A 144,179-nucleotide genomic window follows, 5' to 3' on the forward strand; every position below is an offset into this window, starting at 1 on the left:
TTATCCATAAAGACACAAATCGGTGACTTTGCTAAGCAAGTTAATGATTTATCACCAGCTGCCACCTTCAGAGATTTCAACACTTAAACATGTTAACGTAGTTTTAAAAAAAAAAATTATATGTCCATTAGGCCTACTGTCTTAAAGCGCAATAGTTTAGTACCGCATAGGCGTTTGTAGCACCCCTTAAATCACTGTTGTCAAACTGGTGGTCCGGGGGTCAGATCCGGCCCGCCACATAATTTTATCTGGCCTGCGAAAGCAAATAAAAATTGCTCATTGTGTTCTGGTGTAATAACATGGATATATATGTAAGCATTTTTTTGTTTCCAATCCCCCTTTGAAAAGAAATGTAATAGTTGATAAACACGTTTTTATAGGCTTCTGATTTCGAAACTGGTTATTCGTTAACGTGTTTTGTATAGTGTATATAATTATATGATGTAATCTTTCATTTGTATGGGTTCACAGTCGTAACAGCCCTCCGAGGAAAGTCATAACTACGATGTGGCCCGTGACAACAATGAGTTTGACACCCCTGCCTTAAATGAATCCCAGCGCCGCTAAAATTTAAGGGATCAAGAAAAACAACATTTCTAAACTGTATGTTTTTTTTTAACAACCTACAAATCTGTAAATCTACAGTACTTAGTTGTAACGTAATATTTTAGCAACAATACAGCAACCCCGTCCCCCCATTGCCTCAAAAATGGTTTGCTCCTGCGTTTATATCCTATTTTTGGGGTTCCTGAAACACCCCGAGAATGAATACCAGCACCCCTAAACCTTTGATCCGAGAATCGCCCCCTAGCAGGTATCCCTGTGACACAAACTAGTAACCTAATGCCTTCAATTGTCCCCACACACAAAAACAAACAAACAAACAAACCAACAAAAAAAAAAGTTCAACACTGACTGTCTATTCATCACCAGAGCTACGTCTGTCTGCATAATATTAGCATTCATTCTCCTTTATAGACATTATTCAGCATAGTGGGCTTGGTATTTAAACAGGTTTGATGCGGGCGCATAGAATTTCCATGGCTCAAAATGCTCACAATGCTGTAATGCAATTACTCTTTGCGTCCCAGAGAAACTAATCACATTTGGGGAACAAAGTCAGCTCTTGGGTTTTTATGGAAGAAGAAGGGGGCAAAAGAAAGAGACAGAGTTAGAGGGGGAAGGGGTCTTAAACAGTGTGCAGAATAAAACAATTAATGTATAGAGGGGCGCATCATCTAAGTAAAAAGCAGATGGAGGCTTAATACGTTTAGGCACGCTGCATAACCAGAGGAGCCGAATAAACACAACGCATTTGATGCTTTGGAACAGCAATAATTGGGTTAAACATATTCATCCTCTGCAGCAGGTGCAGGGATGTTATACCAAGTGCGTTTTTGGAACTTAACTTCAATTTAGGAGGATATTTATTGGGACAGGCTAAAACGCTTAACGTAAAAAAACATAACATTGCTGAGTGTCCGAAAGCTGCGATTGGTCATCACAAAAATTCATGTACATGGACATCATGTCAACATGCAGAAAATCTGGAATATTGGGGTTATCGTTCTGATATTTTCAGAGGTTGAAGTGGGCCCGAGTAGAGCTGTCCACATACATTTAGGTGACGATTGATGCAAGTTTTCGGATATGAAGCGACATTAAGCTTTTTTACATTTACTTAAAGCGTTTTAGACTGTCCCCAATGAGATCAGATATATTCAGAAATGCAAATAAACAGCACAAACAAACAACAGCAGGATACTCTGTTGTGCAAGTGTTGTCAAAGGCCTCCGCATTCCCTACCTTGTAATCTTAAAGTGATAACGTCTGTCGCTAACACTATGGTGATTTTTGTGCTGGAACGCCTCTTTCCCTCCCCCCAAATAGAGACCCTGCACCCCAGTCCAGATTTCAAGAGGAATGCTTGTGTGTGCGTAATGCTGGTGCTTTGCTTGTAAAGGCACGCGAGCATCTGTCGCCTCGTCTGCCCATTCATTGTCATGTATTCAATTAGCGGCAATTTTGTGGATTCCTTTTCCAAAGGGGCGGAGTAGCCACTGAGACATTGTGAGTTGGCTTTCACTTGCGTTAATGGGAGAAGTTGGCAGCACCCCCTTCCCCAACCCACGCCGAACACACACTCATACACATACACACACCCACATACTGCAGTGATTGTTATTCATCAGAGCATGGTGCCTCTCCCCCTCATCTTCACTTTCATTGGGGGTCCATTGAGCTTTATTACTTTATGACTCGTTGGTCACCATTGTGAGTGAATGTGTTTTCAGACGTGAAAAAGTGCACAACCTTGTTTTTGTTCACAGTGCACACTCTGAGCGCAACATATTGCAAGCGATGTCAACAGTTGGTTGACAAATTTATAGCCCAGGCAGAACTAAGAGGCAAAGAAAGAATGTGTTTGGTCACCTTTGAAGTGGGTCGCATTACTGTATGTGTTCTGCTTGTCCCTCAGCACCACACCCAGTGAAAAGAACAGCCTGTTATTGCTTTTTTTACAGACTTTACTGGCTATGCTCGTTTGAGAGCTGTATAAAATATTCATACCTTTCCTCTGCAACACCAGAGCAAATGTGCTTTAACTTCTGGTATGGAAATATCATACACCATTTAAATTACCCTGGACTGTTTTGTATCGTATTCTATCCTGTTTTATTTTATTCTATTCTTTTTGTTTGGCTGATAAAGAATAGAGGTTGTGGAATTCATGTAAAAGAGTGGAAAATATTATTCGCTCTTTTTCCTTATAGTATATCTGACTGACTATAGTTACAAAGGAAAAGTTTTAGCCTTGAGGCTTGTTCACCTTTTAGCCAAACCTAAATAAAACACATCTATACTCCTACTGTGTAAAATAACCGGTCTGTTCCGCTATACAGACTTTTTTTTTGGTCTGGACTAAAGATTTTTTGCTTTGCTGTTACTTTGTTAATGTCTTAAAACTACAAACCCTATTCAGACACAGCCTAATATCAGTAGAAATCAGTGTCAAGTGGAATCCTGCATAACACATATCTAATTCATACACAGTTAATTTTCGTGACTGAACGGAGAAACCCGTGATTTGTCAGTTCAAAGTAGGAAGTACCACCACATCACAAGCTATTGTGCTTTACATGTGTCTGCCTTCTCCTGCGCAACAACGGCGGTGAGCATGTGTCTGTGTGTGATTGTCATGTTGTTAGTTTGTTGTGAACGGAGTCTTCCTAGACATGATTTCCTGATGACTGACAGCTAATTTGTGATCCAGAGATTTGTGTTTTAGAAAATGATGTCGCAAAGTGATGTGCTTTGTCCAAACAGATTTAAGTCCATCGAGTGTGATTTCTTTGGCGTAGTTTGTGTCAAGCTGGTAATGAAGACTGCCCGAGTTTTTAAAAGCAGCCATCAACCGAGAGATATTTGTTTTGGACCTCAAATGACAGTGTGTCATTACATGTGAATGGCATAAGCTCTTTTGCACGAGTGCGATTTGAGACCACATGCAAATCACTTTTGACTGATGCATTCACAAAGCGGCACATTTTTCACAGCGTAGTTTTGATGATAAGCTTGTGACGCAGTTATCTATGTGTTTCCACAGTTCCAAAGGGGGTGGGGGGGATCAAACACTTTTGTGGTTTACTTCTTAATGTTTGAAGTTTGAAATGTTAACAGTGCATTCCAGAAGTCTAACAAATAGCAGGATAAATCGCACACAATGCAGTTTAACTGAAACTGAAGATTGTTGATGCACTCACCACATGTACACACACACACACACACACATACGCGCACACACAAACACACGACTACTCACACATGCACACACACAAGCCTAACAAGCTCCAGAGACTTGCTGGCAAGCACCAGACTCTTATGGGTGTGGGTTCATGGAGAAAGAAACAGGGCAAAAGAGAAGTACTGTTTTGTCTTAGTGACAGAAAGCCCTCGTTGTTTCCCCTGAGCTTAATTCAACAACCTGGATTGATTAGAGGCAAGAACATGAGCTGCAATAACGCAGACTTATACTTAGGCTCGTCTGTTTCAAGCCCACACACCTACTATGTGTGCTTAAGTGTGTATGACAGTGTTTGTGCACATTTGTGTGCATGAAGTAACACATAAGACACTCACAAGAATGTTACAGGACATGTCCCAGGGTGACGCACATCTGGGGAATGCACCAGATTTACAATTCTTGGGGCTCTGAGAGATGGGAGCTGTGGAATGGAGGACCGGATTTGGGTGCTTGCTAAGCAGGAGCAGAAGGGGCTGAAGGAGCATGGAAGAGCAGAAGAAGAATGGCGAAGAGACCAGAGCATTTAAAGATGAAGGAAAAGGTAGAACTATGATGGGGTGGATCAATTCTGAATGTAATGAAGAGCGGTGAAATGGAAATGAGGAGAAACAAGGGGCCAATGACTTTAAAGGATTGTCAAATAGGGAGATTAAAATGAAAATGTACGGCACAATGTTTATAAAAGTGTAGAATTATGTAAGGAGGTAAACAAAGGGTATATTAAAAGTGAGGAAAAGAGAGATATTGGTATGTGTGTGACAGAGAAGTGAAGGAGTGGGGTAGAGAATATAGAAGAATTGTTTTGGTTTTACTCTGCTGCCTGCAGCCAGGTCGGCATTTCAAATGGGTATCCGTTCTCAATTGCTTTACCTGGATAAATAAATGTCAAATTAAAAAAAAAAAAAAAGGGAACATGCACTCTCATGCTCACTCAGATGCTCATGATAAAAACCCTTTTGACTCCAATTCACACACTCAACTTCTCACCATTGTTTATTAAAAACACCTTCAGACTGATTTATAGCAACCTTGAGAGTACTCAAATGCTCGCAGTATCCATTAGCTGAAAAAAAATACAAAAATAAAAAAGTCCAACCGCAGGATATGAGCCTCGGTTGATTTAGTCTAGCGGAAAATGTCATTGGGAAAGTTGGCAGATGAAGTAGATATAGACAATCATTTGTTTACTCAAGCTTTCCCAAATGTGGTGTAGCAACAACATTAACAAATTGACCATGTCGGTTTTGAGTGGTTGTACTCTGAGGAGGATTCCTCTGCCGAGGAATGCTTAGCATGGTGCTTCAACTTTAAGCAGCGGATTTGGGACAGAATCCAAAGAGTGAACAGCAAATGTTCTGTCGGCTCAGCATGCAGTAAGATACAGAAGTAGAGGAAGCAGGAAAGTGGAGCTCTTGCAATTCATGACTGACAACACAGACAAGTACTGGATAGAGAACACATGGGAAAGGGAAGAAATATAAATAAGTAAAAGATGGATGTGGCAATATTGATGATTGCAGTTTTGGACATCTTCCTGAAAACTGAATATAACAGCTGGCTTTTGATTGGGTGCTTTGGTTTTATCAGTAAATGCATTGCATTATGTTTTCATTGCTGACAGTAATGCCAAATGCAGTGTCACACACGCAGAGGTGACAAGACAGAAATCATCCCGTTATAGCTGCCTCACAATTCTCAGCAAGTGCATCGATGACATCATATTGTTTTGCTGCAAAAACCAAGATCAAACGTAAACAAATATGAATATTTTTATGCTAAGCAATGTGGGTGTTGATTATACCTGAATTCCATCCATCCATTTTCTACCGCTTATCCGAGGTTGGGTCGCGGGGGCAGTAGCTTTAGCAGGGACGCGCAGACTTCCCTCTCCCCAGCCTCTTCATCCAGCTATTCCGGGGGGATCCCGAGGCGTTCCGAGGCCAGCTGAAAGACGTAGTCTCCCCAGCGTGTCCTGGGTCTTCCCCGGTGTCTCCTTCCGGTGGGACGTGCCCGGAACACCTCACCAGTGTGGCGTCCGGGAGGCATCCGAATCTGATGCCATCTGGCTCCTGTCGATGTGGAGGAGCAGGGGCTCTACTCTGAGATCCTCCCGGATGACTGAGCTTCTCACCCTATCGCTAAGGGAGAGCCCGGACACCCTGCGGAGGAAAATGATTTCGGCCACCTGTATCCGGGATCTTGTTCTTTCGGTCACGACCCACAGCTCGTGACCATAGGTGAGGGTAAGAACGTAGATTGACCGGTAAATCGAGAGCTTCGTCTTTCGGCTTAGCTCTTTCTTTACCACAACGGACCAATACAAAGTCCGGATCACTGCAGATGCTGCATCGATCCGCCTGTCGATTTCCCGTTCCATTCTTCCCTCACTCGTGAACAAGACCCCAAGATACTTGAGCTCCTCCACTTGGGGCAGGATCTCATCACCGACCTGGAGAGGACAGACCTTACCAGGGAGGCTGAGGAGTGTGATCCCCCAGTAGTTGGGACACACCCTACAGTCCCCCTTCTTAAAAAGGGGGACCACCACCCCAGTCTGCCAATCCAGAGGCACTGACCCGATGTGCACGCGATGTTACAGAGGCGTGACAACCAGGACAGCCCCACAACATCCAGAGCCTTTAGGAACTCCGGGAGAATCTCATCCACCCCCGGGCCCTTGCCATGGAGGAGCTTTTTAACCACCTCGGACCTCAACACCAGAGATAGGAGAGCCCGCCTCAGAGAACCCAGACTCTGCTTCCTTATGGGAAGGTGTCTCGGTGGAATTTTGGAGGTCTACAAAGTATTCTCCCCACCGACTCACAAAGACTCAAGTCGAGGTCAGCAGCGCCCCATCCCCACTATACACAGTGTTGACGGTGCACTGCTTCCGCCTCCTGAGACGCCAGATGGTGGACCAGAATTTCCTCGAAGTCGTCCGGAAGTCTTTCTCCATGGCCTCACCGAACTCCGACTTTTTCGGACTCCCCCGAAACATGAGCAAAGTTCTGTCCGAGTTTCTGTAGCCAGGGATCGGCTAGCCAAGGTCCCTGCCTTCGGCCACCGCCCAGCTCGCACTACACCCGACCCCTATGGCCCTTCCCACAGGTGGTGAGCTCATGGAAAGGGGGACCCAGGTTACCCAGACAGCTTAGCTCCTAGTATCATTGGGGCACACAAACCCCTCCACCACGATAAGGTGACAGCTCAAGGAGGGGTATGCCTGAATTAAAATAAAAAAATATGGGCAAATATGCAATTAGAGTTTGCAAAATAAAATGTTTCTTTCATTTTGTCAAAGCAGAGTAAAAATGTAAGTTCTTTCAGCACATGAGCAATAATAAATGTAATGTGCATTGCTGTTGCAAATCATCATACAAGACCTGACAAGGCAGGATCAAACTCTCTCTTTTATTGCAGCATCTTCTCAGCTAACAAGCAATAAATCACCCCAAAGATTTTGCTGTACCCCAAAAAATGGGAAATGTAAGAACGGGGTCATTGTTTTCATTCTTGCAAACTCCAATAGTTACACAAACAAAATTTAAAAAAACGTCTTCCAGTGGCCTCATCTGTGACCGCAGAGAAGAGGAGCTATTTAAATTTAACCATGTAAAACAAACACATTGACGTTATACCAAACTCAATGTGCAGTGTGATTACGGAAAAATACACAAACAAACACATTTGGTTGATTATAATGCCCTCTGCAGCTTCTACCTCCCTTTTTAATGGTGTTAAACAGGGATCCATCATAATTAGCCAAATTAATTCCAACAGGCACCACCTCATCATCATCATCATCAACAACAACACCAGCATTTACTGCTTGATTGCTTTAATATACAGCAACAGCTACCCCACGTTCCACATCTCTCACCATCACATTCAGTAAGCACATGACGAAGCCGCTGAGGGAAGTTGGCTTCCATTTGGATTCAAAACAAGACATGACACAATGCTCCACTCCGCTAATAAAAACAAATCAGTATTACTTCTCACCTGTGTGCAAAAGCAGCTTATGTGGTCAATGATTTCGTCTGAAGAGATGTGGCATTGTGGAACGGTGGACAAGTGGTTAGCAGATCTGCCTCACAGTTCTGAGGACCGGGGTACAAATCCCGACCCCGCCTGTGTCGAGTTTGCATGTTGTCCCTGTGCCTGTGTGGGTTTTCTCCGGGTACTCCGGTTTCCTCCCTCATCCCAAAAACATGCATGGTAGGTTAACTGAAGACTCTAAATTGCCCATAGGCGTGAATGTGAGTGTCACTGGTTGTTTGTTTCCATGTGCCCTGTGATTGGCTGGTGACCAGTTCAGGGTGTACCCCGCTTCTCGCCTGAAGGTTCCAGCACGCCCACGACCCTCATGAGGATAAGCGCTACAGAAAATGGATGGATGGACGGAAATGTGGCATAATTACTTATAACATTTAAAAAACTGAAAAAAAAAAAAAAACATGCATCAGGCGCCATCACTTATGTGTGGTGGCCTATAGATTAACTGAACCTTTTGGAATGGAGTTGTATGGCACATTCATTTTGGCTGGGGACAGTATTGAAACAGACTGGGTGACCCATTGAAATTTGCAATAAGAGAAGACTGTATTATGTATTATGTATATGAGATTAGGGTTATGTGAATAATGATGACACATCAATGGTGAATCTGTGATCTTCTCTGATCAGTGCCTCGACACTAACACTATTCTCAGGATTAATCACTAAAGATGGGCTGTCTCCTTTGCTTGTGACACAAAGCAGGCTCTTTGATCCTGGACACCCACTTTGTGACTGTGTTTTAGCCTATTGCAGCTTCCCCATGCACATTTAGCAAATTTTGAAAAGGTTTCCTGTTGGTTCCCCTTCCAAAGCAAGAAATTCAATCACAGCTCTTTGCTTCTGAGGGGCATCTGATTTCCAAAATGGGTGACAGGAAGAGGACAGGCTTCAACAAAACTTTTTCAAAGTAAACCTTCAAACAAGTATTTAAACTACAAACCGTGAAAATTTTAGAAGAAAAATCCAATTATTAGTAGGTTCAATTAAATATCTCGTATATGCATAATATATATTATACCCAATTCTGTGCTCTGACAGTGCAGTCTTTAACAGAATAGACCAAACTCCTGTGGTATTCAGGAAGGAAACTGTGCCTATGATACATCCATCCATCCATTTTCTGAGCCGCTTCTCCTCACTAGGGTCGCGGGCGTGCTGGAGCCTATCCCAGCTATCATCGGGCAGGAGGCGGGGTACACCCTGAACTGGTTGCCATCCAATTGCAGGACACATACAAACAAACAACCATTCGGACACACATTCACACCTACGGGCAATTTAGAGTCTCGAATTCATGCATGTTTTTGGGATGTGGGGGGAAACCGGGGAGAACTTGCAAACGCCACACAGGCAGGGCCGGGGATTGAACCCAGGTCCTCAGAACTGTGAGGCTGACGCTCTAACCAGTCGTTCACCGTGCCGCCGCCTATGATACAGTTTGTCTTATTTATATATGAGAGCTCTGCTGTCTTCCATACAGTTTTGCTGATTACTGTCTCGTCCTCTCCTTGTTTCCCTAGCACCCTCCCTCCCCCTACAAATGTTACGTTTTTGTCTCATTTTATCATTTTGGTCCTCCTTTTTTTCTTCCTTCTCACTCTTGATCTCCACCTCCCTTGCTGCCAATTCTCTTATGTGTTCCACATGCTGGAGAGGTGAGCGTGGGTTTCACAAGTCTACCGTGTGTGTGTCGCACTTTCCAATTAGCCTGTGTACCTGCTTCTGGCTGTGCAGAAGATAAGATGGAGCTGATACCGCCAAGCAACTGTTATCTCTGTTTCCTGCTGTCACACACGAACCGACATACACCTTCATAAGATGCAGGCCTGTGAGCACACGCTTAGTACCGGGGTACTAACTTCCAGCACAGATGCATTGGAGCGATATCCGCAGTAGCTAAGAAGGGGTGGACAAGTGTTTATAACGAATGCATAAGGGACTGTCACACATTGTCGACTTGGCGTGCCTTAAGTTAGCATGGCTTCGAGTGCTTGCCAGCCTCTGTTTTGCAATTTTGCATGCTTCCACAAACAACTCACTTTTGTGTGAGTGGCGCGAGAATGGACTGAAAACGTTTGAGTGTATTTGTGCGTGTATGTTTGACTCTTTGCTGGTGGCAGGGTGGTGGGCAATGTGTTGACCCTGTGACCTACCCAGACTGTTGAATAATAAAAGGCTATTCAGACAATGACAGGGTGACAGCGTGAAAGGAGCAACCATGGGGAAGGGTGTGAAGGGAAAGAGAATGGGGGGGGGGGTTGTATTAGAGGGGAAAGAGAGAGTGTCTGTGTGTCTGGGGGGTGTCTTTGTGGGAGGTAAAAAACTCATTATTTCTCTTGAGCCTTTCTCTCATTACTCCAACATTCTTTGGCTTTCTGCGATTTCTGTTTTCCATCCCTCCAAACCCGTGAGTTGATCTTGAGTTGAGTTGATCCGTTTCTTCTCTACTCGAGCTTCATTTTTTTTTCACGGCCCCCTATTTATCTATCATCCGACCCTCCCGTTTCTCTTCTTTTCCCCTTGTTTCATCCGTTCCCTACTTTCTTCTATATAATCGACTCAGCCCTAAGAGCCTCATTCCCTGTCACTTTCGCTTCTTTTGACTCATCTCGCTCGTGTGTGTCCCTCCTATCTCCCACCTTCCTCCCCTCTCATCTCCTCCCTTTCTGTCTCATTAGTGATGCTGTCGACTTAGGATGTGATTAGCCTGTTTCAGCCCTAATTGCAACACAGAAAGGGAGCCAAATCAGACCTGTGATTCTTGGCTACACATGTGCATATGTGCTCCGACATACGTACTATACACTGCATGTGTGCACCCCTCTTTGTAAGTGTGTTCAAAGAAAAGACTATGGCAAATTGCTAAACAGTCAGCAGCTGTGTCGCAATATAAAGTGCTTTCAACCATCTGCAGCTTGTGATAGATGTCATTTCACAAAATGAAAATGGGTTTCTATGATGAAAATTATTGTTTGAACTAAGCAGGAGGAGTGGAGCAAAGCAAAAGCATGAGAGAAAAGTGGAATATTAATCGAGTCTATTTTTGTAATTGTATTTTTTGCTATGTGTGCTTCATCTTTCTTAATTGTTCAAATAGTAATTTGTGTTTGGCCTTCAGGTTATTCAAAATTTCACAGAAAATGTGAGAAGATATCTGTGGGAAATATTCTTCAGGGTAAAAAAGGACAGTCGTGGGCGTTGAAAGGAATTTAGTTGATCTGCCATTCCTCTTGAATAATATCATCTTTTTATTTTCCTTTTTCCCAACTGAATATATCACTGGTGCCGGGAATACTCATTTCCTCAGAATTATTCCATTCACTGTTTCTAATCATCTCCACAACATCTCCACCAAATACTAATGTGAGCTGCTATCAAAACACATTCTACATAGTCTAGTGGCACTCTCGTATCAGGGTGCCTGACTTTTGGCAGTAACAATAATACCTATCCTGACCTATACTGCAGGATATACACGTAATATGTGCTTGTTCAGACATACTGTTTAGTCTCTCTTGTGGTTAGGCGCGTGATAAATACTGAAAAGCTTTTTAAACATTGCCGTCATCAAAGTCGCCATTGCAATGATCAGCGTCTCGATAATTAATCCACTCGCGTTATTCCTTTGCATGATGAGATACCGGAATCTGCTGTTAAGCTTCTGTGTGGACCTGGAGCCTTAAATTTCAGGGGAAAAGCGAGAATAACATTTGCAGTGATATGGTAACTTTATTACAAAAATGATTTTTAAAGGCTTCAAATCATAAACATGAGATGAGAAGGATTTGTAGAGTGAAGAGTTTTTATATGCTTTGCATAGCTAATGGCCTCCATGCGTGCAGCACTTCTGCATTCGGTGAAAGGTGGTGTATAAACTTCTGATTGGCATGTAAACCCATAGTGACAACATTGGAGACGTGTTAAAACTCAAAACTGAGTTAATGCTAAATATAGCGGCATACTGCAGTGTATGTGCTATTTACTCGTCTTTGAAAACTAAGAACTTTCCAAGCTATAGTCACCTCTAAAAGTACCAGCACCAAATTATTGAATATATGTATGATACAGTCCCAGGTTATCAAGCATCTCACGACAGAGGTTATTTTTCAGTCAGATGGCATCCCAGTAGCTTGTGGCATATTGACAGCTGAAACTATTATGCCACCTGACCTTTCCACCAGAAATGCTTGATATGTTGCCATGCATATGGTCCACAGTACATACAGATGCTTTGAGTAGAAGGCAGCCTACAGCGCCTTGCAAAAAATAAATCACCCCCCCCCTAGCCTTTTTACCTATTTTGTTCTGTTAAAACCTCTCAGTTTAAGGATTTCTTTATCTGAACTTTATTTGATGGATCTGCACAAAATAATTACTTCTGATATGAAAAGAGAATATATATATATATATATATATATATATATATATATATATATATATATATATATATGTATATGTGTATACATATACATTAAATTTGGCATGTGCAACTATTTACCCAGTCGTAGTCAGTACTTTGTAGAACCACCTTTTGCTGCAGTCATGGCTGCCATGTTGTTTTTGATAAGTCTCTGTTAGATTGCCAGTGGGATTTTTGCCCATCCCTCAAGGGAAAACTGTTCCAGCTCCTTCAAGTTTGACAGTCACTTCCCCAAGAATATCACTGTATTTTGCATCAACCATCTTTCCCTCGACTCAGACCAGTTTCCCAGTGACTGCTGTCAAAAAAATCCCCACAGAATGATGCTGGCACCATCGTGTTTCACTGCGGAGGTGGAGTTCTTGGCGTGACGAAATGTGACGGGTGTGCACGAGACATATACATTACGTACATCACACATGCGTGAAATGTTAAACATACGTTTTGTGAGTCTCCCATATTGCTTTTTGCAAACTCAAAACCCTTGCCTTCTTATTTTTAACTGAAAGTTACAGCTTTCTTGTGGCAACTCTTCCATAAAGCACGGCTCTAAGGAGTGGACGGCCTATTTTGGTCCTATTGACAGATACTCCAGCCTCTTCTGTGGAACTCTGCACCTCCTCCAGTGTTACCTTTGAACTCTGTGCTGGCTCTATGATTAATAACCTCCTTGCCTGGTCTGTGACGCAGCCCTCTCTTGGCAGGTTTGTTTTGGTACCATAATATTTTTCAATAGATTATGATGGATTTGATAGTGCTCCTGGGGATAATTAATGATTTAGATTCTTTTTTTTTAAAATCCAACCTTGATTTGTACTTCTCAACAAATATGTTCCTGACTTGTTTGGAGAGTTCCTTGGTCTCCATGGCTGTGTTCTGTTTGTGGTGCCTCTTGCTTTGGTGTTGCAGCCTCTGGGGCCTTTCAGAAAATAATGATCATGCAACATTTAGGCTATGTTCACATTGTAGGACATGATGCCCAATTCTGATTTTCTGTTGAGCCAATCTTTTTATGTTGTCGTTCACATTACAAATGCAGGCTTGAAAACATGAGGCTTTGCGTTGACAGATGCATTTGTGGCAATTTCAATGATTGTGCAACGGCAGCCATCATTTTGTCATATTTACCAGTTTTAAAGCATTTTCTTTTAGCCACTGACTGTTTTCTACTGCTTCGTCTGCCATTGCCATTTAGTGGTATATCTGTTTGTCGAACAATTGTGACGTTTGTCGCCTTTTGCTGACGTTATAGATCGGATGCACACCCCGTGAGCGTCCATACTATACTCGTGTCGGACACATATCCATCTTATATCTACATACGAAAAAGGCTCAAGTCGGATATGAAAAAAAATCATATTTGTACTGTTCACATTGACATGAAAAAATCAGATAGACGTCACATTGGGGACAAAAATCGGAATTGACCTCCAGTGTGAACATAGCCTTAGATTGCACACGTGGACTTCATTTCACTAATTATTTGACTTTTGAAGGTAATTGGTTGCATCAGAGCTTTTTGGGGACGTCATAACAAACGGGGTGAACACATGCACATGCCAATTTTCAGTTCTTAATTAAAAAAAAATATTTTATATGTATATTTCTCATTTCACTTCAAAACTGACTATTTTTTCAGATCCATCAAATGAAATTCATATTTAAATTTTTTTTTTAATTCGAGGTTGTAATGTAACATTAAAAATGACCACAGAACAATTGTTGTAAGTATTTGTGAAATTTCAATAAGTTAAAAATGAGTCAATATTGACCTCCAACGAGGCAGTTGCATTCTGTAGTTTATTTTGGGGGTGGTGGTGGTGGTGGTGGGGGGGTGGGGCATGGGGGGGGGGGGGTTGGTAAATACTGTACATATAACTCAATGTCTAGATAATTTTGACACATTTCCATTGGGTCTGTATCTTTGTTGGGCTGGACGCTTCCAGCAATCTTACACTATGTCAGCAATTTGGCCTCCTCACACCACCAGGTTGAAAAGCCAAGAGTCAGTGAGAGACAAACAGCTCGCGTTCTGGCATCTGATCATATCGGGCCTGACTGAAATAGGGCATGAGGCTCACCCCGCTGTGTACTCATATACATCAGGGGACACATTGACATTCTTTCTTGAAGGTAGAGTGCAGGCTGGTTTGCTTGGCTGACCCAAACACTTATTCACTCTTAAGAACAGAGAAAAGTTTCATTCATCAACCAGTGGTGCCAGTTGTAGGTTATTTAGCTTTTGCTTCCCTAAAAGCATGTCAATATAAAGCTGTCACATATACAAAAACATGCAGACGAAGTTCACTTTCACACAGAGAGTCAATTTATTTTCATCAAATTACACTACTGTTTTACAGTAATACATTTATCTTCATTCTGGGGCCAAACTAGTCAACTATTTTCCCAAAAAGTAAACTGTGACGGGTACACGCATTAGTGCCTTTAAGAGTGCCACCCCAGTGACAAACGTTTGTAACTCGAGAGGTAGTGATACACATTATTTCTGCAAATGTTAGGGCACATTGGAAAGGTGGTTTTGTTTTTCCCTTTTGAGCTTACCTGGAATTCTTTGAAATGAGAGAAACAAGCATAAATATTTAAATGGATCCTAACAATGGGATGCAGTGTCATCAAATACACTTTGGTATGTTTGTCTGAAGTTGGAAATTATGGTTGCCAAATACTCAACAATAACTAAACCTTAGTTTATGTGAATTAAGGTCAGCTGTTTTATTATTATTATTATTTATTTTTTTAATAAACACACACTTCATTTTTTATAATATACCTTTCTCATTTCTAGTGTAAGATATTATCTTGTGTCTGTTCGAGAACCTGTGATAAATGTTTTATTCCTGGTTAAGTGTAAGTTGAATGAACATATTGAACTTGCAACTTTAAACTTTTTATGGAAGGTCTGACTTAGGTGTGACTTAGGTGTGATTTAACCCCCTAATCATTTTTTTACACCATTATCTACAAACAACGACTTAAGATGATGATGGTGATGATGATGATGACAATGATGATGATGATGATGTACAATGTCACTTTGAAAATTGTACCGATGATGATGACAGTTTGTCAAAACAACACATCTGCTGTGGAGAATGACTGATGGAGATAAAGCTGCTTTGCTCAAGTGTGCCCCCATTGTGTTCCAATCATAGGCTCTTCTCATTACTCTTCAGCCAATGAGTTTGGTGGTGGGAGGTGGAAAGACCCCTCCTTCTCCTGTCCTGTGTTTTCAATGCCTCCCCAAAACAGCAATCAATTTCATCAACTGGACTCTGCCCAATGACTGGATATTCAGGCTCTTTGATGCCGCGTACCCACTCCCACATATACAACTTTTCGGACATCTCTTTAGCTATCCTTTGTCACTCCTTCATTACCCATGCCATATGGCAAGTGGGAAGAATCCAGTGTGAGGTTGTGTGTGTGTATTGGTAAGCTGTGGGGTCACAGGGGGGTTATAGGAGGCTGACCCATTGACAAAGACTCCCCACTCCATCAGTGATGTCCATGAATACATGGGGACAAGTCAGTTCAATGGGACAGGGGAATCTATGGAGAAGTCGTCTCCAGAGGGATGAACGAGGGTTAGAAGAGGGGGCAGGGGTGTCTGGATGGTAAGGCATTAGTGATATGAATGTTGGTGGGATTTAAGGCTTCCTTATACTCGCGCGGACGGCGACCACGCTGACGTCACTGTGGTTATCCCACACGCAGTCTGCCTTTATACTCGAGCGCAACCCACAGATGCTGTTTTGAAAGTGTGCTGCAGTTCTCCTCCAAGTCGGGGGAGTCGCTATCGTCGGTATTGGCTAGGACGCCACAGGGTGGAGTTTCCGCTGCATTTTGTGGCCATTTCCGGTAGCCATTTTTACTTTACTTTCCGTACCAAGGAACAAAGCAACAGCAATGGTGACCGTGGAACAGAGTCTGCTAGAACAAATAGACCTAGATGACCAGAAGATACGTTTAATTATGCAACAAAATCGATCGAGAAGGTGGCGGCGTAGGTGCTATGTGGAACCAGGAGGAACGATGAGTACGTCATCACAGAATGTGACTAAAACGGACCAATCATGAGAGATGATCTCCGCGGCATTCTACGCGCAGCAACAATTTTTGCCATGTGTGCATCAAGCGACGCATAGAAAATGCCAATTCGTCGGTCACATGATGCATTGCGGGTGTTGTCGGCCGCGCGAGCGTGGAATTGTAAAGAGGCCTTTAAAAGAAACTGAGAGTGAAAGAAAATAGGGGCTCAGTAGAGAGAAATAAGATTAGTGGTAAAGCTGTGATTAAGATGAGAGCAGGTGAGAAAGCATTGAAGAAATAAGCAAAAATCTGTGTTTACAATGGATTAAATCCAAGTGAGAAGATCATTTGTATGTTTGGGGCTTTGAGCTACTTGCTGTGTGTTGTGTGTTTGGGCAGCATGAGAGATGATCCGAGTCAGACGCGGCCCTACAATAGGTTAGCAGGTTCCTCTGTGTGACGACAGGCCTCTCAGGGTCCACGCGTGTAGATATGAGTGTGTATGTCCCAGCAGGACTCCTCTCTATAGGAACACCAAGCCATGGGAGTTGAGAGATTCCCATTAACCACATCTGACAGCCCAAGTAGGGTGCACACAGTGAGGGGACAAGTCAGGGAGTGTTTTGGACACAAGCCAGCATTCATATTTCCTTTGAAGCTCACCACGAGGGTGCAAATTATGGTATTTGGGACATGTTTTACCCACAGTTAAAATCACAATCACATTCAGTTAAAGACTACAAAAAAGAGAAAAAAAACATGCACACCCACACAAGAACTCAAGGTTAAATTACTGCTTGATCGCAGAAAAAACACAAACTTTATATTCTTATTTTCCAATGCCATACACAACACTCAAGTTAACTGACGCACGCACACACGGACGCACACATGCAGACACACAATTTGAATTTGAAACCATTAATTTATTTCAGAATAATGTTTTGTGTCACTATTCTTTGGTTCAAACAATTTTAAATAAAATGCAATGTAAAAAAAATGGTGCTGGATCACAAAACAAGCCAAATACAGGCTGAATACATCTGCAGAGTCAATGTACATACACTTCTATACTGCCCTACAGTCATTGTTGGGCAAGCAACTTTTAATTTGCTGCTCGCTTACACAATGCGTTTTGGATAGCAAAAATCTAAACATTTTATAATGCCATCTTTGCTGTTCTTTGTGAACTGTACATTTACTATGAACAAGGGAAACACATTACTCCATCCATCCATTTTCTGAGCCGCTTCTCCTCACTAGGGTCGCGGGCGTGCTGGAGCCTATCCCAGCTGTCATCGGGCAGGAGGCGGGTACACCCTGAACTGGTTGCCAGCCAATCGCAGGGCACATACAAACAAACAACCATTCGCACTCACATTCACACCTATGGGCAATTTAGAGTCTCCAATTAATGCATGTTTTTGGGATGTGGGAGGAAACCGGAGTGCCCGGAGAAAACCCACGCAGGTACGGGGAGAACATGCAAACTCCACACAGGCGGGACCAGGGATTGAACCCTGGTCCTCAGAACTGTGAGGCTGACGCTCTAACCAGTCGTCCACCGTGCCACACATTACTCGTATAACTTAAAATTGATTGTATACACGGGTGGAGGACTCGACCCAAAAGTAGGCGGAGGCGGACAAAGTTGATGAGAATGGAGTTGTGGGCATATTCCACCCACGGCAGAAAGGTGCTCCAGGAGGCGGGGTTGCGTGTAGCCACGCAGCATAGAGCAGACTCCAGATTTTGATTTGCCCGCTCTGTCTGGCCGTTAGATTGCGAATGGTAACCAGAAGACAGACTAGCTGCTGCGCCCACCGCCTTACAGAACTCCTTCCATACCTGGAAAGAGAACTGAGGACCTCGGTTCGAGACAATGTCAACAGGGATGCCGTGGAGCTTAAATACATGCAGGACTAGGAGGTTAGGGGTCTCAAAGGCAGAGGGCAACTTGGGAAGGGGTATGTAATGGACACACTTGGAAAAAAACAATCAATGATTGTAAGAATGATAGTGTTACCTTCAGAGGGGGGAGGCTGGTAACGAAGTCCAAGGCAATGTGGGCCCAAGGGCAGCTAAAGGGGTACAACAGACCAGCTGGGGGCAGATGTGAAGAGTCGAAAAGAAGCAAGTACCGGGGAGGAATTATGCCAGAGCGCGGTCGCCCATTCGAATTTGGCGGAGCGTCACAAGGAGTGGACTGAGGCTGGAGTCAATGCATCAAGAGCTGCCACACACAGATGAATAGTAGACATGGGCTATAAATGTCAAGCCATTCCTGAACCGGAGACAACGTCAGAAACGTCTTACATGGGCTAGGCAGAGAAAGAACTGGACTATTGCTCAGTGGTCCTATTTTCAGATGAAAGTAAATTCTGCATTTCATTTGGAAAGCAAGGTCCCAGAGTCTGTAGGAAGAGTGGAGAGGCACATAATCCATGTTGCCTGAAGTCCAGTGTGAAGTTTCTACAGTCAGCGATGATGCCGTGTCATTTGCTGGTGTTGGTCAACAGTGTCTTCTGAAGTCCACAGTCAAGGCAGCCATCTCCCAGGAAATTTGAGCGCACTTCATGCTTCCCTCCTCTGACAAGCTGTATGGAGATGCTGATTTTATTTCCAGCAGGACTTGGGACCTGCCCACAATGCCAACGGTACCAAAAGCTGTTTCAATGACCATAGTGTTACATTGCTTGTTTGGCCAGCAAACTCCCCTGACCTGAACCCCATAGAAAACCTATGGGCTGTTATTAAGAGGAAGATGAGAGACACCAGACAATGCCGATGACATGAAGGCAGCTATCAAAGCAATTATTACACCAACGCAGTGCCACAGGCTGCTCGCCTCCATGCCACAGTGCATTGATGTAGTAATTCATGCAAAAGGAGACCTAACCAAATATTGAGTGCAAAGAACTCAACATACTTTTCAGAAGTGTTTTATGTAATATTCTATTTTTCTGAGACACTGAATTTTATTTTTTCATTATTTGTGAGCCATAATCATCAAAATTAGAAGAAATAAAATATTTAAATATTTCACTCTATGTGTAATGAAAATGTTAAAAAAAATAACAGTTTCACTGTCCGAAATAACTGCCAAAAAATATTCGCAGTTTTTTTACGATATTCAATTTTTTTTAGATGTACTCGTATGCTTTGGGAAAAGACCGGGACGACAACCAGTTGGCAGATATACATGGCATTTTAGCAGCTCTGTATGAATTTGGGTCATTTTGATAACGCAATGCTGAAATTTTCGAAACACAAATAAATTAATACTACCGTTTTTACTAGCTTGTTCTCATGTGAGTGTGCCCTCAAAGCTTCTGACTTTGATTCAAGCAGGCAGCAAAACGACCGTGAGACAGCAAGAAGCACAAAGCTGAGAAAATAGGGCAAGCTAATGCAATGAAAACATTGGGGATTGCTGCCAATTTTCACACCGACTAACGCAATGCGGCCGTCGCCATGGTTGCTCGAGAATGGTCACACTATTACACAGTGTTGCATAAGGCTGATAAGGCTACAAGGAGGCAAATTCACCACACCAAGAGGACTGTCTGCTCAATATGTGTGTCGTGTGTTGGCAGAAGCTCGGGGACTGTGTAAAAGTGCTCCAAGATGTTCTGTGAGATGAGAAATAGGACAATGGGAGAAAGGTGTCATTGTGCTTTGTCATCTGTAGCCTATGTGTGCATGTGTGTGTTAAGAAATGTACATAGTGTCTTTCTGATGATTTTATTAAGAACAGAGGGTTTAAAAACATAACAGAAAAAAGAGGATATAGGGCCCGAACAAAGACCCTTTTTACATTCTCAACCTTTGGTACCTCCTTCTCTGCCAAGCTTCCTCTTTCCATCCGATCTGAGCCCCCCCTATTTTCTCACTATACTAATGCAATAACTGAGACTCTTTTTATTTAGAAGCTGAGAGTATGTTTTTGTGCTCACTCCATTTTGTTTATTCAGCACCACATTACCTTAGCATAGCTCTGCTTCAGTATCATCTATTTTCTCTCTTCCCCTGCTTCTTTCACACCTGTGCACACACACACACTCCCTCACATCTGTTTCTGTGGCCCTGTTCCATGAGTGGGAATGCCAGTACCCTCCTCCCCATTATTAGCACAACACAGCTCTATCACTGCCCAGTTCCATGGCTTCTGGTGCCTTTTGTCCTGCAGACTTGCCTAAGGCGTCACTTATTTTACAGTGGACTAACATTGCTCAAAAGAAAGCCGGACAGCTGCTTACAGTATTGTTTGCCCTGTGTGCTTAGATTAGGTGTTTGCTCATGTATACAGGTGTAGTTGTTATGGTCATTTGTATACAAATTGGTTGCAACGCAGTTTATCGATTGCGCAGAGGATGTTCCACTCTGTTAATGGTAAAATATTGGGAGCAGTGAAAAGACACAGATCAGTTGGATCTTGTGGTATATGGAAACTTATTATACATAATAAATCAAAAATGGAGTATGAAACATTTGATGTGTGTAAACAGATATTTGATAAGTACGAAAAAAAATGTGCTGGTTAATTTTGATGATAAGATAAGATGATGTGAGACGCATCTTCAAGCAACAAAAGATTAACAAAGCGGCAGGCCCAGACCATGTGTCCCCATCCTGCCTCAAAGTCTGCGTGGACCAGCTCGCTCCAGTCTTCACTCAGATCTTCAATAGATCTCTGGAACTATGCGAAGTTCCATCCTGTTTCAAACGCTCCACCATCATTCCAGTCCCTGAAACCTGCAAAGTCGGGTCTGAATGACTACAGGCCTGTCGCTTTGACATCTGTGGTCATGAAGTCCTTTGAACGTCTCGTGCTGGACCACCTCAAGAGTGTCACAGGTCCCCTACTGGACCCCTTGCAGTTTGCCTACCAAGCGAACAGGTCTGCGGATGATGCAGTCAACATGGGACTGCACTTCATCCTAGAACACCTCGACAGTGCAGGGACCTACGCGAGGATCCTGTTCGTGGACTTCAGCTCAGCGTTCAACACCATCATCCCTGAACTCCTTTCATCCAAGCTTCTCCAGCTCAGCGTCTCACCTGCCATCTGCCAGTGGCTTTACAGCTTTCTGACGGGCAGGACACAGCAGGTCAGGCTGGTCAGGGAGGCCACCTCATCCACATGCAGCATCAGCACTGGGGCGCCCCAAGGTTGTGTCCTCTCTCCGCTGCTCTTCTCTCTCTACACGAACGACTGCACCTCAGCGAACCCGACTGTCAAACTCCTGAAGTTTGCAGATGACACCACTGTCATCGGCCTCATCAAGGATGGTGACGAGTCTGCATATCGACAGGAAGCGGAGCGGCTGGAGCTGTGGTGCGGCCGACACAACCTGGAGCTGAACACGCTCAAGACTGTAGAGATGATCGTGGACTTCAGGAGGCATCCTTCGCCACAGCTGCCCCTCACGTTGTCCAGCTGCCTTGTGTCAACCGTCGAGGCCTTCAAGTTCCTGGGAATTACAATCTCTCAGGACCTGAAGTGAGCGACCAACATCAACTCCGTCCTCAAATCAATCAAAACTGCTGAAAGGATTGTCGGTACCCCCCTACCCACCCTTGAGGACTTGCACGCTGCCAGAACTAAGACAAGGGCGTGCAAAATCCTCTCGGACCCTCCGCACCCCGGTCACCAGCTCTTCCAGCTCCTTCCCTCAGGTTGGCGCTGCCGATCAATGCAAACTAGAACTAGTAGACATTCCAACAGCTTCTTCCCTCTTGCGATCAACTTCTTAAACACCTAACCTATAATTCCATTACAACAAGCTGGCAATTATTTGACTTGAGTTCGTTGTCACATTTCTGTGGGGCCAATTATGTATTACTCGTGCACTCACTGGAGTTGTCTCGCCATGCTGCATTTGCATATACTGGCTACTCATGCCAGAGTAGCATATGCTCCATTTGCACACTGATTGAGGAGTATCTGTAACATTTGCACAACCAACATTGTCCCAGATTATTGCACTACTCGTCACTTTAAACCGCATACACTCCTTGAAGTCTCAGCGCCCTTTGCACAATGGTCATTGCACCGGACTATTGCAATATTAGTCATTCGAACTGCTCTAAGTGCTAGAGGACTCTGCATATTTTTGCACAATTGTTTTTTGTCAATGTCTTTATGTCTCCAAAGTGTTCTGTAAATTGACTGTCTGTTGTAATCGAGCGGCTCCAACTACCGGAGACAAATTCCTTGTGTGTTTTGGACATACTTGGCAAATAAAGATGATTCTGATTCTGATGTACAATTCTGTATATTGACAAAAGTATCAGGGTACCTGTCCATAACTACCAGTACTTTTCTGGGACTAGTTAAAACATCTTGGAATATGTGTAATATATAATAAAGAAGAGCATTGTGGCTTACGTTCTACATTCTAGCTCAGTTGCCATTGATGGGGTTGAGGTCAGGGTTCTCACATTCTTCCACCAAACTCAGCCAGCTATACCTTTTGTACATTTGTTTGTTTATTGGTCCTTCCCCAAACTGTTAAAAAGTTGTTGGAAGGATATAATTGCCCAAAATGTCTCTGTAAAATTAATTATTTAAGAAGTAAAATCCACGACCTCAGATTCAAATAATTAATAAATAATTCATTGATTACTTGACACTTCTTTGTGTGGGTTTTCTCTGGGTACCCAGGTTTCTGCCAGCATCCAGATGCATGTTGGTTAATTCAAGACTTTGAATTGACCAAATGTGTGAACTAAAGTATGAATTGTTGTTTGCCTCTTTGCGGCCTGTGATGCCTTTGCAACCATAGTGGCTTCTCGCCCACGGTCAGTGGTAGAAAATGGATGAATGGTTGCTTGATCAAGAGGTGTGTCTTGGTTTTTTTCCCAAATAGTTTATATAACAAGATGGGAGGAAAAGTAAAACGTCACTCACCTGGGAGGCATCTGCTTTGAACAGTGGTTCCTAATTTTTTTTACATGAAGTACCACATAAAAAAGTACTAAATTCTACGAGTACCACCATCATGACAACATTCAAATATAGCAGCATAATAGGCCTAAAGGCTTCTTTATACTCGCGCGGACGGCGACCACGCTGACGTCACTGTGGCTGTCCCTCGCGTAGTTTGCCTTAATACTCGAGCGCAACCCACGCGCGCAGTTTGGAAAATGTACTGCAGTTCACCTCCAAGTCGGGGGTGTCGCTGTGGACTGGCATTGGATAGGACACCACAGAATGGAGTTTCCTCCGGATTTTTTGGCCATTTCCGGTAGCCGTTTTTACTTTCCTTTCAGTAACAAGGAACAAAGCAACAACAATGGCGACCGTGGAACAGTGTCTGCTAGAACAAATGGACCTAGATGACCAGCTGATACATTTAATTATGCTGCAAAATCGATCGAGAAGGCGGCGGCGTAGATGGTATGTAGAACCAAGAGGGCACGCTTGTACGTCATCAAAGCATGTGACTATAATGGACCAATCACGAGAGATGATCTCTGCGGCGTTTGACACGTCAAGCTACACAGAGGGGCCGCGCAGGACAATTCGTCGGTCACTGTGATGCAATGCGGGCGTTGTCGGCCGCGCGACCGCGGGAGTATAAAGAGGCCTTAAGTGTTCATTAAAAATGAGACAGATGTTTTACTCCTAAAAAGTAGATGTAATATTATTGTAAGCCACTGTCACATTTTGCAACATTAACACTCCACTTTAATATCAAACTCTCTATCCATTTTTAATTTTTTTTTTTGTACCACTTATCCTCACTAGGGTCACAGGTGAGCTGGACCCTATTCAGTAAAATAAATAATGATTCAATTAAAATGTACTGCATCCCACAGTAATTCAAATGTGTAACTAAATAAATGGTTTAAAACAAACAGCTCTTAAATCATGTTAAAAGTCAAATACAACCTAACTGTACTTCGGCAGTCATTATTACACGTACCACTAGAGAGAACTCGCGTACCACTAGTGGTACTAGCGCCGACCTTTGAGACTCAGTGTGCTCGACTAAAAGGTCAATTTGTTCATCCGATTTTCTGTAATGATGATAGAAATGACTAGAATTAAATGAAAAGTTGAAAATGGCTACCCGGCTGCCAACATTACCTTTCATCATGATGGAGGCGAATGGAGAGACATGGTATTGCCACAGCTGGAGTGTGCTTTGATCCACACAGATCACATCAAATTATATATCAAGGCACCATGGTACACATGATAATTATGTAGCTCTATATTTTTCTTAGTGTATGTTATTAATTTTTAATATGAGTCACTAATTATTTGTGTAACATTGAAACCCCCAAACACGACATAATGAAAACTGACAAACGTGACTTTCAATTGGACAGTTCAGTTAAACTCGGCTCGGTACAGTCGGGAATGTCAAACCCTAATCTGGTTTGTGTTTTCATTGTGGTTAAAGTCGAAAATGCTGAATCAGCGACATAAAGAAGTCAGTAAACAAAGGGCTACAGATGAGAATTGTGTGTTCTTTCTTCTTGGCATGCAGCCTGTTTGCCTGTTAAGTAGAAAATGGGTTTTACTGAGAGAATGTCACGCTTATCTTCTTCCAATTGCATTTCTGTTGTCCGAAGGAAGTTGGGGATTTAAAAAAAAAAATATTTAATTTTTTCCGACCAACCAGTGGTCTTTGAATGTGATGCTTAGTTCCACCAGTTAGGCACGGACCACCCGACCTAGTGGCCATTAGAAATTTTTAAAATGTAAATGCAAAAGGAATGTCATCTCACACAGGAGAAAACACATATCCAGGGGATCAAGTGGCAATGTGACAATTATGATGCATGGCACCCAATGACTTTTTATTCCTGCCCGTTCTGCTGTTTCTCGGTTGTATTGTTATTTCTCTCAATGGGTCATTTCAGCAAGTTAATTTTGGAGTCCAGATCCTTGAAGCGCTTTGAGACACTCAGGATGGATACACATTGCAGAAATTTTTTGTCAGTTAATTAGTGAAAGAGAGGATTTGTTTCCTTAGTCAGTACATCAATGTTTATTTCTTAGATCCTACAAGGTCTTTGTTTTGTTTAAGTGCCAAATGGGCACATGAACTGGGAGGGAGGGAGAAGAAACAAGAACTGCAGATCTTGCCATGATTGTTTATTTTCCTGGGACCATGACAATCACCATTTAATTCATGTTTTGTTCTGAATATTTTGTTTTGTACTCAGAGTGGTGAGTACATCTGCCTCACAGTCGAGACTTTCTGCATTTGACTCTCATGTTGGGTCCGACTGTGTGGAATTTTCATCTTCTCCCTGTGCTCGCATGGGTTTTCTCCATGTTTCTTCACATTCCAAAAACATAAATGCTAGGTTAATTGATTACTCTAAATTCAGTTTAGTCCAGTCAGTCCCCCGCCTCCGCTGTGATAGTCTCCAGCTTGCCCGCAACAATAATAAGGTCAAGCGGAATAGAAAATGGATGGATGGGAAATGAGCATTCTGATAACAACAGAAACTGCCTCTGTCATATTTGTCTAAATTAAGGAATGCAGGGGTACATAAACTGCTAACATTTTACATCAAACTTAAAATTGTTTTCTCTGAACTGGGCACAGCAAGCAATTTCTGTAGAGATACAATTTAACAGAATTGCTTTTTGGCACATTTTCCAACCTACATGTAACAAAATTATTGGCAATATCCCAACATCTATCTGACTTCTGAATTCATGGCCAGTCTAAAATAAGAAGTGAATGAATGTTTTCCATTTTCTTTTAAATATGGCACACTTCTGCAAATATCCATGGTTTTATTGTTTATTTATCTATCACTTCCTCATCGGGAACAGTCTGATCGCAATGACTTTTTAAAATGATATGTTGAAAATTCACCTTCAAGAGTACAGTATATTCACTTAATTCTCATATATACAGTACAGCAAATTAGGCAATTTCATCTCTTGAGGCTCACCATATCTCCTATTAATGTGCAGCTTAACATTCTCTGGTTGTGCTTTAACATAAGTTGACTTATTCTTTTATTTTAATTTCCTCCCTTGCTCTGCGTTGTTCATTAAAATTCCACTCCAATCTCCAGCACCCACCCCCACTCACATCCACATTTTCTGGAAGCTGGAACAACTCACTAGGTTTTAACTAAATTCCTTGTCTGTCTTGCTAATTGCTCTCTAAATTCATGATGGAGACAATTATTTTCATCCAGTACAAGAATTAAAGAGCCTTTCAGCGTTGTTCTGGTTGTCAATGAAACACTCATACATGCACATACACATTACAGACCCACACAAAACTATCACAAGCACTCATGATGGGGAAACATGTATGCAGACATCTCTACCCTCTCTCTCTACACATTTTAGAATCTCCTCTGCTACTTTTCAACCATTATTTTTGGGCCATAAGCAATAATGAAAGAAAGGACATATCTCCTGCTAATTTTAAAAAACATCTAATTTTTACACTTTTGGGAAAAAGGTGCGAAAAATAATGTTTTTGGTCTCTTGACACTTGTAACTTGAAAAAAAAAAAATGTACATGCCTGTACATTTTTTGCCAGTGGGCCAATTAATTATCCAAATTGGACAAAACGAATGTAGTGTTCACTAACAGAAATTGACTTGCACTGGACCTCTAAGCATTGACTTTGCAATAGACAACCCCCTGATACGGGATGTTCGTATGTATGACCGGTGTCTGTATGACCGGTGTCAGAGTTTGGTCCACATTGTCGGCAGTAAGTTGGAGCCGTTTCCGGTGAGGGTTGGACTCCGCCAAGGCTGCGCTTTGTCACCGATTCTGTTCATAACCTTTATGGATAGAATTTCTAGGCGTAGCCGAGGCGTAGACGGGGTCCGGTTTGGTGGCCTCAGTATTGCATCTCTGCTTTTTGCAGATGATGTGGTTCTGTTGGCTTCATCAAGCCGTGATCTCCAACACTCACTAGAGTTTGCAGCTGAGTGTGAAGCGGTTGGGATGAAAATTAGCACCTCGAAATTTGAGACCATGGTCCTCAGTCGGAAAAGGGTGGAGTGCCCTCTCCAGGTCGGGGATGAGATCCTGCCCCAAGTGGAGGACTTCAAATATCTTGGGGTCTTGTTCACGAGTTAGGGAAGAATGGAACTGGAGATTGACAGGCAGATCAGTGCAGTGATGTGGACTTTGTATCGGTCTGTTGTAGTGAAGAAAGAGGCTAAGCGAAGCTCTCTATTTACCGGTCGATCTACGTTCCTACCCGCACCTATGAGCTGTGGGTCGTGACCGAAAGAAAAAGGTCCCGGATACAAGCTGGCCGAAATTAGCTTCCTCTGCAGGGTGTCTGGGCTCTACCTTAGAGATAGTGTGAGAAGCTTGGACATCCTGGAGGGGCTCAGAATAGAGCTGCTGCTCCTCCACATTGAGAGGAGCCAGATGAAGTGGCTCGGGCATCTGTTTAGGATGCCTCCTGGACAGTTCCCTGGTGAGTTGTTCTGGACACGTCCCACCGGGAGGAAACCCCGGGGAGGCCCCAGGACACGCTGGAGAGATTACATCTCTCGGTTTACCTGGGAATGCCTCGGGATCCCCTCGGAAGAGCTGGAGGAAGTGGCTGGGGAGAGGGAAGTCTGGGCGTCCCTGCTAAAGCTACTGCCCTCGCGACCCGACCTCGGATAAGCGGAAGAAAATGGATGGATGGATGGGATGTTATTTCAAGATCACTATTTCACCAAATCACCCCATTGAATCAATGTATTACCCTGAAAACATCTCTTGTCTTCTGAGCTCACGCATACTCCTGTTGAGTGCATCTGAATGTGTTTACTGTGAAAAACAAGCGCTTACGTGTGAATCCTAGACAGCAGCATGATGGATGGAGCAAGGTGTCTCTCCAGATGGTGATCATAATGAAGCTTTAGCCCCAGTGTGTGTGAGGGGAGGGCTGACAGAACTTTTACAAAGTTGTACTCCAGTAGGATGGGTTATGCTGGAGGAAGGAACACGCACGCACACATTGACTCTCGCACATGAAATGAAATATATTTCCAAAGGTGCTATTGACATGAAAATTTCACCAGATGTTGGGAACAGCCCAAGTAGTCCATACAGACAAAGAAATTAGATCAAATAAGATCAGAAATTAAGTTGCTTGTAATAATGTGAAATGACACATGGAAAATGTATTGAACATGCCAACTGGTATTTATTTAATACTTTGTATAAAAGCCTTTGTTTGCAATGACAGCTTCAAGACGCCTCCTGTATGGAGAAACTAGTCTCATGTATTGCTCTGGTGTGATTTTGCCCCATTCCTCCACATAAGCAGTCTTCAAATCTTGAAGTTTCCGTGGTCTTATTTTATGGACATTGGTTAGTTTCAGTTCTTTCCATAGATTTTCAATTGTATTCAAGTCAGGTAATTGGCTGGGCCATTCTAGCAGCTTTATTTTTATTTTCTTTGAAACCAATTGAGAGTTTCCTTGGCAGTATGTTTTGGATCATTATCCGTGCTGAAATGTCCACCTTTCATTTTCATCATCCTCGTAGATGGCAGCAGATTTTTGTCAAGACTGTTTCGGTACATTTGTTCATTCATCCTTCCTTTACTAATGTGAAGTTTACAAGTACCATTTGCTGAAAATCTGCCCCACACCATCACATTCCCACCTCCGAACTTCACTGTTGGTATGGTGTTTTTAGGGTGATGTGCAGTGCCATTTCTCCAAATGTGGTGTGCATTATGGCATCCAAACAGTTCAAATTTGCTCTCATCCGACCAGACTATATTCTCCCAGTATTTAACTGGCTTGTCCAAATGTTGTTCAGCAAACTTTAAACGAGCTTTGACTATGCTTTTTTTCCCCAGCAATTGGGTCTTGTGTGGTGAGCGTGCATACAGGCCATGACAGCGGAGTGCATTAGTTTTCCTTGTGACAACAATACCTGCTAATTCCAGGTCTTTTTGAAGCTCTCCACAGTCGGTCCTTGGCTATTGGACAACTCTTCTGATTGTTCTTTGCAGTCCTCTGTCAGAAATCTTGCAAGGATCACCTGATCGAGGCAAATTTATGGTGGTATGATTGGCTTTCCAATTACGTATTATGGACCCAACCATGATCACTGGAACATTCAGAAGCTGAGATATGCGCCCGTAACCAATGCCATCGTTATGTTTTGCAACAATTAGTTTGCAATGGTCTTGAGATGGCTCTTTGCTCTTACCCATCATGCGATGTGTCTTGACTCACACCTTGGCAATGAGACCTTTTTGTTGGCGATCAATTAGGACTGAACCAGCTGATATTCATTTTCACTCACAAGGGGCTGGATTGGCGTTTGATTATTGATCAATTTTAGGTGTTGTCTTGGCTTTCTATGCCTTTTTGCACCTCTCTTTCTACATATGTTCAATACTTTTTCACTGTGTCATTTTACGTCTTTACACACAACTTAATTTCTGAGTTTATTTGTTCTATTTTCTTCATATGTATGGATTACTTGAGTTGTTCCCAACATCTGGTGAAATGTTCAAGTCACTAGCACCTTTGGAAATATATTTAATGAGAAAAATGGTGACGTGTTAAATACTTATTTCAGCCGCTGTAAACCGAGATTCCACTGTTTATTATGGATGATTGGATAGAATGGCTTGTCAGTGGGTTTGTACACTCAAAGGCACTTCATTTTGTACTGCTACCAACATCCACACCTACGGTCACTGAGCAGGAATTGATCTGACACTGGCTGGCATGAAGTTCAGCCGTGCGAACCACAACACGAGCAGTGAACATCATACGGTACATTTCACACCAATTAAGATGTACTAAAAAGAGTCGACAGAATTTCAACACCTTTGCTTTGTTAACACTCTCAATAGTGCGAGATTTGGCCAAGGGAACAAGATTTTTGATTATGAAAATCTGGTTGTCAAGATTGCATGCATTTTACTAATTATTTTACAGCATTTTTGCATGCCAAAGCCTCAACAAAAAGCTTCACATTTTGATCGGTGTGAGCACACATTTAGAAATTGTGTTCTTCAACTCCATAACTTTGCAGCTATACTGTGCAGTACTAACAACATTTTAAAGACCAAGCTCAAAACAAACTGTTCAACTCCTATTTTCTTTTTTCACAAGTTTCTAATCTTTATCTTCCTATTCTTGACACTTATCACCATACTTCTGCAAAGTGAATACACGCGCTTATTACTGGAAACTCAGTATTGTCAAGTCTCACTTGGGTGCCTCAATTAGTACTTGTCCTTTTTTGATCTTTAAAAATCAAAGCAATTTAATCAGCTCCCTGGTATTTAATGACAAATGTGCTGTTCAGCATGTGGGCTATGTGGCGCCCAGCAAGAAATAACCACATTTGTGACTTAAGTCGATGCTTTATACTTGCTTCATTATTTAATGCACCCACACACTCCCAAAACAAATTGTCCTTTGTGTTTCAGCTCTTTACATCCTGGAGGTAATTCATCAATTATAAGGGTTATTAAATAGATATATACTTAAAGTAATTTGCTTGGCTTTTATTTCCTTAAATTATGGAATACATTTAATTGAAATTCACTGTGCACTTCACTCCTCCATCTTCGGTGTTATCTGACAATTCATGCTGCTGGACCACAAATGACAGCTATACAATATAGAACTAGATAAATTGAAAGGCCTTGAAGTGTATCCATTGCTCAAGCCAACATAGTTGTAGGAGAACAAAAACAGATTAGGTCGTACACATATAGTTCACCATACAATATAAAGTTTATGTCACAGCTGCTCAAATTAGCAGCATTGCTCATTTAAAACCAACAACATTGTTTTCTACTTATGTAATCATTACTGTTTTGCAAAACGAATACAGTTTATCACTATTATTTTTTGATTAATCGATAGTGTTATGGTAAAGCATTATACAGTATGTATTGGATCCTATTAATTTGTGAAGTGTACAGTCTTTATTGCATTGGCCAATGAGTGCATTTCTACCAACATGAGTACTGTATATTGAACAGACTGCTGTTTACTAACCATCAGTTCATAAAGCCAGTGGTAAAAAGTTTCATTATCATACAAAATACAGTTGATTGAATGAGTCAGTATGGATCACTTAAAATAATGCTGTTGTGCTTTTCTGACAAAAGCTATATTATTATTTATTCAATTCAGTCAAATAGAAGAAAAACAATAATAATACACCTGAAAATGCAAGCTTATAGTTGTTACTGAATACAAAATGAACTCCAAACAGTATGTGGGCACTCATCGTCACACCGCCATGCCTAACACAAAATACCTCAGTGTGCTCATATATTCAAAATTCTAACATATTCCTAAATACCACCGTGCCAAGCTACGCTGCTGCCAGCCTTGTAATTTTCACATGAATATTGCATCTGCGCTTCCTTAACATTTCACTCTGTCTTATTATGTCAAACACAGGGCTGGGTCTGTCTCCCCGTGGTAACAGAGGATGGCTTCCAGTGCCTGCAGCCTGGTTCTCGGGTCTGCCTGTGTGAGATTGAAGCTTTTTTTTTCTTCTTGGTGGGTGAGCACACAAGGAATGAACGGGCAAAGGGGAAGCGGGAGAATATGATGGAGGAGGAGGGGTGCAAGGATGGCTGCTTCAAAGAGAGACCTCCAGCGATGTGCCTGAGGTTCCCATCTGTCAGCAAGTGGGGTACGACATATACTACGCTTACGAATAAGTGCACACACAGGCTCCTCATGCATAAAATCAGACACACACACTTTTTTCTTGGCTAAGAGGCAGTGATGATAATGACAGAGAAGGGTGACACACAGGATGACAGACAGGCAGATCTCCACAAGCTTTGCCTGATAGAAAAGAGGGAGAGCTTCATGCATTTCAAGGTTTCGGTGTCTTTAAAACCACCCTGGGCGCTGTCCTAAATCCAGAGGCAGAATGTGGATGATCACAAGAACGCGGAAATGGCCACAGCAATGTGTCGCTCAGGGTGCATGGTATAAATCAATTAAGAATGAATGAGAGTGAAACGGGGGAAAAGCTACCCGTGGTTTAGAGCTATATTACACCATAGTGTTGAAATATTCCACAGAGCCTAATCACAAAACTGACGAAAATATACTTCTTTAGATATGAATTGAAGTCATGCAATAACAAAGCAACACAAAAAATTTTGAGAGTATGGTCATTGTGTGGCATGGTGAAGTGCACAAAAGCAAAGGAAGGCAACAGGCCCCCGATTGCAGTAACACTGTTCAGGGTAATAGCAGCAGAAAGGTTTAATATATTCATGCAAGCAGAGAGTGATCTGTTTCAGCTAAACAGACCCTGGCACAGCGCTTCGGCTGCATCAGTGCTCAGTTCAACAGGCTAACTGAGAGCCAGCTGACTGGAGCGGAGGAGAGAAAACCCCGCAAGATCATCTGTCTCATAGAGATCTTCGATATCCTGTAAAGTGAATTCAGAGATATTTTTCTTAATACATTATACATTGAAAATAATTTCTGATAAAATGCAAAGACTAAGAACAATTTAGTACTGATTTGCGGAGATATAGGGCTCTATATTCGTAGACTGCGCAATGTGTGTGGGAGTGCACATGGTGTCCAGCTTCATATTCATGCCAGCGCAAGGATTGCTGTACTGTGATAGACCTATCTGCGCCAAGCTAGGCGATGTCAGCGCATCAAGGTTGTGCTCTTGGAGATACTAGACAGAGTGAGATCTTGGTGCACAGAAATTCCGTCTAAACTTAGGCCAGCTCATACCACTTCTAAGTTGTGATGTAGGAGTCTAACGCAATAATGGTTCGCTAACGCTTCGATTAGACAGGATTGAAGCCTGCTGTGGTGACGTTCACTCCAGCGCAGATTTTCCATTTTTAATGTGCTGGGGATACACTGGTCTACTAAAGTACCAAAACAGGGTCTAATCTGCCTCCTTGCAGAGTGGGCAGACAGATACACGTGCTCTGCGGACATTTGGGGTTGATCAGATGTATTTCATTCATAAATAGGTGAACAGCGGACATCAAACTCTTTGAAAACAAGCCTGCATGGGTGGGAATAGATTCATGAGGTTTGTGGACATACACGATATTGCCAAAAGTATTCGCTCACCTGCCTTGACTCACATCAGAATTTAAATGATATCCCATTCCTAATTCATCGGATTCAATATGATGTCCATCCCCCCATTGCAGCTATAACTGCTTCAACTCTTGTGGGAAGAATGTCCACAAAATTTGTGTGACACTCCAAATGGAGTGTGTCTTAAATACACTATATTCCCAAAAATATTTGCTGACTTGACTCACATATGATCTGAAGTGACATTCACTTCTTAATTTTAGTATGACATCAGTCCACCTTTTACAGCTATAACAGCTTTAACTCTCCTGAAAAGGCTTTCCACAAGGTTCAGGAGTGTGTGAAGGGAATTTTGACCATTCTTCCAGAAGCGCATTTGTGCGGTCACACACTGATGTCGGACAAGAAGGCCTAGCTCTCAGTATCCGCTCTAATTCATAGGACAATTCGGACAAGTCATTGCTCCCAACTTTGTGGGAAGAGTTTGGGGATGGCCCCTTCCTGTTCTAACATGACTGTGCGCCAATGCACAAAGCAAGGTCAATAAAGACATGGATGAGAGAGTCTGGTGTGGGTGAACTTTACTGGCCTGCACAGATTCCTGACCTCAACTCAATAGAACACCTTTGGGATGAATTAGAGCGGAGACTGAGAGCCAGGCCTTCTCGTCCAACATCACTGGGTAACCTCACAAATGCACTTCAGGAAGAATGGTCAAAATTCCCTTCACACACTCCTGAACCTTGTGGAAAGCCTTTTCAGGAGAGTTAAAGCTGTTATAGCTGTAAAAGGTGGACTGATGTCATACTAAAATTAAGAAGTGAATGTCACTTCAGATCATATGTGAGTCAAGTCAGCAAATATTTTTGGGAATATAGTGTATTTAAGGCACCCGCAGTTACCACCAGCTCATACTGTATTTAATCAGATTGTCTTTTCCCAGACTGGTCAAGTGACAATGCTCCAGTCACGCCCAGTCATGCATGGATTGCTCTCCATGTTTGCGAGACCATCATTGCGCCCCATTTAAAGGGAATGACCAAATCAAGCCGCTTTGATTGCTGGCAAATAAAGTCCACCAGCGCAGACAGCCCCTTTTGTTAAATATGCCAGTTGGATGTGTCTGCAAGATTATGAAAACCGGGTGTAATCCGCCCCGTTGTAGAGTGACACCACGCGCCGCACTGGATTTGTCCGAGTCAGGATACCAAAGCCCATGGCCTTAAACTGTTTCAACATTTCAGTTTTCCAGATTTTTTGGGTCATGGCTAAAACAGTGCCTGATGACGCACATAATTGGCATCTGTCATGGGTCACCCGTCTCTCTCTCTAAGTATATAAGAACTGAGCACCTTTGTTCTCATCAGCGGTTATCCGGTGCAATTGTGGGATTACTTAGTTATAATTATTTGAAGCCTAATTTTACACACTTAGTGATTTTTTTTAATCATTAAAATTTGGGAGGGCTGTTAGCAATACACATCCCTATGGTGTATAGAATAGACATTATTTTACCCTTACAGGGACTTTAACGATCTGACAGCGATCAGGGAGCAAACAGCTTGCTTTACTGTTGCTTCTTAAGGGCTGAAAAATTAGACACATCACATGCTTAAATTGTGAAATATTTCCTTTACAACAGCTTTTCAGCAACTTAATGGTTGTTACAGTTGGTAATTAGAGAGCTTTTGAGGTGCTGGGAGCAGTATTTTGCAAGGTTTATTTATTATTCGCAGAGGAAAATCAGGATGCTTTTAACTCATCAATGAACACAAACAGCACTCCAGCATTACTACACACACATATGCATGCAGTGCACATAAAAACTTTCATCTTCCTTTTGGCTAGCATATTACTAAAAACATCTCCCAACAAATTAATGTTATACAACTTTTTAGGTGAACAGGGAATGTTGTGTGAACATAAAACATTTCATATTTCAAACAATAATGTGCTCCAAAGATGTAGAAAGTTGGCTGGAATCATTGGATAATAATAATTATTGTTATTAATTTTACAATGCTAAAAAAAATTACCCCCCAAAAAAAGGTGTCACCCAGACATCTCAGCTCTTTCATTGTTTCTTATATGGCTCCGGTTAGTCTGCCTGAGGACTGATAAGATGAGACAGTCGCATCTTTTATCCTGTCACTGTCGTTTCTGGCCACACGTTTGTGTGTCCTTTTTTTTTGTGTATCCTGTGTTTCAGCCATAAAATTCTAAGTTCATGATTATTTGCTAAAAACAATCAAGTTTATCAGTTTGAACATTAAATATGTTGTCTTTGTAGTGTATTCAATTAAATAGAGGTTGAACATGATTTGCAAATCTTTGTATTCTGTTTTTATTTATGTTTAACAGAATGTACCAACTTCATTGGAATTGTGGTTGTAATAGTAGGGCTGTGAATTTAAAAATAAGAGCAAGTAAATAAAAAGAAAGTATTACATGCTCAAATAAAGTGCTTAACGTTAGAATCATTATTTGAAAAAACTCAAAAATACAGATAATACTAATGTTTTGATCATATGTGTAGAAGCAAAATCATGCATTGTAAAAATTAATTATATATCGGTAGAACTTTTAGGTCAACTTTCGGGGTGCGTATTATACATGGGTGCGCATTATACACGAGAAATTCTTCATAGTTCTTTTTTTAAAATACTGTATGTTGCTGAATGGCTATTACCCACAAAATACTGGCATTTCATTTCACCATTGTTGCCACCCATTCAGTGCACCTTAACACCCAGCTGCAGCTTTCACCCAACAATCTCAAAAGCATGAGGAAAAACTTGTTCCTTGAATGGTCTTTTTTAAAATGAAGAATTAAAACAAAAACATGACTTTTGTCCTTAATGTGCAAACAAAAACATGCTATACAGTATAAAAGGAACAACACAGTTAACTTTCCATTCCTACCAGCTCTGGCTGACTATATTAACAAAATATGTTATCTGATCTAGTCTTATATTACAAAACTAAATAAATTCCATAACATGACAGTGTGATCGTGCAGTGTTATAAAGAAAGCATTCTGATGCAAATAATAATAATTTGCATATCCACTCCCATTTACGCAGTGTCCCTGCACTCACCATATAAACAGGAAAGGCGGCTGCACTGAATCGGCTTCCAAATATGGCGTTTGTCCCCGAACATATGAAGGCCCGTATATGGTGCCTTCAGATGAGTTTTGTCTTGGAAGTCCGTAACAAAACTTGGCACTCTTGAATAAAAAATTATTTTCGTTCGAAAACTGTTCATTGACGCCAGAATAAGTGCATTCTCAAAAACGTTCTTTAGGCAGAAATGAAGAAAGTTCAATTCACGTTCGGCCAAAATATGGTAAAACACTGAATATGTGATCACAATTAGTTAATGCTGCACATTTAAAAACGTGCCTATTATTCAATAAATGTAAATAATTATGCACACACCTGCACACAATAGAATAGGGTCAAAGATAGTGGTGGGAATTTTGTCTCTTTTTCGAGAGCTGGTTCTTTAGGCTCAGCTATCTAAAAAGAGGAGTCTCTTTCCGGTCCCAACTGGCTTCTCAAATTTTTGGCCGCTTCAATTTACCGCCAAAATATGTGTTGCCAAGCCAAAACACATCCTGACCAATCACATGCAGATTCAACACAAACAAGACCAGAAAAAAACAAGGTATCGACTCCTGAACAGGAGCCGGCTCCTGTCGTTCAATTCAAAGTGTCTGTTAAGACACACGACAAACAACTACAGTACAGTTGTAGCCATTGTATTATTGTGTTATCTTTTTCCAGTATATTATAAAGCAGCATGTCATCTAAATATTTAAACTTCCAAACTGGAACCTCCTAGAATGTTTATCTGTTTATAACTCTGGATGAACAAATGATGGCTGATGTACAACCAGTGCTTACAGGAACAATTATCATCAAAGGCTCATCACAAAACACCATTATTTTATCCTTAAAACTAAGGATTGGCTTTAAAGGGAAAAAGAGCAAAGATAGTCTCCAACAGCAGAGCAAACAAACTATTTTGGAGCTGTGTAATATCAAAAAGAGTTTGAAGCTAATCAAAACCGATACGTAGGATAGAGGTCGTTGTGTGAAGTGAATCATTGTTCTGTTAAAATGGCACACACTTCTGACACACAGCGTTCCGAGTTAGCATCTTCAGCTGAGGTGAGAGACTTGAAGTGTGAATAAATGCGTGCGTTAGTGTGTCTGTGCTACATTTGTAGGCCTTATGTCAGGGTCCGACATTAACAGGGCCACCACACTGCTGTGTCGGGCCACTACCTATAGACACTGGGCCGCTCGGGCCAATACAAATTTCTAAGTCACTGAAGATTTTTGCCCACCAAAAATGGCCCAAAACTACGTAGCCCCCCTGGTGCCAAGGTATGAGAAAAATAAAATTCATTGATAATCTGTTCCCTCAGTTGAGTAAACTGCATTTTCAGTGTGAGTCTGAAATTAGTTTATCACCGAAACATCTCATTCAAGACAGGATGTTGTGATGACGCAAGGACAAACCACGACCAGCACCACCAGACTGGATAAATGGGCACGCATTCAGTTAACCTCAATAGGATAGCCGAAGCTAATGCCGCTAGCCTCATACAGCAGCTTGTACTTTGCAGCCTGTAAAATTTTAAACTGCCCTCCCTGAGCATGCTTTGAAATAAATAATTACCCTCTTTTTATATTTAAATACAAGACACGCATAATTTTAGAAATTTCCAGCTTAATGCTAACAGTCAATGGAAAATCCTATTGTTGGGTTATCTAATACTAACATTAGGTCACGGGAGGGATTTACCTTCAAATAACGAATATTCACACACAAACACTGTACTAACACATACAGACAGGTAATATAACAATACTCAGGGGCATATTTCCATCCTAATCTGTGAAAAGACTTTATTTACGTTATATCGTGACTTTTATCTTCTATTCTTTTTTAGCTTATATTAAACGAGTACGATTTTTTTTTTTACACAACTATAATAGACAAAGACAATACAGTAATGGCTAATGGCTTTTTCTTGTTACTATTTTATTGTTGGTTGTGGTTGTTTTTTTAAGTTATATTTAAAGTTGAGTTTTGGTAGTTGACCAAATACAAAGTTTTGAAACAAATTAATAATTGTGTTTATTAATCATGATTTCAACATTAATCAAAATAATTGTAATACATTTATTTTTTCAATAATCGCCCAGCCCGAGTGTAGCGTCTCCTCCCCCATTCACACTAACGCAAACCCCAAAAAACATGTCAGATCATATCGCCAATAGCACTCACCATGAATAAATAAAAAAATTAACAGCTCTCACTCAGCTCTGTGATCGTATCGGCACTGATGGGCAGCTCTCACTCACGGATTATTGGTACAAGAATCGATTGATTTATTCTTTTAACTATCCATCCATTTTCTGAGCCGCTTCTCCTCACTAGGGTCGCGGGCGTGCTGGAGCCTATCCCAGCTATCATCGGGTAGGAGGCGGGGTACAACCTGAACTGGTTGCCAGCCAATCGCAGGGCACATAGAAACAAACAACCATTCGCAGTCACAGTCATGCCTACTGGCAATTTAGAGTCTCCAATTAATGCATGTTTTTGGCATGTGGGAGGAAACCGGAGTGTCCGGAGAAAACCCACGCAGGCACGGGGAGAAAATGCAAACTCCACACAGGTGATTGAACCCGGGTCCTCAGAACTGTGAGGCTGACGCTCTAACCAGTCGTCCACCGTGCCTTCTCTTTTAACTATTATAATAATAATAATTAATTATTATTATTATTAGTGCAATTGTAATGCTTTTAATTTTGTGAGCTTAGTACAGAGTCATCACCATGAATGCAATTGTACTAATGATTTCTTAAAGGGGTTTAAATAACAGTATAAAGATGCTAAATATGAAATAATCACTAAAACTTACATTATATCATGAATATGTGTGGCCAGTACAAGTTCTGACAGGGCCGCCACAACTCTGTCTTAAGGTGGCTCCTTTGGGACACCACTCAAAAAGGTTTAATGTCGGAACACAGTTTACATGCTTTCAGAGGTGCTACAGCAGACAAGCATGCTCTGTTTAATTTGTGACTGTTACAACCCATACATACACAAGTTTGTGTGCAGATAGAGAAACCTAAACACTAAAGGAGACTGCTGTTTCGAAAGGTTGCATCACTCTTGCGCCGGACTATCATGCCCTCTGTGCTTTCTTTCATGGGAAAACAATAGCTAATCAACTCCCAATTCTTTGTCCACATCTGACAACTTCAGCATGCAAGCCCTCTTTAGTACTCAGACAGCGATGAGCTACTAAGGAGTGCAGCCCATAGGCTTAGCTGTTGATCTACTTATTCACTTTAAGCACTGCAAACAGCAGATTTGATGATAACAAGGTTTTAAAAGTTGGAGGTGAGGCACTTTAACCACATGAGCAGCTTGATGTCTCATCACTCACTTTGTAAAGTTTCACTGCAGTGACGGTCACAAACAGAAATAAAAAATAGGGCATATCGGCTATAGGATGTCTCTGGTGGATTTTTGGTAGCCATTGAGGAAATGTTCAGAGTGAGTTCATAAGTCCATAGTGAAAGACCTTCAACTGAAAATAAGCATCTTTTGTTTTCCACGGCCCATTATGGCGTAAAATCTGGTCGCCGTATGTGGTGGTGCTGTGAGGATATTGAGGTGCACTGGAGCATTTTATTGATAGAGATAGCTGGAGAAAGATTATATTTTGATGTATTCGGGGTTAAATGAGAGGCAATTATTCAGAGGTGTATGATCCTATAACCTATAACCTTCCTTGGATGGTATTGGTTTTATTTCTTAGTTTATTATGATTGCTTGACATTCATTGAACTTAGGGCTCTGATTTACCACTGTTACATTGAGTCGACTAAGCCTTCTCTGTTGGTTGATTTCAACAGATTTCTATCTGGATGGCTGCCTTTCTATACCTGTCACATAGATTAATATGTGTTTTGTATGTTGGTCAAGTAAATGATTATTTACCCCACACACCCATATTCCCTATTGAATGTACCAATTGTTGTGTTTTTGTTATATTATATTTCAAAAACAGTATTCACAGTGAGAAATGTACACATAAACAATGGACAACAATAAACAATAAACCTTTCCATATTTTTTGTCAACATTTTAATATTGTATCACATTATACAGCTGATTCCAATATCCAGTTTTCCAAAGCATGGGAAACAAAAATATATATACTTTTTAACCCTACAGTGTTTCCTGCCATGTGATACAAGGCAGCCAGGAAGTCCCATGACCTTTTTTTTTTTTTTTTTTTTTTAACGACAACACATTCTCAGAATCAGTTTTCTCCCTCTCATCCACACCCACTCAACTGCAAATACACAAACACACCAAACCATCGAATTCTCTTCCTCGCAGTATGTCCTTGGGAGAAATAAACACGCTCCTTTCTTAGTCTGCCAAAAGTCCATTGATTCTATATTGGGAAACTGGAAAAGTAAGTTTAAGTAAGTGGGGGAAAATAACACACTCAAGTACAACCTAGAACTAAGAAGAAAAGCTCAACTCCTTTTTCTTGCATTACCGAATACAATCTTTTCTCAAGAACATTACAACAAATTACAAGGTGAGGAAAATAATTAAAAAACAGTGCCATATATGTGTTTGAGAATACCAACTGTTAATATAACAATGTTTTGGCTCAAAGTTTTTAGAAAGATATTGAGCTTAGTGTTTCAAGCGGTATGGTCAGAGTATAGTTTTACAATTTGTCCTGCAGCCGATTAAGATGAAATATTTAGAAGAAAATGCTCTGGGTCACCGTTTGCACTAATTAGCAGTATACCCAAACAGCAACCTCTCTGATATTCTTGTTTTTACTGAGCGGTTCTTTGCATTAATCAAACTGTTTCTGCAGCGCTGTGTTTGTGGTTAAGGAACACTTCCCTCAGTGGAACAAATTAACTCCATTAGCTGTATGATAAAAGGGAAAATCTTCATTTCCCATTGAGAAATGAAGTGTTAAACATAGTTTCTTGTGATGCCTCTGAAGGGAAGACTCTTGACCACTTTCCATCTGCTGAGGTATTTAACTTGTCTTTCTACATGGGAGTTTCCATCTGTGTCTATTTAAAGATCTACAGGAAGTAGTGCACTCTACAGTTCACCCCAATGCTGAGGTCTCATGGGACTAGAGTTCATGGGAACTAGAAGCCATTTCTCAGATTTTTGTACATCTTCACATCCCCTTGGTGTTCTCTTTCTCTCAACTAATAATTTTCCTCCAAATCATCCACCTACATTAGTCATAGCCACATTCTTCTCCTTCACTTCACTCGCCACTGCTCTCCCTTGTGCCATTTAACCCTCTTCTCTGTTTCCTTCTGATCATCACATTGCTCCCAGGCTTAGCAACCTCCCCACTGCTCATTTTAGCCTTACCCCCCTTTCATTCAGCCACCTCCATTTTCCTGAATCAGCTTAATTGCTATATGGTTCTCCATTTAAGTGTTTGCGGCTTTATCGCCCATCTCCATCATGCTTCTGAGCAGTGCTCTGTAATTATCTCTCACTGTCAATTTGCCAGAATACAATTGTTGCTTCAGCTTGAACCCATAGCTGAATATGATTCAACAGGAATGAATATACATGCATCATATCTTTATAAGTACCTATATAACGATACAGTACATGTATACGTGATGTATAAGCCAAATGTACTCAAGAGGTGGCTGTGGTTCAAGTTTGCCACAGGCCTTGTCAATGTATCCTTGAGGACAACATTAAACTCCTGACCTCGCTTAAAGCTTTATTCATTGCAGAAATAATGTCTGTGTTTAACAGAGTGAGTGAATGCGTCATAAAGCTTTTAGTAGTCAGTAGAATAGAGAGCCTAGATAGAAATGAAATCCATAATGACTGAACTGTTGTACAAACAAATATCTGACCCAGTAAATGCGGGCTTCCCTCAAAATAACCTCTGACACACGCTTCCTGCTCACCTGGATCCTATCAAAATAAAAAGGTAATTGAATAATGACCCTGTAATGAAGGAGTTCTCCTTTCTGCTTCTTTCCCACAGCCCGTCTCCCTCTGCAAGTCAGAGAAAGTAACCAGGACAATTGAGATGACTGATTAAAGCAAAGGATATTGGAATTATGTCCGAAGTTTCACAAATTGTTGACATAATACACAGTAGTGTATACATTCATACATGATAAAAAAAAAAAAAAAAATCTTCCAGCTATAGGAACGATAAGCAAATTGTTTCAGTGAGCTGGTACCACAAAGATTGTAACACTTTTATTCTTCGAGTATTGCGCTCTCCTTTTCTCAGTCAATTTTATGCCAGCACAGCTGCTATCCAGTTGTCCACTGCTGTTGTAACTGGCAAGCGTGTATTCATTCATGTAGAACTCCACACTGGCCTGGCAGCCAAGTGGGATCAGCATTCATGGGGTTTGGACCCCGCAGTTTGTTTTACTTGTACGATCACTTACTGGCATAAAACACAAATGTCCTATTCTTATTCCGTTCCCCTATGTAAGCAAGTCTTAACTAAACATGCAATAACACTGGACCTTACCAAGACACAAAGCTTTGTGCAGAAAAGCCCAACAGCTGCATTCAATTACATTAACTACCACGAGGAGAAAGCACACACTCTGCAGTCACTGGCTCCAGCTATAATCAAGAACTTATTCAATAATCTTAAAAAATACAGCTCCCTGGTTTCTCAGTTGCACTATGGCGCTTTCTTCTCTCATAATAAATTTTCATGCACACACATTGCTCGCACACGCACGTGCACACACACACGCACACACACACATGCACCTTCTGTTTACTGAGGGCATTGGTTTCGGGTTGAGCTTGCTGCTGAGGTCAAAGATTACTTCTTAGGAGATAACTCTTTACCTGAGCTGTAAAGTGAGTAACTGCAGGAAGAGAAAGAGGAAGTTGGGCACTTAGAAATGAGCACATGCACATATAAACATTTTGCTCCAAACCGTTACTGAAGGAATGTCATAAATGTCTTCTAGTTAACGAGTAATCTACTGGGAAGGGAACAAACCAAAACAGAGAACAAAAGAATGGGAATTCAGGGAGCGGTCTGAAGCTCTTATTTATCACACATTTCAGGATAGGTAGACGTTTTATGACATATTACAAAGTCCGCCCTTAAGGAATTCAAAATGTTTGCAAGGTATGTTTCTGCTAATCATGACATTTAACTCAAGATATGCTGATGGGAAAATTTTTAAAATTGATAGAATTCCTTGGGGTAAAAAAGAAATCTCTTCAAAAATATCTTTAATACACTCAGTACACAAGTACAGTACATTTAGCAACGATGATATTCTACTGGATGTTACTTATTTAAGTTCTGTATTACAGCGATAAGGATGGGACATTTAAGACTGCTGAATCAATGTTTAAATGTTTTCTGTTCAATTTCTTTTAGATAACACTTTCAAATAGATAGTATTCAACAGATAATGAATGGAATAAGATGGATGTGTTCATGATCATTTGTCTGACTTATAACAACTGGACTAAACATTTGTTTATTTATCCATCCATCCATCCATTTTCTGAGCCGCTTCTCCTCACTAGGGTCGCGGGTGTGCTGGAGCCTATCCCAGCTATCTTTGGGCAGGAGGTGGGGTACACCCTGAACAGGTTGCCAGCCAATCGCAGGGCACATGCAAACAAACAACCATTCGCACTCACATTCACACCTACGGGCAATTTAGAGTTGTCAATTAACCTACCATGCGTGTTTTTGGGATGTGGGAGGAAACCGGAGTGCCCGGAGAAAACCCACACAGGCACCGGGAGAACATGCAAACCCCACACAGGGCCGGGGATTGAACCCCGCTCCTCAGAACTTTGAGGCAGATGCTCTAACCAGTCAGCTACCGTGCCGCCTGGATTATTATTAATATTAATATTAATGCTATTATGATTATTATTGGATTTATAAAATGCAGTTGATGTTAGAGCGGAAGCAGCAGGAGATAGGCTTACATGGAAAAGGATGACAAGCTGTGGCGACCCCTAACGGGACAAGCCGGAAGGAAAAGAAGAAGTATTCAATTATATATTTCCATTGAGGAATAACATCCCTCAGTAAAACTGAGAGTTAAAATTGAGGCAAATTGGATTATACTTTTGCTTGAAAATGAAGCAAACATGCTGGTGCCCATCCCAGCTGGCTCTGGGCGAGAGCCGTGAAGTGGTCGCCAGCCAATCGCAGGGCACACATAGACAAACAACTATTCACACTCACATTCACACCCTATGGACAATTAGAGTCTTCAATTAACCGACTGTGCATGTTTTTGGAATATGGGAGGAAACCAGCGTACCCAGAGAAAACCCACGCAGGCCCGGGAGAACATGCAAAGTCCACACAGGGGAGGCCGGATTTGAACCCAGGTCCTCAGAACTGTGAGGCAGCCGCCCCAAATGAATGTCATAGAATGTCATTAAATCATTACTGACTGTGATCTGATACAGTTCTAATTCATTCCCTATCAATTCTCCCTACAGGTAATCCAGTCAATTTTTGTCCTCACTTCCTCATCCAGAATGTCTGATCATAATATTTGTTGTAAATGTTACACTTGTTGAACAAGTATACTAAATAACTTCAGCGAGGACTGAAGTCACTTAATCCGCGCCATAATACCAAAACCATCATGTTGCAATTTTACAAAATTATATTAAAAAACGCAATATAACAATATGCGGCATTACAGAGACAGAGAGAGGAATTTCGTGTATTTGGGATTAATTCCATTATTACTTCCATCCATCCATCCATCCATCCATCGTCAACACCCCTTATCCTGGTTAGGGTCGTGTGGTGCTGGAGCCTAACCCAGCTGACTTCGGGCGAAAGGCGGACTACACCCTGAACTGGTCGCCAGTGAGTTGCAGGGCACATATGGACATGGACAACCATTTGCACTCACATTCACACCGTCACTGAGTGGGAACTGATCCCACGCTGCCCGCACCAAAATCAGGCGACTGTACCACTACACCATCAGTGACTACCATTATTACTTAAGCTTTCACATTTAAAGTAAGTTGTGTTATTTTAATAATACTTTCTTGGAATTATAATTGATTAGGGGTTACACTACTTTGACATTAACTTTCATCCAAACAACAGCACCCCTAAACCTCTGAACCTAGAATTGGCGCTGGCGCACGTGCGCAAAGACACATATACACGCACGCACACACACACACACACAAACACACAAACCTGCACGCACGCACACACACGCACATACACACACACACACACACACACACACTAGTTGTTGAACAGATTAGTTGACAAGTCGACGAGTCAAATTTACTACACTACATTGACGTTGAACGCTTGAAGTCAACTAATCGCTTGTCGTATTTTTGGCATCTCGTCTTCCAATCGGCCGATTTACAGTCGACTTTCAACTCACTCATCTGCTTCTGTCACTGGACTATAACGCTATAACTATAATGAAGAACAGCGAAATGTCTGGCCAACAAGGTGACATAAATACATCTGTGTGAGTCTGAGAGTGATGGATGATAATTCCTGAGGTTTTCAAGTCATATGCAACTATCCATTTCACTAGTTATAAATGTATTCATGGTGGAGGTAATCACATATTATTTATACTGTTCTGTTAATCTATATAGAAATAATATATAGAAAAAATAAATGTAGCTATACCGACAACTGTTAAAAACTACAGGACACACATGCTGGTTTGATTGTTTTCACCATCAATCATGTCCTCACTCTGGAGGTCTAAAAGATTTATGAATTGAAAAAAATAGACCTTGGCTAACAGAGAGAACAAATACAATAATTGTAATAGACTTGATATGAATTTACAGTATACTCTTTTTGACAAATACTTATTTAAGTGTGTCTGACCGAACCTGCTATTTTCTATCTTAGAGCGCTCTTGTACAAATACCACATGGCAAGAAAGGAGTTTACCTTCAGGAATATTTGAAAAGTATGATAGTTATATATAGCTCATTTATTTGCACTGCTGCAAAGGCTTAGCACCAATTCCAATTTCAGTTCAATCACTGTTCACTGCACTCGCTATCATTCCAATCAGCTGCAGCTGTAGTGGGCTGCCACCGGCTCTGGAGATGGATGGCAAAATCATCTTCTTTGCCACATACACTATTAAACTTTTCTGCTGACAGTAAAAGCATAGGTAGTGTAAATCTAAGCTCAAATCAACCAGAAAACAGTGTATGGTTCTTTTGGGTGCTGTGAAGAATTTACAGCTCTAACCTTTGACCCCAGCCAGCACAAATATCTTTTGTCAGATACACTATAATTCTTTCAGGAATTTCATGCAACATCCAATATTGTCACAAAGCAAAAGAAAATAATAAATTTGCAACACTGTCTAACACATCACAGCATCCCACAGCAGTCCCTAAACACCATCCAAACAGCACATAGGCTGACATAAAAGTGAAAGTCATAATGACAAATTCCCATCCACTGGCTATAGTTGAGCCAATTTCTTGTTTTACATGAAGTGTACAGAAGTAAATGAACAAATTCAACATAAGTTTGGCCTCAACTGACTTATTCCCCCACAGGTTGCATATGCGATCTTACCCTCATACTGTGGATATGATTTGGATATGAGGATGTCTGATTATATGCTTTTTTTGTTTGTTTTTGTTTTTATTAATAATTGTTTAACGTCAGTTCTCAGATCATTGAAGATGGTAATGCAATAAATGTAAATTATACAAATCATTTTCCAAATGTTTGCGATTTGAGGGTGCACAATGCATCTCGCTTAATGTCAGCTAGGCTAGGCTCCAAATCCCCACAACCCTGAACAGAAAAAGCAGTGTATAAAATATATGTTTGTCTGTATGAAATACTGTATACAAATCATCTTTCGATTGGTTGGAGACAAGTCCAGTGTGTACCCCGCCACTTGCCCAAGTCGAAGAATGGGTCAGTAAATAGCCACGTTTATTGTATGTTGCATATCCCTGTGGTTGCTCAAAGATACCAGGGGGGAAGGGGAAGACGCTTTTGATGCTAAAGCTCAAACACTTTGGTTGAAACATCATTTATTCAACAGTGTCCCCGTGTGTCCATCATGTGTTGCAATTGTGATCAGAGTTACTCTTCTGTGTTAATGTCAAAAGGGGTGGCATTTACAGTCTAGTGTCCCTGGGAATCATCTAACCCAAACACACAATGCAATGACCTTCTCAAATAATTTTTCATTTTAAGAAAATTCCCTCCCACTCAGATTTTATAGCAAACCTTATCAAATTAGGGATTTTGAGTTAGTTTAATTTGCTTCTGTGAATTACAGCTATTTTTCTTCAAATCCCAACTTCTGTTTCAACATACCCATATCTCAGAAAGACCTATATCTTTTGAAACAACCCAAATGCATACGTTTATTTTGGAGCGCTTCAGAGTGCATTAAAGTGCATTTTCCAAAATCAAATTCAGAGAGCAGCAGCCTTTAGTTGATGTATTTTTCTTTCCCCTAATTTTGCTTCGACTCTGACACGGAGGGCCCGAAAAAACGTAATCGGTCGTTCCACTGTAATTATCACTTTCTGATTTTTATTTTGCTAAGCTGCTACATATCAATCACCTTCATCACTACTTTTATTCTTAGACATAAAGGGTCTTTGTCCCTGTTTCCATTAAGCTTTTCATATTTTTCCTCAACGACAGTCATATATGCACTTAGCAACCTAAAAAAGATTTTAGTCTAGCAGACGAATTCATGCCCACTGACCATACAAAGAACACATTGATCTACTGTTTATTTTCTGCTAATGAAAAATGGTGGGAAAGTATGGTAGATAAAATCAAATAATTCAAAGAACACTGTCCTTATTCAACAAAACTGGCAACCCCTGGTATCTGGACGTCATAATGATCTCCACATGTGTCGTGGCGGCCTCACACAGTCACGCCGACACATACACAAGTGCACTAATTCACCAAAAACCTTGAAACTCCTCAGGGGGAATGAAAAACAAACACAAGTTAAACAGTCCCCCTTTTTACTTCCCTCTATCTTTATTTTCTCACATCATGTTCTTAAAGAGCGGACAAGAGTGCTGGCTCCCACAAGAATTAGAGAAAGTGTTTGAATAAGGCAATTTACGGTGTCACACAGGCTGCTGTGTTGTTTCATTATTATGCAGTTGTATGAATGGCTCATTGATCAGGTTGTTACAAATGACAGAGTGAAACCAGGCAGCATGATCAGCCAAATAAATGTGTGTTTAATTGGATCCAAGTATGTCATCGCAGCATGGCTCAGGCAATAGCAATCAGAAGACGGCTGACATGATCTCTGGCTTGTCCAAAAGATCCACAATGGATGGTTCACTACCTTCCAAGGTTGCCTCTGCCATGATCATTTCATGAACCGGTGCATGAGTCAACAATGCAAAGATTTGAAGGAGCAGTGTATAGTATTGGATTGTATAATGTATGGATAGTATGCCTTGAAAAAGTATTCATACCCCTTAAACCTTTTCACATTTTGCCACCTTACACAATGTTTTTTTATTGACATTTTGTGATCAACCAACACCAACTAGCGCAATATTTTGTGAAGCGGAATGGAAATGATACATAGTTTTCAAAACTTTAATCAAATCAAAACCTTAAAGATGCTGTGTGCATTTCTTTTCAGCCTCCTGCATCAATAATTTGTCGAGCCTTCTTTTGTCTCCAATTACAGATGCAGCTATTTTGAGGTATGTCTCTACCAGTTTTATCTAGTAGTATCTAGATACTGAAATGTTTGCCCATTCTTCTTTGCAAAATAGCTCAAGCTCAGCCAGATTGGATGGAGAGCATCTGTAAACAGCAATTTTCAAATATTATATGCGCCGTGGGATTTAGGTCTGAACTTTGTCTGTGCCATTCGAACACATGAATATTCTTTGATAAAACCATTCCATTGTAGCTCTCGTTTTATGTTTAGGGTCATTGTTTTGCTGGAGGAACAATCTTTTTTCCCAGTCTCAAGTGCTTTGCAGCCTCCAACAGGTTTTCTTCCAGGATTGCCCTGTATTTAGCGACATCCACCTTCCCATCATCTCTGACCATGCTTCCCTGTCCCTGCTAAAGAAAAGCATCCCCACAGCATGATGTTGCCACTACCATTTTTCAAAGTGGGGATGGTGTGTTCAGGGTGATGAGCAGTGTTAGTTTTCCGCCACACAGGTCTTTGCATTTAGGCCAAAAAAAACTTCGGTCTTTTCTGACCACATGTTGGCAATGTCCCCAAAAATAACTTGGAGGTCACTGAAAATGGGACTTCTTATACCTTTCTTTCAACAATGGCTTTCTTCTTGCCACCCTTCCATGAAGGCAGGATGAGTGGAGTGCATGATTTATAATTGTTCTGTGAACAGACCATGGGCCTCTTGGCTGCTTCTCTGACCAAATGTTCTTCTGGCTCCCTCTGTCTGTTTAGGTGGACGGCCATGTCTTGGTAGGTTTGCAGATAGTGTCATACTTTTCGCCATTTTTGGATGATGGATTAAACTGTGTTCCTTGATATTTTTTCAATATAACCTAACCCTGCTTTAAACCTCTCCACAACTTTATCCCTGACCTGTCTGGTGAGTTGCTTGGTCTCCAAGATGCTGTTGTTCACTAGTTTTCTCTTACAAACCACTGAGAACTTCACAAAACAGGTGCATTTATACTGAGAGTAAATTCAACACAGGTGGACTCTATTCACTAATTAGATGACTTCTGAAGGCAATTGATTGCATTGCATTGTATTATGTTATCTGAATATGGGGGGCTGAATACAAATGCACACCACACTTCAAATATATATTCATGTAAAATCTTAAAAATCATATATGATTTTGATTACACTAACAATTATGTGCTACTTTGTGTTGGTCTATCACATAAAATCTCAACAAAATATATTCAAGTGTGTCATTGTAAGGCCAAAAAATGTGAAAAAATTCTTGTCAAAACACCGAAAAAGCACAATTTAGTATGCTTAGATTGATGAAGGAATTATTTTTCATGTTTTGTTTCATATTTGACGATACCGCAGATATGATTCATCTATTGAATCGTACATTATGCCTTTAAATTTAAAAGTCAGATAAAGGGCATGTGATTTTGGCCCATTCCTCCACACAAGCAGTCTTCCAATCTTGAAGGTTCATCGGACTTCTTTTATGGACATTGGTGAGTTTCAGTTCTTTCCATAAATTTTTGATTGGATTCAAGTCAGGTAATTGGCTGGGCCATTCTAGCAGCTTTATTTTTTTTTTCTTCTTTGAAACCAATTGAGAGTTTCCTTGGCAGTATGTTTTGGATCATTATCCTGATGAAATGTCTACCCTCGTTTCATTTTCATCATCCTCATAGATGGCAGCAGATTTTTGTCAAGAATGTTTCATTACATTGGCCCATTCATCCTTCCAACAGTAACGTGAAGTTTACCAGTACCATTTGTTGAAAATCAGCCCGACACCATCATGTTCGCACCTCCGAACTTCACTGTTGGCATGGTGTTTTTAGGGTGATGTGCAGTGTCTTTTCTCCTCCAATCGTGGTGTGCATTATGGCATCCAAACAGTTCACTTTTGCGCTCATCTGACCAGCTTTGACATGCTTTTTTTTCCAGCAATGGGGTCTTGCGTGGTGGTGAGCGTGCATACAGGCCATGGCAGTGGAATACATTAATTGCAGGTCTTTTTAAAGATCTCCACAGGTGGTCCTTGGCTCTTGGACAACTCTTATTGTGGTAGTATTCATATTCATATATAGTATTCAGACCCCCTTAAATTATTCACTCTTTGTTGTATTGCAGCCATTTGCTAAAATCATTTAACTTATTTTTTCCCCTCATTCATCTAAACACAGCACCCCATATTGACATAAAAAATGGAATTGTTGAAATTTTGCAGATTTATTAAAAACGAAAAAATGAAATATCACACAGCCATAAGTATTCAGACCCTTTGCTGTGACACTCATGCATTTAACTCGGGTGCTGTCCATTTCTTCTGATCATCCTTGAGATTCTTCTACACTTTCATTGGAGTCCAGCTGTGTTTGATTATACTGATTGGACTTGATTAAGAAAGCCACACACCTGTCTACTATAATACCTTACAGCTCACATGTCAGAGCAAATGAGAATCATGAGGGCAAAGGAACTGACTGAAGAGCTCAGAGACAGAATTGTGGCAAGGCACAGATCTGGCCAAGGTTACAAAAAAAATTGTGCTGCACTTTATGTTCCTAAGAGCACAGTGGCCTTCATAATCCTTAAATGGAAGACGTTTGGGAAGACAAGCACCCTTCCTGTGGTGGCCGTCCGGCCAAACTGAGCAATCGGAGAAGAGCAATGGTGAGAGAGGTAAAGAAGAACCCAAATATCACTGTGGCTGAGCTCCAGAGATGAAGTCGCAGGATGGGAGAAAGTTCTAGAAAGTCAACCATCACTGCAGCCCCTCCACCAGTCGGGTCTTTATGGCAGAGTGGCCCGACGGAAGCCTCTCCTTAGTGCAAGACATATGAAACCCTGCATGGAGTTTGCTAAAAAAAAAAACACCTAAAGGACTCCAAGATGATGAGAAATAAGATACTCTGGTCTGATGAGACCAAGATTGAACCTTTTGGCCTTAATTCTAAGCGGTATGTGTGGAGAAAACCAGGCACTGCTCATCACCTGTCCAATACAGTCCCAATAGTGAAGCAAGGTGGTGGCAGCACCATGCTGTGGGGGTGTTTTTCAGCTGCAGGGACAGGACAACTGGTTGCAATTGATGAAAATGTGAATGCGGCCAAGTATAGGGATATCCTGGACAAAAACCTTCTCCAGAGTGCTCAGGACCTCAAACTGGGCTGAAGGTTCACCTTCCAACAAGACATTGACCCTAAGCACAAAGCTGAAATAACGAAGGAGTGGCTTCAGAACAACTCCGTGACTGTTCTTGAATGGCCCAGCCAGAGCCCTGACTTAAACCCAATTGAGCATCTCTAGAGCGACCAGAAAATGGCTGTCCACCAACGTTCACCATCCAACCTCACAGAACTGGAGACGTGAGGAATGGCAGAGGATCCCCAAATCCAGATGTGAAAAACTTGTTGCATCATTCCCAAAAAGACTCATGGCTGTGTTAGCTCAAAAGGGTGCTTCTACTAAACACTGAGCAAAGGGTCTGAATACTTATGTGTGATATTTCAGTTTTTCTTTTTAATAAATCTGCAAAAATAGTCAACAATTAAATTTGTTTCTGTCAATATAGCGTGCTGTGTATACATTAATGAGGAAAAAATGAACTTAAATGATTTTAGCAAATGACTGCAATATAACAAAGAGAAAATAAGGTGGTCTGAATACTTTCCGTACCCACTGTATATACAGTGGAACCTCGATAAAACAGACCCCGATATAATGGATATCATCTTTGGAGTCTGGAATATGCTATTTTTGCTACAGTTTTTTGTCAAACCTTTAGCCTTTGGAAACAGATTTGGAACTAGGAAGCACACTAATTCCTCGCGGCTCATGAAATTGACTCGCCTATGTGGAGTACCATAAGTCAACAATGTCACCATGACCAAGCCCACCGGCGTGGTAAGTTTGGATAAAATGTCAAACTTTCAAACATGTTCAAGCTTTTTTAAATATTTATTGAAATATGGTTTGCATATTTATTTACATATGTAACGGGCAATCAGCTATATCGGAGGACCGTCCCCCGCATATATATATATATATATATATATATATATATATATATATATATACATATATTGTAGCGGACATGCTCCCCGCAACCTGAGGTGTCACAGTGACTCCCCCACGACTTGATAAACTGCTTTCTTCCAAGCGGCCCTGCTGTGAGGCTACCACAAGAAGATGCCTACTGGACCCTAAAGTAATTAGCAGGTCCCCTCGAAATCTTGGTTTACAGTCATCAATGAGTCCTTTTCTCCGTTTGAACTGACAGCAGTCAAAAGGGACAGATCGACGATGGAATGCAAATACAGCAACAAACTATTTGCTTAATATTCAAAGGTGCATGCAAGGTGCCACCCACTGGCGTTTGAGAGTACTGCAACCCATAAACATCTATTCAGTTGTTTTTAACTGAAGATAAAATGTCTGTTTTGCTATTTCACGAACTCTGCAGAAATATTCAAAATGTATGCCTTGGTGTCTGTGTCAGTGTGTCAACTTTACTGGTGCACTGGCAAGACGTTGAGAACTGTTTGTCCTAATTTGAAACTGCAAGCAGTATGAAATGTGATTTGAACCATAAGACTTGATTTGCCAAGACTAAAGTTTAAACAGTCTTTCTCTATGCTTGACCTGTGAGTAAAGAGTACAAAGTTGGGAGTATTTTATATTAATATATGATTTTAAACCCATTTTATGGGTCAAAATTGTATACCAGATTCAAGCTGATGGCTGTGGTCTTGTCTTTGAACACACCCCCTGGGTATTTAACCCCTGACTCCCGCTGCCAGTCTCTCTCTTGGTTCTGCGCTCTTGCTATCGGCTCCCCAGCTACGGGGTGGCCAGATCTTTCCTTTTGTTCACCCAGTATCATTGTCAGGGATGAGAACGGACTCGGCTTCCCAGCCTCTATGTGGGCCACAGCTAGGCGATAAGACCAGCTGCTACTAAAAGTACCAGGTACGCTTCCAGCCAAGCGTGATTGCTCTGAAATTGCTAGCGAGTCCCTGAAGAGGCAGGAAACAGCTGCAGCCTCCCGCAGAACATGTGAAGAACAACTTCTTTCCCTTTTCCACCTGTTTTTGTTTTATTTTTGTGCATCTTTTTCTTCAACCAAACCTACCACCTCGCCTCATGAGACGCACCCAGAGAGACCACTCCCAGAGACGAGCTGATCTACGTTCGTGAGTGCACACTGCAATTGTCGCCAGGATGTGCAATATTAGTGTCTTATTAATTTTGGGGAAATTACGAGTTTCACACAAAATCTCAACTTTGCTCTCTCTCTCTCTGACTCAACGCATTAAACACTCAAATTCACATTTTTAGCCCAGCAGCACACGATGTCCTATGGCCCTTTTTACACGCCTATTTTTCTCTTCTTTCACTAGTATGAGTTATTTTTCTTCCTGTAGTTAGCATCTTTGTGTTTCCCTATAGATCACTCGTAGATTACATTAAATATTCTATACAATTCCACTCTTGGTTGTGTTTTGTGTGTGTTTTGAGTTTAAGTAAGCCTCTGTCATCTAGAACACGTATTTCATAAAATGTAGCAACCTGTAGATGAGAGTGGTAAAAGGTTTGTCGTCGCTTTGTCCTAAAATTTTATACATATGAAATGTGACATGTTGCCCCTTTATGAGACAAATTGTTTTATTTTAACGTTAAAGCGTAAATCAAATCAACGCGGAAGTGAATGCTGACGTCTACCTTCCTTTGTATCTTTTCCCAAATTAATTACATTTCTATCCATACCAATACACGCTATATATACATCCATCCATCCAATCATTTTCTGTGCCGCTTCTCCTCACTAGGGTCGCGGGCGTGCTGGAGCCTATCCCAGGAGGGCGCTTAGTGTACACCCTGAACTGGTTGCCAGCCAACCATTTGGGTTTTCTCCGAGCACTCCGGTTTCCTCCCACATCGCAAAAACACTGCATGGTAGGTTTATTGACGACTCTAAATTGCCCGTAGGTGTGAATGTGAGTGCGAATAGTTGTTTGTATGTGCCCTGCAATTGGCTGGCAACCAGTTCAGGGTGTAGCCCCGCCTCCTGCCCGATGATAGCTGGGATAGGCTCCAGCACGCCCGCGACCCTAGTGAGGAGAAGTGGCTCAGAAAATGGATGGATGGATATATATATATATATATATATATATTCCCTTTCAGAGTCATTCCTCTCACACAAAGCCCAACTCCTTTTACTGACTAGTCATTTACCACAGGAAACCTAACACTGATGGGCTGTGACCAGCAGTGTTTTGTAGCATGTCTCTCTTACTTAGACCCTTGCTCTTTCAGACTGCTGTCAAGATTTTGTGATGGAAATCTGTGATGGGCAAAACAGCACAAAACACTGATCCCTGCCTTCATCTCTTGCAATGATTTTATGCTCTAAGAGTAAAGACAGGGGGAGTGAGAGAGTGTGTGAGACAAAGAGCTTTATGACTGGAGTTGCTCCATGGGCTTGTGGCTCAGAGTTCCATTTGACCAAACAACCCATGAATTCCTCTTGCAGCAAGCTGGGTAGCTTTAGCATGGGCAGCCAATGTAATTCATTTTGTGCTGTGTGTTTGTGTGTGTGTGTGTGTTAGTGCATGCTTGTTTGTGCCCTTTTCATGTTGTGAAAACGAAACACATTCAAGCAGTCCACCGATATGACCTTTGGGAGATACTGCCATTGATTTGAATTGGAGTAGTTGCATTTGCGCCTCCCTCAGAAGCTTAAAGGATCTAAAAGGATTAATATGGCAGCAAGGACTTGTCCAGTGTCATTTCTCATATGCCTCTCATATGAACGGGGAGGAGGGAGGCAACAAAACAGTCGGATGGATGACAGGGAAGAAAAGTGTTATGAGAGTCAGTGGAAAAGAAAAACTACAAGAGGAACTGGCATTCATACAGAAAAGGCTTAATTAGGAGATGAGAATGTCGTTTGTTTTGCTTTATTACTTCTGCTAAGGAAGTAATCTTTTGGAGGTGTTTGTTTCAATGTGTGTGTGTAGGATTATGCAAAAGAATTATGCACAGTTAAATCAATTTCCACAAAACATTGTGGGCATAGGTCAAAGTAGAACCCATGACAATGTATTCAAATGCACCTCATGCATAAAACTACAGTCTGTTTGCAAAAACAGTACACATCTCTTGGATTGCAGGTACATACTTGACGATACAATTGCAGAATGAGAGAGAAGGTGAAAAGAAAAGACAGAAGCAGTGTTAGAGGAAAATAGAAATATCACTACTGAAGTTTGCACGACTTCAAGACTGTACCGTAAAAGAAAATACATAGTGCATCGTCATTCTCCTGTTTTAGTGGAAAATTAAATTGAAAAGGGCAAACTTGAGTCCATGCACCTTGTTAAGACTAGCCAGTGGGGACAGACTATTTCAGACTTGCTGCTGCTTAAAAGGGCACCATGAAAATATTCCAGCTCTCAGCATAAATTGAGCTGACACACACTGTTATAGGCTGCATGCAGGAAAAAGTCCAACCAAGAAGGGTTTTGTTGAAACTTGAGTGGCCCGAAATCAACAGTCGTGTTGTATATACCCACAGACCCTATACAAAGAAACAATGTTCAAACTTGCCATGGTGGAGTCACATAAACATCCATCCATCCATCCACTTTCTGTACCGCTTATCCTCACTAGGGTGGCGAGCGTGCTGGAGCCTATCCCAGCTATCTTCGGTCGAGAAGTACACCCTGAACTGGTCGCCAGCCAATCGCAGGGCACATATAAACAAACAATTATTCCACTCACATTCACACCTACGGGCAATTTAGAGTCTTCAATCAACTTTCCACGCGTGTTTTTGGGATGTGGGAGGAAACCGGAGTACCCGAAGAAAACCTACACAGGCACGGGGAGAATATGCAAACTCCACACAGGCGGGGCTGGGATTTGAACCCCGTTCCTCAGAACTGTGAGGCAGATGTGCCAACCAGTCCCCCAGCATGCCGCCTCACGTAAGATTACTCATGGGAAAAAAATATCACGTTTGTTAGCAATCCCAAAAGTTTATCCTATTTAGGCATAGGTGGACTGTAATAATAGTGATCGTTTTTTGTCCAGTATATTTCAATAAATACATTTTTCAACCTATTGAGATTAATAACTACTTTTTTTGAGTGACTACATGAGCAGTGATTTTTAGAAACCACAAAGTCTACAATATTGATAAAAGAAACATTTATAAAAACATAGCAAAGCACACAGCAAATTTCCATTATTAACAAAAGAAAGAAGCAGTGTGCAGTACAAAAGCTCTTTCCTAATTTTTTTGAGCACTGCTTTGCATTCCCACTGACTCTTTAATGTATTGGCAAACATTATGGCTTGAATGAATGACTTTAATGCATTATTGATGCTTAGGCTAGTTTATTGGTTTTTATATGACAGGCCTTGGAGAGCATAGCATTTTAAAAAAAGGCCGGTGTCCTCGTTTTTATCTTCTGTTGATTTTGGTCAGATGCATTGGGTAGCGATGACTCTGCGTGAACTAACATACAAACACACATGCACGAACGCACACACGCACAGTCATGGAAATTATATGGTGTCATACTGGTTTTATTCTTAATGCTCTAGAACATACTCTGTAGTGCTGATAAAATAACATTATGGGAATCCACACACACATCCACACACACACACACACACACACACACACACACACACACACCACAAAGTGAGGTGCCAGCGTGCTGTTTGATCTTCAATTTCTACCCGGGGCATGATGTTTGTTTGGTTAGCTCAAGGTTTTGTCACAGTCTGTATTAAACATTATTCATGAAAGACTACTTTTTCTGAGCAAATGCTGGATGGCCAGAGGGTCAACAAGAACTCTGACAGTGCTGTCCTTAACAGAAACTAATTCATACACACTTATAGAAAAATTTGCTCATACACTTTAACTGCATCATAGCGATGCTGGCAGGCCTGCCCCGATAGACACACGAAGGAATGTCACCAATCACTCTACACTATGTACAGTTTATGTATAGTTACCAAGTTTGAAAAAAAAAAAAAAAACATTTTACAGCAGACATATAAAGATATGACCTGACGAATGGATTAAACCAAGAGAGGTACTACTTTTCTAAGCAGGTATTGCAGCTAAATAACAAAAACTGTTGTTCCTGTTAATGAAAATTTTATTTTGGCAAATGTGCCATTTTTGTTAAACAGAAGAGCCACAAATCTGATGCACTATATAATGGTTCCACTGGTTCCCTATGTACCACAAAAATACTACTATAAATACTTGCAGGCCTGTATACTGGACAGTTAGAAGTAAAAATAGACTAAAACCCACTGGCTGCATTCCGTTTAAAATGTGTCACTTGTACAAATGAAGGTACAGCTTCCTCCTCATTCTCTGCTACTGGAATGAGTATTCCCAAAAATTATTTAAAACTGCTGCCCCGCGATTGGCTGTTGACCAGTCCAGGGTATACACTGCCTCGCCTAAAGTCAGCTAGGATTTGCTCTAACTCACCCATCACCCCAATATAGAAAAATAATGGATGGTGAAAAATTATGTCCATATGATGCTGTTTAAAATGTGTTAACAAAATTGACATCCTAACAAAAGAAGAGCCAATCTCTGCCAAACAATACTAGTTTTTGTCTTATGCCTTTGTTTTGGTCCTTTTGCATATTACAAACCAGCGTCCAACCCTCAAATAGGAGACTTTGCAAAAGAGTCTTCTTAGCAATAACGATGGCTAGCTGGACTGCACAGCATTTATTGAGTAGTAATGTGTGGCAGTCATGCAAGGCAGGATCAGTATGTTCTGTGTCGTGAAAATTTTGAATAGTAGCACGTACTGTTACACCCCTGCGACATCAATTTAAATTCCATTCAGTCAAATCTGCTGGCAGTCAACAGTAAAATGTTGATCGGTTGAGTTGATACCACTAAAAAACAGGTCAAACACACACTGCCAGCACTGCCTTATCCTAACTTGATACATATTTAGGTCTCTCAGTATTGGATTTAATGACAAACATAAGAGAATTGTATGGTTTCTGTGGAGTGTGCAACTTGGTGAAATTATTGACTGAAAAGACTCAAGGACAACATGTGCCACACTATCACAAGTTATGCAAATTACTAAAACTATACAGCAATAGCTATGTAACTTTTTTCTTAGATAATATTAAAATTAGAAATGGCCATTATGAGTTTTCAAACCTTAAAACGCATTTAAATTTTTGATCATGGGCAATAAACTTGGAAGATTTAGCATGAGAAGGTGTGTCTAAACCTTTGTGTGTGACGGACACTAATCTGAAGATTCAAAATGATTAAAAAAAAGAAAAAGAAAAACAAACAAAACTATCCAGACGACAAGAACAAAAACTAATTTACGGTGGATGTTTGACACTGTCGAGGTTACCCTATGTCACTGGGTCTGTTCATTATCTTCATAGACAAAATTTGTCGACCTAATTATCCAATTTGCAGAAATCAAACTGTGACCTTTAGTATTTGCTGGGTGACAACAGAACGTAAAGCTGCCTCGATCAGAATTAGTACATCCCAGTCAGAGGGTACGGTTGGTCAATTGGAAGAAGAATGGAGTGAACATTTTGCTTCAAGTGGAGAGAAAAATTGACAGATGCCGGGGGGCATCCACAGTATTGCTGCTGGTGTATTGAACTGTCAAAGCAAAGCCAAAAGGCACAGCTCTGAAATTATCGACCAGTCTATGTTCCAGGCTCACTCACGGTCACCCACGCTTCCGAGTGAAAGAATGTCAACATGTTGGAGGTGTTGGTCTGTCACCCTCAGGTAGAACTGGCTGAGATGAACAAGGGCAGGGAGGCCGGGTTTTCTGACTTATTGTGCTATCTAACTAATGTAAATGTAACTCGATATGAATCCCTAACTATATGGGAAAGGTACAGTAAACTGTGGTAACTTGAGATATGAGGTTATTTTGTTCCTTTACCACGCTTGTGACTCAAAACACTTATCTAAAACGACCTTTCCTCATTGAAATTAATGGAAATGCCCCCCCCCCCAAATAAATGCAATTTGTTTATAATGAGAAAAATACCCCTCTATAATAGTATACTTTATGAAAACATTGAGTACATTAATGACAAATTAAGTCGAATGAAAAATAATTAGACAGTTTTTGCCACCCTTTCCCCTGCAATGCACATTGTGCTGCTCATTCTGGTGTATGTGTCTTGGCCACCTGGGGGCAGTAAAAGACCTACAGACAGACAGAAGGCTATGCTGTTCATTGAGGCATCTTAACTCCTCTCTAAGCTCATCAGTACGACACTAATATTAGTCGTTCTTTGCTGAGATTGTATGCTTGTGAGTATTGTTATATATTCTTTCTGTGTTCAGGTAACCATTGCTTAAGAGGTAACAATCACGCCACACGGATGCTAATAGTTAGCCTGTGTGGATATGGTGTTTCCCATTGTATGCTAGATGGAGGCTATGTGGTTGTTTGAAATACGCGTGTAATTCTCTTTGTTTTATGTTTAGTTTGACAGTAACCTTCAGCTGGGAGTAATAATAAACAGCTTGAAGTTTCTTCTTTGAAAAACAATTACTAATGATATCAGCCAAAGCGTTGTTAAGTTGATGGGAGAATCTGTGCAGCCCGAAAACTGCACAATTGCGAACCGTTTCCCTCCTATGCACATGAGAGAAAATGGCCCTATTTTAATATGCTTTGCTCTCGTATTGCTACTAAAAAGATAGTGTGTCTCAATGGTTGTTTGTCTATTTGTGTCTTACAAGTGACTGGGTAGCAGTCCAGGATCTACACTCCCTCTCGCCCAGTCAGGTGTGATAGACTGTGACCCTAGTGAGGACAAGCAATACAGTATATAAAATAGATTGGTGTATTGTAATGATTACGATAAAAATAATATAAAAGAACAATACTAATTATTAGTTATAATTCTTATAATTGCTGTTTTATATTTCCAATTCTGATTTATCTTCCAAAGCCCGATAATTGGTGTATTTTTTAAGAGTGACACCATCATCATGGCTTCAATTCATAATGGCTGTTTTAACACTGAAATGGTTTGTATTTTTAGGGGGGGGCGGTTAAATTTATTATACTGAAAGGTGTCCCTCAAGGGGAAATTCAACTTATACGCCAATGTATACTTTGTTTGGCACATCACACATAGAACAAGATCACACACATGCAGGCATGCAAGGAGAGAGAGTTAAAGAGGCGCGCAAAGTGTTCTACACACTTGTGTCCTCCTTCTCCAAAGCCCAAGTTCTTACAGACTGAGCTAGTGCTGCCCCACTCCATCCATCCATCCATCCATTTTCTGAGCCGCTTCTCCTCACTAGGGTCACGGGCGTGCTGGAACCTATCCCAGCTGTCATCGGGCAGGAGGCGGGGTACACCCTGAACTGGTTGCCAGCCAATCGCAGGGCACATACAAACAAACAACCATTCACACTCACAGTCATGCCTACGGGCAATTTAGCGTCTCCAATTAATGCATGTTTTTGGTATGTGGGAGGAAACCGGAGTGCCCGGAGAAAACCCACGCAGGCACGGGGAGAACATGCAAACTCCACACAGGCGCTGCCCCACTCATCAGATAAAATTTATTATTTCACAAAGACAACCCAGGTAAATGCAAAATGTAGTTTCCATAAATATGAAAAATATCTAAACCTTTTGGGCCAAATGTGAAAAAGTATTTGCCATTCTTTGTTGAATACAGCGTTAACTGTGATCAACCACAATTTTTGGAAAGCTGAATTAAATTTCACTGGCTACACCAAGGCCTGATTACATCCAGTTTCTTTTTTAAATTAAGTTCCTAGTTTTAAATTAAGTTCCTAGTTTTAAATTAATTAAAACTAGGAACAATGCCGAATTTCCCAATTGGTGTTAGGTCAACCAAAATTACTCCAAGAATGCAACGATAATTCATCCAGGAGGTCACAAAAGAACCCAGAACAACATCCAAAGAACCAGGACTCAGTTAAGCTTAGCATTCATGACTCAGTCATAATCAAGGCATTAAGATAAAATAGCATCATCTGACATCTTCTGAGACAGAAGAACACAAAGGCTGATCTGACATTTGTTAAGAAACATCTTGATCATCCCCAACACTTTTGGAGAAATATTCTGTGGACTGACGAGACAAAAGTTGAACTTTTCATCCTGACCCATGCACGCATACACGCACGCCTGCACCCATGCACACAATTACGACTATTTATAAAAACACATTTAAGATTTTTTAGGGGGAAAAGATTTGATTATCCATTTGATATCATACCACATGTTAATTTCAAAATGAGCCTGTTTTTTAAAATTATTATTAGTCCAAAAGTAATGGGGTAATACAAGATTTGTGAAATAAGGAGCAAAGAAAAAGGAAAGTCAAGTCTGAAGGACCCCAAACGCTCAAATGCAATATGAATCTCAGGAGTAAAGATATGGTATTAAACTATTGAGTCTGTTTATAGCGTTCCTGACTTTTATATGAGGCTGGTCCCTGTATATTGCTGCAACAATTTCCAGTCAGCTGTGACAGTATTGTAAACAAACAAAGAGTCAAGTTGAAATAAATATCAACCAAAGGCAGAGGCCTTGTCATAGAGGTTTAGTGTTTTTCATTTACTGTATATCCTACCTGCATTAATAAAGGCTTGAGCCAAGTTACAGTAAACAGTGGATCTGACTTTCTATTTCTGCTTTATTTAAATTCTGACCTTCTCAAAAGGAGTATTTATTCACATAAAAAGTTAGAAGTTCCCTAGTATGCCTTAGCTATGGTGTGCATCTTGAATGTACATTGTCTTGTGAAAAAACTTTTTAAAAAAAACAGCAGTGAGAGTACCATTGAACGTGTCAGGACCAGATGATGATCGTAACCCCAGCCCACCACTCCTCACCACAACAGGCACCGTCACTGCTCTACTTTAGAAGTGGGTTAGTTGGGCTACGTCTGGGCACTGTGTCTGCTGCTCCTTCAAATAATCTCTCTGTTCTGATCTTCTGTTGTGTCCTTGGGGCCAACAAAACAACAAAAATCCATCTGACAGTAGTTTTGGAAACACATTATCCAAACCCTTCCCAAATCAGTTCCCAAAGGTTTTCCAAGGGACAGCCTGAAGCTCTTCACAGGGCAACATGATGCAAATGCGAATGTGGGAACGGACCCTTGGTAGTCAAGCAGTAGGGACGTTAGCAGACAAAGACGTTTCTGAGGCTTGGAAATGTCTAACAGATGAGTGGCTGAGGGGACAATGCCCAAAGCCCTAAAGATATCCTGACCCACACACACGGAGCTTGTATGCGACTGACAGATGGTTGGATTGGGTGTGAGAATCCCCAGTGTTTCTGCTCACTACCTGCGGTGTGAGATGGGACCTGGGGCAAGAAGAGAAGGATGGGCAGTAGGGCTTTGTAAACCTAAATAGACAACACAATAAACAGGAACAGATGAAACATTTTATTTTCTTGGGATGAAAATATGAATATTTGATGGGTAACACTGACAAAGCTATTTAGATATAATTTCAAGTATAGTTTACAATGGAAACAAAAACAACATTTGTCCTCATGTAGAATATCATGAAACGTTTAAGAACGTTTCTATGAATGTTCAGATGTAAGAGCACAAAATCAGTGGGAACAACAGCTTATAAACATTTAAAACAAAGAGAAAAATAAAAGTACTGTAATTTCTCGTGTATAATGTGCACCCATATATAAGACACACCCCCAAAGTTGACCTCAAAATTCTGGAAAACCTATGTATAATGCATTTTTACAATGCATGATTTTGACTCTACCCATATGATCAAAACATGAAGTATTTTTTCTTATAATTTTTCTGAAGTTAAGCACTTTATTTGAACAGGTAATACTTATTATTAATACTTATTATTTACTTTCTCTTATTTAGAAATTCACAGCCTTACTTTTATTTAGTAAATGAGAAAACACACAGTTGTGCTCATATATTCGATTAGCCGGGCAGAAGTTGTGAGATGGGTACATTTCTTGAAAGAAAACATAAAGGGCTAGGTGAAACACATTTAATTTAGTTTTAATGGGAGAAGGTGGGTCAGACTGTTGGCTTTCCTCCCGTGACCTACCACTCCAGGCGGAATTCCGCTTTATTCGTCCGGTCCCGATCACTAAAATCATCAATCTCACGTCAGTTCAACTGAAACTTCTGCAATCTCTTAAGATTCATCCGACGTTCCATGTGTCACTACTCAAGCCCGTCTCCACCTGCGCTCTTAGCCTTCCGGCTATAGCCCCTGTGCCCCCCCTCCCCCCATGTGCCCCCCCCGCGTTATCAACGACCTTCAGAGTGTCGCTCCTGGATCTCCCGCAATTGTCCCAATTCTCGACGACTCCCTGATTTCGGACTTTTACGCAGCTCACCATAGGAAGCCGGGCAGAGAGGGGGTACTGTCATGAGCTGTGTCCTACAGTTCCTTTGTTGGAGCTTGGGTGGCGCTTTGCGCCCCTCTCACCCTCTCTCTCTCTCTCTCTCTCTCTCTCTCTCTCTCTCTCTCTCTCTCTCTCTCTCTCTCTCTACCCAGTAATCAGCACTACCTCGGCCGCGCTCCTGTTGTCAATCAGCCTTCATCATCCCCTGCATTTAAGCCTGCCAGATCCAAGACTCCACTGCCAGAGTATTAATGTTCACCCGTGGTACAATGGCTCTCAACTTCACGTAAGCTACACCAATCCTTGCAATATTTCTGACCTCCATGTTCTTCCTTGTCCTCAGTGGTCCTTCCGTGTTCCCCGCCTTGCTGACCTCTTCCACCACGGTGCCAAGCCATCCAACCGGTCACGCCACCGCCTGCCACATGCTCCCTGTCTCGACGACCCGCCAGTACGCCTCAAGGATCCATCTCCGACTCCCTTCACAATAAACCATTCTCCACAAACTTCTTCAACCTCCGCCTGCTTCTGGGTCCAGTTAAAATTAATACTATCGTATCGTGACACAGTGCCTATTATGAGAAAGGAGAGCCCACTTTTCCCTGCTGCTTGTCAAATTGACTTTCTTGGTTTAGGTGTAAACGTTTTTTTAACTGTCGCACGGCCTCCTGGTCACTTCTTTTAGTACCAGCTACAGACAATGGGTTGAACCGATTATTCGACCAGTCAGTGGAAGAATACTTCCACCGTCTCTGCTGAAAGTGTGTGTAAAATCTGAGCACTATGTTGTCATCAATTGTGGAGAGCAGCCCAGTGACACACTTGAGCCATAAGTTGTCCCTCCCCCACAATATAAAAACTTGAGCGCCTTCGTTCACATCAGTAGTTAACCGGCGCAGTTGCTAATTTGTCCCACCGCACACGAATGATGTTGCCGAAAACTTTCACTAGAAGTGATTAGCATCAAACATCTACCGGCGTGCTGCAACATGACCCTCTTTTGGGTTTTGAGGCTCACATACATTATATGGTAATGGACTATTTTATTTTTTATTGAACCACGCCAAATCATGGCACGTTTGTCATGGAAAAAGTGGGTGGCAATGAAGTGACGAAATGGGCAATGATAAATAAGAGCTTGTGAATATTTGGAGAGGCTGCTGGCAGTCATTAATTCCCCATTCAATGACTTCATTGATGAATTTCAGCGACATCGAGGCACTCGTACATATGAAATTAGACACAGGAGGCATAGGTACATCCATCCATCCATCCATTTTCTGAGCCGCTTCTCCTCACTAGGGTCGCAGGCGTGCTGGAGCCTATCCCAGCTGTCATCGGGCAGGAGGCTTGGTACACCCTGAACTGGTTGCCAGCCAATCGCAGGGCACAGAAACAAACAACCATCCGCACTCACATTCACACCTACGGGCAATTTAGAGTCTCCAATGAATGCATGTTTTTGGGATGTGGGAGGAAACCAGAGTGCCCGTAGAAAACCCACGCAGGCACGGGGAGAACATGCGAACTCCACACAGGCGGGGCCGGGGATTGAACCCGGGTCCTCAGAACTGTGAGGCAGACGCTCTAACCAGTCTTCCACCGTGCCGCCGCATAGGTACATATTAAATTATAAATACAGGTTAAAAACATTTGTAAAACACAATATAGATAGATAGACAGACAGAAAGACTGTATTGGTGAGGCTTGGCAGTTCCGCAGCGGTCTGCTGCGTCTCGTTTACAAACCTTGAAAGGGAGCCTATGTTTCTGTTTGTGAAAGCACATGTGCATTTTTGATGCCCTGTTGTAAGCCACGCAATGACCCGCAGGGATATATTCCAGTCACCGGAAACTTTAAACGGATATATTTTACATGTAGGGATGTGTAGGCATAAGAAGGATTTTTGTTATTTGATTGAAAGCAAAGGCGTTTTTTCAGCGTATTCAGCCTACATGCCCACAGTCTCTGGGGGCAGGAGGAAAGACTTGATTTTTCATGATTTTGAAGCCTCATTTTGTACACTTAACAAATTTTTTAAATAATTTGTTAAAAATACTCTTTTCTGTGGTGTATAAAATTTACAAGAAGTTCATTTTCACTTTATCGGGATTTTACTGAAAATAAAATCAGTCATTGGGTGCACTCATTTAAAAAAAAACATGGTTGTGTTTCGAATGACAATTTAATCGTGGCTGAAAGTCAAGTGTCCAAGTGTTGAACTTAATGTGTTTCTTGTCTACACGCCGTTGTGTGTGTGTGCATGTGAATGTCTGTATCTGCACGAGAGTGAACACTAGCTAAACAAAAGGTCAGTGGAGTGTTTGAGCTTTTGCTAAACACTGGGCAAACAAACGGATTTGACATATAAAGCACAGTTCTCTCATGCAGAATGCATAAGCCCTCCAGGCAGACTTACAACAAACAGTCAACGTGACCATAGACAGGACTAATACATTTCAGAACATGAGACGTATACACATGCATAAATATGCATACAAAAAGTTTGAGAGGTTTAATTCATCCTTCTGGATGGTGAGGCCAAAATAAATAAAAGAAGAAAGCAAATGCAAAACACACACACGCAAACACATACACACAACTACAGTAACACCAGTGTTAACACGTCATCCATAAAGCAGTGTTTCTGCTTACAACAAAAAAGCATTCTCACTCTGCACCTCCTTCTCTCACTCCATCCCTCCTACCATTTCTCTTTTCGCTCTTCAGTCCCCCCAGCTCGCCATCACACATCTACATGGCAAGAAGAGGCACAAATATACCGTATACATGAGGTCACTCTGGCACAATATTCTGTATGTGTGTAAAATGAACACGTTAAATTGTAAAGCTTGAGTTGCATGGTTCGTTATTTGGTAGCCAAACTATAAGTGCTGTCAACAGGAAACATCCTGCGAAAGGAAAGTATCACTAGTCAATACAGAAAGTGATTAAGCTTGTTACTTTATTTGTATAAACTTAAAAAAAAGATAGGAAAGCATCCGTTATTGATAGGAGTAATACCTGCACATGTCCTTGTGGTAGGCATAGTATATATAAGATCAATATCACTAATACATTAGTCGTTTACTGTCTTCATGCATTAAGAAAATATTTTCATTTCATTTTTAGTGTAATATGAGGGATACACGTGATTAAGTGTGTGTTTGTGTGAGTGTGGGAAGACAAAAGGTTTCACATTTATTCATGGTTTAGGATAGAAGGTATAAGTTTAGCTGTGGTCAGTCATTGTTGGGAGAGTTCTTGGTTTTTTAAAAACTTGTACTTGGCTCTATCTTTGTGTGTCTGGCAGAGATTTCACCACATGCCAGATTTATTCAAAAAATTTACAGTGCTAGAGGCAAATATAGTATTATGACTGGCATCTGCCTCTACTGACCTCTTGTTGGATATACTCAAACTTATCTTTTCTTTACAGTCCCTATAAAGTGAAAATAAAAATGTCTTGTAAATTTCATACACCACAGAGAACAATTTTGCGAACAAGTCTGCCAAATTTTAATGAATAAAAAAAATTTATCGGCTCTGAAAATGTAAATTGACTGTCTGTTGTACTAGAGCGGCTCCAACTACCGGAGACAAATTCCTTGTGTGTTTTGGACATACTTGGCAAATAAAGATGATTCTGATTCTGATTCTGATGAACTCAGGCTTCAAAATGGTGAAGAATTGAGGCATTCTCTCATCTTTCAGACTCTGTGGGTGTGTCCACTGAATGCACTGAAAACATGCCCCGCTCGACTTTTACCTGTCACTCAAATATGTTCGTAAGTGTAGCATATTCCAATATGTTTGAGCTGAGAAAGAAATATCCACTTAAAGCCTCTGGTGCCTGGAATATATCCCATCGTGTCATCACGGAGCTTTTCCATGCTGTGACCTCTCTTTACTAGCCGGTAGCTAGCTTGCGGGCCAACAGGTTTCTGGACGCCGTGGATTAGCGTTGGGGTCGGTCAATAAGTGACTGCCTCACTTGGTTTTCGGTCGTGTGTGGGGGCTCATAACAGAGATACTTCAGGGAAAGTTAAACGTTTATTAAACACAGCGGCACACATTATTCAGTACATGGCTCACACTGAAAGACATTTGAGCACATACTTCCTGCAAGTTATAAACCCCACAATGCTTTGCATTTCAACTTTTTTTCGGTAGCCTGAATAACAAAAACTACATAACACTTGGGAATTTGAATAACAACGCTGAACTGGTAATTGTAAATTGTGGCATCCAGGGAAGATGCATGTTTCGGATTGTAGCCATATCTTGCTAGTTCACTGTATGCTGTAGTGGTAAGTAACTCACTATTGCGCCAAATAGCCACTGATGGAATGAAGGCGCTCAGTACTTATATAGTCGGGGAGGGCAGACGCATGCCAGGAAGCCAAATTGCATTCCTAAACTTTGTTTTAGCTACGCCCAAAAAATCTGTAAACTGAAATGGTGAAAAAGAGTTTAAAAGTATAGCTCACCATTTCAGAACTATAGTGTTCTCACTCTTTGCACATTTTCAGCAGTTATCTTCAAACATATACAATGTATTGAGAAAAAATCACTTCATGGGTCTTTAAAAAAAAATCACTAATGACTTCATTTTGAGTATTTCTGTATAATTCACGGTTAATCCAAGAGCTGGACATAATTCTCTAGTTTTAGATCTGTTCTTGTTTTAGATCTTAATTCATGCAGTGCAAACCGATTTGAGCTAATTGGACCAAACTCTGGTTCAGTCACTGCCTTCTGTTTCTGTTCAAATGAGCAGAGCCAGAACGAACATTCTAAATAAAATCACAAAGCGAGAAAAATTGAGCGGCGGGGGACAAGGATGGGAAAAAGAGGCAACAGCATGAAGAGCTGGTAAACAATTTCATGCAAATCGAGGGTGAACAATAGGTGAGCTTTTAGTCTATCTCCTTCCCTCTGTTGCTCTCCCTCTCTCCTTCACAGCCAGGGCACAGCTTTTTGACAGGGATAAAGCAGGGAGAGGGCTGTTTTTCCCTGACTACTGAATGCTCTTTGAAGCATTCCCAAAAGGTTGATCCTATTCAGAGAAAGGTTTCCTATTTCTCTGATGCTCTTCAATAATTCATCGTCCTTTTTATGGTTTGGTCTCACTGTTGGAAGGATTACCTAAACCTCGCTGCATATGAATAATACCATTGTGATATTCTCCAGCCAACGCTGTATAGTTCAGTGGCTGTTGGCTGTAGATTGAAGAGAAAATTATAAAGAGTTATAAATGCAAGGTATCAAATTAGTGGGAAATGTACTTGTATGTTCCTGATAGCCTGAAATACATTTCTTTGTACCATTACACAAAGGACATGTATTTAATTACTATGCCGCTTATTGCAAAAATTGTCTGCGTCATTTTTATCTCGTTTTCATTTCATTTGTTATTACAAACACAGACTCTAGCTCAAAGTTTTTCATAACTTTGTTATGAAGCCATCTATCTATCTATCTATCTATCTATCTATCTATCTATCTATCTATCTATCTATCTATCTATCTATCTATCTATCTATCTATCTATCTATCTATCTATCTATCTATCTATCTATCTATCTATCTATCTTTAAAATAACCCTAGCCCCAACCCTGTTGAGAGCACAGACATATGAAGATATGTACAAAGTTAAAAAGCCCAGACGCCTTTAAAAGGGATTCCATAGGTAAACAAACTATCATTCAAATAAAGTGCAGTAATTGCAGTTATAATGATTTATCTGCTTTTAAATAGGTAAAGTGGTTTGTTTTGATAGAAAATACATTGCAAAACAGTGTGAATAATCATAAATGATACTTTTATATGGTGGTGGTACACTTATGCAATAATTTTAAAATGTCTGTCAGTCATATGGTCTTGGTAATACTCAAAATTAAGTGTTTTTCCCAGCGTTAGGAGTGTTAGGAGCCCTATTGTCACGGCTGCTGCCTCGGCACCCTGAACTACGCCTTGTGTTTGGTGTGTGGCTGTGCAGGTGGTAGGAGACGAGTTGGCTGCGAAGCATCATCATCAGCAGTGTACTGAAGCCAATCCCGAACTCCACCTCGTCGCCAGATCGACTTTAGCAGTCACGCTGTCAGTCGCTTCTCGCTCGGATCACTACTACTGCACGCAGTGTCCTAATCAGTCTTTCGTTTCCTGTCCAGAACCTTCATTGCCTGAACTCCTGTCCAGAATCTCCACGCCTGTACTCCTGTCCGGAATCTCCACGCCTGCTTCCTTCCCTGCACTCCTGTCCGCTGAAATCGTCACCTGACCCAGAGTCTTGCCAGAGTCCCAGTCTCCTAACCCTCTGGACACTCGTTGAACTAGATAAACTCTGAATTCTGACCTGCCTTTCTGTATCTGCTCTTGGGTCCCCTCCTGCACCGCAAACCATAACAGTTCGATCTAGCCAAAGAATGGACCCCGCAGAGACGGAACGCCTTAACGGACAAGCGGTTCTGTTAGAACAACATGATCAAGCTCTCCATCTACTCCTAGGCAAGGTAAAAGAGTTTGCTGAGTCACTCGCCTCCATACAGAGTCAGTTGGCGGATTTGCAGACACCCGGTCAACCTCTACTTACGCCGGCACTTGCACCTGCTCCTGCCCTCACAGCCAGTCCGAGAACCATTTGTGCCTCCCCCCACACCTTATGAAGGGGACTTGGGTTTGTGCCGCGCGCTCTTGGTACAATGCTCATTGGTGTTTGAACAACAACCCTGCACATATAGATCAGACCGAGCTAAGATTGCGTACCTTATCGGCTGCCTTCGTGGAGCTGCAATGTCTTGGGCCACAGTTGAGTGGGAGAAGGGAACTTCGGTGTGTTCAACATATTCCAGTTTCACTGATGCAATGCGTAAAATATTCGACCACCCTGTCTGCGGCAAAAAGGCCGCCAAATGTTTGATGTCACTCCGCTAAAGCACCTGTAGTGTGGCAGAATTTTTAGTTGAATTTCCTACCCTTGCCACGGAGAGTAAATTCAGTGATGACGCCCTCCAAGAGGTATTGCTCCGCGCTCTAAACGAGTCCCTCAAAGACGAGTCCCTCAAAGACGAGTTAGCCTCCCGAGATGAACCTGCCAGTAAATCCGGCTATAAAAATCGATTGCCGACTCAGAGAGCGGCAGAGACAGAGTCTTGAGAAACAACCAGCTCCGCACACTCAACACAATTCTCCTCCGCGGGCCAATCAGTCACCCATATTACCCACACAAGCTTTGTCCCAAACCCCGCCCCTTGCTGACGCAGTTGAACCTATGCAAATGACGCGTGCAAAGCTCTCCCCTGAGGAAAGGGCACGACGATGCAACGGCCAACTTTTTATGTACTGTGGACTGACCACAAGAACCTGGATTACCTCAAATCTGCCAGGAGATTAAACCCAAGGCAACCCAGGTGGGCACTCTTTTTTTACTCAGTTCCACTTTACTTTGTCCTACATCCCAGGGTCCAGAAACGTCAAACCAGATGCACTGTCTCGCCAATTCTTCGCCCATAAGACAAGCGAGGACCCAGAACCCATTCTCTCTCTTACTTGTTTCGTGGCAGCGGTAGAATTGGAGATCGAATCCCTAGTGAAGGCACAAGGCACAAGACAAACAAACAGACCCCAGAGGAGAGACACAGAAGGCATCTGTTTGTCCCTGATCCTGTTCGTTCCCAGGTTCTGCAGTGGGCTTACAGCTCCCGCCTTACGTGCCACCCGGGTGTCAATAGAACATTAGCATTTTTGCGCCATTTCTGTTGGCCATCCATGGAAGCAGACACTCATTCATTCGTCATGACGTGTGCTATTTGTGCCCAAAACAAGACCTCAACTTGACCCAGCTCTGGACTCCGCCACCCATTGCCCATTCCCAGTCACCCTTGGTCCCACATAGCCATGGATTTCATCAGCGGCCTCCCGTTGTACAGAGGTAACAGACCATTCTTGCTGTCGTGGACAGATTTTCAAAAGCAGCCCACTTTTTTGCACTCCCTAAACTCCCATCTGCCAAGGAGACGGCCAACTTATTGGTGCAACAAATGTTGCGTCTGCATGGCATGCCGTCTGATATAGTATCTGACAGGGGTCCCCAATTCACTTCCCAGGTCTGGAAGGATTTTTTTGTTTACGTTTATGTGAAAATGAATCAGGGTATCACAGTGCTGTACAGTAGTTGGCACTACTGCCTCAAATTAAAAGGTTGCTTTGTCAAGTGTACATGCTTTCCATGGGCTTGAACAGGTTCTCGCAAATTATCTCCAAGAGCTATCCCCACTTTATGTCACAGTCCAAAACATTTACTGTAAGTTACGTTCATCAATCATTTAATCAATAGTTATAGTAGACGATAGTCAACAATATCAATGCTAAGATTATGAACCAAACTGAACCAAACTATAGTGATTTGTGAAAATAGTACAATCAAACCACAATCAAACCCCCGACCACAATCACACCTCTGACTTCTGTGTTAACCATCCATGAACAGAATGTGAGACGCATCTTCAAAGGACAATCATGTTTCTAAGGACAATCCACAGACCCCATCTGGGGATCCTGATTTATCTCAAGTGCCCACCTGTTACCAGGATATTAAAGACGTTTTTTCCAAGTCCAAGGCCAAATCCCTTCCACCCCACAGACCTTATGACTGTGCTGTTGACTTGCTGCCTGGAACCACACCCCCACGAGGGAGGTTGTTCTCTCTTTCAGGCCATGAAGGAGTACGTGGAGGAATCACTGGCAGCCGGGATCATTCGCCCATCTTCATCCCCTGCGGGAGCAGGATTTTTCTTTGTGGACAAGAAAGACAAGACCCTGCGACCCTGTATCGATTACCGGGGTCTCAACGAGATCACGGTAAAAAACAGGTACCCTCTTCCTCTCATCTACACCACCTTTGAGTTCCTGGAGGGAGCCAAGATTTACACCAAACTGGACATAAAAAATGCATATCATCTTGTCAGGATAAGGGAGGGGGATGAATGGAAAACAGCATTCAACACACCAACGGGACATTATAAATATTTGGTAATGCCTTTTGGGCTTACTAACGCTCCAGCTGTTTTCCAGAACCTTGTCAATGATGTCCTGCGTGACATGTTGAATGTTTGTTTTTGGGCTCCGATGTCTCGCCTCACAGGAGCCGCGATCCTGGTCTCAGAAACTGGTTTGGGTCGAATTTTCCCACAATTCCCTCCCCTCTGCATCCACTGGTCTATCGCCTTTTCACGTTGTGCATGGTTACCAACCATCTCTGTTTCCTGCCAGAGTCCACAGTTCCAGCAGCATTAACCTTGGTGAGACGCTGCAGGAGGACCTGGGAGCGAGCCCGCCAGATGCTGCTGCGGCAGGGACGGTCCTACAAAGCCACTGCTGACCGTCGGAGGAGACCGGCCCCGAACTACAAAGTGGGTCAGCGAGTTTGGCTCTCGACCAAACATGGAGTCCAAGAAGCTCGCTCCCAGGTTCGTTGGGCCCTTCCCCATCACAAAGATCATCAACCCTGTCACCGTGATGCTGAGGCTCCCAAGGTCGATGTGGGTCCACCCTGCTTTTCACGTCAGCCTACTCAAGCCAGCCCAGGAGTCCCCTCTGGTCCCGCCTTCCAGGCTCCCTCCTCCCCCCCGGTTTGTGGATGGGGGCCCTGTCTTCTCTGTGAAGCGGCTGTTCTCGTCTCGTCGGAGCCCCCTCCCCCTCGTCGGAGGGGGAGGGGGCTATGGGCCTGAGGAACGTTCATGGGTACCGTCTGCGTTCATCATGGATGATTCGCTCATTCAGGACTTCCACGTTGCGCATCCAGGGGCTCTAGGGCCGTCCGTTAAGGGGGGGGGTACTGTCATGTGTGTGTGTTCCGGGTTTTGTCCTCCCCCCTGTGAGCATCTTCACCACCTGTGCCTCGTTCACCCTAATTACCCCTTGTATTTAACCTCGTGTCTCATTCCCTCTCGTTGCCAGTTCGTTGTACCTTGTCGTCGCGTTCCAGCATTCCTTGTTTCCACGTCCCAGACTCACAGTAAGACTTGACCCTGTTCCGATTATCGACCTTGCCTCTTTGCCTCATGTTTTTGGATACTGTTGCCTTTCTTGGATTGCCTGCCTGTGTACCGACCTACGCCCGTCTATTAAACCTCTCTTTTTGGAAACTGTCCATTTGTTTTGGAGTCGTGTATTTTTGGGTCCTATCCTCTGTTCCGTTCATGACACTTATATATCTATGGCTGTCCTCATGGTTCCCCGTTGCTCAATGTTGTCCTCTTTGAGCTTCTTAACTTGGTGGTGTGCGAACTCCAATCTGTCGTTGAGCTCTTTGATCTCTTGGTGCAGAAAGGTCGAGGAGAGACAATTTCTTGTCAATAATGTCAAGGACACTGACTGATGTCTCAGGCGCACCAAGAAGTAGATCGTTACTTAAAATTTAAAAGTAAAATAATGGAAAAATGTCTTCAGTTTGTTTGTGGTTACAAATACAAATTCCAAACTCCTTATCAGTGCAAATATTCCCATTCGTTACAGTACTATTTTACCATGTATTCATGGGTCATAGCAGGGTAAATGTCTTGTATAAGTAGACATATCAGCTCTACTCTGTCAATGTGAGCCTGATGTTATCCATCCATCATGTAAATTAACCATGTTGCACGAGTGAACAAGCAGGCTTGAGTTCAAACCCTGCTTGGGCCAGTTATGTATGGATAAACTTTCAAAAGTTTTAGCTTTTTTAAAATGTAGTTACAATAATGTTGTACTGTATTTTGTATTTTAGGTCATGAAAAAAGTACAAAACAATTTTGTACTGTATGCTTATTTATGCCATGAAAAAAAGTGCTTCAGTATAACGGACAATCGGCTGTAACAGACGACCCCCCTCCCATTAGTCCGTTTAATCGATGTCATCATCTCATGAAGACCTATTATTACCAATCAATTATTTACATGTGCATAACAATTCTCAAAATTATCCTTAGTTCCCTCCACCGCAATGGCTAATAAGCCTATCCCAGCTCACTTTGGCAGAGTACACTCTGGACTGGTCGACAAAGAACCAGTTATACACCAAATGTAAATGCTGTTCAGATTCACGCTGACTTATCAATATACTTTCATGGACGAAGCAGGACATATACATTATTTCCTTTAAAAATCTCTGGCCATTAGTGAGCTTGCAGGAAGCAAGACCTGAGTGATGAGGCATGAAAGTTTATAAGCTAGCCAGCAAATATCAAATTAATGCTTAAGTCTGAGTACAAAGTGAGCCCAAATTTGGAGGTATTTATCTTGATGAGAAGCAGAATACTTGTTGAAAACATCAACACAAAAGGAACCTGTGATGAATGGGCCGACAGACTTTTTGGTATGCAGAAGAGGAACAAACATTTTGAGCAATTCCATTACAAATAGTTTTTCATTCGAACTAGTTGTGCTCTGTGCTGTACAGCAACACATAAAAAGCTCAGTTTTCTGGTATTGAAGGAAATGATGGAATTATATACTTTGCATGTATCATTTGCAATAGGGCTGCACGAAATTAGAAAAAAATTACATATTGATTTTTAAACCGGCAATATAAATTCCATCCTTAAATTTTTGTACCGCTTATCCTCACTAGGGTCGCAGGTATGCTGGAGTCTATCCAGCAGCGGATTGGCTGGCAACCTGAATTGGTTGCCAGCCAATCGCAGGACAGATACAGTATAAACAAACAACCACTCGCACTCACATTCACACCTACGAACAATTTAGAGTCTTCAATTAACCTACCATGCATGTTTTTGGGATGTGGGAGGAAACCGGAGTACCCGCAGACAACCCACGCAGGCACGGGGAGAACACACAGGTGATTCACTGTATAGTACAGTTCACCAACATCGCAGCAGACCCTGCGATGTGACAATTGTGCACAGGTACATCGCGACGACGCTGCGCAAACAAAATAGCGTGCAGCCCAAATTTGTAATGATTAACCCTATTTTTTTCTTATGTTTTGGACCTATTATACAAAGGTACAATGTAAAATGTGAAAAAAGCGATTTTGGTGTTCCGTGTTGTAGTCAAATGCATATTATGCCCGAGAAATTATGACACCTCCAAACTGATGAGCTTCCTTCTGCAACAAAGCATTGTTGCGATCTTGGTTGACAACACAAGCCAATGCAAATCTACTGTATTGTTTATTTTTTATTTTCTTTCTCTTGTTCGGCTGTTAGGTCAAGCAGAATGAAAAATATGTATCCCTTTCATGCCGGAGCAGTTTTATTGTGTCACAGTGGAGTTTTGAAGCTTCCGCTGTGGTATTATAATTGAGGTTTATTGAGAATCAGACTTGATCAGTCGAACAGAACAAAGTTTCTAGAAGGGAGAGAGAAACAAAGAAAAGAAAAATCATTCATTGTAAACAAGATGATAGAACAAAATCATTACATTACTGAATCTAACCTAGCTATTTTCACTCGCATTCACGCCACGCGGCTTCCGCAGAATGAAGAAATGGGCAAAGTTTAACTTCTCACACATTTTGATTGCTCAAGAGCAATAGATTTGGTCTTGAGCTATTTTCACCATTTTAAATTGGTTAAAATTGCATACAAATAACAGACGGAGTGGGGACAGATCAACAGTATCAATTTGCGGGGAAAAAAATCATTAAATGGGCCATATAGCCACATAAGGGGTTTCCCCCAACAGCAGCAATATCTTTCTTACAATACCTGTTCATTTTGGAATACATTTCGTGTGGCTATTTCTACAACCCCAATTCCAATGAAGTTGGAACGTTGTGTTAAACATAAATAAAAACAGAATACAATGATTTGCAAATCATGTTCAACCTATATTTAATTGAATACACTACAAAGACAAGATATCTAATGTTCAAACTGATAAACTTTATTGTTTTTAGCAAATAATCATTCACTTAGAATTTTATGGCTGCAACACGTTCCAAAAAAGCTGGGACAGGTGTCAAAAATGAAAAATGAAAGTTCAGGAATGCTCATCAAACACCTGTTTGGAACATCCCACAGGTGAACAGGCTAATTGGGAACAGGTGGGTGCCATGATTGGGTATAAAAGGAGCTTCCCTGAATTTCTCAGTCATTCACAAGCAAAGATGAGGCAAGGTTCACCTCTTTGTGAACAAGTCCGTGAGAAAATAGTCGACCAGTTTAAGGACAATGTTCCTCAACGTACGATTGCAAGGAAGTTAGGGATTTCATCATCTACAGTCCATAATATCATGAAATGTTTCAGAGAATCTGGAGAAATCACTGCATGTAAGCGGCAAGGCCGAAAACCAACATAGAATGCCCGTGACCTTCAATCCCTCAGGCGGCACTGCATCAAAAACCGACATCAATGTGTAAAGGATATCATCACATCATCACACTTCAGAAAACCAATGTCAGTAAATCCAGTTCGGCACCACATCCGTAAGTGCAACTTAAAACTCTACTATGAAAAGCAAAAGCCATTTGCCATTTGTCAACAACACCCATAAACGCCGCCGGCTTATCTGGGCCCGAGCTCATCTAAGATGGACTGATGCAAAGTGGAAAAGTGTTCTGTGTTCTGACGAGTCCACATTTCAAATTGTTTTTGGAAATTGTGGACGTCGTGTCCTCTGGGCCAAAGAGGAAAATGACCATCCGGACTGCTATGGACGCAAAGTTCAAAAACCAGCATCTGTGATGGTATGGGGCTGTGTTAGTGCCAATGGCATGGGTAACTTACACATCTGCGAAGGCACCATTAATGGTGAAAGGTACATACAGGTTTTGGAGAAACATATGCTGCCATCGTTTTCATGGATGCCCCTGCTTATTTCAGCAAGATAATGCCAAACCACATTCGGCACGTGTTACAACAGCGTGGCTTCGTAGTAAAAGAGTGCGGGTACTAGACTGGCCTGCCTGCAGTCCAGACCTGTCTCCCATTGAAAATGTGTGGCGCATTATGTAGCGTAAAATACGACGTGTTGAGCAGCTGAAGCTGTACATCAAGCAAGAATTCCACCTATAAAGCTTCAACAATTCGTGTTCTAGTTCCCAAACATTTATTGACTGTTGTAAAAAGAAAAGGTGATATAACACAGTGGTAAATATGACCCTGTCCCAGCTTTTTTGGAACGTGTTGCACCCATAAAAGTCTAAGTTAATGATTATTTGATAATAAAAAATAACGTTTATCAGTTTGAACATTAAATATATTGTCTTTGTAGTGTATTCAATTAAATATAGGTTGAACATGATTTGCAAATCATTGTATTTTGGTTTTATTTATGTTTAACACGATGTCCCAACTTCATTGGAATTCGGGGTTGTATTTTCACTGCAGTTAGTGTGTATTAATGTTAACCAATAATTTGAGACATTGTTCAAAGCTAAAAAGAGTCTTAAATACAAATTTTGTTGTGACCGATGGCATTTGTGTTAATTTAAGCGCAGTTAAAACAGACTGGCCAAATTTGATCGGAATCATTACAGTAAGGGAGAGGGGTGAGCTCAACCGAAAGGTTAAAAAAAAAACTGGCATCCACAGTTGTTGACAGAAGCTCACCACAGTGGAACAGCGCATTTACAACTATTTACAAGCCCAATGAGTTGTGGAGAACAATTGGCATTGAGACTGTTTTCAGTGAAGATGCCACAAAGGGATGTGTGGTTTTTCCTCACTTCCTCTGTGATACAGACCGATTTCAACTTGAAGTTGGCCAGTTCTTCAGTGCTAATGCACACAGAGAGATAACAAGGGGATTGGAGTCAGCAGGCAATGTTGTTTGTGAACACTTGATCGTAGTACATTACATGAAACATGATTTTCCTTTTGCTCTATGAATGGTTTGTCTGTGCTTTTATTTTTCGATTTGTAAATCAATAATTTGTCTGTGCCGTTCATTCTTTGTCACGTGGGTTTTTTGAAGGAAAGGAAGGCAAGGCAAAAACGTGGAGGACCCAAGTGCAGGGAAGCAGGGAGGCAAGGCAGGAGTGCAGGAGTCTAAAAAAAGTCTGCAGTCACTTCCTCAGCCTGCTGGCATTGAGGTATGGGAGCAGAGGAAATGAGAGGGGCGTTTTTGTCCATCCATCCATTTTCCATCCTGCTTATCAACACTAGGGTCACGGGTGTGCTGGTGCCTATCTCAGCTAACTCTGGGTGAGAGGCGGGGTACACCCTGAACTGGTCGCCAGCCAATTAAAGGGCACATATAGACAAACAATCATTCACATTTATAAAAACAATAAAAAAGCAAAATGCATTTCCATTGTGAACAATAAAGATTATTTCCAAAGGTTTATAATCCAATCATTGCTTTCCATTTTTTTATATGTTGTGTGTAAAGACTGTTCAGTGGTGTTTTTCATTTTAATTTACTTAGGGTCTGTTTTGAGGCAACAGTTTGGTTTTGCAGGAAGGGTTTGCGTTTTTTGTGAATCTAGTTTGAATTTTTGGATTTGTGTTTAAGATTTTAAATTACCCCTCCTTGAGCCGTCACCTTGTCGTGGTGGAGGGGTTTGTGTGTCCCAGTGATCCTAGGAGCTAAGTTGTCTGGGGCTTTATGCCCCTGGCAGGGTCACCCATGACAAACAGGTCCTAGGTGAGGGACCAGACAAAGTACGGCTCAAAGACCCCTAATGATGACGACAAACAATGGACTTCGCTTTCCCTTGCCTGGCCTGGCTCCAGTGGGTCACCAGGGGTGCCCACTGGAGCCAGGCCTGGTGGTGGGGCTCGAAGGCGAGCGCCTGGTGGCCGGGCCTGCACCCATGGGGCCCGGCCGGGCACAGCCCGAAAGGGTAACGTGGGTCCCCCTTCCCATGGGCTCACCACCTGTGGGAGGGGCCATAGGGGTCAGGTGCAGTGTGAACTGGGCGGTGGCCGAAGGCGGGGACCTTGGCGATCCGATCCCCGGCTACAGAAGCTGGCTCTAGGGACGTGGAATGTCACCTCTCTGGCAGGGAAGGAGCCTGAGCTGGTGTGTGAGGTCGAGAAGTTCCGACTAGATATAGTCGGACTCGCCTCCACACACAGCTTGGGCTCTGGTACTAGTCCTCTCGAGAGGGATTGGACTCTCTTCCACTCTGGAGTTGCACACAGTGAGAGGCGCCGAGCAGCTGTGGGTATACTTATTGACCCCGGCTCGGCGCCTGTACGTTGGGGTTCACCCCGGTGGACGAGAGGGTAGCCTCCCTCCGCCTTCGGGTGGGGGGACGGGTCCTGACTGTTGTTTGTGCCTATGCACCAAACAGCAGTTCACAGTACCCACCCTTTTTGGAGTCCTTGGAGGGGGTGCTGGAGAGCGCTCCCGCTGGGGACTCCATTGTTCTGTTGGGGGACTTCAATGCTCACGTGGGCAATGACAGTGAGACCTGGAAGGGCATGATTGGGAGGAATGCCCCCCCCCCCGATCAGAACCCGAGCAGTGTTCTGTTATTGGACTTCTGTGCTCGTCACGGATTGTCCATAACGAACACCATGTTCAAGCATAAGGGTGCCCACACGTGCACTTGGCACCAGGACACCCTAGGTCGCAGTTCGATGATCGACTTTGTGGTCGTGTCATCGGACTTGCGGCCGCATGTCTTGGACACTCAGGTGAAGAGAGGGGCGGAGCTGTCAACTGATCACCACCTGGTGGTGAATTGGCTCCGATGGTGGGGGAAGATGCCGGTCTGACGTGGCAGGCCCAAACGTATTGTGAGGGTCTGCTGGGAACGTCTGGCAGAATCCCCTGTCAGAAGGAGTTTCAACTCCCACCTCCGACAGAACTTTGCTCATGTTCCGGGGGAGCCGGGGGACATCGAGTCCGAATGGACCATGTTCCACGCCTCCATTGCTGAGGCGGCCGAATGGAGCTGAGGCCGTAAGGTGGTCGGTGCCTGTCGTGGCGGCAATCCCCGAACCCGTTGGTGGACACCAACGGTGAGGGATGCCGTCAAGCTGAAGAAGGAGTCCTATTGGGCCTTTTTGGCCTGTGGGACTCCTGAGGCAGCTGATGGGTACCGGCTGGCCAAGCAGAATGCAGCTCTGGTGGTCGCTGAAGCAAAAACTCGGGTGTGGGAGGAGTTCGGTGAGGCCATGGAGAAAGACTTCCGGACGGCTTCGAGGAAATTCTGTTCCACCATCCGACGTCTCAGGAGAGGAAAGCAGTGCACCACCAACACTGTGTATAGTGGGGATGGGGCGCTGCTGACCTCGACTCAGGACGTTGTGAGTCGGTGGGGAGAATACTTCGAAGACCTCCTCAATTCCACCGACACGCCTTCCCATGAGGAAGCAGAGTGTGGGTTCTCTGAGGCGGGCTCTCCTATCTGTGGGTTTGAGGTCACCGAAGTAGTTAAAAAGCTCCTCGGTGGCAGGGCCCCAGGGGTGGATGAGATTCGCCCGGAGTTCCTAAAGGCTCTGGATGTTGTGGGGCTGTCCTGGTTGACACGCCTCTGCAACATCGCGTGGACATCGGGGACAGTGCCTCTGGATTGGCAGACTTGGGTGGTGGTCCCCCTTTTTAAGAAGGGGGACCGCAGGTTGTGTTCCAACTACAGGGGGATCACACTGCTCAGCCTCCCTGGTAAGGTCTATTCAGGGGTGCTGGAGAGGAGGGTCCGTCGGGAAGTCGAATCTCAGATTCAGGAGGAGCAGTGTGGTTTTCGTCCTGGCCGTGGAACAGTGGACCAGCTCTACACCCTCGGCAGGGTCCTCGAGGGTGCGTGGGAGTTCGCCCAACCAGTCTACATGTGTTTTGTGGACTTGGAGAAGGCGTTCGACCATGTCCCTCGGGGAGTCCTGTAAAGGGTGCTTCGGGATTATGGGGTACCGAACCCCCTGATACAGGCTGTTCGGTCCCTGTACGACCGGAGTCAGAGTTTGGTCCGCATATCCGGCAGTAAGTCGGACTCGTTCCTGGTGAGGGTTGGACTCCGCCAAGGCTGCCCTTTGTCGCCGATTCTGTTCATAACTTTTATGAACAGAATTTCTAGGCGCAGCCAAGGTGTATAAGGGGTCCGGTTTGGTGGCCTCAGTATTGCATCTATGCTTTTTGCTGATGATGTGGTTCTGTTGACTTCATCAAGCCGTGAGCTCCAACTCTCACTGGAGCAGTTCGCAGCCGAGTGTGAAGCGGCTGGGATGATAATCAGCACCTCCAAATCTGAAACCATGGTCCTCAGTTGGAAAAGGGTGGCATGCCCTCTCCAGGTCGGCGATGAGATCCTGCCCCAAGTGGAGGTATTCAAGTATCTTGGGGTCTTGTTCACGAGTGAGGGAAGAATGGAACGGGAGATCGACAGGCGGATCGATGCAGCGATTTACCGGTCGATCTTCGTTCCTACCCTCACCTATGAGCTGTGGGTCGTGACCGAAAGAAAAAGGTCCCGGATACAAGCGGCCGAAATGAGTTTCCTCCGCAGGGTGTCCGGGCTCTCCCTTAGAGATAGGGTGAGAAGCTCGGTCATCCGGGAGGATCTCAGAGTAGAACCGCTGCTCCTTCGCATTGAGAGGAACCAGATGAGGTGGCTGGGGCATCTGATTCGGATGCCTCCCGGACGCTTCCCTGGTGCTGTGTTCCGGGCACGTCCCACCGGGAGGAGACCCTGGGGACGACCCAGGACACGCTGGAGAGACTACGTCCTTCGGCTGGCCTGGGAATGCCTCGGGATCCCCCTGGAAGAGCTGGATGAAGTGGCTTGGGAGAGGGAAGTCTGGGTGTCCCTGCTAAAGCTACTGCCCCCGCGACCCGACCCGGATAAGCAGTAGAAAATGGATGGATGGATGGATGGATTTTATGGATTTTAAATTAAAAGAGGATGATAAGTGTGCTGCGATACTTGATCGCGAGACACATGGGTTCAAACTTGATTCAAACTTCTTTTTAAATTTTCATATCCTGATAAAAATGTTCTAGCATGATTTTTTTACATTACAATAAACTTGCATTTCAACAGGAGTGTACGGACTTATATCCGCTGTATCCATGACTTGTAGTGCTTTGGGATTCATCAAAAGACAATATGCCTGATTATAGAAAAAAAAAAATCAAAACTTGATCTAAAAAAAAGCACAGAAAATCAGTTTTCAAAACCCTTTAAATAGAAATAAACAATACATTGGACTTTCCTATTTCTGTAGTTGTAATTTCAATCAATTTTCTGAACTTTTGCTTGTCCGTATCACGGTTGCAGGTGTGCTCGAGCCTATCTCAGCTGAGGAGTGCACCCAAGTCTAGTCACCGGTCAGCTGCAGTATATTATCAATATTAACTCAATTTACGGTGGCACGGTGGGCGACTGGTTAGAGCGTCTGCCTCATAGTTCTGAGGACCGTTTGTTTGTTTATGTGTGCCCTGCGATTGGCTGGCAACCAGTTCAGGGTGTACCCCACCTCCTGCCCAATGATAGCTGGGATGAGCTCCAGCGCTTATCCCTTGTGAGGATAAGCGGCTCAGAAAATGGATGGATGGAACTTAATTTACTGTAAAGCTGTACTGTCTTCTTTTGATTTTGATTTTTTTAACTAAGTTAACTCGACAAAAGCTGTCACATTGCCAATGGCAAAACCTATGTCCTGAAAATAGCGTGTTCTGCTTTTTTGGCAACTCGTTCATACATTGGGAATCCGCCTGTGTAGGCTAAAAAAAAATTCACTCACACGTAAACACAGATGTTTAAGGACACAATTGATCCACCAGAGAGGCGGAGGCCACTTAGAGTCATTTCCTTTTACCAGAAGACTTTGGGAAAGGTTGCGATGTCAAACAGTGATTAATTTAGGCTGGTCTCCCAGGGGGATCTTTTTGGTAAATAGCAACATTTCTGAAGGTCAAGCACTTTAGGATAGGAATGACAGAAACATCAAAATGAAAACTTTTATTTAACATTTATTTATTTTTTTTGCCAATGGCTCTTTCACAAAAGAAATGCCAGACTTACAGATCTGCTTCTGAGATTTTCTCTGCTCTCAATCATTGCCTCAAGCTCAACACATCAAGAGAAAATGATATCTCAACAAGCTTGCTTCGATTGACATGACATGGAAAAAGATCACACAAGCACTCAGGAAATATAACCCAAGTCTATTTACATTTATTTTTTTCTTTAATCGACACAGCACTTGGGCTGATTTGATTTTGGTTTAGCATGAATTACCACAGCCCAGATCCTGTTAGTGCTGATAAAGCTCGAAAATGTCCCAGTTGTATCCTTATCCTTCCTATGAATATTCAACATCTTGCTCTCTTCTTCCAATTGTTTTCTCATCCACACCACTATCTGAATGTGCTGCTGATAATAAGATGGAGGAAGATGTGGCAGAGGGAACTGATATATGATCTGCTGCAGAGTTTGTTGAAATCCTTCAATGGACTCAAGGAGCCTCATTTCCTAGCTTATTAGAACCCGTTTGAAATTCATTTAAGACTTTCATTTATCTTGGAAATGATTTTGTCTATTTATTTTAGCAATTAAAATCCAGCAGAAAATATATTATAGTGATCGTTTTTTTTTTTTTTTTTTTTTTAATGCAAGCCATTCAAGTAGGCCACTTATTGACAGTATTAAATCAACCATTTTGAATTGAAAAATATTAAAAATTTTCAAAGCTTTTTTGAGGCTGTGTTTGTGTTTATTTATCTGATGAGAGATGTACTGTAGATAGCCTCGTGAGCTGATATTATAAGATTGGTCACAGTTTGTAACTGCAGGAACAGTTCTTAAGTGCATGTGCCTGCACGTGTGATCAGCAATGCAGGCGGTAGACAAATAACCATGTTAGTGTAAGGAAGCAGAAAGGCTACAGCTGTCACTCTGTATTTTCTCACTCCTGTTTTGACAAGGCCCACAAGCTTGAAAACCCAGTAAGCGGTGCTTTTAGTCCAATATAGATGACACACATGCACACAAATATTCACATTGAGCAGGGTTCAACCACTGTTCAAGGATAAAATTGCAATTGTATCAAGTGTGAGTGTATACATGTAATAACTGGCTTAAAGTTTTGTTATTGAAGGGTAACAAAACATTTCTGGATGTTTTTTTTTTTGTATGTATGTGCAATCTCTGAGCGATTTTTCATATTGAAAAAAAATAAAAATAAAAATTTACAGAACATGTAGGCTACTTTGGGTAGTTGCACGCAAAAAAAAAAAAAAGGATTTAAATGTAGAATCGGTGACTGACACAGGAAAGTAAGCATCTCATTCAAATTTGTAACCAGCAAAATCTTACTCGTGCCTGAAGCAAACTCCAACCTCCAATTTTCAACTGGATTTTGAATTAAAGACACACCTTAATTACAACCCACTTGCAAGTTAATTTGGAAGACTCATTCAACTTTATTCTTTATACACTATTGTATATATTTGCATATTTTGAAGACGCATTAGAATATGACAGTGCTACTCAATACATTGTCTGTTTCAGGGCTTTCTACTGCTATTTAGCAGATTTTCTTTTCTTTTTCAAATATTAAGTGGCATAGAAAACAAAAAATATATACTTTTGATTCTATTTATTCAGTATTCATGGTTGAAGGTAGATGGGAGGAAGTGTGAGCCCAGCCCCCACAAAATGATCATGATTTGTGGTGGTCTTTTAATGAAGGTCAAAATTCATTATTTGATTGACAAACATCAGTATTATTAATGCTAATAAGATAAGATCGCTATAAGAAGCACAATATTTTCACTCAAGGATGACACTACCCAGTTTCCACTTCGCCAAGTACACTTGTCAATAAGGTGGCCAGTGAGAGTGTAGATTGTACTCATATGTGTACTATGTAGAGTAGATAACCAGGACCACAAAGCCTGATTGTCCATTATACCAGAAGTAAAATCAAAGTGTTAACTTTTTAAGTTTTCTTTTGGGTTATGTGCAGAGATGCAAATAGAAATTTTGGTCTGGTTTGGAAGGGAGCACCAGAGGTTGTTGGTTGGTGCTCATTTTTTGCTCGGCCCACCGACCTCACAAGGTGAACTTAAAGACTTACAGCGGTGATCCTTACAGGTTTTTCACAAGAGACACAATGGCAGAGCAAAATCAAGGGGAGCGACACTTTTACGACACTATACCAAGTCACCTTTGCAAATGTTCATGAATACATATTAATTGGACATCCCCTAACATGAGTAACATACAGCCAATATATTTCCAATTTAGGCCATATTTACCTCAATGCTGGGATGAGTGAAAGGTGGGATCAGCTGCATAATATAGTGCATGTTGTAGACTTTCTTCATGTTGTGGTTGTAGTTTGTTGTTGCACTCACTGTAAGGCATTCAAGATGAGCATGTGTCAGTGAGTTTCTCTGTCTCCTCTTGATAGTGTCTAAGTGTAGAATCACGCAACTTTAATCATTTTATTTGTTATGATTTAAGGATTGCGTATGTATTGTCAAAGTCTGTGAATAGCATTTCTGTTAAACGCTCAACGGTGAAGGTTGTCCTGTGGATAAGATTGTGTTGTTCTCAAAAGTGAAGCAATGAGCTGTGCTGTTTTGCTTTTTCACTGCCAGGCGGATAACTTTATTGAATATTGGTTGTGCCGTTGTGAAATGGCGGTCCTAGTTGGTTTGTTTGGAACAGGCAGTGGTTTGGTTTGCAAATTAAGAGGGTATAAAATAAGAATTTATCTGTCCACTTCTTTTGAGACATCCTGTGCTCATCATGCCTCATACCTTTCGTTTTTGACTGGGAACACTTGATGTTTGCTGCTTCTTAAACCTTCTTCCTCACCAACAGTTACAGTGTTGTGTGTTTGCACGTCTGGTGTTGGTCTTTGTCCATTTTTAATCAGAAATGGATCCGTTTTGTGCCTGCGTCTTATGCGAGCCAGCTAGTATAGCTAAGGTAACCTAGCTACAATGAACGTGAACTACAGTCAAGTGTGAAGTGTTTTAAACGTAAAAAAATGTGTGCTGCGTTGCCAGGTCTGGTAATTACTAATAACTAATGTGCAGTAAGTGACACTTTAATCTGGTGTGCCTTTAATATTTTTAGTGTGCATACACACCTGCGTACACCCCTGGTTATGTGGTGTCTGCGGTCCTGACATATTTTGTATGGTGTCTTGTTTTTTTTCCGACGAAATCAAACTTTGACCAGCGTCACAAAACTGTTAGAGATTTAACCTTGACGTAGAACTGTATTTTAATAGTCAGCTTGATTGGAGGCAAGTTAAACATTTATCATGAACTCCAGTCCTTCAGTTTATGTTCTCTGTAACTAGGCCTCCGGATTGATTGTGATAACTCTAAGAAGTGCAGCATAGTCACTTTTCACAACTACTCCTGTGCTTTATCAGCCAAATGGAACAGCACACTGATGATGTTCCTTCATGTTTTCATTGTTCCTAACGTATGCATCTCCTCCAGTGCAGGAGGAGTACACAAAGTGACAACCCGGCTGCTGCTCTGAGGAAGAACACAGCTCTGATGGAGGAACCACTTGTCCCCTCTCCTCGTTTTCCAAGTGGCAAATTACTCACATAAAAACGCGATGACATGCCGCAGAAATCTACAAGGAGAAAGTGTGGTGGGTGTTGTCACACTAGGGAGAAGCAGAAAACATCTCACAATACTTCGTTTCCAATTAAATTTGAAACTGCTGCAAGTGTCACTGAAAACACCATGACAATAATGATGATGACGAATATTACAGAGAGGAAGTTGAAACGGGTTTTTGCAAAATACTTCACAGTGCTTGAAAAATGCAAGTGAGTGGTGAGCTCTGCATATGATTGGGAACGAGAGGAGGTGAGGAGAATGAGCGTGGAACAAAAAGCAAGCTTGACTTCAGAGTGACAGGGAAAGTGGAGCAAGACATATTAGATCTTTTTCAACCAGCATCTGACTCAACAGATTTTTTTTCCTTTTAAGCGATTTCCACCTCTTAACCACTCCTGTCACAGGTAATAATGTTCAACCACTTTCAACAAGGCGAGATAAAAAGTTTGAAGTTAGAGCTCGCTGCTACAGTGTGTTAGTTCCTCTTTAAACTCCCACATGCCAGTGTATGTCTACCTACCTGTCTGTTTGTACCTACCTACCTACCTACCTACCTACAATATCTATTCATCTATAATTATTACACACCCAAATATGTAGCACTTTCCTCATTTAAGGAAAACAGTTTGTAAAAAAGCACATTAGTATTGGTGATTTTCATTTGCTAGCTTTGAATCTAGAGGGAAATTTTGACTTCAAAGTCTAATTTTAGCCCCTGTTCAGGTGCAGATGGAGATTTGTTCTTGAGTAATGTTAAATTTATTTGAAAGGCTGTTTTGAAAGAATGCATTTTAGCTATGTGGGAAGTGGAAAATTTGTTCCTTCAAAATAGCTCATCCAGTACCTTTCTCCATAACTCTTCCTCTGACCCATTAGCCTTGATTTTCTTTGGTATTAGCTTGGCAGCTCTAGTTAGTTTCTGTTTTATACAGTTAACAATGGGAACATGAACGGTTCATAAACCGGAGTCCGGACAAAAACAGAACGAGACAGAGGAACTCATCATCAACTGATCCCCCTTGTACCTGTTTTTTTTTTGGGGGGGGGGGGCATTTTCTATGAGCATATCAATTTACAATTGTACCAGTCATTGCAGAAGTGAAAGTGAAAAAAGTCAATATCATTTAAAAAAATAATTCATCACAGAAAGCATTCCTCATCAAATGAAAGAAGTGCAGCTCTAACCCAACAACTCCAGCGTTTTATCAGCTAGATATAACAGGTCATACTCATCAAATGTAAGGCTATGTTATTGGATAGTACTGTCTATTATTATTACATGAGATCTTTTTTCACTTGGAAATGATGAAGGGTATCTCATCTGTATGGGTAGAATTTTGAGTCCAGCTGCATACAAAAACAAATTTGAACTACTGTAGTTGTTGAAGAGATGCTAATCTGTTTCCTGATTACTTTTGGTGACTTGGGCCAGTCAGCCAATCAGTGTGTGCTCTCAAATGCTCACATGGTCACATGGGTGAGGCATTCAGTCGGGTGTGTTTGCACTTTAATAAAGAATTGTAACGCTGTAGCGGCCTGTCTAAGTGACGTGGCTACGTATAGCACGACCCAAAACAACATTTTAAGCACAAGGGTTCATTATTTATTTTCTCTCCAACATCCCTGAATAGACCTTACCAGGGAGGCTGAGAAGTGTGATCCCCCTGTAGTTGGAACACACCCTCACTACCCCAGTCTGCCAATCCAGAGGCACTGTCCCCGATGTCCACACGATGTTGCAGAGGCGTGTCAACCAAGAAAGCCCCACAACATCCAGAGCCTTGAGGAATTCCACGCGAATCTCATCCACCCCCGGGGCCTTGCCACCGAGGAGCTTTTTAACCACCTCGGTGACCACAACCCCAAAGATAGGAGAGCCCGCCTCAGAGAACCCAGACTCTGCTCCCTCATAGGAAGGCGTGTCGGTGGAATTGAGGAGGTCTTCGAAGTATTCTCCCCACCGGCTCACAACATCCCGAGTCGAGGTCAGCAGCGCCCCATCCCCACTATACACAGTGTTGATGGTGCACTGCTTCCCCTCCTGAGACGCCGGATGGTGGACCAGAATGCCGCCAGACGTTCCCAGCAGACCCTCACAATACGTTTGGGCCTGCCACGTTGGACCGGCATCTTCCCCCACCATCGGAGCCAACTCACCACCAGGTGATGACCAGTTGACAGCTCCGCCCCTCTCTTCACCCGAGCGTCCAAGACATGCGACCGCAAGTCCGATGACACGACCATAAAGTCGATCATCGAACTGCGACCTAGGGTGTCCTGGTGCCAAGTGCACGTTTGGACACCCTTATGCTTGAACATGGTGTTCATTATGGACAATCCGTGATGAGCACAGAAGTCCAATAACAGAACACCGCTCGGGTTCTGATCGGGGGGGGGAGGGGAGGGGCGTTCCTCCCAATCACGCCCTTCCAGGTCTCACTGTCATTGCCCACGTGAGCATAGAAATCGCCCAGCAGAACGATGGAGTCCCCAGCGCTCTCCAGCACCTCCTCCAAGGACTCCAAAAAGGGTGGGTACTCTGAACTGCTGTTTGGTGCATAGGCACAAACAACAGTCAGGACCCATCCCCCCCACCCGAAGGCGGAGGGAAGCTACCCTCTGGTCCATCGGGGTGAACCCCAACGTACAGGCGGTGTGGGGTGTTCAGTTACTGTAAGAATCTTAACATTATTTATTACATATGACAATTTAAAATTTAGGTACAGATTTTAGCAAGAATCACAGGAGTTGAGGCACATGATTTGCTTTCCCGGGCCACATGCAATGATGAGGCGGGCCGGATCTGGCCCCCGGGCCTCGAGTCTTACACCTGTGATGCATATTGTACTGTGCTATAAACATTTAACATTGCTTATATAAACACGTGAAGAATTAAAGGATCCCTATTACGTAAGGTACATAGAGTTATAATGTCAAGCATTTTCAAGCATTTAAACTAAAATTCAGGCATTTTTCAGATTTTTAAAACACAACATTAAAATTCAGGCACCCATAGGGACCCCATGTGTATACGTGAATGCAATTTATTTTGATTAATGTGTAGTCGATTTTCTGTTGCAGGTAATGTATGTGATTGAACTTTTGGGAGGAGAAAAGGTGTGTCTCATGCTCTGTGGCGCTGCCTGCCTTTCGCCATCACTCCCGAGTGATTGAGAGCGCAGATGACAACCCTGCCTACTTGGCCAAGTTGATGTACAGAAGAGTTTTTTTATCATCTAAAAATAACCTTGTCTGTCTTAGCAACTGTCTTATTGCAGATGAGTAAAACATATAGTTCTAAAAATTGACTATATGGTTATTCTGCTCCCTGATAAAAGTGTTTCTGCTGTTACCTCAGAAGCTGCCTGTTTTAATGTTATGATTGTGGCTCAGGAATGATAGCATTGTTTAACAGAACAAACATGGTAACATTAGTGCCCTGGCAGTGGCAAGAAGCTTTAGTTTTGTATTTGCTTTGATGCATTGTTTAAACTGAGATTTGAACCTCCATCCACTCCAGAAACCAATACAGCATACAGTACAAGTAATCTTCCAGTTTCTCCAAAAGGAATGCATATTTTTGTGCTGCTACACCACGATTTCTGGTCAAGCTGAAATAAACGTCTTCACAAACAATATGGACATTTCTGCCACTGTTTACTCATGTTTGTTCATTTAGATTTATTGTTGATATTTTTGGGATGTGTTGAATTATTAAAATGTTTTACTTAACATGAGATTTCACAACAATGATAAAGGACAGCAAAAAATGTTTTATTTGTTGGGGGTTTTAAAGGAGGGAGGTTGAATCATCAAAACAGCCCTGCACCCACACGCACATCCTTTGTCTGTCATCTGCGACCACCATTAGCTTCTGTACAATTCCTTTAGATAACAGTTTAGTCATAAATTGTTACTGACCAATGAGAACAGTGAAAGCTGTGAGTCATGCATGTCAGGATAAAGCAAGTGACAGCTGAGATTGGGGCAAGGTTATCATTACAACACAATGCACGCATTATTACTGGCTGTGTGCTTATTTTCTTTCTCGACAGATACTGGAAATGTATTTTCTAGTTGTGTTTTAAAGCACACAATCCATCCTCTTTCAAAAGGTTCTCTCTGTGTTTGTGGGACATGGAAACTGCTCATATTTGCCCATGGATTTGAATACTTTACAGTCTGCAGTGACACATTAAAGGTTTTAACAGTTTCTTTGAGCAGTATTGTTTAATTGAGCATATGAAGCAGTATAATTATATTGATGTAAACCCTGTTTATCCCATCTCCAAAAACACAGTGTTAGTGCAGCTTGCTGACAAAAGACAAATGAGGTAACACAATGTGGGAGCTAATTATTGCCAAGGAAATACCCAGTTAATGGATGTATTGGCATTCTGCCCTGTAAGGAGATGCATAAAAAGCCAATTCAGTTGAAGTATAAATGTAGACTGCAAACTCTTGCTGTACTGTCAGGTTTACCAGCTTTATGCAAAGACTTTGTCACTCGCTCTCTTCTGTCATGCGGTCACACTCACCACACCTTTTTTATATGAAATATTGACACACTGCACGCACGGTGTACGACTGGTTAGAGCGTCTGCCTCACAGTTCTGAGGACCGGGGTTCAAATCCAGGCTCCACCTGTGTGGAGTTTGCATGTTCTCCCCGTGCCTGCGTGGTGTTTCTCCGGGCACTCCGGTTTCCCCCCACATCCCAAAGACATGCATCGTAGGTTAATTGAAGACTCTAAATTGTCCATAGGTGTGACTGTGAGTGCGAATGGTTGTTTGTTTCTATGTGGCTGGCAACCAGTTCAGGGTGTACCCCGCCTCCTGCTCGAAGATAGCTGGGATAGATTCCAGCACTCCCGCAACCCTTGTGAGGATAAGCGGCTCAGAAAATGGATGGATGAATTAGAATAGGGCATTAGTCAGAATAATAATTACCATGATTTACTCAGTAGGGCTGTTTCTAGGTTGTGTTTACGCTCCACTACGTTCCTGGCAGCAATGGCAGCTCCGTTTCAGGCCACCGTGGAAAAAAACAGGACGGTCGTGAAAGAACAAACGTGCAAACGTAACGCCGTGATTGTTGTGGATGTCTGGTAAAATTGTCAAAACAAAATCCCACTGCAGTCTCAGTGCAGATGAAGAACCTAGTAGGCCTTAGTAAAATTGGGTGAATGCAACATAACCTTACTATACGTAATAGGGCATATCATCACTTGGAGGTGGTCCGTAGTGGGATGGGAATTAAGTAAGCATCTTATGGTCCTTTCAAGTTGTTCTGCCACATTTTGTGCGCTTTTTGTCTTGTTTTGCCACAGTTCTCATGGCAAACTAGGGTGTACGCTTAGCATTTTGTTGCGTGCAATCACAGTGCATCCGGCATGTGACAGTTTACAATCCTTTTGTGATACTGCGCATCACGTTCTACTATGGTCTGGCACGGCGCGCGCTGTCTGGGATGGTCTGTCCCAAATACAGGAACGTGCCCTCACTCACCGTCTGCAACTGTTTTGAAACGAAGCCATGTGTTTTATTTTCCTGTTTATAAATGCTTAACGTTAAGTTAGAGACAGCATCTCACATTTTCTGGCAATGCAAGCACACTGCAGTGTGCATCTGAATAACAAGCTTTTTTTGGATGTTTTGGTACAAGAGATGGTTTAGTGAATAAGCCTTATCTTATTCTATTAAATATAACTATTTAATGAGCTGCAGTATGTGCGGTATCATGACGCCGATTCTGAATTTGGGCCCGGCAAGGGAGCTTCATTCCAGTCTGACGAGGCTACAAACGTGCTTCAGAGCTGCCCGGTGTCCACATTTCATCTGTAGAAAGCCTTGACAAAATGTGAGAAACGTGAGGGACCCCATAATCAAAGTAAGGGCCCAGGATCGCGGGCTGAATCGTAGTGCTCCTTTGGACCATAGGATACACAAAGATTGACTTTGCAAGATTGTCTAAGCAAGACTTAACCCAAATCCCACAGAGCACTATGCTACGGACAAACGGGGCTGCTGCTGTGGGCACCGGGAATATAGTGTAAACGTATCTTACAGTATGTGTTGGACTGTGCCCTAACAAGCCATGAATGTGAAACGTGTTTAAAAGTATAAGTCCATGCACATGAATGTACATGCCTACTACCGAAGTGCATGTTGAAGTGTTCATAAATGGATTATGGCTAACATCCTCAACAGTGTGCCCTTTAAAAGCTGATTAGACAACAGCACAAAAGAGCACCACTGCAAACTCCTGGCCTGACTGATGTTTTCACAGACTATGGACTTAATCCAGACCCGTACATGACTAATTAACACTGGAGGGAAGCCACAAGCACTGCATGTGCAAGAGAACCTCAGGAAGGGAGCAAGACCAAAAGAACTGGAACATACAAACGTTAACTTTTCATTACAGTGAATAGTTTAAGATTTACTGCTTTTTCAAAGCATAGTCCTGAATGTGGGAGCCACATGGGGAAGAGTGGTGTTGGTTAGTATTACAGATGTACTGCCAGAAAATGACAAGTGCCAATGCAATAATGTATTATTGACTCGAATAACAGCATTGTTTTGACTTCCCAGGAGGATTTTTAAGGATTTGAAAAAGAAAATCACTGTAACTCAGAAAACACTTTATGTTCCCCATGTCTGAAGTATTTTTTTCTAGTAATTTTACTATTAGCTATTGCTGTGCTATTATTGTTACTCCCTTAATATTTTTGCTTTTGTGACAAGTGTTTCACATTTTTGACCTGTTTGCATTTAACATTTTAAGTACAGTCTCTCCGAAAAGTAGTAAGTAAGGCCAATTCCTTTATTATGAATGTTTTTAACATATGGATAGCAGCAAATGGATCGTGTGCATTATACATAGGTAGAAGCATTTTCCTGATTTTTTTTTAGGTCAGCTCTGGAGGTGCGCATTATACTCGAGAACGTACTGTAGACAAGAAATTACGGCATGTGGGTTGGACATAAAAATATTAATATGAGACCTTTAAATGATCAATATTCCATCTTATTTACATCTGCATTGGAAATAAAATGTAGAAAATAGCATCTTTTGCTTTCTTGAGCATCTCTATCCATTTTTCTTGTTATCAAAATTACTGTAACATGATATTGACGGTTGCTGTTTTTTGCACAGGTGTGTTACATAGATTATTCAGACAATAATTACCAGTACAGATACATGCAAATCAGTCGCCTTTCGGCAAAATTCACCGTTTTGAATTCAAAATTGGCCATTTCCGTGAATCGTACAGATCCGATTAGATTTTCGGGGGGAGGGGCGTCGCTGTCGTCATAGGGTGTTTCGTACTCCTTGAACGCTGGCAGCTAGATCCATTCTGCACATCCACCATCCATACACAGATGTAATTGTGAATATTACTCCACGGCGGACGAATATGCTGTGCGCTCGGGACCGGCTTTGGATAAATCACAGGTGTTGACGAGACCAGAAAAAAACACTTCCCCCACTTCTGCTGTTAAGAAGTAACGGTACTTTTACTCCATTACAATGATCTAAATGTTGGTCGCTACTTTTATTTATCAATTATTGCTTATTTATCAGCTATTTCGTGAGCGAGACTATGATTTAGACATCCGTATTGGCGCTGTTTGCTCCAATCCAGTTTGAGCACAAGTGACGTTTAAGTCTAGTTCACCAATCAAACGACAAAAGAAAGTCATATGACCTCACACAACGTCTTCTATTGGGCTTCCCAGGCATAGGTATTAAAACTAGATAAGCCAGACGGGCTGATCGTCATGCCTACTTGGCAGCCATGTTGGGAAGGTCGTCGATACCATGAAGGCAACACCGCGCAACTCGCCATGTTTGCATTTAGAAGAACAAAAACAACATCTTTTATGTATTGTAGTATTTGTCTGACATTGTCTGCCCAAACGTGGATATTTCAGCTCACTTATAACTTGATAAAACACCGTACAGTAAATTGCAGATGTTTTGTTTTAGTTTTGACTGTGCATACCAATCACACCAACATCAGAATTTACAGAATTTGCATTTTATTTTGTAATTTTTTTTAAATTGATGATCATGCTGTGATTAAAAAATCTGAAGTTACTCACTCTTTACTCAAGTACTGAGTAATCATTTCACTGTGTACTTTTTACTCTGACTCAAGTAATTTTTTGGAGGTCTACTTTTTACTTTTACTTGAGTCACATTATTGTCAAGTAACAGTATTCTTACTTGAGTTCAGTATTTGGCTACTCTACCCACCTCTGGAGCGGACATCCTCTATTGCTACTCTTACGTTTAAGCAACATTTTTGCTCATCAGATCAACCAGTGTCGTATTTGTTGCACTGGTCTTTGTATTTCCGCGTTGAGGTGCGGGTCGTGGCCCTGGTTGTGGCGACAAGAGTTGATCCACTAGTACATCTTGTATTAATTAGGAAGCGCGCCTACATTTATCTAATTAGTTAACGGATGTTAAAGTTAAATGTATTAAGCGACAAAGCAATGTTAGGGATTATGTCACAACACAGAATGAACTAACTTCGAATTTAGCAATGGCCAATAAAAACAGAAAAAATATTGTACTTAATCTTTTCGTGGATGATACATTTGGGATTAGTCTTTGAAGTTGGTAACAGTGAAAAATGAAGAGAAACAGATAATGATTGCAGTCAATTATTTTCCAGAATGAGAGCGCTTACAGACGAGGATGCTGTTCATGTGGCACATCTTGAAGCTGGCATCAGGTGCAGGTGGAGATGGTCCTGGCGCAACAAAAACAAAAAACAAAGAAATTAGGCAAATTTAATTTTAATCCTAAATTTGTACATCAACATGTACTTGAGCGGTGTAAATAAAATTTTGCCTTATTGTACTCTTCAGAGTCTTCCAGATTGCTTAATTTATGTTAAAATTATAAAAATTCTCTGCGGGAGCCCAGGGGATCCCCCCAGACCCCCCCCCCCTCCCACAATGTTAGGTTTTTTTTGTCACTTTTTTCATGCCTTAGGTGTTTGCATATCTGAGTATAATGTCTACACTCAGTTTTAGATTTGAGGTTTGCCTGTGAAAACTACATTTGTACTAGTTAGAGGTATAAGCACCATGGAAAGCTATCTATTGGTGAAAAGCAAGCATCTAGGAAGCTAAGAGAAGATACTAAATCTATTGGAGCCATTGTACAATCATTGGTATTAGGCAACACAACCATTTGAAATGTCCTGAATAAGACAACTGGTGTACTAAGTAACATACCAGTATATCGAAATGATAGACCAAGGAAATCAACAGCTATTGATGACGAGAAAAATTTTGAAAGCTGTAAAGAATTTCTAAAAACAACTGTTACTGGTAGTTACACTAGCAATAGCCTCCAGGGGGAAGGAGTGAAGGTCAAAGAGCATCCTTTCCCATAGTGATGGCAAAAAAAATAAAAAAATAAAAAAGCACATATTGAACAAATTACCTTCAAATTCCAAATAAACTCAACCAAATAAATATGCTACGTGGCTGATTTCTTAAGAAACAGTATTCCACTGTCTTTGAAGTCCCCCTGAAGACAGATTCTTTACCAAATTCAACAGGCACTGAAAGTGCTCATTTAAGAAAATTTCGAGTGGTGTCTTACTTTTGTTTTGACATTTTACATTACATTAATGGTTAATCTTGTTTTATAACTGTGTGACTGTTTATGTTTAAGATGAGATGTACTGTATGAGGTGGATCATAGGTGCATGTCCTCATTCATCATTAAAGTTAATATTGTAGTAAGTATTCAAAGAGCAACCAAATATTAAACATGACTTAATGAAACGCTTTCGACTTTGCAGTCTTTACTTGTGTTTTATTTTTATTTTTTGTAATGTTGAGTATTTTACTTTAGTTAGTTTGTCAGGTATTACAGGCCATGTCGGTAGCCAACATGTTCAGATATAGAATATATAGAGTATAGAAAATACTATACTGTATAGAAAAATCACTCAGTGAAATATCTTCGTCTTTTTCTAAAAGAGCCCCCTTTCTAATTGGTTCTTCTAAAGGGGAGATAACAATTCGACAGACCTTCTCCCTCTCGATGGGAACAGACTCCCACACGGATAGCTAGTGTGGGAGTATGCTGACCGGGCAGGTTTTGTCTTTCTCTTGCTCTTGTGGATCTTTGGCCCTCGTGTGCTGTGGGAATTTAGCACATGGGCTAAGCAATGAATGAGCTGCATGAAAGGGAGCACATAAAGTGGTGCAAAAGAAAGAAAGGAGAGAGAATAGTCATGGTGCTTTATTTAATTACAACAATAACTGTAACTAAACACAAACTTCAGCAGTTAACATGTTCCATATGTTTTAAAGGATTGCAATTAACTAGGTTTCCAATGTAGCACACGGCTAAATGTCATTTTAACAAAAATTAAATCTGCCTTGTCTAAAAACCCAAGTACATTACTTAATCTAAAAAAATATTGTTTCTGCTTAATGAGATGACTGCAGTGAGAGATCACATTCATGTTAACATCTTCAGCAGGACCATTACGCATAGAATTAATAGCCTCTCTCGATGGAAGGTGATCGGAGGTGTGCCGGCTGTCACTGCAAGAACCGGCACACAAGCTCGACAGACAAGATCTCTTTTAGATTAAATTAATTGGTGAAAATGTACAGACAACCCCCACAGATCCAAGCACTGAGTTTATTTCTTCCAGGAAACATGGATATATGGCCGTGGAGGCCCATTAGCTGTAAACATGTAGAATCTGTCTGGTGAGCAGAAGGCATCTCAGTTGGGGAGACAACTGTACAGGGGAAATTGAGGGATAAAGAACTTGAACAATGTGTATACGTTTGCTTGGATGTGTGGGAGTGTGAAGCCAGCATGTGCAATGTTCTTTCTTTGGTAAGTTTAATATTCTTCCAGGTCTTGTTAGGGGCCCCAAAATCGGTACTACTTCTGCAGGGGCGAAAATTGCAAAGGTCTGATCAAGTGTGCTGAAAAGCACAGTAGGCATATGACCATGTTCAAACTTTGTGTGTCAAACAAGGAGAGCTTCTGGATAAAGAATACACAGTCTCATCATTGCCAAGGCAGAGGTGAATATTGCTGGAAAATACATGAACAAAAGGAATGAGTAGGGTCATATTGAGCAAGAGGTTTTCATCAAACTGCTATGTTCAAAATACAACTTATTAAATTTGTTGCAGAAGGACTGAAAAAAAGTATTTTTTTTCCTCCCAAATGAGATAATAAAATGTTGTCAGACATGTCTTTGTTGTAATTTGCATTAGTGTCTGGTAGAGATGTGCAAATGAAAACTTTGTAAAGAAAAAAAGAACTGAACCACTTTGACGAATTGTTTCGAAAACTGGTTCAGTTCTTGAAGGTTCAATTATTGTGTCCTCTCTTGATGAAAAGCAAGGCTGCAGGGAATTTAAACCATCTTTGTGAAATATTTGATGCAACTTTGTGAAATATTTTATGCACACACACACACACTATGAATGATTATAAAATTTGTAAATTATCCATCCATCAATTTTCTTCCACCTATTCAGAGTTAGGTCACAGGGGCAGCAGCTTAAGCAGAGAAGCCCAGACTCCCCAGAGTGTCCCTGGTCGTCCCCGGGGGCTCCTACTGGTGGGACGTGCCAGGAATACCTCACCAGGGAGGTGTCGAGGGGGGATCCTAACCAGATGCCCGAGCCAGCTCATCTGGCTCCTCTCAAAGCGTAAGAGCATTGGCTCGACTCTGAGCCCCTCCCGGATGACCAAGCTTCTCACCCTATCTCTCACGGAGACCACAGCCACCCTGTGAAGGAAACTCATTTCAGCCTCTTGTATCTGCAATCTTGTTCTTTCGGTCTCAATCCATAGGAGAAATAGATCAGCAACAAAGATCGACCGGTAAATGGACAGCATTGCTTTTCGGCTCAGCTCTTTCTTCACCACGACAGACCGATACAGAGTCCGAATCACTGCAGATGCTGCGCCGATCTGTCTGTCGATCTCCTGCTCCATTCTTCCCACACTCGTGAACAAGACCTTGAAATACTTGAACTCCTCCACTTGGAGCAGGATCTCTTGCTCGATTTGAAGAGCGCTATCAACCAATATTTGGTTCAATATTCAATATAATATTAATCTATTAATCTTAATCTAATATTAATCAATATTTTCCGACTTCGGACCATGGCCTCCTAATTGGAGGTGCTGATTTTGATCCCCTTCACACTTGGCTGAGAACCGTTCCAGTGAAAGTTGTAGATCACGGCTTGATGAAGTCATCAGAATCACATCATCTGCAAAAAGCAGAGAAGCAATGCCGAGGTCACCAAAACGGAACTCTCAACACATCGGCTGCACCTAAAAATTCTGTCCATAAAGGTAATAAACAGAATCGGTGACAAAGAGCACCCTTGGCGGAGTCCAACCCTCATGGAAACTAATTCAACTTACTGCCGGCATTGTGAACAAAGCTCTGAGACCGGTCGTACAGGGACCGAACAGCCCTTATCAATACAAAATACAGAACAATTCTGCATGCATTGTCATCATTGTAGTGTGCAGAATGACAAAAAAATAAGTTAGAAGTAGGACAATAATGTGCCTTGGGCCTCAAACTGACTAAATCCCCCAGGCAGGCCAGTTTAGCTGTCATGCGCTTTTAAAGCAAAGCTGTGTTAAATACAACAAGTCATTTTCTTGCTTGAATAAACTGCAGTGGTATTGAAAAAATGGGCTGCATATGTTCTTCCAGATCGTGTACGCATCTCTCATTTATGGGACTTTTAGGTGTGCACGTTATGCACAATATTAACTGAGCAAGTTCCCGTTTTATCAATTCCATTGTACGTTGAAACACAGAATACCAATATGATGACGTGTTGTGTGTTTGCGTTTGTGTGTGTGTGTGTGTGTGTGTGTGCGTGTTTGCAAAAAGAACACAAATACACTAGTGACACAGACCAAGAGGTCAATATATGCGCACACTACTGGGAACAAGGGCACAGAAAAACAATATACCTCAAAATGAGAGTATTTTAATGCCCATCAACATTTGAATATTTAACTCCTCTGCAGTTGAATAACAACGGTACAATATGAATGAGAGGTACAGTAAATAACTGCTCACATTAAATCCCAGCCAGCAATTCTGCCTTTGAGTCAGTTTGCAAAAAGAACACAAATACACTAGTGACCTAGAAATGCCACAGACCAAGAAGCCAATATATGCCCACACGACTGGAACAAGGGCACAGAAAAACAGTATACCTCAAAATGAGAGTATTTTAACACTCATCAAAATTTGAATATTTAACGCATCTGCAGGTGAATAACAAGAACAACGGTACAATATGAATGAGAGGTTACAGTGAATGACTGCTCACATTAAATCCCAGCCAGCAAGCACGAAATGCAAACAAATGAGTCCTTTTTAAACCCAGTGGTGACAGGGATCCAATTGTCAAACAGGCCTCCTTCCTTGGCACTGATTGGTGATCGAGTCGGGGACCAGGGCCAGGGTCATGGAGGAGCAGTCGGGTGTTCCCGGCTGAGCGCCAGCATACACATATTAACATGTAGCACATTGGCAATACAGCTTGACGGCCAGAAAATACAATGCCTTGTAACATGTTGTAGAAGTGCTCGTCTGAAATGTAAAACGTTGATATTTATCTGTGTCCTACCTTAATAAATCCATTGGTCCATTTTCTGTACCGCTTATCCTCACTAGGGTCGAGGGCATGCGGGAGCCTATCCCAGCTATCTTCGGGCAAGAGGTGGGATACACCCTGAACTGGTCCCCAGCAAATTGCAGTCCAGCTGCATACACCGCCTCTTGTCTGCCTTCAGGATAGGTTACCCATGACTCAAATGCAGGGGTCGGGAACAAATGGCTCATGAGCCACATGTGGCTCTTTTGAGGACTACATCTGCTCAGAGATAAAACTTATGTGACGATTCTTAACATGATTAATCATTAATAATTCCATTGACATATTAAAGTAAAACACAGTGTTAAAAATAACCTTCAAAACATAAAACATTCTCATGCATTTTAATCCATCCATCCATTTTCTAGCATCCTTCCTGTACAGTAGTGTCAGACTACTTTTACTGGATAATGCAGTAGCCTATCCAGGTTGTTGTAAGGTCAAGAAGTAAACTTCCTTCATTTTAATGAAATAGTCAGTTGGCTTTTAACAAAGAAGATGGCAAAAAGAAAGAAAGATGAAGAGTACAGTACATTTCAGCATGAATGGACGAGGAATTCACCATTGTGGAGAGAGCAGGTTTCTACGGTGTGTATAATATGCAATGAAAAATGTTCATAGATGAAACAGTCAAATATAAAGTGGCACTTCAACACACGGCATATTGGATTGGGTCACTTAAATCCCCACTGAAGGCCCATGATCATATGGACTGTCCAAGCTTTATTTTAACCCCTTGCCCATTTCAAATGTATTTTCCATATGTGCCTTCCCACACTGTTGCATCACTCTAAATTGGCAGCAAAGGTTTTCTGGTCGACCTAATTACTTTTTGAATGTGGCACTGTGATGACACACAACCATATTCCCACACAAGCACGCACCCACGTGTAAGGATTTCATAGCCTCTATTATCTCTGTGGTATTCAGGCCAAGAACTAGGAGGTTGCTGAGCTGTGATATTCAAATAAGCACAATTAAAGCACATAAGGTGTAAAATAAGCTTTAGATGTGTGGAAAATGTAGGGGAATACAAACAAGTCTAAGTGCATATGACTGGATTTATATGCGGGGATTAGACTCTGTCCTCGGGTCACAGTATTAGATGTATGGTCATGTCCTCAAGGTATAGGTCCATGGATTTCAATGTTGGAATGATGAAAAGGATATTTCATCTCAACCCTTCAGGGTCTCTGCTTGTTGCTATCCTTCCTTCTTGGCTATGCGTGTGAATGTTTATGGAAAAGTGTAGCCTTGTGTTTTGAATTTCGACGAGCAGTCGGTGAAATACGGCCTTAATGTAATGGCACAGTCGTTTGCTGACCAGGGCACCTGCATTCCCTTAGACCCCCAAGACAGACCCTGCATCATCGTAATGACTAGTGTACATACAACCACACAAAATCATTCAGTTCTTATACTTGCTATAGTGAGACATCTACTGTAAATTAAAGGATTCAAATTCAAGAATTTAATCTTTCTAGCAGCTGGAATGAAAATAGGGGTCAAATTAGAGAGGCTTTGTACTGTATCGTGCATGAGTGCTCTATTGCACCATAGGTAATAAATTACTACATTTTCACCTGAAAAAAAAAACCGGTGTCTAAATTAGAAAAAATATCATACATGATATCTGAGCAGAACATTGATGTTAAGCATACCAGCATCCTTGTCCCGTTATGGGTCGGCACAGGCTTTTTCATGTAAGCTCTCCTGCATCCTCCTCTCTAACACCAACTTCCCTCATGTCTTCCCTCACTACATCTCTCAACCTTCTCTTTGCTCTTCCTTTAGCTCTCTTGCCTGGTAGATCCATCCTCAACATCCGAGCAATATACTCTCTCTCTCTCCTCTGGACATGTCCAAATCATACATGTCTGCTCTTTCTAACTTTGTCACCAAAACATCTAACATTGGCTGTCCCTCTGATGAGCTCATTTCTAATCCTCTCCAACCTGGTCACTCTTCGAGAGAACCTCAACATCTTCATTTCCGCCACCTCCAGCTCTGCTTCCTGTTGTCTCTTCAGTGCCACTGTCTCAAATTTGTACATAATGGCAGGCCTCACCACTGTCTTCTAAACCTTGGCCTTCATCCTAGCAGGGACTCTTTTGTCACAAAACACACCTGACACCTTCCTCCACCCGTTTCAACCTGCTTGGATCCGTTTCTTCACTTCCTTACCATACGTACCATTGCTCTGTACTGTTGACCCCAAGTATTTAAAGTCCTCCACCCTCGCTAGCTCTTCTCCCTCACACTTCCCCCCTCAACCCATCTTATTCATGCACATATATTCTCTTACTTGGGCTAATCTTCATTCCTCTCCTTTCCTGTGCATGCCTCCACTTTTCTAACTGTTCCTCCTCCTGCTCCCTGCTTTTACTGCAGATCACAATGTCATCTGCGAACATCATGGTCCATGGCGATTCAAGTATAATCTCATCTGTCAGCCTGTCCATCACCACTGCAAACAGGAAGGAGCTCAGGGCTGATCCCTGATGCAGTCTTAAACTTCTCTGTCACACCTACATCACACCTCACCACTGGTCTGCTGCCCTCATACATGTCCTGTACTATTCTAAAATACTTCTCTGCCACTCCAGACCTCCGGATGCAGTACCACAGTTTCTCTCTGGGTACTCTGTCATAGGCTTTCTCTAGATCTACAGACACAATGTAGCTCCTTCTGACCATCTCTGTACTTCTCCATCAACACCCTTAAGGCAAACACTGCATCTGTGGTACTCTTTCTAGGCATGAAACCACACTGTTGCTCGCAAATACTCCCTTCAGTCCTGAGTCGAGCCTTCACTACTCTTTACCATAACGTCATTTTGTGGCTCATCTATTTTATTCCTCTATAGTTCCCACAGCGGTGCACATCACGCTTGTTCTTAAGAATGGGCACCAGCACTCTTTTCCTCCATTCGTCAGGCATCCTCTTACCCGTTAGGATTCTGTTGAACAACCAGGTCAAAAACTCCACACAGCCCCCTCTCCTAGATGCTTCCATACCTCCAGAGGTATGTTGTCAGGACCAACTGCCTTTCTATTCTTTATCCTCTTTCGTGCCTTTCTAACTTCCCCCTTAGTAATCATTGCTACCTCCTGGTCTGCCACACTTGCCTCTTCTACTCTGCCTTCTCTCTTACTTTCCTCATTCATCAACTCCTCAAAGTATTCTTTCTATCCAGCACACTACTGGCACCAGTCAACACATTTCCATCTCTATCCTTAACCACCCTATCCTGCTGCACATGCTTCCTATTTCTATCCCTTTGTCTGGCCAACATGTCCAGATTTTTTTTCGCCATTCTTTCGTGTCCAAGCTTGCATACATGTCATTATATGCCTCTTTGTTTGCCCTTTGCCACATCTACCGTCGCCCTAAGTTGCATCTCTTTATATTCTTGTCCTCTCTCCTCGATATTCTCAGTGTCCCACTTCTTCTCTCTTTCCTTGTAGGATGTCCTGTACTTTAATGTTCTTTAATTATTTTAAAAAAAAATAGTTGGATATTTCATTTCAAGAGCCCTGATAAAATTTATGTACATTACATTATGTACTACTGCAAGCCTCCAGGGTATATGGGACATTTTGACTTCAGTTTTGGGGGAGCTAGGTCCTTGACACATGTTCTGCCCAGTTCTGTCCTATATTGCCCTGTCCTTTCCTCAAAGGGTGTACCACTACTGACCCATATCCAATCCAATGTGTGATTGTACTAGTTGTATAATGCTTTACTTTCCTCATCTTGTTTGCAGCTAGTGCTTTGTCTTTTGTTGTCTTCTTCTTTTCCTATATTATTTAGTTACCTTTTCACTCTCTCTCCTTTGTTTTTTCTGTCACTCCCCTTTAAAAACTTTGTTTTAGTTGACTGAACGACTGTAATTCTCAGCAAATATCCATCAGAATACAAAGAAACCACAGTGTCGGCTTTAAAAGTCCACTGTGCCACAGTGAAACTGTTCCGGCATAAAAGGGATACAGATCTTCATTTCTGCTTGACCTAAAACAGGAAAAAAAAACATGTAAAAAAATAAAATAAAATAAAATAACATACAAGGTTTTGGGGAGCAGTTTTGTGCTCAAAAGCCTAAACTTCAGATGATAAATAATTGAAATGTGACGTGATGAAAAGTCTGACCAAAGAACAGATTTCAGATTCAGAGCCTACTGCGCTGTACCTGTTGACAGTGACAGTCAGCTGGGTTTATAGGCACAGCAGAAGCAGAAGAAAGACGCCATATTATTTCATTACTTTCATCATCACTATCTCACCTATAGTTCTGTACAATTGCTTGTTCCTTCAATTTTGTGGTCTTGAATTTACCGATTTATGGTTCCCGTTTGTTCGACCATTGACGAATGTATTTCTATGATTTATGTTACGCAATGTTTCTATCCTTGTGTAGTTTAGATTCCGTGTGTACATTTCTGTTATAGTGTCATTCTTCCGCATTTGCTCCATCTGCCTCTTTTAATGTTTTGTATACTACACGCTATTTATTCACGGTGGCTATTTGTATTCATTTTTCATTTATTACTTAGTATTGTTTCTCACGTTTATCGTGTCCCCTTGAGTTAATAAATTCAGTTTGATTGTTCTATTTTTGTTGAGTTTGCTTCGGGTTCCAATATTGACAATAGGACTACACTAGTTAAAGATTACTATTTCGTGTTGGACTAGTACCCTCCTCGGTCTTTTCCATCTCCTGTTTGGAAAGAGTTTGATGGATTTGCTTAATCAAAGCTGTTTTCACATTTAACACATTTGTTTACACATGCTATCAGTAAAAGGATATAAAAGCCTTCCTCAATTCTGCTGGACAGATGGTAAAGTGGTATGCAATGTGTTATAATTATGCTCATACACTATATCTTTATGTTATTTGGCTCTTTATTCCCCCTCACCCACGGCATGATAGGAAATAATGTGCTTTGCTTGACTAATCTCAGGATGCCATCTTTCATGTAGACTCTGAGCTTCTTTTTTTAAAGGTTCCAATCCTACCCATTACCTTTTCAGCAATGTGTGTTTTCAATAAACAATAAAGGACCTTTGAAAGGTAAGTGCCACATAGGTCAGCTGTCATTGTTTAAGGTATTATGTAATATATTGAAATTTTAACTGCTTTGTTCATTAGTCCCTGCCAGCGATGGGTAGTAAGGAGCTACATTTTATTCATTACAATTACTTAAGTAACTTGTTCAGTGGTGTGAAAAAGTGTTTGCCCTCTTTCTGATTTCTTATATTTTTGGGATGTTTGTCACACTTAAATGTTTCCCATCATCAAACGAATTTAAATATTAGTCAAAGACAACACAATCAAACACAAAATGTAGTTTTTAAATGAAGGTTTTTATTATTATGGGAGAAAAAAAAAATCTAAACCTACATGGCCCTGCGTGAAAAAGTGATTGTCCCCTAAACCTAATAACTGGTTTGGGCCATCCTTAGCAGCAACAATTGCAATCAAGCATTTGCGATAAATTGCAATGAGTCTTTTATAGTGTTGTGGAGAAATTTTGATCCACTAATCTTTGCAGTATTGTTGTAATTCAGCCACATTGGAGGGTTTTCGAGCATCAAACTGCCTTTTTAAGGTCATGCCACAGCATCGCAATAGGATTCAGGTCAGGACTTTGACGAGGCAAGTCCAAAGTCTTCATTTTGTTTTTCTTCAGCCATTCAGTGGTGGACTTGCTGGTGTGTTTTTGATCATTGTCCCGCTGCAAAACCCACAATCAATTCAGTTTTAGGTCACAAACAGATTGCCGGACTTTCTCCTTCATTAGATTAGGTAGACAGCAGAATTCATGGTTCCCTTTATCACAGCAATTCTTCCAGGTCCTGAAGCATCAAAACAGCCCCAGACCATCACACTACCACCACCATATTTTACTATTGGTATGATGTTCTTTTTCTGAAAAGCAGTGTTACTTTTACGGCAGATGTAATGGGACACACACCTTCCACAAAGCTCAACTTTTGTCTCATCAGACCACACAGTATTTTCCCAAAAGTCTTGGGGATCATCAAGATTGTTCTTTGTGGTCAGCAGTGGTTTTCATCTTGGAACTCTGCCATGCAGGTCATTTTTGCCCAGTATCTTTCTTATGGTGGAGTCATGAACCCTGACCTTAACTGAGGCAAGTGAGACCTGCAGTTCTTTGGATGTTGTTGTGGGGTGTTTTATGACCTCTTGAATGAGTCGTCGCTGCACTCCTTGGGTAATTTTGGTCGGCTGGCCACTCCTGGGAAGGTTTGCCACTGTTCTATGTTTTCGCCATTCATGGATAATGGCTCTCACTGTGGTCCACTGGAGTCCCAAAGCTTTAGAAATGGCTTAATAACCTTTTCCACACTGATAGATATCAATTACTTTATTTCTAATTTGTTCCTGAATTTCTTTAGATCTTGGCATGATGTCTACCTTTTGCGGATCTTTTGGTCGACTTCACTTTGTCAGGCAACAAATCACTTAATCATTTAAGTGATTTGTTGATTGAGAACAGGTGTGGCATTATCAGGCCTTGGTGTGGCTAGAGAAATTGAACGCGGGTATTATAAATCATCGTTACGTTTTAACAGGAAGGCCAATAACATTTCCACACAGGGTCATGTGGGTTTGTTTTTTTTCCCCCTTAATAATAAAAAAAACATTTTAAAACTCCATATTCTGTTTACTTGTGTTGTCTTTGACTAATATTTAAATTTGTTTGATGATGGGAAAAAAATTTAAGAGTGGAAAAAATGCAAAATAAAAAAGAAGTCAGGAAGGGACAAAAACTTTTTTCACGCCACTGTAACTGTCAGGGTTGTTTTAATGCAAAATACACTTTTACCTTTACTTTTAGTATTACTATTAGAATTTAGTATTATTTTTAGAAGAAAAAAATACTTCAACTGCATTACATTGAGCTATTTCTGCAATATATATATATTATATTATATTTCTTTAACAGCTATTTATAACAGCTTGTGTGATCTATTTTGGTTTGTGAAGAGATTTCTTGGCACATGAGTCTGTTTCACCAATCCGTAACCACCAGAGGTAATTGACTATTTCACCAATCAAATGGAGCCAGGCAGTCACATGAATGCACACACGCTGTCCGTTTTTAAAGTAACTAATGTAGGCCAACATGAAGTATGGCAGAAAGTTATATTTACCTGACAGCTCACCTGCGACTCGAGTGAGGTTAGGAGTATAAAAAAAATGAACGGATTGACTATGAAAAACGCAGCTATATCATGTGCTGTCATCTATGTCTGCCGAAAAATATTGGCAATTCAGCCTACAAGAACTCCACTTGTAATTTCAGAAACATACGAGAAGTTGTCTCAGTCTGCGTTTGCAAAAATTATTGTTTTGTGGAATAAAACCAGTAGCTCAACCATAGCAAATGAATGCAAATTGCAGTTCATCTGACCTACTCAGACCCATTTGAGTTTTCTGTTCCTCGCTGTAGAAAGGGTTGGGCACATTCAATAGGAGTAGGAGGAAAAGCAATCTGCCATGCACACCACTGAACACAAAGGTGTAAATTGGGTGAATTAATGATATTTGTGAGTACTGAAACAGATGTCAGCATTGATGGTAAATGTGGGCGAATCCACCCGTTGAAGTTCAATATAATGAAATTATATTTGATTATATAAACCATGTTGGTGACCCCTGCTGTAGCGACAGGATGCAGGACCGAGGGGTGTTGTCAGTCATTTGCTCACGCCCACATACCCTCATGTCTATACAGCAGCTTTTTGCAAAGTAGGTAATTATAGTTTCTTGGCCATATTATTAAACTCCAGTTAGCAACAAAAGTTAGAAAATAAGGAATTGGACAGTTCTTGAGACAAACCAAGGGTAAGCATATCGGCAGTGTCCTACATACATGCAGAGTTGGAAAACCACTACGTACATCACATCACCGTTCTCACTGGGTTGTCAGGTAAGTTGATCAATGGAGTAATCATTCCACTGGAAAAGTAGAGGAAGATAAAGATAATCTGGTAATCCTCTAATATGATCTACCATATTGCCATTCCAAAAATGTGTTGTTGAATATAATTGGAAAATCTTTAAGAAATATTAAGTGTGGTGGGATTTTTTGTGTAGTAGTTCACTCACCTGACCTCCATTGCATGAACCATGGTTTCAGTTCCCACTCAGTTATGGTGTGAAATGTGAATGTGTGTGAACGGTCTGCCTCTATGTGTTCTGTGATTGATTGGCAATCAGTCCAAGTTGTAGTTTACCTTTCACCCGATATCAACTGGGATAGGCTCCAGCTCCCTCCAAAAAGCCTTTAAATTAAAAACAAGATGGACTCATATAGTTGTGTCTCTGTAGTGCCTGCCCACCCATCAAAGTGTGAACTAAAACAACCAAGTAAACTATTATCTGCCTATTTCTGAATAAGTGTTTGTGAGCGAGATGTTTTGCACTTCCACACCACTGTAAGTAAACAGTGGGGTTCATTAACGCAATAACCACCTCCACACCAAATGTGTCCATTGATGACAAGATCAGCTAGCCACTCTGTAGAATTTGGTGCTGCTCACCTTCTCTAATGCAGGGAGTGACCTCTTCGAAGTCAATAACAACCTACTTTGTGTTTATCTTTACACCATATGGTGAGCTGGGTGAAGTAAGTGTGCAGTTATGGGTCAAGAGGGTGAAGAGGAGGGGCCAGGGTTGGTTTGTATTATTGCGAGCCTATTACTACTTTTTAATTTTTTTTATTTTACCACAACAAGGTTTGATCAAAAACACAAGAGTAGATGCAGACATTTAGTTAACATCCAATATACTGTGCATACTGACTTCAGCGGGAAGCAGTTACTTGGCCCTGTAAGAACAAAGAGAAAATCAGAACTATTGACTGCCCAAGTGTAATAACGTGTGCTTCCTTCATATTAGAACACATCATTAAAGTTTCACCTCACTCTGCTTTCTCGTAGCAGGAACTACAGGACATCAGGTGTCACAGCACTGACTCCAGCTGGTCTCATTTGCAAATCGTATGCAATCAGGTTTTCTGATTTTCAACCTGGAATCACTCTCTGAGCACTTTGATGTCCATCAAATAAAATTTTAACTGTCAAAGCTCATGTGTCACATTACTTCTTTAATATTTTTCTCTTTCAGATACGCTCATACTGTCCAAGGTCTGAGTGCAGTGTGTCACGGATCTACAGTATGTGTGTCACTGAAGATTTACTTGTGTACCCGGATGGGTGTGTCTGAGGGATGAGTCAGTCATGTCTTCTTCTCTGTTGATCCCTCTGTGAGTGCAGGTAGTACAGCCTTTTTTTTTTTTTTGATAAATTCAAGTTAGAAGGTATGGACACCGTAGGAGAGTGCTACCTGAGAGCACATTTTCCTCCAAGGACGAGAGAATCTTGAGGAGTGTAAATGTGTATTTGTTTCCGCTTGCATGTGAGTGTGTGTTTCTCTTGTATTTGTTGCACGCGGAGCCGAGGGACATCAGCGATGTCACCACTGCCCCGGTTTCTCACATCCTTTTTAAAAACACGAATCAGACAAACCTCCCTTCTCCGACACAGCACTCTCCCCTCTAGGGATGGACTGAAGGATATATGCAACCGTAGCAAGTGTTTGATTTTTCTTTTTTTTTTTTTTTTTTTTACTTCCATTCTATAATTCACTATATTTTGCTCTTTCAAAACATCTCTTTCCCCAATGACTTATGTGAGACTTTATGAGGAAAATTGAAAGTATATAACATAGGTTGAGCATACTACTTGTTAGTCTAACCATAACTTCGATTTTACACTTAAATTGTCAGCATCATGACTTTAGACTCCCAAGATATGTTGTGGGTGTATCAGCAAAGGTCCCCCATAATACTACTATTCAATCTGAAATGTGTACAGTTACTGCTGCAGCTGACTTCCTCCAATGTATGCTGTGTGAGGATACAATCAAAAAATTCTGTCTCTTAAATTGCAACCCATGAGAACTCATTATTCATAACAGCATCTGAGGGTGAGGAAGAAACTAACAAGGGTTTCGAAAAAAAAGTGGAATATGAAATAATCATTAAGTGTCATTAGATGAGTTTTCATTGACAAATGTTGAGCAATGTAAAACCGCAACCAGTAAATGATAAAAATTATTCATTTGCTTGCCAAATACTTCAGAAAGACTTGACTTTAGACTCGGTAGCCAAGCGACTTGACTGGACTTTGACTCGAACTACTACATGACTTGACAAGTCATGTAGTAGTTTAGTTTGCATTTTAATTGAGACAGTTTGAAGAACTGAACAAGAAAACATTTTGGGGGGGTCATTCGCTTCAACCTTGTAACACAGTCTGCGTTGTGCACTTACCAGTGTGACGTAGCCACCTGCATGAACAACAATGGAAGGAGCTCCAAAGACAATATAATTTGGATTCAAGGATTATGTTGTGGTTAGCACATCTGCCTTACAGTTCTGAGGACCCGCGTTCAAATCCGGCCTTGCCTGTGTGGAGTTTGCATATTCTCCATGTGCCTGTTTGTATTTTCTACGGGTATTCTGTTTTCCTCCCACGTCCTAAAAACATGCATTGTAGGTTAATTGGGGACTCTAAATTGCCCGTAGGTGTGAATGACAGTGCAAATTGTTGTGTGTTTATAGGTGCCCTGTGATTGGCTGGCGACCAGTTCAGGGTGTATCCTGCCTCTTGCCAAAAGATAGCTGGGATAGGGTCCAACCCACCTGCGACCCTGGTGATGATAAGCGGTAGGTATAGAAAATGGATGGCTGGATGGATGGATTATGTTGTCAATAAAGTCTGCAAAAAGAAAGATGGCAACCTGCATGTTTTGCAACTCGCGTTAAACAATAATAATTATTTAATTTTTTTCAAACCTGTCCTGTTCAGCATCATGGCCATGCAGAATGGTGTATCTGTATGCCTTTTGTGCTGGAACAGTTTTGCTATGCAACAGGGGTGTTAGACATACTCCCTGTGCTTATCTTTTTAAATTTTTAATTATTCTGATGTTTATTGAAAATGCAGCTAGACAGACAGCGGGACAGAACGTAACGGAATAAGGGTGCAAACTACAGCAGGACAATAGTTAGACAGTCTAGACCACAAGTAACACTACAAAAGTCAAATCGTGTTCTTATTTGTGGCTGGGGGTGACACACGGTGACGATATGCAACAACTAACTAATACAACAAGATGAGAGAGGACAGAAAAGGGCAGGACAGGAGAGGATGTGATAAATGAGCAAGGCAGTGCTACTGATAAGTGGTGCGGTGAGATGCTTTTTATAGTGTCTAAACACCTTTAAGAACCTGTGAGTTGATATCTTAATATAACCTGTGGTATTATTAGTGGTCCCAGCACAAGCAATTAAAGCCTGTAGCGTGTCTATGGAACCTATTAGTGAATGAACACCATATCACATGCATTTTAGTCAACTGGTCTACGGAGTTGCTGAGCCGGCACATTGAAGAAGGATGGGCGTGGCCCCCTCCGCCAGCAAGGGTGTCCAAGCTCATCACTTTTCATTACGGTCACAGCGATTAAAATGTTGACAAAAGTGTGTTCCACTATTAGTAAGTACAGTACAAATTGTGAATAGCTACGTGTGAATATAATCTTCATACTACTGAACGTGCTAATTGTAGTGCTGTTTCGTTCGAGAATGTTTTGTTCAGAAGAACAAATATTTTTAGTGAACGAACTGAACTGAATTCAGATTATTGAAATGATTTGTTCTTTTAGCTTGGCTGCCGCCCGCCGCCGTGAGGCGAGCGAGTCGCCTGGGAGCGTAAATAGAACTGATGAAGCATTCTGTCACTTACTTCCAAATCTTCAGCGAACGACCAATGAGCAGCCAGCATGGAGGCGGGGGTGAGACTTCATTAAACATATTGCCATCTGATTTTGCTTTGTTCTCTGTGATGGGTAAAATGCAGCGAACAAATTTCGTGTGCATGCTTGCATGTTCATGACAATAAAGGTGATTCTTCTTCTTCTTCTAGTTTATTGAAATGTCACCATTAAAATGTCATCTGTTGTGTCGGCTCTGTGATAAAGCTGTCTGCACTATGTTTTTAAAATTGAGACCACAGCATATGAAACATAACCTTTAATCTAATGACGATGGCAGTTGTCCACAATCAATGCTTCTAAATAAATAAACAAACCTGACTGAGTGATTTAATTAAAGTAGAGAACACAGGAGGAATGCAGATTTTGTTCACATTTTTTTTTTTTTTTTTGAAGGATGGCAACATTTAATGTCTAGTATTATTCCCTTAATTATGAATCTCTTTCATTCTCCATTAGCCCATTAGGTACACATCTAATTTTATTTGACCAACAGAAAACAGTCTTGACTTCAGCTTAACTGTTTTCTCCTAAGAACCATAGAAGTTACAAAACTGTCATCACAATCCACAGCGTAGTTTGTTCAGAAATAGGGTTCAGTTTAAATTTTGTTTGAAATACAACTTTGAAACAATTCTGTGCTATACATTCAATCAATCATAATCACAGTTGTTGTTCATTTAACTTTTATAAGGTGTGAATACTTTTTTTTTTGTTATGATTTATGGGAAAATAAATTGTGAAAAAACATTTTATTACCACTCCGATATGCGCTGCGACTGGAGCAAGTTTGTATGACTTGACTTGCGACTTGCTTAGACAAAGTAATGACTTGACTCGGCTTGCTTGAAATTTAGTGGGGACACGACTTGACTTGCTTGTTTTTTTTCCCCACAGTGACTTGGGACGTGCTTGAGACTTGAAGTTTATGACTTGAGACTCGCTTATGACTTGGCCATACAGTATGTGACTTACTCCCACCTCTGCCTCCAGCCACTCATGTCTTGTCTAGGTGCTCCTCATTGTTTCATCAGTTTGCTTGTATTTAGTTCCTTGCTTCCTTTCAATCCGGGTTGGTGCATTGTCAGTTGTTGTCTGTTTCTCCTACCATGTTTTTGTAGTGGTTACTTCTGTGTTTTGTGGTGTTTCTTTGTTACTTTGTGTTTAGATTTTGGGCTTTGTTAATTTTACTTTTTGCCTCCATGAGCCTTGGTTGCCTTTTTTGGGGTTTTGGAGATAAATCCTTTTTTGAGATTCCTGCACTCCTGACTGTCCCCCCTGCTTCGCTGCACTTGGGTTCTCCACCTTCTTGCTTCCAAACAAACACTACAAAAGACCTAACTCTGACAGTGTGTCTTCACTTGTCTTCAAAACTAAGTAAATGGGGGGTGTCTGAAGTATGTGATTGAAGAACAGTTTTCGTGGCAAATGGAGCAATAACTGTAGATTCTCAAACCAAATGCATGCTGAGTCGAGCATTAAAATTTCATTTTTGGAGGAAGCAGTTGGTGCATGTGTGGCAACAGTATGAAAATTACAGTGATTTCAGATGCTTTTAGGGGATTGCTTTAAAAACTTTGTATACAGAAAAAAAATATATATATCATTGTCACGTAAACGCCCAAAATAGGGCATAGTTGTGAATAAGAAAGTTGCATGTATCAGTCCTGAGACTGACTGGTGGCCTAAGATACTGCAGTTGTCACCCCTGCCCCATTTGAATAAGAGCAATGGCATATCCTGTATGCCGCAATATAATCTACTATTGTATGAATTATACAATAATTAGCTGAGCTAGATTCACAACGCTATATACTGTAATATGATTATACCTGTGATCTTTTCAGATAAAAAGCAGTGTTTATTTAATATAATTTGTTTCTAAATAATACAAAATATACATTTATAAATTAATATTTCATCCTATCAATGCTCATGATGGTGTGAAAAGGAATTAAAACTACAGATCGTTGATCTCAGACAGGAAGTAAAACAATATTTAACTATGTGTAAAGCAACATTTAACTATAGTTTATGTGTCTTTGGTTTATTGAGAAGGGATTCGGAGTTGGATCTCTGTGGCGTAATGGCGGATCTTCGAGACAGGGGACGTGCGGCAGAGCGGTGGCGTGAGCAGGTGGAAGGGCTTGACGGGGTGGTTGGAGGGATCAGCAAGGCGGGGAGCACGGAAGGAGCACTGTGGCCGAGGAAGAACATGGAGGTCAGAATAATTGCGAAAACTGGTGTAGCTTACGTGCGAGTTGAGAGCCGGTGTAACACGGGGAGACGTTAATACTCTGGCAGTGGAGTCCTGGATCTGGCAGGCGTAAACGCAGGTGATGATGAAGGCTGATTAACAACAGGTGCGCAGCCAAGGTGGTGCTGATTACAGGGAAGAGAGTGCGAGAGAGAGGGAGAGAGAGAAGACAAGATGGCCGCAAAGCGCCACCCAGGTTCCAACAAAAGCACTGCAGGGCATAGCTCATGACAACATGTGTGTAATTGTATGGATCACAACTTAGAGACAGCAAAGGTAGGTTACCTCGAGCATTAGTTACGGCAGATTTTAAGTACACGTGTACCAAAATGCTTATGTCTGCATTGTTGGACTGTGTGTGTGTGTGTGTGCGTGTGTGTGTGTGCGCGCGTGTGTTTCTTCTGGCACTGCAGCAGATTGCTGAGCAGACAAATGTGTCTATCAGCCAAGACTCCAGGCCTTGTACTCTGACTAATCGACACAACAGAAAGAAATGCATGTGGAGTGGGAGAGGGCACTGGACAAGGATATGAATCAAGTTCAAATAAACTAATTAGTATTGTAGAGGCTTTTATGCAGTGAAAAGTGAAAGAGTTCTTCATAACAAGAAGGCAGACAATATTGTAGCGTTGTGACGGTCATTATTGTATGCAAATGCATTTCACTGGTATTTAAATTGAAGAAGAATTGAGGAGAAAATGGTCTGATGACATAGGGAAGAAATAGAGTTGAAGGACCCTGTGAAGAAAGCCAAGAGTAGAAATAAATAATGAAAGAACAGGCAGACCAACTCAGCCTGAGGCCTTGACTAATATACAAAGATAGATGGGGATGACATGATGAGGGGGAATAAAAAATACATAATATGCAAGGAAAGAACCTTGACTAAGAAGGTGTAATGAAGGAAAATGTGATTGTAAGATGTTTTTTGCCAAGTCTATTTCAGTTGGAAATAAATTACATGAGGGATAATTAGTTAGACTTAAAATGTAATGAGCCTGCCTGTGCAGTTTGAAAGAGTTGTGAGGAAATGTATTCATGGTGCAACTTTCCTTCTTTGTATCAAGACCCCTGTTGATATTGTGTATTCTGTGTGTATTGCCCCTTCAAAAATAATTGATGGTAGGTTTTCATTTATTCTATGAAAATGCTATGCAATGACACACTTTTGCTCACTTTATTGTCGCTTCTTGGAATGTATACCTTTTTAATGAAACCATCACTTTTGGTTGTGTGAAATACTTACCTCTTGCTCAATTCCTCCACCAAAGCAAACCCATCAGCGTGTGAACTGTTGAAAGATAAAAATAATTAACTATGTGTTAGGTGTAATGGAGTGGAACATACCATTTAATGTCCATCCATCCAGCCATTTTGAACCCCGCTTGTCCTGGTTAGGGTCACGGGGCGCTGGAGCCTATCCCAGCTGACTTTGGGCGAAAGGCGGACTACACCCGGAACTGGTCGCCAGTCAGTCGCAGGGCACATACAACCATTCGCAGCATCACTGAGTGGGAAATGAACCCACCCTGCCCGCACCAAAGTCAGGCGAATGTTCCACTACACCATCAGTGACATGCAATTTGATGTGTTGTACCATATATTGGTTTGGATAAAAACTTAATTAGGAGAATTAGCCAGAAACGACGCCTGCGTTAATTCCGGTCTAGTCTGATTTTAAGTTTAAGCATTAAAATCACATTATTTTATCTCGAAAAGGGGCACCACGTCTCTTTTTAGAGACAAACCAGTCATCCCCATGACTGTCTGTCTCGACAGGGGAGCGGAGACAGGGATGTAGTCCCACTCCGAGATTGGGGGTCATGGTGTCATCTGGACGAAAGCATGTCCATTACAGTGTAATCATTCAGATATACAGCAATGTGTTGACATTTATCATGTAATCCTACAGTAAAGCAATGAATTGCATAGAGTGATAAAAAGAGAAAGCTGCTAAGTGCTGATTTTTCACTGCTTGGTCAATGTAGCAAGTCTTTTCAAGTGAATGGGTTCAAGTCTAAGTGAAGTCACAAGTCACTGCTGTTCAAGTCCAAGTTGAGTTGCAAGTCTTAACATATTGTCAAAAGTCATCAAATTTATGACTTGAGTCCACACCTCTGCTCTATATGTATCCCATGAATGAATGTCGAATGTATTTCACTCTGTTCAGAATTAAAATATTTAATTTGGCTCAAAATGTAATTATATGTAATTATTTACTCTGAGTTGTGTTTTTTTTTTTTTTTTTTCTGTCAGTTGGGCCTTCTTTGTGTTTTTATTTCTTGCCCCTAGGTGGTTGCAGGGAGGTGTACACTTGGGAGAAATTTTAATCAGTTAAAGTATTAAGTCTTAACCTCTGCAGCCACACCAGGAACATGCCAGATCTTTGCTTTGTCTTCACTGTTTGTGTGCTGCCATGTTGGATACTGTTCCTACTATTCTTGGTTGTTTTTGAATTATTGTTTCCCTCTGGAAGTTTGTCATTTTCCTGGTATTCCTCCTTGCTCAACTCCATCATTTAGTCACTGTTCATTTGAACTTTTTATTGCTATTCTTCTTACTTGTTAGCAGTGCTTTATTAGTCTTTTCTTTTGTACTTTTAGATTACTATTTTTTTTAACTTGTCAGGAGCGCTTTATGTCTTCTAGTCTTTTTTTTTGTACTTTTTTTCCCCCAACTCCTTCGTTGCACTTCATCTTACCAGTTTTCTTATTTTGCACTTTTTTCTGAACTTACTATACTTATTCATCAGTAGCACCTTTTGTTTGAACTTTCTTATTGACTTATTCTTTCTGCGTTTTGTGTCTGCTTTGGGGCCCAACCAGTCACATGTTGTTATAATATATTCAACAATGTTTATTTTTGAAGGAGAGAAGTCATGAGAGATACTGGAGTTGATCAGCAGGCCTTGCAAGAAAAATGTTGAACGCTGACATGGGGTAGAATCCATCCATCCATCCATTTTCTGACCCGCTTCTCCTCACTCGGGTTGCGCGCGTGCTAGAGCCTATCCCAGCTATCATTGGGCAGGAGGCGGGGTACACCCTGAACTGGTTGCCAGCCAATCGCAGGGCACATATAAACAAACAACTATTTGCACTCACATTCACACCTACGGGCAATTTAGAGTTGTCAATTAACCTACCATGCATGTTTTGGGGATGTGGGAGGAAACCGGAGTGCCCGGAGAAAACCCACACAGGCACGGGGAGAACATACAAACTCCACACAGGCGGTGCCGAGGATTGAACCCAGGTCCTCAGAACTGTGAGGTAGACGCTCTAACCAGTCGACCACCGTGCCGCCTGGGGTAGAATCATATCACTTAAAATGGTCTGCAAATGGACAGCCAGAAAGTGAGAAAGAGTGAATGAGGACAGAGGGTATTGGCTGTATAATGTTTACTGGAGTGTAAAGATAACTGTCGCTCAGAGCACAGCTTCAGACAGTACCATGCAGCATGAAGACACTCATTAAAAAGCTGGAAGTGAGGGAGAAAAAAATAATGGACCATGTGAAAAGAAATCAAATCTGAGCCTTGGCGCATTCAGCTCTATCTTCTGCGTATGACTATGTATCTTTTCATCTGCTGACTCTGACTTCATGATGGAACCACTTGACTCATTTTGCGGGATCAATTTAGTTGTTTAGTACATAGTGCGTGGGGTCATAAAGTCTAATAATGGATTGTATAATAACATTATGGGTATGTCCTATAACATGGTCATCGGTATATGATCTCTATATACAAGGTCCTCTTGGTTACGTGACATAAATTCAGATAGCTGTCCACTGAACAGAAAAGATTCCATGATAATCCAGCAGTCACAGATAGATAATTTAATTGTAAAATACTTGGAATTGAATGGTTCTCAGAAAGGGAGGGATGCAGTGAGCAAGAGCAGAGGGCTTGCTGATTAAGCAAAATGGCAATGTATGTGTAGTTTATTAAGTACTTTATTTTAGCATAGACACATTTGTGTGTCAAAGGAATGCTCACAACTGTTAATTCAGTTGTGTGTGTATATGTACGAGCAGCACATATATATGTGTATCACGAATCCCTGAATCAGCATGAGAGTTCAAAGACAATAGTCCACTGAGGCTGTTCTGACACATTCAGGTGCTACTGCTCACTCATACACAAATGCCTGCATACACACAAATGCAGCAACAACACTTTTGCTAAGCAGCTCAATCCTGAATCAGCAAGAAGAAACTTAAAGACAATCCCACAGAGGTTAAATGTTGTATTTACTGTTTCAGACACAGGGCATACACACATACACACAGAAAAAGAAACACAAATTAGAATCATTGCTTTCGTTGAGGCTTACCATGTCTACCGCAATCCCTATAAAATCAGTGCAGACGGGACACTCCACACAAGGAAAAAACACTGAAACATATTCCTTCTTGGGGTACAAGGATATAATTTAACATTTTATTTTTAGAATATGACACTTTTTGGGCAGCACTGTCGACTGCATTTCCTGTAATCTTACTCCAAATATATACTGCAAAAAACCTTTCTGTGTTCTGAAGGATAAAGGTCCTTTACGGAAAAACAAAGAAAAATTTAAAACTGACAATTACTTCGACGAAGGAAGTTGTAATTTTAACCACATCTCTAGCTTTGTCTGTCGCAAAACCAATTTTCATGAAACAGGAAAGTGGTTCGTTCGTTAGCATAATTGGCAGGTTTCTTTCACAGTAAAAAAGCCATTGTATCGTACTACTTATGGAGAGACGAGGCAGTACTAAATTTGACGCCTCATTCTCATATTCACACTTCATGGATTTTTGCTCTGTCAATGAATGCTCTGTCAATGATGAAGATTAAATTCAAAATGGCTGATTCCCAACCAAAGATGGTCCAGGGTAGTTCAAATTTTGGTCAGGGAAAAAGTAAGCAGCATATCTGGCTTCACTGCCAACACAGTTTGACACCTTTGTTCTAAAGGGACACTACCACCCCAGTCTGCCAATCCAGAGGTACTGTCCCCGATGTCCACGCAATGTTGCAAAGGCGTGTCAACCAGGACATCCACACATCATCCAATGCCTTTAGGAACTCCAGGCAGATCTCATCCATGGCCCTGCCACCGAGAAGCTTGATAATATCAATCATGCACAAATCGGATTAAGAATGTATCATATAAGTCCAGAAATAACGCAGTGTATTTCTGCAAATATACAGTAGCTTAGTGGAAAATATTGTATTATCTTCAAAGCTATGCCCCATTAGACCTAGTTTACGATAAGATTTATGGAAAAACTAGGTTCAGGTTACAGAGTGGTTTCTTTTATGTTACAGACTGGTTAGTAATATAAAACTATCCTTGTGCAAACTATTGCACCCCAGTGCTCCTGATCCATCATGTATGAAACAACTGGTTACAGTTACACAAGACAACAAAAGCAGCACAATATAATGCATCAGATAAATTGAAGTAAAGTGCAACCTTCGATTCATTGGACTCCAATTTAATGGACTTCGGATTTAACGAACTGAAAATAGTCTACAGTTGGAATTTAAAATCACCCCTCCCATGCACCAGCGAGGTTAAGATGAGCTTTAAAACTTTTCAAAAATGTTAAAGTTTTTTTTATACGTATTTGCAGTAATTTTGTACTATACAGGCTGTTTTTAGGCCACAAATAAAAGTACAAAACAATTTTGTACTGTACTGGTGTTTTCAGGCCACGAAAACAGTGCTTCAATTTAATGGCCAATCTGATTTAACGGAAGACCCCCAACCCCGATTAGTGCGTTAAATCGAGGTTCCACTGTAAAGAGGTATTGTTACTATCATTCTTATCATGTTAGAGTGGTATTAGAACACTACTATTTTTTTGTTGCATTATCCTTTAGGAAGGGTAAACCAGTTTGAGAAAATCCCACATGAAAGTGATTAAGCCATGCTGCTGTATTCTTTATCACAACATTCCCAGTTAAAGCAAAACTTGCACACAGACACAGCAGAGAGGTAGTTGTTGCACTTCTAAAATCGGCTCATGGGTGCTTTCAGTAAATTTCTATTACTTAAGATTAATGATTTTACAACATCCACAAATATGCATGCAAGAAACATACGTGCACACATCCAAACAACTCATCCCTTGCTAATTCTGGTCTTCTTCTCCCTCTTTCGTCTTCTCTCCTCCCTCATCCTACCCCCTTGGACTGCCAAGCTTAGCCCAGAGCAGTTAAATAATCACTAAGGCTTCCAGCTGGCACAATGTGCTGCAGTTTCCATGAGAGGAGGGAATACAGCAGGCATCGCAGGACACAACAGCTTTGCCAATATGTATTGATATTGTGCTGAAAAATTGGGTCTGTGCATATTTGTATGTGTGGGCACTCAGGGAGAGTTGAGGAGGGAATTGGTAATATGACATAAATTCATTTGAATAGCCCCATTTTATTGGCAGGGCACTCTGATAAAGTTTTCAAAAGGTTTTTGAGTTTCAAAAGGTTTTTGATTTGCGAAAGTGATCATTGCAACAGAGCAATCTGACATTACAGACCTAAAAAAATTGTTTGTTTTGAGTTACCGAAAACAAACAACATGAATGTGAATTTTCAAAATACATACATTATGTAGTAGGTCAGTTCATACCTTATCACAATGACAGCATGCTTTAGAGGGAATACCGCAAAACTATTTATCAGGATTTCCACAAAAGAAACCATTCTATTTTCTTGTGGGTTCTTTCACTTTGGTATGTGTGTTAGAGAATGTTGACTTCAACAAGGCCAAAGTGTGAACAAAAGTGCAAATGTCTTCTTTGGTTTACATTTTGTCCTTGGCAGAGGTCAATCAGTTCCTTTTGTAAGGCACTGAAAGTTATTATTTTGTTTGATGAAGACTGTAAGTGCAGCACAAACAAATTACATTCTTAGCACATCACTCAAACCCTAGAACTTTATTTGAAGTCTTAAGTTCCATCACTACCCCCTCAATTTCCCATTTTAATGACCATCCAGGGAATTATGGGAATTATTAAATATATATTTTTTTTTTTACCCCGAAGGTTAGGGTCATTAGGCAAGGTATTATTCCCCCTCAAACACACATACACATTTACAGGTATTTTTAACAATTTTGAGCCAGTGTCCCGTCCCCTTTTATCAGAGTCATTGCTACATATGAAACCAACTTCAGCCAGTCTAGATTCCATCTCCACCAAATTTCTTAGAGATTTTTATCCTACCAGAGCCAGCCCTACCCAAAATTGCACCCTGGATTAGATTTTCTGGTGCTGCTTAATTTCCGAGTCACATATGCTTGCAAAAAAATTGAATAGCATTGTTTTGAACATGGAACGGTGAATGACTGGTTAGCAGATCTGCTTAACAGTTCTGGGGACCGGGGTTCAAATCCCAGCCCCTCCTGTGTGGCGCTTGCATGTTCTCCCCGTGCATGCGTGGGTTTTTTCCGGGTACTCCGGTTTCCTCCCACATCCCAAAAACATGTGTGGTCGGTTGATTGAAGACTCTAAATTGCCCGTGGGCGTGAATGTGAGTGCGAATGGTTGTTTGTTTCTATGTTTCTAACTAACACAATTTAAAAATAAAATACAATTTAAAATAATTACTATAATACAAAATATAAAAATGAAAAACCTAATAGATACATGTTGTCTACTATCATTTATAATCCACAATGTATTTTTTTTGCAGATCAGTAAGATAAATAAGGCCAGTGTAGACACTGACTGAGTAGGTTGAATCTCTACAAATGATCTATAATGGTTGACTTCTCCATTCTGCAAAGCTCCAGAAATATATACAGTAACTGGTTATTTACTGATAGATAGATAGATAGATAGATAGATAGATAGATAGATAGATAGATAGATAGATAGATAGATAGATAGATAGATAGATAGATAGATAGAATAACAGTATAGAGATGTTTAGATCCCCAAATAACTCTAAAGTGGAGGCAATGAATCATCCAAGGATGAGCTACGGTTTCCACAACAAAATACAAAGCTAAAAGAAATTTGTGAACTGTACTGTGCTTTGCTGAACAATTGCTTGTTCCAAAAGGAGATGAAAGACGATATAGAGTATTTTGTAAACCACGCTCTCCGAACTAATTCAATCTATCCGCAAGCAATCGAAAGAACTTTTTGGCCTCAATTTATGTATTTATTTGACTGGCGTACTTCCAGCTTTGCGCTTGGCGTAACTCTGCGAGGAGTTGGTTTCGACCCAATCTTGGTTCGTGCACCGACGTAGCACAGGACTAAATTAACCATTCTCGATTAATCACATTTTAATTGCATAACAATAATTGTCCTAGAAATAAACATTTATACATTAATTTAATGGATTTTAGTGGACAACTGAATCAAATAATTGACACAGACAGGAATATTGTTAATTTTTGAATAATGCATTTAATTGCATTTCAATACAAAACAAAACAAAAAAATAAAAAATAAAAACTAAGAGAAAGTATCCCTGGCCAAAATTTAAACAGACCTAAAGTAAACTTTTAATTTTAGGACAGTTTTTTTAGAACAGTATTGCCTTCAATTATTTCTGCATGGCAGTTGACAAGTTGGATCACCTGTCAGAGAGTTGAAGTGCTTCAGTGGTATGAAAACTCCTTTTTGCACAATTTGCACAAAAACACGCTTATGAAGGGTTCCATCGGGTGGTTTTATTTTTAGTTTTTTTAAATACAATTTGCCTATCAGTTCTAGCAATGCTGTTTCATCCAATTCCTCCATTTTGGTAGCTGAGCTCTCTCAAGGCTACTTTTTTCTTCGTCTCTTTTCTTCTTCACTTCCTTTTTTATGCTTCATATCTAGTCTCTCCTTAAGTTACTTTCTTTGTCTTTAAAATCTTAGTCAGTGGGTAAACCTACAAAATCAGTGAGGAATCATATAATTATTTCCTCCACTGTAGATACTGCATATACTGTAGGCTAAAGTAGAGATTACCAATGCCACTAGGTACACACAGACACACGTACGTTCCGTTCTCGTTGTCAGTGCATTACTTACAGTATCTTTGTTGCATTACCATTGTAGCGGACACGCCATGAAAAGATGACACCCAGCACACCAGTCTCCGGCGAGACTCGCTCTTCCCGCTGAGATAGGCAACCACGGAATGGCGAAACGCAACTTCACATACAGACGCTAAGTGAATCACAAGGCGGGGTCATCAAAAGCAAGCCACAGACATTTGCTTTTGCACGCCGACGCTATGTGAATTCCCAGCACCCGGAGCATCAAAGCGGAGACCAATGATACCTATTTCACACTAGAACGCTAAATTAATTAACTTCCACCACCAGCCCGGAGGATTTCACCAACAAAGGCATCTCCACCCTGCTGGGTACCGCGCCACTTGGCCAGTCATGCCGGACAATGGACAGTGTGCTCGCGACACCCACAGACGACGAAACGGCACTGCAGATGCGGGCTCATTAAAGCAGAGACACCCGGGCTCCGGCCGTACTGCCTGGGAACTTTTTGGGCTCCTTTTTTCCTTTTTCTTCTTCCTTTCCGCCAACTCCACCTGTTCCCCGTGCGGATCGGGCCGGCAGAATACTCGGAAGCTTGACCTGCCTGCCTCAATCGTGTTCAAGACACGTAAGCCCAACATTACGGTCTACTACAAGTACAGGTTAGTGCATATTTGGGTTTAAATTAACGAGATCAGGAATCCCCAGCTGTATGCATTCACTACACGTTCATTCTACCAATCTCTCATCACAAGTCAGTTTCCTTTGCCAATGTTCATCTGTACTTTGTTTGTTTTGTGTTTTTCTGCATTGTATTCCTGTAGATTCCCCATGTTAGATCATTAAATTTTCCATAAAATTCACTACCTGCATTGTTGTGCGTGTTTGGGTTCGAGGAAAGAAACCTCTGGCCATCTAGAACTCTTTATCAAAATTTCAGAAAGTGTAGCAACCTTCAGATTACGAAACTGATAAAAAGGTTTCTTGTCACTTCCCCTAAATTGTATCTACATAAAAAGTGACGTGGTGCTCCTCTTAATAGATAAAATATCTTGATTTATAATGCTCTAATTTAAAATTACGCTAAACCGGAAATAACACAGCTCATTCTTTTCTCCTAAATGAATTACATTTTTTTTTTACCCGTATACGCTACACCATCAAATGTTTCCATCTAGGCAATGTGTCAGAGGCTTTATCTTGCCTTGAAGTAGCCATAAAAACACCAGCCTTTTCAATACTGCTATGCTGATTTATGATCCCCTATAACTGGAGGCAGAAAGTCGTAAGTAAATCTATCATACAATCAGTCGGCCATTTAGCATGTTAGTCAGTACATCAGTCAATCATTCTTTCATTCTGTTGTTTTCTTTCCATCTATTTCCATCTTTCTGACTTCCTCCCTACACCACCCACTTCACCCACAAACACAAGCAGTGAAACAAGCAGCAAAGATTTTTGATGTCAGCTATTTTTAGAAGTTTTGTATCTCGGTGGGTAGCGGTTGCCTCAGTAACGATTACAATGCAGAGAGCGCTGTGATGAGGAACAGTCGAAGATAGCCAATCATGTCCCTCTATGCTTGATGGATGGGCCAACAAAGCATTTGACAGGTCTGTGAGAGAGGAATAACATGGTCAAGATTACTTTGATGACTGATGTAAAGTCTGTTGTGTTTGAATTCCCATGGAACACCTGTGCACAGATGTACTTGTAATGTAATAATAGTGTAACTATTATTATTATTTTCTCAACGTAAAATAACCAGTTACATTTGAATACATTTTTATTCCATCCATCCATCCATCCATTTTCTTTACTGCTTATCCTCACTAGGGTCATGGGCGTGCTGGAGCCTATCCCAGCTGATGCTGGGCGAGAAGCGTACACCCTGAACTCGTCGCCAATCAGTCGCAGGGCACGTACTGTATAGACTGATACAACCATTCGCATTCACATTCACACCGTCACTGAGCGGGAACTGAACTCACATTGCCCGCACCCAAGTCAGGCAAATGTATCACTACACCATCAGTGACGGGTTAATTCAATAATGTAATCTAGTCATATGTAATGAGTTACTCCACATGACTGCATGGAGATTATGCTCCACTTCCTCACTTATCCTCCTCCTTGTACACACAATCACAAATCCTTTATACATAATCGACTCAGACAGTATTGCAGGTGTTGTTGAGGAAGCAGCTCCTTTGAGATAGCATGGTTGTCATGTAGCTTATTTAATCTTAAAATTGTTTTAATTTATTTATTATTCTGTCATTTTTTTAGCCCATGTATGCTGTTTGGTAAACTGAAACATTACTGACAGGATGGCTGGGGGACATCTGTGATGTTGCTCTGCCCATGACTCTTCTGGCCCGCTTGTGTTTCATGTCTCTGATTTACTAATGGTCTCCTAGTGTTAGTCATCACTTATATCGGAGCACCCCAGGCTGTACTGTGTAGCTACAGGTTCCTGGACTCAGATATTACACCTGGAGGCCGTCTCACTCTCTACTCACATATGAGATGACTCTATTTTATTTTACAAGACAAAGGGTCATGTCAACCGTACTGTGTTGGCAGAGCAGCTACGAGTCATTTTTCGACAACAGCTGCATATAATATATGTTCTTCCGAGACAAATGTCATTTCAGAAATGTGGCATCACATCATATAATACGGACTTGAATGAAACAAACATTTTCAACAAAGGCCTTTGATGTAAAAGTTACAAATAAAACAAAGAAAAATTAAAAATAAAATTACACATAATTCATTGATACAGTAGTTACTCAAAATACATAGCTATACGGGAGTATGGGGTACCGAACCCCCTGATACGGGCTATATATATATATATATATATATATATATATATATATATATATATATATATATATATATATATATATACACACACAGAGAAAAATATAGATTACAGGTACATTCATTAAAAACTGTGATTATTTTTGCAGGAGTACAGTTTTAACGACACCAGTTGTTGATTCTGAGCCCCAACATTTTCCAGAGTTGGCCGCACATCATTGTATTATAAGGTAGGAGGTGTGTGTGTGTGTGTGTGTGTGTGTGTGTGTGTGTGTGTGTGTGTGCATGGCGTGTCAGTGAGGGGGAGTTAAGATACTGCTAATTGCAAAGGCCGGCTTCATAAATTTAATTAGTCCTCTTTTTTTCCATTTCACTCAGTATATCTCACAGACTGAGTCATGTGGATAGGCTTTCAAAACGTTGTTATGCAGCTTGGCTTATGTAGCACAGTAAACAAGAGGTTAGCACGTCTGTCTCACAATTCTGAGGTTTTGGATTTGAGTCCCGGGTGCTCTGTGTTCCTTTCACTCTTGCTTTCCAAAACCATGCATATTAAACATTTACAGAACACGACAGAACAATTCATTTGTCATATTTGGTGTTGGAGTCATCCAAAACTAAATTAAAGTAATCAAGTTACATTAATTTAATATTGCTGTACTTGTATTACTACATTCTCTAACAGGTAACAGTAACTGTATTGGAATACAAGTAACCCTCCCATATAAACACACACACACACACACACAAGATCAACAGAGGCCAGGGGTTCGACCTCAGCAGATAGGACCCTAGGTGCAGGCTGTTCAAAGAAGCCCCAGAAACAGTGCTCCACATCACAGCAGGCTGTACATGGAGAGGCATCCCCAGATAGCGGGAATAGTGTATCGGAACATCTGGACCAAATATGGACTGGAGGTCCCAGAATCCAGATTGCTGGCACCACCCAAGGTGGTTGAGAACAACCAGGCCAAGATCCTGCGTGACTTCCAGATCCAGACTGACAAACTAATGGTGGCCAACTAACCTGACATAAAGTTAGTGGTTAAAGATCCGAAGATAGCGGTTGTGATAGATGTAGCAATCCTGAGTGATAACAACAAAAAGGAACACGAAAATTCAAAATCCAAGGATTGAAGGACGAATTTGAGAAAATGTGGATTGTGAAGGCAATAATCACCATCATCATCATCATTATTATTATTATTATTATTATAAGTATTATTATTATTCAGCCATCCATCCATTCAGCACACCACTTATCCTGTTTTGGGTCAGAGGTAGCTAGAGCCCATACCAGTTGATTTCTGGCATAAAGCGGACTACATCCTGGACGGGTTGCCAATCACTCACAGGGCAGATATAGAGGTAAACAACCATTCAAACCATTCGTTTTGGTCTTATGGTCAATTATGTTCTCACTCTTTGTCCCACAGGAGAGCAGGTATAAAAACACATATCTTGAATTGACATTTCTTTCAAACTACTAAATCACCACAGAGATGCTAGCCACCCTTCTCTCTCAGAGACTGTCTGGGGGAATATGCTTATTTGTAATTTAATTGGAAAAATTGGAGTTAATCATTTCCATTATTGGCACCATCTCACAGTCCCCAGGTATAGCAGGGACGCACCTGCTTGAATTTGATGGGATATTAGGGATTGTGATATTGTCAGATAGCTACAGCTTTTCCTATCAGGGTTGAATTGATTAAATTTCATTAAATTTAATGCTTTTTCACATTAGTGTGAATATTTGACCAGGATTTAGCCTGTGTGTCTTTCTGCGTAATGTGAGGGTGGACATTAGAAAATGAATGAGTGACAAAAAAAGGGGAAAGGAGGGTGAGAGAGAGTCAAAGCTTTAAAAAGAAGCAAGTTTTATGACAAGCTAAGCCAACTTAAAAATGCTTACCAGGGGCGATATTGAATAAAGATGATTGGTTTAGCTAGTTGGTGCTTGGGGGGTGGTTCCAGAAGGGGCTGGGGAGGCAGGAGGCTGAACTAGAGGCTGTGTGAGGAGAAGGTTATATTGGGGACATGCAGAGAAATGCAAACGTGCATACGGATTTGTGGCTATAAGCATTCTTTCAGGTAGTTAGGGATAAAATAAAACACTTTTACTGGGTATTACAAAACCCAAGGAGACTTTCATTAAGTATGTTTCGACTTTAAGGGCTTATCTCACTGGCCTGGAGACTAGTTGGTGACCTGATGGCAACCTCTTTGACGTCTCCTTGGCCAAGTATTTAAAAAAATAATAATAATTTGGATTAGAATGATCCAGATTTGAGTTCTTTGAGAAGGCCGACTACCAGGATTCATCCCCCTTGTATTTGTTTCCCTTCACCTATTCAACAATTTAGCTATTTTTCAAGTTGCCTTCAGCACAATATTATGTTCTGAGTCACTTCTTTTAGACAAAATGCAATTGTGAATTTGCTGTAAAAATAATTCAAAATAGCTTGGTGTAAAATGTGTGGCGATGTCAGGTGAAGACGTTTAGGATTATGTAATTATTGACGGAAAAAATGAACGGCCCAACGGTTCTCATACTTTTTACACCAAGTACCACTTAAAAATTGCTTAACTCTCCAAGTACCACCATAATTGTCAATGTTACAATATAGTACCATAGTAGGCCTAAGTGATCATGAAAAACGTGATAGAAAGTTTATTCCTAAAAAAGTGTAATTAATTTAAGTCACTGTAACATGATGTAGTTTGAACATTAACAAAAATATATAAATATAGGAAAATACAAAATTATACTTAAATAATGATTACATTAAAATGTATTGCACATAAAAGTTAAATTAAAATTGTCCCAAAATGGATGACCCCCTCCGGGTAGATCCCCAGGTCCACCACCCGCTCTCGCAAGCATTGCAACATAGGCTATTTTGACACTGCAGGTCAAGTCCAATTTTTACTCCTAATGTGACATGTACTGCCTCTGATTTTTCATGTCAATGTGAACAGTACAATTCCGATTTTTTCGTATATTTCAATTGTTGACTCCGGTTGCACAACATCCTTAAAATTACCACAAATGCATCTTGACGAGACCAATGTGATTCACTGTATTGACTTCCTTCAACACGGTGCATGTGCAATGTGACCTCCTGTTTTGTGCCTATATGTGTGACTTCATGGACGCATTTGGTCTCCAGCAGAAGTCACATTTGTTTTTTTAATGTGAACGACTACATTAAAAACTTGGATTTAATTTTTAAAAATCTGGACTGGGCATCATGCCCTACAGAGTGAACATAGCCAGAGAGATTTAAAAGTGCGCTGCATCAGAATGTTACACTGCTCTCCTTTTCTCCGAAACAGTTTTTGTGACTCTTCCTCTAAATTTGACAATAGCAGACCTGTTTCAAAAAAGTCTAATTGTTAAGAGCACATCCGACAGTAAAAGAGAGAGTATTGTATTTTTCCTTGAATGTGGCCTTCTTTTTTTTAATAAAAATGTCACTGCTGACCTCAATCCCATAATCTTGAGTTGAACAAGAAGAGAAATTGTGCACCAGACTCTATTGTCCAACGTCAGTGAAATGTGCCCTCAAAAATCGTCTGTCCATAGAATGTCCATAGAAGTACTCAAAAGTTTTTCTACAAGAGGGTTTCTTATGGCTGCAAAAGTGAGACCAACTTCATATCAGAATCATCTTTATTTGCCAAGTACGTCCAAAAAACACACAATGAATTTGTCTCCGGTAGTTGGAGCCGCTCTAGTACGACAACAGACAGTCAATTGACAGATAATACTTTTGAGACATAGACATTGACAAAAAACAGTCACTGAGCAATAAAGTCCTCTATCACTTAGAGCAGTTCGAATGACTAATATTGCAATAGTCCTGTGCAATGACCATTGTGCAAAGGGCGCCGAGACTTCAAGGAGTGTATGCAGTTTAAAGTGACGAGTAGCGCGAAAATCTGGGACAATGTTGATTGTGCAAATGTTGCAGATAGTCCTCAATCAGTGTGCAAATGGAGCAGATGCTACTCTGGCTTGAGTGGCCAGTATTGGACAACAACAGATATACAAATACTGCAGCGTGGCGAGACTACTACAGTGAGTGCACGAGTAATATATAATTGGCCCCATAGAAATGTGACAACGAACTCAAGTCAATAAAATTCCCAGCATGTTGTAATGGAATTGTAGGTTAGGTGTTTAAGAAGTTGATCGCAAGAGGGAAGAAGCTGTTGGAATGTCTGCTAGTTCTAGTTTGCATTGATCGGTAGCGCCGACCTGAGGGAAGGAGCAAATATATTATAATATAGATTCCGGTCCTGTGGGAAATGCTGTTATATATACATAACAAAATGATGGCTGACTAGTTTTCAAATCAGAAGTCAAGAATAACATTTTGTTTACCTATTTTTCAAGTGACTGTAAAAAGGGGTTTGGTTCAAATAAATGCTTGCAATATCCCAATGTTATTATATATTACGTATTATAATGTGAAATTCTGGTAGAGATTTTAGCAATAATCATGGAAGTTGACACAAATGGTTTGCTTTCGCCTGCCACATAAAATGATGTGCCGGGCTGACTGTGCCTCCCGGGCTACGAGTTTGACATGCCGACTATTTGGTTTTATTATATCGACGTGATACTTTTTTCATCTGAGAGGTGTTGAGGATTAAAATATTTTTTTTGTTTTAGCAGTACTTGACTTCATATGATGTAAAATTATTAATTTGTGTCTTTTGTGTTAAAGTTGTTTATATGTTGAACTCTGTAGCACGTCCATCCATCCATTTTCAGTACCCCTTATTCTCAAAAGGGTCACGGGAGTGCTGGAGCCTATCCCAGCTATCTTTGGGCAAGAGGCGGGGTGCAACCTGAACTGGTCGTCAGCCAATCGCAGGGCACATACAAACAAACAACCATTCACATTCACACCTTCAGGCAATTTAAAGTCTTCAATTAACCTACCATGCATGTTTTTGGGATGTGGGAGGAAACCGGAGTACGCGGAGAAAACCCATGCACACAGACAAGGCCGGCTTTGAACCCGGGTCCTCAGAACTGTGAGGTAACCAGTTGACTACCGCGCCACCACTGTAGCATGTATTTTGAGTAACTCCTGTATCAATGAATCTGTAACTATAAACCATTGATGTATTTTGTGCTGTACTAATCTATTATTTTTGAAGTGTTTTGTGAACATTGCTGCCTTAAATTATAAGGACTGGTGTTGTAGCTGGTCATTGTGTGTCTCGTGCTGGACCACCTCAAGAGTGTCACAGGTCCCCTGCTGGACCCCCTGCAGTTTGCCTACCAAGCGAACAGGTCTGCGGATGATGCAGTCAACATGGGACTGCACTTCATCCTAGAACACCTCGACAGTGCAGGGACCTACGCGAGGATCCTGTTCGTGGACTTCAGCTCAGCGTTCAACACCATCATCCCTGAACTCCTTTCAACCAAGCTTCTCCAGCTCAGCGTCTCACCTGCCATCTGCCAGTGGATTTACAGCTTTCTGACGGGCAGGACACAGCAGGTCAGGCTGGGGGAGGCCACCTCATCCACACGCAGCATCAGCACTGGGGCGCCCCAAGGTTGTGTCCTCTCTCCGCTGCTCTTCTCTCTCTACACGAACGACTGCACCTCAGCGAACCCGACTGTCAAGCTCCTGAAGTTTGCAGATGACACCACTGTCATCGGCCTCATCAAGGACGGTGACGAGTCTGCATATCGACAGGAAGCGGAGCGGCTGGAGCTGTGGTGCGGGCGACACAACCTGGAGCTGAACACGCTCAAGACTGTAGAGATGATCGTGGACTTCAGGAGGCATCCTTCGCCACAGCTGCCCCTCACGTTGTCCAGCTGCCTTGTGTCAACCGTCGAGACCTTCAAGTTCCTGGGAATTACAATCTCTCAGGACCTGAAGTGGGCGAACAACATCAACTCCGTCCTCAAAAAGGCCCAGCAGAGGATGTACTTCCTGCGGCTTCTGAGAAAGCACGGCCTGCCACCGGAGCTGCTGAGACAGTTCTACACAGCGGTCATCGAATCGGTCCTGTGTTCTTCCATCACAGTCTGGTTTGGTGCTGCTACAAAAAAGGACAAACTCCGACTGCAACGGACAATCAAAACTGCTGAAAGGATTGTCGGTACCCCCCTACCCACCATTGAGGACTTGCACGCTGCCAGAACTAAGACAAGGGCGTGCAAAATCCTCTCGGACCGTCTGCACCCCGGTCACCAGCTCTTCCAGCTCCTTCCCTCAGGTAGGCGCTACCGATCAACGCAAACTAGAACTAGTAGACATTCCAACAGCTTCTTCCCTCTTGCGATCAACTTCTTAAACACCTAACCTATAATTCCATTACAACAAGCTGGCAATTTTTTGACTTGAGTTCGTTGTCACATTTCTGTGGGGCCAATTATTTATTACTTGTGCACTCACTGTAGTTGTCTCGCCATGCTGCACTATTTGCATATACTGGCCACTCATGCCAGAGTAGCATCTGCTCCATTTGCACACTGATTGAGGAGTATCTGTAACATTTGCACAACCGACATTGTCCCAGATGATCGCACTACTCGTCACTTTAAACCGCATACACTCCTTGAAGTCTCAGCGCCCTTTGCACAATGGTCATTGCACCGGACTATTGCAATATTAGTCGTTCGAACTGCTCTAAGTGCTAGAGGACTCTGCATCTTTTTGCACAATTGTTTTTTGTCAATGTCTTTATGTCCCCAAAGTGTTCTGTAAATTGACTGTTTGTTGTACTAGAGCGGCTCCAACTACCGGAGACAAATTCCTTGTGTGTTTTGGACATACTTGGCAAATAAAGATGATTCTGATTCTGATTCTGATTCTGATGTTTACGCAGGTCAGTGCTTTGTGAAAAGAGTAGGCTATTGGATTACCAAAAATATGTAGAGTATGATGTATTCCAATCAAAACCACAATGACAATATTAACATAAATTATACAATAATACCTCTATTACAGTGAAAAAATTAAAAAAAATAAAAACATTTTTAAAAACAAAATAAATTATTACATTTGCCATTGCGGTTCTGTTTTGTTACCGCTTGTTTGTCTGTACAAATACATCATTTTCTATTTGTTTTCCTCTTCTTCCTTGTGGTGTCCCTTATTTCCTTGTTGCATCACACTTCTCTTTTGCTCCCCTTTCTTCTACTCTCTCAGCACCCCCCTCTGTTCACCCTCTACACCCCCCACAGCCCCCAGGGCTTGAGATGCCAAGGGAGACGGGAGACCACAGCGCTGTCCATCTCCATCATTCTCCCGCTGTCCAGACGCCTCTCCCTTTCCCTCCCCTACCTCTGCATCAGTCTCCTCCTTGTTCCTTGTGTTTTCAGTGGGCGTCAGCCGCCAGCAGGACTCCCTTTCCTCCTGCTGACCACCAGGCTATGCTGCGGTGCAGACACTGATGTGATGTGACAGCTCTCTCATTATTTAAAGTCAGAGTCTTTCTATGTGTTTGTTGGTCTGCAATTTAGGGTGTGTGTGAGGTTAGCTTGGCAAAAGGGTGTGAGTTGAAATGTTCCCATTCGACTGCCAGCGTGTGTTTCTGCCCTACTTTGCCAGAGGCCAATGAGGAGAGTGCTAATAAAGCAAGAATTTGATAGCGAGCCACAGAACCATAGGAGACAAAAGCAGCGAAAAAAGGAGACAGACACTGATGGTCTTGTTTGATGTGAATTACAGAGTTAAGAAAGTCAAACAAATGGAAACATGACTCACAATCTGCTTTTGCGCTAAACACTCAGTCTTAAGTCGCAAACATTTGTCATTTTGCTTCAATGATTCGCGTCATTGCTGGGTGACCAACATAATATGTACACGCACACACAAGTACTGAACCGTACTGTAGATTCTGTAATGTACTGTAGATTCATACATGCTCCTGACACAATTGTCACATAGAAACACACATTGAAGCACTGTTACACACTCCTCACGCATTGTCTGATATAATGATTCTTATTCTTAGAAGAATTCTTAGAAGTAACGACTTGAGCTGGCTTCTGATTGGGAGTCAATATGGTGTTTTTTACTTGTCTTTATTCTGTTAAAATATTATTGTAATATATAATATATTATTATATATTATTTATTCTGTTAAAATATTATTGGTCAAGATGTGTGGCAGTGTCTTTGTGTCCACATTAAGCAGAAGGGGGAAGGGGAGGTAACACACATGCAGCACAGTGAGCACACAAATTAGAGTGAAGGAGTGATATGAGAGTGAGCGGGCATTACTATATACTGAAAGACTACCTGCAGCTAAGGTAAAAAAAAAAATGGTCGCCAAAAACAGAACAATTTGGAGACATTTAAATTTAATAGATAGTTTGGGAGCAGAGTGTAGACTTTGGAAACTTAAAATTTAGTAGACTTTGGAAAAACTTAACTTTGGAAACTTAAAATTTCATATTGGGTAAGCTCCACAAACAAGCTTCATAGGCATAACAATAGTCATTTTCACAGTTATACCCAAAATAATTAGTTAAATAAACTGATGTTAGTTTATTATTATGTTATGGGATCAGTTATTACATTCTCAAAGATTTTCTTTTTTCTTTTACATTCCCAATAACATAGTAAGCAGTAGGGCTGCACAATATTTTATTTTGCGCACCATCATTGCAATCTATGTGTGCACAATAGTCACATCGCAGCGTCTGCTGCGATGTTGGTGTACTGTAATATTAAAAGATTCAAACATTGTACACCTGCTGCATTTCCTATTTGGCACTTCAGAATGAAACCAGGCAGGCACGAGGCAGCTGCATGAGTGTGCGAGGTGTGTTCAGGGACACTGTCCATGGGAGTGAATGTGTTATTTTGTAATACATTGCATAATTGTACAAATGGATTACTAGGAAAATAATTAATGAATCAGAATGCTTTGATTAAAACTCTGTACGAAAACACTGTGATAATATGGAATTTATTTTGTTTTGTAATATAAGAATAGACAAATTATTTTGTTACTGTCAGCCAGAGCTGCAAGGAGTGCAAAGTCCTTTCACCATCGTTCCTGTCATACTGTGTTACGTGCTTTTGTTTGCACATTAACGACAAAGGTCCTGCTATTGTTTAAATTCCTCATTGTAAAAAAACACCATTCAAGCAACAACTTTTTCCTCGTTTTTTTCCTCATGTTTTTGAGATTGTAGGGTGAAAGTTGCAGCTGGCTACTAGTGTGCCAGTATTTTGAGGGTAATAGCCTGTCAAAAACATATTGAAAAACAAACAAACAAACTATGAACTAGTTTGTTTTGTGACCGGTGAACTTAGTTCAAAATTTTGAACTATGAACTATAGTATGAACTAAACTACTTCATTTTTGGAATGATGAATTGAACTTTGAACTAGTTCGCGTAGAAAATGAACTTTCCCAATACTGATCCTATATTAGTTCCCATCGTAATGTATATCACAGGTTTTAAAAAAATTACGATGTCATTTGTTCCACTATCTTGCAGTCCTAGTAATCAGCCAATAAGGTAATAAGTGTTTTCATTATTGGCCAAAAGTTATTATGTCATGGCGTAATTTCATTTTAAAAACAGTTCATTTATTTCATTATGGGCTGTTATTACGATATGGGCTTCTACAGACCCATTTTGTTCAGCAGTGAATGTCAGCGCTATTGGACCTACAATTGTGAGGAGCTTCGACTGCGAGGAGCTTCACCCCACAACATGGAGCCGGATGCGTCCCACAGAAAATATGGGGGATGAGAGCCAGCACTAAAATGTAGCAAAGAGTGAGAGAGATGGCTGAATGGGACAGAAGAATTGAACTCATCTTTCTGTATGTTTTACTCGCCAACAAACGAATCGGCATCTCGAAAACTATAGTTGCTTGTTTACTTTCAAACACAGCTTGAAGATAACGTGAGTGACGTCATGGACACTGTGATCACGAGATTACAATTTCCGTGTACCAGCCATCGACATCTATGATCCTGGTGCTCGCTGGTCGTTGGAGACTCTTTTCTACTAACTTCACACAACATGTACAACAAGGGGGAATAAAACTCTACACCTCGTGCATGCTAAATGCAAATTTAAAGGGAGCTCTTGTATATTTTAATTAGAAAATTATGTTTGATGGTTTTTATTTCTGATTGTATTATTATAATCTCATGGTGGAAGACTGGTTAGCACATCTGCCTCACAGTTCTGGTGACTGGAGTTCAAATCCCGGCCCCGCCTGTATGGAGTTTGCATGTTCTTCCCGTGCCTAGCTGGGTTTTCTCCGGGGACTCCGGTTTCCCACATCCCAGAAACATGCATGGTAGGTTAATTGGAAACTCTAAATTGCCTGAAGGTATGAATGTGTGCGCAAATGATAGTTTGTTTCTATGTGCCCTGCGATTGGCTGGAGACCGGTTCAGGGTGTACCCCGCCTCTCGCCCGAAAATAAGCGCCAGCAGCCGCGACCATAGTGAGGATAAGCGGTGAAGAAAATGGATGGCTGGAAAATTGATTATTATAATCTTTTATGTTTTATATACAACACTTTGTTACAGCTACGGTTGTTGAAGTTGAGTATAGTAGCAAGAGTGAAAATAAAGCTCTTTGTTTACAGTTTTGATATTGTCGCACTTCCACGTACCTTTTTTTTTATATAAAGTGAGGAACAAATGGTATCGAGGGGTATTATTTCTCATGCAGGCATAAATGGTAAGTGCTAGTTGGGCGTGGGGTGCAGTCCGGTGTCACTTCGGGCCCAACTGGACGATGTCAGCTTGGTGTGTCCTGGCCTTTACTCACAGCAGTGCCAGTTTACAACTGCCTTTGACACATGGTATTTTAAGATGCTAAATCAGTTGTCTCAGTTTTGATAAATCACACTGCGTTTGCTAATTAATCTATTATATGTATTATTATTATTTGCATTTATTCACAATATGTTACGCATTTGGGTAGAAACATCCATCCATCCATTTTCTTCTGCTTCTTCTGCGTCACAGGGGCAGTAGCTTTAGCAGTGAGGCCCAGACTTCCCTCTCCCCAGCCACTTCCTCCAGCTCTTCCGGCATTCCCACGCCAGCCAGGAGACATATTTTCTCCAGCGTTTCCTGGGTCGTTCCCGGGGTCTCCTCCCGATGGGATGTGACCGGAACACCTCACCAAGGAGGCATCCAAAAGGCATCCTAATCAAATGCCCAAGCCACGTCATCTGGCTCCTCTCAATTTTGAGGAGCAGCAGCTCTACCCTGAGCCCCTCCTGGATGACCGAGCTTCTTACCCTATCTCTAAGGGAGAGTCCGGAAACCCTGCAGAGGAAACTAATTTCGGCCGCTTGTAACAGGTATGTTGTTCTTTCGGTCACGACCCACAGCTTGTGACCATAGGTGAGGGTAGAAAATGTGCAAAATAAATTGCGCAGCAATCTGCTTCCATCTTTTTGTGCAAGCAATCAAGTTTGGATCCATTTTTGCATGTGTGAACCTTTGATAAATCAGGCACTCCATGTACATAAATGCCCCATACTGTCAAGTCTTGTCTCTGTTTATTTCTGCATGAAATTTCTCCACAACAATAGCAGGTTGCCTTGAAGCGTACTTATTGCCAATCAGGTTAATGCATTAACTCTGTTGTTATTTCAGCAGCAATACATTTTAAAGGATGCCAGGATGGTGATTTAAGAGCACTTCGTCTTGTCTCAATCCTTATGGCGAGCAAACCACACCATCAGCCCATGTGTTCAAGTTTTAAAGTACAAGCTAAGTGGCCAATTAATCAGGAGTCATGAGAGTGAGACAATCTCAAATTGGACTACACACACGCACACGCACGCGCACGCACGCACGTGCACGCACGCACACACGCACATACACACACACAAAGACATGCATCCCGCCTTTCAACAACTTCAATAAAAAGCTTCTGACTGATATTTGGTCATCAAACTACAAAGTTCACATACTCGAAAGAAGAAGTACGTCTTTCAAAGTCTTGATGAACAATGGCTAATCATTGCTTAAGTACCCTTGATACCGGTTGGCAACTCACCTCGGTTGCAGACTTATTTGGTGTTTAGTTACTTTCTGGTTTGGATTACGTTCGTGGTTCGTGTGAGTCATCATTTGATGATTAGTTTCACCTGCCCTGCCCTTAACGAGTTTCTGCCAATGAGTTTCAGACCTGCCTTTTCTTATGTCCTGTTCAGCTGTGTCATGTTTCGAGTCTCTTTAGTCATCCTATTTCTGTTTAATTTTACAGTATTACAAAGTTTCATCAGGCAGCACTACTGATTCTGAAGTCCCTCGTTAGATTATATTGACATGGCAACACAAAGAGCCTGAAATCGGATTGGACAAAATATCAAATGTCCACAGACACACTGCAAGCCATGCATCCAAGAGACATGCTATGAAATTAAAAGAATAGCCTGTTAGAAATAAATTGATCCGATTTCATGAAACTGTTATTAACAATTCTGGCTTTAGGGACATGAAATGTCACCTCTCTGGCAGGGAAGGAGCCTGAGCTGGTGTGAGAGGTTGAGAAGTTCTGACTAGATATAGCTGGGCTCACCTCAACACAGAGCTTGAGCTCTGGTACCAGTCCTTTTGAGAGTGGATGGAAAGTATTCCACTCTGGAGTTGCCCACTGTGAGAGGCACAGAGCAGGTGTGGGCATACATATTGCCCTCCAGCTCAGTACCTGTATGTTGGGGTTCACGAGAGAGAGGGTAGCCACTCTCCGCCTTCGGGTGGGGGGGATGTGTGTTGACTGTTGTTTGTGCCTATGCACCAAAAAGCAGGTCAGAGTACCCACCCTTTGTGGAGTCCTTGAAGGGGGTGCTGGAGAGCGCTCCAGCTGGGGACTCCCTCGTTCTGTTGGGGGTCTTCAATTCTCACGTGGGCAATGACAATAAGACTTGGATGGGCGTGACCAAGGCTAACACCCCCCCCCCCCCCCCTCCCCCACCTCCCGACCAGAACCTGGGCCGTGTTCTGTTATTGGACTTCTGTGCAGTGTTCTGTTATTGGACTTCTGTGCTCCTCACGGATGATCCATAACAAACACCATGTTCAGACATTACGGCGTCCACGTGCACTTGGCACCAAGACAACCTAGGCCACAGTTCAATTGTACTCGTGTCATTGGACTTGCCTTTCTTGGACAATGGGGTGAAAAAGAGGCAGAGCTGTCAACTAATCACCACTTGGTTGTGTGTTGGCTCTGATGGTGGGGGAAGATATGGCAGACCCAAATGTATTATGAGGTTCTGTTGGGAACTTCTGGCAGAGTGCCCTGTCAGAATGTGTTTCAACTTCCACCTCCGCAGAACTTCGCCCAGGTCCCGGGGAAGACAGGGGACATTGAGTCTGAGTGGACCATGTTCCATGCATCCATTGTTTAGGTGGCTGACCGGAGCTATTTTAAATACAGCTGAAGTCCAGGAATCGACTGTCACTCTATCCGGCCATCAAGTGGTCGGTGCCAATCCCCAAACCCGTTGGTGAATACAAATCACCAAGTGCTTATCAAACTATTTGGCTAATTTAAAAAAAATAAGGGATAATAATAAAAATAAGGGAGTCTGTCAAGCTGACGAGGGAGTCCTACCAGGCCTTTTTGGCCTGTGGGACTCCAAAGGCAACTGATGAGTAACGGCTAGTCAAGCAAAATGCAGCTTTGGTGGTTGCTGAGGTAAAAACATGGGCATGGGAGGTGATCGTGGAGGTCATGGAGAATGACTTCAGGATTGCCTCAAAGAAATTCTGGTCCACCATCCAGCGTCTCAGCATGGGGAAGCACGGTACAATCAACACTGTGCAAAGTGGGGATGGGGCACTGTTGACTTCAACTCGGGACATTGTGAGTCAGTGAACCAAATACTTGGAACATCTCCTCAATTCCACCAACTCACCTTCCGATGAGGAAGCAGAGTCTGGGGACTCTCAGACGGGTTCTCCTATCTCTAGGATTGAGGTCGCCGAGGTGGTTGGAAAGCTCCTCGGTGGCAGGGCCTCCGGGGTGAATGAGATCTGCCTGAAGTTTCTGAAGGCTCTGGATGTTATGGGTCAATCCTGGCTGACACGCATCTGCAACATTGCATGGCCATTGGGGACAGACTACAGTGGTGATGCCCCTTCTAAGAAGAGTGTCCAGAGGGTATGTTCCAACTAAAGGGGATCATACTCATCAGCCTTTCTGGAAAGGGCTATTCAGGTGCTCTTGAGATAAGGGTCTGCGGGAAGTCGAAACTCAGATTCAGGAGGAGCAGTGTGGTTTTTCTCCTGACCGTGGAACAGTGGACCAGCTCTACACCTTCAGCAGGAATTTCGAGGGTACATGGAAGTTCGCCCAACCAATCTACATGTATGTGCTTTGTGGACTTGGAGAAGGAGTTTGACCATGTCCCTTGGGGGGTCTTTTGGAGGGTGCTCTGGGTGTATGGTGTACCGGGCCCCCTAATATGGGCTGTTCGGTCCATGTACAACTGGTGCCAGAGTATGGTCTGCAGTGCCGGCAGAAAGTCGGATTCGGATCTTTCACTGGAGCGGTTCGTAGCTGAGTGTGAAGCGGTTGGGATGAGAATCAGCACCTCCAAATCTGAGACCATGGTACTCAGTTGGAAAAGGGTGGCGTGCCCTCTCCAGGTCGGTTATGAGATCTTGCCTCAAGTACAGGAGTTCAAGTATCTTCGGACGTTGTTCACAAATGAGGGAAGAATGTAACGGAAGATCCACAGGCAGATCGGTGCAGCATCTGCAGTGATGTGGACTTTGTATCGGTCTGTCATGGTGTAGAGGGAGCTGAGCCGAAAGGCAAAGGTCTCGATTTACCGGTCGATCTACATTCCCACCCTCACCTATGGTCATAAGCTGTGGGTTGAGACCGAAAGAACAAGACTGCAGATACAAAAGGCTGAAATGAGTTTGCTCACAGGGTGGCTGTGCTCTCCCTGAGAGATAGGCCGAGAACCTTGGTCATCAGGGAGGGACTCAGAGTAGATCTGCTGCTTTTTTCGCATTGAGAGGAGCCAGATGAGATGGCTTGGGCATCTTTTTGGATGCCTCCTATTGACTCCTCTCTGGTGAGGTGTTCCAGGCAGCTCCCACGGGGAGGAGTCCCTGGGGACAACCCAGGATACGGTGACTAGGAACACATCGAGATCCCCCCGGAAGAGTTTGACGAAGTGGCTGGGGAGAGGGGAGTCTGGGCTTCACAGCTTAAGATGCTGCTCCCGTGGCCCAACCCCTGATAAGCGGAAAAAAATGGATGGATGGATGGATGGATGGATGGATGATTGGAATGTTCATTGTAAGGATAGGCTCCAGCATGCCCACAAACCTAATGAGGATAAGCAGTACAGAAAATGGACGGATGGATGGAGGGATGGATATATTGTAGGTCAGTGATTCTGATGGTGTTTAGTTCAACAGAAACTGGATGAAAGACTTTTTAAATGTGTAACTTAATCTGTATTTGAGCCCACCTTTCCCCACCATTACCAGGACTTTCCACTACCATCTATGACTGTCAACACAATTACTTGGGATTTCAATAATTTTTCCTTTGGGGAATATTGGCAATGTATCTTGAAGTGCAGGAATAGACTTCACCCTATCCATATTTCTGACATTTTAATATCTTATAAATACGTATAAAAAAACATACACAGTCTAGTGTACATGAAGGCACCAACACTGATTTAGGTGACAGAATCTTAGCACAGTAGTCATCATTCATCCAAGGCCAAAGACGTAAATTGAACTGACCCTGAGTCAGCTTAAGCAAACTTAAGTGGAGAGAGTAAAGTGAGTAGGTGGGGAAGAAATGGAAATAAATAGCTGAGACCAGCATATAGCTGTAAAACACAGAATGTCAACAAGGTGCTGAAATGGGTCAGCTACATGACAGCTGAATAACTTTAGAATTTATAAATGATGTTAAACACACACACACACACACACACACCCATGTATATCATATATATATATATATATATATATAAATGCCTATCATATCATATACATATCTGGTGTCTGACTGTCAGTTTGCCACTGCAGATATAATATCCTCCTTTGAATGCAGTGAAATAAAACAATCAAAAATAAATTACCTCTCAGGGCTCCAATAGCTATCAGTTTTAGTGTGTGTTTGCCTTTGTGCATGTGTGTGTCTGTTTGTGCATGTTACTTATGGCTACAATACACTGTACTATTTCAGACCATGCCCCTGTATATGTTTCCATTCATATTTGCTGCTGGCTATCTGGGGGCAACCAGGGCCCTTTGACAGATATTAAAGGAGGGAAGTAAGCCAGCAGCATTTCTTTATGAAGAAACACAGTCGGGAGCTTGACTTTATTGTCTTCAAAGCTACACTTCAGCCGAAGTAAACAACAAAGATCAGGCCAAAAACAAGAAATAAATTATGAGGTGTATTGATTGCATTTTTAATTTCTCTTTGTTCAGTTTT

The sequence above is a fragment of the Phycodurus eques genome, chromosome 6 (assembly GCF_024500275.1).
Source record: "Phycodurus eques isolate BA_2022a chromosome 6, UOR_Pequ_1.1, whole genome shotgun sequence".
NCBI classification, from domain to species: Eukaryota; Metazoa; Chordata; class Actinopteri; order Syngnathiformes; family Syngnathidae; genus Phycodurus; species Phycodurus eques.